The following is a 143,272-nucleotide window of genomic DNA, read 5'->3' on the forward strand; positions in this document are numbered from 1 at the left end:
TTATGCATGTGTGTGTGTATGTATACATATTCTTTTTCATGTTCTTTTTCCATTGTAGGTTGTTAGAAAATATCGAGTATAGTTTACTCTGCTGTACAGTACATCCTTGTTTTTTATTTCATATATAGTAGTATGTATCTATTAATCTTATACTCCTTAATTTATCCCTCCTTCCCTTTTCCCTTTGGTAGCCATAAGTTTATTTTCTATGTCTTTGGGTCTATTTCTGTTTTGTAAATAAGTTAATTTTATCATTTTTTCAGATTCCTCATATGTTATATCATATGATAACTGTCATTTTCTTTCTGAATTACTTCACTTAGAATGATAATCTCTAGGTCCATCCATGTTGCTGCAAATAGCATTATTTTGTTGTTCTTGTGGCTGAGTAGTATTCTATTGTGTGTGTGTGTGTATATATATCTTCTTTATCTATTCATCTTCTTTATCTATTCATATGTTGATGGATATTTAGATTTCTTCCATGTCTTGGCTATTGTAAATAGTGCTGCAATGAACATTAGGGTGCGTGTACCTTTCCAAAATTATATTTTTCTTTGGCTATATGCCTTGGAGTGGAATCACAGGATAATATGGAAATTCTATTTTTAGTTTTTTAAGGGACCCCCATACTGTTCTTCATAGTGGTTACACCAATTACATTCCCACCAATAGTGTATGAGGATTCCTTTTTCCAACTGTACACTTAAGATCTTTTCAGCTTGCTGTATGCAACCATATCTCAGAAGAAAAACAGGAAATCATGTTCAAAACACAGGCACAAAGTCCTTGAATATGTGAAAAATCACTCAACCTTAGTCATAAAATAAATGCAAATTAAAACTATCCTAAGATTTTATTTTCATCAGTCATCCTTGCAAAACTCCAAAATGCTCCACAATACAGTGTGTGACAAGACTGTAGGACAAATAGCTGCATTCATAAATTGCTGAGGTGAGTGCATCACAATTATAGCTATGAAGGGCATTACCAAGAAAACTACATGTGCACTTACATTTTGGCCCAGCCATTGAACCTCTAGGACTCTGCCCTGAAGATATACCGCCGTAGGAGTTCCCATCGTGGCTCAGCAGAAATGAAGCTGACCAGCATCTATGAAGACACAGGTTCGATCCCTGGCCTCACTCGGTGGGTTAAGGATCCAGCGTTGCTATGAGCTGTGGTATAGGTCACAGACATGGCTTGGATCTGGCATTGCTGTGGCTGTGATGTAGGCCAGTGGCTACAGCTCTGATTCAACCCCTAGCCTGGGAAACCTCCATGTGCAAAAAGCAAAAAAAAAAAAATATATATATATATATGTGTGTGTGTGTATATATATATACACACTTCCATAAACACAAAACAGCATATATATAAGAGCATTGAGATTATTTGAAATAGCAAAAGACTGAAACATAGCAAATTTCATTTATTAGGAGATGATATATGCAAACAACTATGGAGTGCCATGATTTGATAATAATTTTTAAGATATAATCAGTGGGGAAAAAAAAAACCAAGATGCCAGGTATAGAGGGCAAAGCAGTGGTTTCCAATAAGGAGGGAAAGGAGAAGGGGCAGTATCAGGATAGGTGATTTTTTAAAGGGTTATTATAGGATCATATGAAATCATGTGTGTTAAACTTTTGTAAACTGTTTAAGGCACTCACTATAAAATTTCAAAATCCTCCATTCAATTAAAAATTTAAAAAAAGGACTCAGGGTATCATGGGAATTCAGACAAACTAATGGTCAAGACTTTGGAGTTATACTGGCCTGAATTCAAGTCCTGGTCTTACCATCTAATAACTTTTGCTTGGCAATTGAGCAGACCAGGCTACTTTCCTGAACCCATTTCCTAATTTGCAGAACAGAAGGAATAACACAGCTGTGAATCATGAGCTGGGTTAAAGGATGCCCTGTCCCTATCTGGGTCACCTTCCTTTGCAGTGCTTCTTCTCAAGGTATAGTTATCTAACTACCCTGATAGTTAGGAATGTCTGTGGGCAATAAAAGGGAGCCAGATTTCCTCGAGTCACTTTTTAGTACTTAAGAGCCAGATCATAGTTCAATACGTTTCTTATTTCTCTGCAATGACCAGAAATATCCCAGATGAATATTTATTCAATATTTATTAGCCTACACCCAGGAGACAAAGACAAGAATCAGATCTTAGCTGATGCAAGATAGACATATGATGAAAAATTAGCCTACTTTGTTGTGAGCGACAGGATTTTAGGATTGTTACTGGAGCATGAGTTACCTTGAAAATGTCTGATAAACCTGATTTTAATTTCTGTGGTGACCAAAATATGTGTGTATGTGTATATAGAGTTATTTTGTTTAACATATTCAATATTTATAAATTTACATTATATGCAAATAAAATTATATAATATGCAAATATATTATAAGTATATAATATAAGTATATATTATAAGTTTATTATATTTTTTGTACCGAAATTATTGCTATTTTAATTTTATTTTATTTTGCATCTATTTTTATTATTTAAATTTTATTTTAATTTTTTGTTTTTTTTTATTTTAAATGATTTACAAATCATCTAAATTTGTTCTGTCAAATTCTGGCAAACAGTAAAACAACCCAGTTATACATAAATACACATATGATACACATAAATATGTATATGATATACATATATATCATATTATCTTCTATCATGTTCTAGCACAAGTGATTGGATATAGTTTCCTGGACTATACAGCAGGGCAATAGTTTGCATCTACTAACCCCCAAACTCTCAGTCTAACACACTCTCTCCCCCTCCCCCCTGGCAATCACAAGTCTGCTCTCCATGTAGGTAAGTCTGTTTCTGTCCTGTCAATAGGATCATCTGTGACATATTTTAGATTCCACATATAAGTGACATCATATGGTATTTGTCTTTCTCTTTCTTACTCCGCTTAGTATGAGAATTTCTAGTTCCTTCCATGTTTCTGCAAATGGCATTATCTTGTTTTTTTATGACTGAGTAGTAGTCCACTGTGTATATGTACCATATCTTCTTAATCCATTCATTTGTTGATGGACATTTAGAGTGTTTCCATTTCTTGACTATTATGAATAGTGCTGTAATAAATATAGATGTGCAAGTATCTTTTTGAATTATAGTTTGTCTAGTTATGTATCCAGGATTGGTATTTCTGGATCATATAGTAGTTCTATATTTAGTTTTCCGAAGAATCTTCATACTGCTTTTCATAGTGGTTGCACCAATTTATATTCCCACCAACAGTGTAGGAGGATTCCCTTTTCTCCACACCCTCTCTAGCATTTGATATTCGTAGGCTTATTATTGATGGCCACTGTGACTGGTGTGAGGTGGTACTTCATCGTAGTTTTGATTTATATTTCTCTAATAATTAGTGATGTTGAGCATTTTTTCACGTGCCCATTGGCCATTTGTATGTTTGCTTTGGAGAAATGTCTATTTAGGTCTTCCGCCCATTTTTCAAGTGGCTTGTTTTTTTGCTGTTGAGTTGTATGAGTTGTTTGTATATTTTGGAGATTAAGCGCTTGTCATTTGCATCATTTGCAACTATTTTCTTCCATTTCATAGAATGTCTTTTTGTTTGTTTGTTTTTAAGGTTACCTTTGCTTTTTAAAATCTTGTCAGTTTGATTAGGTCCATTGATGTATTTTTGTTTTTATTTCAATTACCTTGGGAGATTAACCTAAGAAAACATTGCAAGGTTGATATCAGAGAATGTTTTGCCTATGTTCTCTTCTAGGAGTTTTATGATGTCTTGTCCTATGTTCAAGTCTTTAAGCCATTTTGAGTTTACTTTTGTGCGTGGTGTGAGGGGTATTCTACTTTCATCGATTTCCATGTAGCTGTCCAGTTTTCCCAGCACCACTTGCCGAAGAGACTATCTTTTTCCCATTTTATATTCTTGCCTCCTTTGTTGAAGATTTATTGAGCATAGGTGTCTGGGTTTATTTCTGGGCTCTCTGTTATGTTCCATTGGTCTGTATGTCTGTTTTTGTACCAGTACCAAAATGTCTTGATTATGGTAGCTTTGTAATATTGTCTGAAGTCTATGGGTTATGCCTGATGCTTAATTTTTTTTGTTCAGGATTGCTTTGTCAGTTCTGGGCCTTATATAAATTTTATAGGTCTTATATAAGTTCCATATAAATTTTTGGATTGTTTGTTCCAGTTCTGCGGAAATGTTATTGGTAATTTAATAGGGATTGCATTATATATGTAGATTGCTTTGGGTAGTATGGGAATTTTAATGATATTAATCCTTCCAATTCAGGAGCATGGGATATCTTGCCAATTTTTGAATCCTCTTTAATTTCCTTGATTAGTGTTTTATAGTTCTTAGCATATAAGTCTCTTAACAACTTGGTCAGGTTTATTCCTAGATATATTATTTTTGGTGTAATTTTAAAAGTTACTATATGTTTATATTACTTTTCTGATATTTCATTGTATACAGAAATCCAACCAATTTCTGAATGTTAATTTTGTATCCTGATACTTTGCTGAATTTGTTGATCAGATCAGGAAGTTTTTGTATGTAGTGCTTAGAATTTTCTATATATAGTATCATGTCATCTGCATTTAGTGACACTTTTACCTCTTCTCTTCCAATTTGAATACTTTTTTTTCTTTTGTTTGTCTGATTGCTGTGGCTAGGACTTTCAATACTATTCTGAATAAAAGTGGTGAGAGTGGGCATCCTTGTTTTGCTCCAGATTTTAGCAGGCGGGCTTTCAGCTTTTCTCTCTTGAGTATTATTTTGGCTGTGGGTTTGTCATAAATGGTTTTTATGATGTTAAGATATGTTGCATCTATAACCACTTTAGTAAGAGGTTTTTTTATTATGAATAGATGTTGAATTTTGTCAAATGCTTTTCCTGAAACTATGAAGATGATCCTGTGGTTTTTTACTTTTTTTAAATGTAGTATATGATGTTGTTTGCTTTGAGTATGTTGAACTTGGGATGAATCCCACTTACTCATGCTGTATGAACTTTTGTATGTGCTGTTGGATTTGGTTGGTTAAAATTTTGTTGAGAATTTCAGTGTCTATATTTATTAAAGGCATTTGACTATAATTTTTCTTTTTTGATAGTATCTTTGTTTTTTGTATTAGAGTGATGGTGGTTTTATAGAATTATTTGGGAGTGTCTCCTTCAATTTTTGGAAGAGTTTTAAAAGATTGGTGTAAGTTCCTTTCTGTATGTCCTGGACTTTTGTTTGTAGGGAGGGTTTTTATCACATGTTCCATTTCATATCTAGAGATCAGTCTGTTCAAATGATCTGTTTTTTCTTGATTTAGTTTTTGCGGGCTGTCTCTAGAAAGTTGTCCATTTCTTCTAGGTTGTCAAATATGGTGCAATAATTGTTCATAGTATTCTCTTAAGGTTTTTTTTTTTTGTATTTCTGCAGTATCCACTTAGATTTCTCCTTTTTTATTCCTTATTTTGTTTATCTGGGTTCTTTCTCTCTTCTTCTTGGTGAACCTGGCCAGAGGTTTGTCAGTTTTGTTTACACTTTCAAAACATCATCTCTTGGTTTTATTGATTTTTTTTCAATTTCTAATATCTATTTTACTGATTTCCTCTCTGATCTTTATGATTTCCTTCCTTCTGCTAACTTTAGGCTTTGTTTGTCTTTTTCTAATTCTTTTAGGTGGTAGGTTAAGTTGTTGATTTGAGATTTTTCTTATTTTTTGAGGAAGGCCTCTATTGCTGTGAACTTCTCTCTAAGCACTGCTTTTGCAGCAGCCCATGGATTTTGAATGGTCAAGTCTTCATTGTCATTTGTCTTGAGGTATTTTTTTTAATTTCCATTTGATTTCCTCATTGACCCATTGAGTTTTTAGTAGCATGCTTTTTAGTCTCCATGTAGTCGGTTTTTTCTCATTTCTTTTCCTGTGATTGATTTCTAGTGTCATGCCATTGGGGTCAGAGAAGATGCTTGACATAATTTGTTAAGGTTACTTTTGTGCCCCAGTATGTGACCAATTCTAGAGAATGTTACATGTGCACTTGACAAGAATGTATATTCTGGGGTTTTTGGATGTAATGTCTTATAAATATCAATTAAGTCTAACTGTTCTATGTATCATTTAGGATTTCTCTTGCCATACTGATTTTCTGACTAGGAGATCTGTCCATTGATGAGTGTGGCATTAAAATCTCCTACTATTGTTATATCCCCATCAATTTCTCCTTTTATGTCTGTGTTAGTATTTGTCGTATGTATTTGGGTGCTCCTATTTTAAAGGCATATATATTGATGAGTGTAATATCCTTGAATTGATGCTTTTATCATTAAATACTGTCCTCTTTATCTTTCTCTGTGGCCTTTGTTTTAAAGTCTATCTTGTCTGATAGGAGTATTGCAACTCCTGATTTTCTGTCATTTCCATTCACATGAAATATCTTTTTCCATACCATCACTTTCCAATTTATATATATCCTTTGCCCCAAGGCGAGTCTCATGTAGGAAGCATATTGTAGGGTCTTGTTTTTTTTATGCAGTCTACCACTCTATGTCTTTTGATTGGAACATTCAGTCCATTGACATTTAAATGTTGATAAATGTGTATTTCTTGCCATTTTAAAACTTGTTTTCCAGTTGATACTATGTTTCTCCTTTTTTACTTTCTTTTATTCCTTTTTTTTTTTTTTTGGTTGGTTGGATGATTTCCTTTTATTTCATGCTATGTCCTCCTTTTTTTAGTTTTGGCAAATGCATTGCTTGGTTTTTGTGGTTGCCCTGTTTTCAGGTGTCTTAACCGCTTCCTATATCTGCTTGCTTTATCAGATTAGCAGTGGTTGTTATAGATGCAACATATCTGTTGCATAACGGTATAGGCTCAAATACTTCTAAAAAAAAAAAAACAGTCTAGATTTCCTAACTTTCCTTCCCTATATTTTATGATTTTGATGTCCTTTTTTATATCTTCATGTTTATCCTTTTGCTGATCCCTGAGTTTATTGTTGCTTTTACAAATAGTTTTTTTTTTCCTTTTAGATCTGTATGCTGGCTTATTTAAGTGATTACTTTCCAATGGTCACCTTATCCATACTGTATGTTCTTACTTCTTTCCCGTTTAGAAGAGATCTTTCATTATTTCTTTTAGAATGGCTTTAGTATTGCTGTATTCTTTTAGTTTTTGTTTTTTGGAGAAATTCTTTATTTCTTCTATTTTAAATATTCTTGATGAGTAGAGTATTCTAGGCTGCAGGTTTTTTCTCCTTTAGAACTCTGAATATATTTTGCCACTCTCTTCTGGCCTGTAGTGTTTCTGTAGAGAAATCAGCTGATAGCCTTATGGAATTTCCCTTATAATTAACTCTTTGTTTCTGCCTTGCTACCTTTAGAATCTTCTACTTATCTTTAACTTCTGCCATTTTTACTCTATGTCTTGGTATGGATTTATTTGGGTTCAATTTGTATGGGGCCCTCTGTGTGTCCTATATCTGAATATCTGTTTCCTTTAGATTTGGAAAGTTTTCAGCTATAATTTCTTCAAATATATTTTAATCCCCCTTTTTTTTTCTCCTTCTAGAATTTCTATTATGTTTATATTGGTCCACTTTGTATTATCCCAGAGATCTCTCATATTACTTTCATTTTTTTGGAGGGGTGTTCTGTCTGCTGTCCTGATTGGGTGATTTCCATTATTCTATCTTCCAAGTCACTTATTCATTCCTCTTCATTGTTCATTCTGCTCTTCAATGCCTTTAACTCAGCTTGCATCTCTGCAGTGGGTTGCCTTTTTTTCAGGCTATGGGTGGTGGGGGCAAACTGCTGCTGAGCCCTTGACAGTGGCAAGGACCCAGTGATAGAGGGTGCAGGCTGATCCTGGTTGCAGGGCCCTGGGAGATGGCAGTGACCCTCAAGGCAGTGTAGGCATTGCCCAGAGACTTTGGCAGCAGCAACAACAGGGTCTGTGCATTCCCAGGGAAGTGAGGGCAATGGATGGTGCTTAGTTGCAGTGCCCTCCTCTTCAGTGAGCCCTGAAGTGACTGGAGCCACAGATGATGCCGGTTCAGGGATCTTTACTGATGGTGGGCCACACCCATCTCTGGAGTCTGAGAGGTTTGCAGCAGTTTGCCCCCACCACCCATAGCCTGAAAAAAAGGCAACCCACTGCCAGAGAGCCTGTGAACACATGCTCAGAGATAGATATTCCTATGGCAGTCTCCCCCTCTTCCCCTCATTCTTGCCAACAATGGCACCTTGCTTCTCCTTTGGGCCCTGGCCACCTCCCACATTCCCTAGGCTGTGGCACTCCACTCCCCAGCCTGTGGCACACTGATCCCTAGCCCCTCAGCCTATTTCCACAAAGCCAACCTTAGTCCTCTCCCTGGAACTGTCCTCCAAAACCTGGGTCTCAGTGCCCAGCCTCTGCCTGAGTGTCTCAGCCTGTGGTGTCCTGGGGAGTGGTACCATGGTCTGTGAGGCTACCTCTCTGCTTTGCTCTCCTCTGTCCATCTGCTGTGCTTTTCTCCAAGGTTTTGAGGTACTCCCTCTATCCTGGTTGACCTCCCCATCAGTTAGGTGGCTTCCTGGGGAACAGATTCCTTTCCTCTTTCACAACCCCTCTCAGGAGTGTTGGTCCAATCCTGATTTCTTTCCTTTTTTTTTTTTTCCTCTCTTCTCTCTCTCTCTCTTTTTTCCCCTTTTGTTCTATCCAGTTATGTGGAGGGTTTCTTGCCCTTTCTGGAGGTTTAAATTCTTCTGCTGGCATTCAGTAGATGTTGTATGCCAGTCGTTCTACATGTAGATGGGTTTTTTGTTCGTTTTTTTCTGGGTGGTTTTATTGTTATTGTTGTTGTTGTTGTTTTTAGGACCTCACTTGTGGCACATGGAGGTTCCCAGGTTAGGAGTCTAATCAGAGCTACAGTTGCTACCCTATGTCACAGCCACAGCAACAGCAGATCCAAACCATGTTTGTGACCTACACCACAGTGCTCATGGCAACACCGGATCTTTAACCCACTGAGCAAGGCCAGGGTTCGAACCTGCAACCTCATGGTTTCTAGTCAGATTTTCTTCTGCTTCACCACAACGGGAACTCCTAGATGGGTTTTTTTTTTTTTTTATGTGTTTGTGGAAGAGGGTGAGCACCATATCTTACTCCTCTGCCATCCTGATCCTGTTCCTGTATTATATATTTATACTGAGCAAAGTAACAGTGTTCTTGGCATATAATAAAGTGTAGTTGTAATGCTGTTATGGTTTTTCAGACAAAGCCTCCTGTTCTATCTATACCTTTTTACCAGGCCATTTGATCTTTTCAATGGATTCACAGAACAGTAAACTCTTTTCCCTGTTGACCACAAGATCATTATAAATCCTTTAGCTAGGCTGCCACACAGTTGGTCTAGGTGAACAGTGCCCTCTGGAGGTAACCGTGTACAGCCATGTGTGTGACACACTCCTTTGCTGGGTTCATGGTAGTTTTATCATCTGAAACCTGCTTACCTCTTCAATCCATCTCTTAGTACTTCTGTCAAACTGCTGAACTCATATCAACTCCCTCAGGCCGCAGGTCCTTTATCATCTCTGTCTCTATAAAATTTATGTCTCTGTAAGATATGTCTAATTATAGCCAGTAGACCCAACTTAAATTTCAAATCTTCAATGACATTTTGTTGACTCCTTGATCCTTTCTCCATTCTCTGAGAACTCTACTCAATTTCGGAGTTCCCCTCATGGCTCAGTGGTTAACGAATCTGACTAGGAACCATGAGGTTGCAGGTTCGATCCCTGGCCTCACTCAGTGGGTTAAGGATCTGGTGTTGCCCTGAGCTATGATTTAGGTCTCAGATGTGTCTCAGATCCTCATTGCTGTGGCTCTGGCATAGGCCAGTGGCCACAGCTCTGATTAGACCCCTAGCCTAGGAACCTCCATATGCCACAGGTGCAGCCCTAGAAAAGACCCCCCAAAAAGTGTCAATTTCTTATTTCCATGTAATCTCCCTATTATATTTAACTTTTCAGAGGGATTATGCCTTCCTCACTTAGGATAAGTACCCAACAGTTTTGGTGCATAATACATCACAGGTAAATGTTTGTGGAACATGTCGAGGGCTGGGTGGGAGGAGTCAAGTGAGGAAGACAGAGCAGTCTGATTCATACTGCAGCTTGTCAGATATCCTTTCCTGCTCTGCAGCAGACCTTGAAGCCTCAACTTCACATCCTGCAAAATGTGGACTTCAAAGACTGCTTCCTAAGATCACTTCTACTTCCAAAAATCTGACTTGTGGAGAGAAAAACGTCTGAAATGACAAAGTAAGGACCTTCAGAAATCTACTCCTCCATAAAAGCACTGGAAAAACTAGCAAAAGTTGTCAAAGTGAACATTTCTAGAAGTCTGGACATTAACAACAGTTCTTGCAACAATTGTACATGTTATAAAGAAAGTCTTTGAAAAATATGAGCTTTTATTTAAGGATAAGCAAAAACAAAAACAGAGCTGAATCTCGGTAAGAACAGAGAGCTCTGAGGCATTTAACTTGTTCTGCTCCTGTTGCTCTCTCCCAAGCTCTGCAGTCTCCTTGAAAAGTAACAGCCTGGCAACTACAGTAGCTGAGAAAACCAGCACCATGCAGACACTGAACAGAACACCCCCAAGGACCCAGTGCCCAGACAATTGTCTTTATTTGGCCTGTCTGGTAGCTCCCTGGAAAACATCACTGTCAGGGCTTATTGTTATTTGACCTGACTCAATGTCTAGTCTGTCTGAACCATACTACAATGAATTTGTTCAAAAACACATATTTTGGTTGGGTTATGTGGTTTTTCATTGAGTTGTATGAAAGCATTATATATTCTGGATGTTAGCCCCTGGTCATATATACATGGTTTAAAAATGTTTTCTCCCATTCCGCAGATCACATTTTCTCTCTGTTGATTGTTTCCTTTGCTGTGCAAAATCTTTTTAGTTTGATGTAGCCCCACTTGTCTTTTTTTTTTTTTGCCTGTGCTTTTGTTTCAGGCCCCCAAAAAGTTTTGCTAAGTGCACTGTCAAGAACATTTTCCCCATGTTTTCTTCTAGTATTTTTATAGTTTGCTGTCTTACATGTAAGTCTTTAATCCATTTTGAGTTGATTTTTGTACATGGTGTGAGGTAAGGTTTCAGTTTTGTTCTTCTGTATACCTAGTTTTCTCAAGACCATTTATTGAAGAGACTCTTATCTATTGTGTGTTTTTGGCTCTCTCGTTAAAGATCAGTTGACCATAAATGTGTGGATTTATTTCTGAGTTCTCTATTATGATCCATTGGTTTACACATCTGTCTTTATTACTGTAATGAGTAACATACTATTTTCATTACTACAACTTTTTAATATAGTTTGAAATCAGGAAGATTGTTGCCTCCAGCATTGTTGTTCTTGCTCAAGATTGCTTTAGTTATTCAGGGTCTTTGTACTTCCATATGAATTTTAGAAATTTTTTCCTATTTCAGTAAAGAATGACATTGGGATTTTGATGGTGATTTCATTTAATTTCTAGATGACCTTGGGTAGTATGGACATTTTTACATTATTACTTCTACAATCCATGAGCATGGAATATCTTGCCATCTACCTATGTCTGCTTTAATTTCCTTATGTTTTACAGTTTTCAGTGTACAAGTATTTCACTCTTTTGATTATTCCAAAGTATTTTATTCTTTTTGTTGTAATTTTAAATGGGATTCTTTTTATTTATTTTTATTTTATTTATTTATTTATTTAGCTGTGCCTGCCGCACATGGAAGTTCTGAGACCAGGGTTCAAACCCACACCACAGCAGTGACCCATGCCACAGCAGTGACAATACTAGGTCCTTAACCTACTAAGCCACAGGGGAACTCCTATTCCTTTTTGAATAGTTCATTGTTGGTGTATAGAACATCAATTTTGGTATGTCATTTTTTTTATTCTGCAACTTTACTGAATTTTTAAATTAGATCTCCCAGTTTTTGTTTTGAGTCTTCAGTGTTTTCTATAAATATGATTGTGAAATCTGCAAAAGGAGATAATTTTACCTCTTTCCATTTTAAATGTCTCATTTCTTTTTTATTGTCAGCTTAATCTGACTTGGGCTTCCAGGACTATGTTGAGTAGAATTTATGAGAGCGGGCATCTTTTATTGCACTAGTTCTGAGGTGAAAAGTTCCATTCCCTCACCTCCAATTGATTATGTTAACTAAACACTTCATATGTAGCCTTTATTGTATTGCTCCTTCATTACCTATTTTGTTGAGAGTTGTTATCATGAACAGATGTTGAATTTTGTCAAATGCTTTTGCTGTATATAATAAGATGATCATGTGATTTTTATTATTGTATTGATGTGGTGAGTCCCATTGATTGATTTGTGTATGTTGAACCATCCTTGTTTCCCAGTGATAAATCCAACTTGATCATGGTGTATAATTCTTTCAAGGTGCCACTTAAATTTGATTTACTAGTATTTCATTGAAGATGTTTCCATCTGTATTTATTAGATATATTGGCCTGTAGTGTTCTTTTCTTGGTCTCTGTTTGTCTGACTTTGGTATCAAGGTAATTATGGCCTCATAAAATGACTTTGGAAACATCCCCTATTGTATTTTTTGGAAACATTGAAAGATTGATATTAATTATTTTTGAATGTTTGGTAGAATTCACCCATGAAGCTATATATGGTCCTAGGATTTTCTTTGTGGTAGGTTTATGATTACTATTATAATCTTCTCATTTGTTACTAATCTATGCATGCTTTCTATTTTTTTCTTGCTTTGTGCTTCTAAGAATTTATCCATTTTTTGATCATGCAATTTGTTGGCATAGAATTATACATAATACTCCTTTTTGATCCTTTTTATTTCTGAGACATCCATTACAATGTCTTCTCCTTCATAACTGACTTTGAGTTTTCTTTTTTCTTAGTCTAAGGGTTTGCTGATTTTGTTATATTAGCAAAAAGAAACCTCAGTTCTTAGGTTTGTTCATTTTTTAAAATTGTTCTTCATTTGATGTATTCCCTAATCTTTAGATAACTTTGGGCTTAGGTTTTTTTTTTTTTTTCATTTTCTAGTTAATTGAGGTGTAAGATTGAGTTGTTGAGATCTTATTTTTAAAAATTTTAAAATTTATTGAAGTATAGTTGATTCGTAATGTACTAATTTCAGGTGTGCAGCAAAGTGGTATAATTTTAAATAAGTATGTGTATATATATATATATTTATGTGTATATATATGTATATACACATAAATATTCTTCTTCAGATTCTTCTCTATTATAGGTTATTACAATATATTGAATACAGTACCTTGTGCTATACAGCAGGTCCTTGTTTGTTTTCTGTTATATGGTAGTGAGTATATGTTAATCTCAAACTTTTAATTTATCCCTCTGCCTCTATTTCCCCTTTGGTAACCATAAGCTTATTTTCTATTTCTAAGTCTATTTTTGTTTTGTAAATAAGTTCATTCGTATTTTATTTTAGATTCCACATATAACTGATATTATATGATAATCTTTTTCTTAATTCATTAGTGTGATAATCTCTAGGTCCATCCACGTTGCCACAGGTGGCAGTATTCATTTTTATGGCTGAGTAATATTTCATTGTATATATATACCACATCTTCTTTATCTATTCATCTTGTTGATGTACATTTAGGATGATTAATTGTCTTGGCTATTGTAAATACTGCTCTTAAGAACACTGAGGTGTATGTATCTTTTCAAGTTAGAGCTTTCTTCAGATATATGCCTAGGAGTATATGTTAACTGTATATTTAATTTTTTAAGGGCCCTCCATACTGTGCTCCATAGTGGCTGCACCAATTTACATTCCTACCTACAGTGAAGGAGGGTTCCTTTTTCTCCATATCCTCTCTAGCATTTATTATTTGTAGCCTTTTTGATGATGGCCATTCTCACCTGTCTGAAGTGGTACCTCATTGTAGTTTTGATTTGCATTTCTCTAATAACTAGTGACATTAAGCATATTTTCATTTGTATATTTTATTTGAAGAAATGTCTATTTAGGTCTTCTGCCCATTTTTTATTATTTTTTTATATTAAACTATATGAGCTTATTGTATATTTGGAAATTAATCATTTGTTGATTATATCATTTTCAAATATTTTCTTTCATTTTTTAGGTTGTCTTTTCATTTTGTTTATAGTTTCTTTTGCTATGTGAAAGCTTTCAAGTTTAATTAAGTCTTATTTGTTTATTTTAGATTTATTTCCATTACTGTAGGACTTGGACCCCAGAAAATATTGCTGTGATTTATTTCAAAGAGTGTTCTGCTTGTGTTTTCCTCTAGGAGTTTTATAGTATATATCTTACATTTAGGTCTTTAATCCATTTTTAGTTTATTTATATATATATATATATATATATGGTGTTAGAGAATGTTCTAATTTCATTTTTATATGTACTCTCCAAGTATCACTTATTGAAGGGCCTGTCTTTTCATTGTATGTTATTGCCTCCTTTTTCATAGATTAACCATAAGTGTGTGGACTTATTTCTGGGTTTTCTATCCTGTTACACTGGTCTATATTTCTGTTTTGTGCCAGAACTGTACTGTTTTGATGATTGTAGCTTGGTAGTGTAGTCTGAAGTCAAGTAGCCTGATTCCTCCAGCTCTGTTTTTCTTATCAAGATTGTTTTAGTTTTTCAAGATCTTTTGTGTTTCCATACAATTTTTTTAACCCCCTATGGCCACACCTGTGGCATATGGAGTTTCCCAGGCTAAGGGTCTAATCAGAGCTATATCTGCCAGGCTATACCACAGCCATAGAAACTTGGGATCTGAGCCGTGTCTGCAACCTACACCACAGCTCACAGCAACTCCAGACCCCTGACCCACCGAGAGAGGCCAGGAATCAAAACTGCATTCTCATGGATACTAACAGGATTTGTTTCTGCTGTGCCACAAAGGGAACTCCCTCCATACATTTTTGTTGATGTTGTTCTAGTTCTGTGAAAAATGCCATTGGTGATTTGTAAGGGATTGCATTGTACATGCAGATTTCCTTGAGTAGTATAGTCATTTTGACAATATTTATTATTCCAATCCATGAACATGGGATATCTTTTCATCTGTTTGTATCATCTTTGAGTTCTTTCATTAGTGTTTGCTGTTTTTAGAGTACAGATCTTTTGCCCCCTTGGCCTCCTTGGATAGTTTTATTCCTAGGTATTTTCTACTTTTTGATTCAATGGTAAATACAATTGTTTCCTTCTTTTTCTGATATTTTGTTTTACTTTATAGAAATACAAGAGATTTACATGGATTTGTATCCTGCAAACTTACTGTATTCATTGATGAGCTCTAGTAGTTTTCTGGTAGTGTCTTTAGGATTTTCTATATATAGTATCATATCATCTACAAAGATTGACAGTTGTACTTCTTCCTTTCCAATTTGGATTCCTTTTATTTCCTTTTCTTCTCAGAATGCTGTTGCTAAGACTTCAAAAACTGTATTAAATTAAAATGGTGAAAGTGAACATCCTTGTGTTATTCCTGACCTTAGAATGTTTTCTTCTCACTGTTGCTTATGATGGTGGCTGTGGATTTGTCATATATGGCTTTTATTATGTTGATGCATGTTCCCTGTATGCCCACTTTCTGGAGAATTTTTATAAGAAATTGGTGTTGAATTTTGTCAAAAGCTTTTTGGGCATCTATTAAGATGATCATATGATCATATGATTTTTGTTCTTTAAATTGCTAATGTAGTATATCACACTTACTAGTGTTGTGTTTGAAATGTGTTTTCTTTGTGTGTGTATACATTGTAAATTTTTGATTTGTGTTTGCCATGAGGTTTTGACACATCTCATATATATGTATGTAAATATATATACATACCCACACATATATACATGTTTGCCTATACCATATGTATATATGTGTGTATATGTATATAAATATTTAATCTAGCAGTATATATCTTGTATGTATATGTATATATACACATATATATCTTGTATGTGTACATGTGTATATATATATACTTATATATCGTGTGTGTGTGTGTGTGTGTGTACATACACACACAATATCATTTTAAGTTTCTCATCTTTTATTTTCAAGTGCATTTCTAATATCCTGCATTTGTACTTCTCTTCTCAATTGCTGATCTCGATATTGTATTTGTGTTTGGACGATCCTATCTTTACTGTATGTTTGCCTTTACTGGTGAGCTTTTACATTCATAATTTTCTTGTTTCTAGTTGTGGCCTTTTCTTTTCTGTTTAGAGTATCTCCTTTAGCATTTGCTGTGAAGCTGATTTGGTGGTGCTGAATTCTCTTAGCTTTTGCTTGTCTTTAAAGCTTTTGATTTTTCCATTGAATCTGAATGAGAGCCTTGCTGGTTATTCTCAGTTATCCCCTTTCATCACTTAAAATATATCCTGGAATTCCTTTTTGGCCTTCAGAATTTCTGAATGAAAAATTTGTTGATAACCTTATGAGGATTCCCTTTATGTTATTTGTTGTTTTGCCTTTGTTGCTTTTAATATTTTCTCCCTGTTTTGAATTTTGTTATCAGAATGACTAATATGTGTCTCAGCATGTTCTTCCTTAGGTTTACCTTTTATGGGTCTCTCTGTGATTCCTGGGCTTGAGTGTTTCCTTTCCCAGTTTAGGAAAAACTTCAGTTATTATACCTTCAAATATTTTCTCAGGCCCTTTCTCTCTTTCTCTTTCTGGTACCACGATAATGTGAATGTTGTGGTTAACATCGTCCCAGAGGTCTCTGAGACTGTCCTCATTTCAAATTTCTTTCTTCACTCTGTTTCACAGCACTGATTTCCACCACTCTCTTTCAGCTCATTTATTTATTCCTATGCCTCATTTATTCTGTTATTGATTCCTTTTAGTGTATTTTTTTATTTTAGTTGTATTATTCATCTCTGTTTTTTGTCCCTTAAATCTTCTTGCTTTTTGTTGAACATTCCTTGAATCTTCTCAATCTGTGCCTCCATTATTTTTCTAAGATTGCAGATCATCTTTAATATAGTTAATCTGCTTTTTCAAGTAGATGTGGTTGTTCTTCTACAAGAAGTATCTTGTTACTTCTTCTGATACATATTCCTCTACTGTCTCATTTGTCTAACTTAATGGAGCTTAGAACTTTCACTACTGTTGGAGGATTTCTGCATCATAATTATTTTCCAGTTCATGTAGTTGTTCTTCTAGAAGTATCTTGTTACTTCTTCTGATACATATTTCTCTACTGTCTCATTTGTCTAACTTAATGGAGCTTAGAACTTTCACTACTGTTGGAGGATTTCTGCATCTTAATTATTTTCCAGTTCATGGGTTGCCCACCCATCTGGTATGGTATTGGATGACATTTCAAAAGTGCCCCATTACCATTTTGTTGTTACCTATTGTTTTGGATGTAGAATATATTTTTGGTAGATGTGAGTCTTTTTTGTCAACAGTTGTTCAGCAGTTAGTTGTGATTTTTGTGTTTTCATGAGCAGAGGTGTATTCAAATCCTCCTATTCCACTGTCTTTGCTCATGGCTCTCTATTTAAAATTGTAGTTATTTTTAATACTTTATTCCCATTCTTTTTTTTCTTTTTTTTTCCTGCTGTACAGCATGGGGATCAAGTTACTCTTACATGTATACATTTTTCCCCCACCCTTTGTTCGGTTGCAATACGAGTATCTAGACATAATTCTCAATGCTACCCAGCAGGATCTCCTTGTAAATCTATTCTAAATTGTGTCTGATAAGCCCAAGCTCCTGATCCCTCCCACTCCCTCCCCCTCCCATCAGGCAGCCACAAGTCTATTCTCCAAGTCCATGATTTTCTTTTCTGTGGAGATGTTCATTTGTGCTGGATATTAGATTCCAGTTATAAGTGATATCGTATGGTATTTGTCTTTGTCTTTCTGGCTCATTTCACTCAGTATGAGAGTCTCTAGTTCCATCCATGTTGCTGCAAATGGCATTATGTCATTCTTTTTTATGGCTGAGTAGTATTCCATGGTGTATATATACCACATCTTCCGAATCCAATCATCTATCGATGGACATTTGGGTTGTTTCCATGTCTTGGCTATTGTGAATAGTGCTGCAATGAACATGCGGGTGCAATGTGTCTCTTTTAAGGAGAGTTTTGTCCGGATAGATGCCCAAGAGTGGGATTGCGGGGTCATATGGAAGTTCTATGTATAGATTTCTAAGGTATCTCCAAACTGTTCTCCATAGTGGCTGACAAGTTTACATTCCCACTAACAGTGTAGGAGGGTTCCCTTTTCTCCACAGCCCCTCCAGCACTTGTTACTTGTGGATTTATTAATGATGGCCATTCTGACTGGTGTGAGGTGGTATCTCGTGGTAGTTTTGATTTGCATTTCTCTTATAATCAGCGATGTTGAGCATTTTTTCATGTGTTTGTTGGCCATCTGTATATCTTCCTTGGAGAAATGTCTATTCAGGTCTTTTGCCCATTTTTCCATTGATTGATTGGCTTTTTTGCTATTTAGTTGTATAAGTTGCTTAAATTCTAGAGATTAAGCCCTTGTCCGTTGCATTATTTGAAGCTATTTTCTCCCATTCCGTAAGTTGTCTTTTTGTTTTCTTTTGGGTTTCCTATGCTGTGCAAAAGATTTTCAGTTTGAAGAGGTCCCATGGGTTTATTTTTGCTCTGATTTCTATTGCTTTGGGAGACTGACCTGAGAAAATATTCATGATGTTGATGTCAGAGAGTGTTTTGCCTATGTTCTCTTCTAGGAGTTTGATGGTGTCCTGTCGTATATTTAAGTCTTTCAGCCATTTGGAGTTTATTTTTGCGCATGGTGTGAGGGTGTGTTCCAGTTTCATTGATTTACATGCTGCTACCCAGGCTTCCCAGCAATGCTTGCTGAATAGACTTTCTTTTTCCCATTTTATGTCCTTGCCTCCCTTGTCAAAGATTAATTGACCATAAGGTGTCAGGGTTTATTTCTGGGTTTTCTATTCTGTTCCATTGGTCTGTCTGTCTGTTTTGATACCAGTACCACACTGTTTTGATGACTGTCGCTTTGTAGTATTTCTTGAAGTCTGGGAGAGTTATGCCTCCTGCTTGGTTTTTGTTTCTCAAGATTGCTTTGGCAATTCTGGGTCTTTTGTGGTTCCATATAAATGTTTGGATTGTTTGTTCTAGTTCTGTGAAAAATGTCCTGGGTAATTTGATAGGGATTGCATTGAATCTGTAGATTGCTTTGGGTAGTATGGCCATTTTTAGAACATTGATTTTTCCAATCCAGGAACATGGAATATCTTTCCATTTCCTTACATTTTTGATTTCTTTGATTAAAGTTTTATAGTTCTTGGCATATAAGTCCTTTACCTCCTTGGTCAGGTGTATTCTGAGGCATTTGATTTTGCGAGGTGCAATTTTAAAAGGTATTGTATTTTTGTATTCCTCCTCTAATATTTCATTGCTAGTATACAGAAATGCGACTGACTTCTGAATGTTAATCTTATATCCTGCTACTTTGCTGAATTTATTAATCAGTTCAAGTAGTTTTTGGGTTGAGTCCTTAAGGTTTTCTATGTATAGTACCATGTTGTCTGCATACAGTGACAGTTGATCTCTTCTCTTCCTATATGGATGCCTTTTATTGCTTTTGTTTGTCTAATTGCTGTGGCTGGGACTTCCAAAACTATGTTGAAGAGCAGTGGTGAGAGTGGGCATCCCTGTCTTGTTCCAGATTTGAGTGAGAAGGCTTTCAGTTTTTCCCCATTGAGGATTATATTTGCTGTGGGTTTATCATAAATGGCTTTGACTTTGTTCAGGAATGTTCCCTCTATACCCACTTTGGCGAGGGTCTTGATCGTGAATGGATGTTGGACTTTGTCAAATGCTTTTTATGCATCTATTGAGATGATCATATGATTTTTGACTTTTCTTTTGCTAATGTGGTGTATGACGTTGATTGATTTGCATATGTCGAACCACCTTTGTGAACCTGGGATGAACCCTACCTGCTCATGGTGTATAATTTTTTTGTTATGTTGTTGGATTTGGTTGGCTAAGATTTTGTTGAGAATTTTTGCATCTATATTCATCAAAGATATTGCCTGATAGTTTTCTTTTTTGGTGTTATCTTTGTCTGGTTTTGGAATTAGGGTGATGGTGGCATCATAGAATGTCTTTGGGAGTATTCCTTCTTCTTCAACCTTTTGAAAGAGTTTAAGGAGGATGGGCACCAATTCCTCTTCATATGTTTGATAGAATTCACCTGTGAAGCCATCTGGTCCTGGACTTTTATTTGTAGGGAGTGTTTTTATGACTTCTTCAATTTCATTTCTAGTGATGGGTATGTTCAGTTGGTCTATTTCTTCTTGATTCAGTTTTGGCAGGCTGTAAGATTCTAGAAAATTGTCCATTTCCTCCAGATTGTCAAATTTGTTGGCATATAGTTGTTCATAGTATTCTTTTATGGTTTTTTGTATTTATGCTATATCCATTGTGATTTCTCCTTTTTCATCTATAATTTTGTTTATTTGAGTTCTTTCTCTCCTCTTTTTAGTGAGTCTGGCCAGGGGTTTGTCAATTTTGTTCACCTTTTCAAAGAACCAGCTCTTAGTTTTATTAATTTTCTCTATTGTTTTTTGAGTCTCTATTTTATTGATTTCTTCTTTGATCTTTATAATTTCCTTCCTTCTGCTGACTTTAGGTCTTTTTTGTTCTTTTTCTAATTCGTTTAGATGGAGGGTTAAGTTGTCAATTTGGGATCTTCTTTTTTGAGAAAGGCCTGTATTGCTATAAATTTCCCTCTGAGCACCACTTTCACAGCATCCCATAGATTTTGAGCGGTTGTGTCTTCATTATCATTTGTTTCAAGGTAGTTTTTAATTTCCTTCTTGATTTCCTCATTGACCCATTGGTTTTTTAGTAGCATGTTGTTTAGTCTCCATGTAGTAGGTTTTTTCTCTTTCCTTTTCCCATGGTTGATTTCTAATTTCATGGCATTGTGGTCAGAGAGATACTTGAGATAATTTCTATGCTCCTAAATTTGTTGAGGTTAGCTTTGTGTCCCAATATGTGGTCAATTCTTGAGAATGTTCCATGTGCACTTGAGAAGAATGTGTATTCTGATTTTTTTGGATATAGTGTCCTGAAGATATCAATTAAGTCTAACTTTTCTATTGTTTCCTTTAGGATCCCTGTTGCTTTATTGGTTTTCTGTCTAGAGGATCTGTCCATTGATGTGAGTGGGGTATTAAAGTCTCCTACTATGATTGTATTCCCATCAATTTCTCCCTTTACATCTGTTAATATTTGTTGTATGTATCTGGGTGTTCCTGTATTTGGGGCATATATGTTGATGATAGTAACATCCTCTCCTTGGATGGATCCCTTAATCATTAAGTAGTGTCCTTCTTTGTCTTTCTTTATGTCTTTTGTTTTAAAGTCTATTTTGTCTGATATGAGTATTGCAACTCCTGCTTTCCTGTCATGTCTATTAGCGTGAAATATTTTTTCCCACCCCTTCACTTTCAATCTATATGTATCCTTTGTCCTAAGGTGAGTTTCTTGTAAGCAGCATATTGAAGGTTTTTGCCTTTTTATCCACTCAGCCGCTCTGTGTCTTTTGATTGGAGCATTCAGTGCATTGACATTTAAGGTGATAATTGATAGATGATTATTTATTGCCATTTTGAACCTCATGTTCCAGTTGATTCTATAGTTCTCCATTCTTCCTTTCTTTTTTTGGTTGGATGGTCTCTGGTTATTATATGTTTGAGTGTTTTTTTTCCCATTTTTTGCGAATGCAATGTTTGGTTTTGGCTTGTGGTTGCCCTGTTTTTTAAGTATGCTAACCCCTTCCTATAATTGTGTGTTTTAGCCTGATGGTCCTGTAGGTTCAAACACTTCATTACTATATTAAAATTAAGAAGAGAAACAAGCAAACAAGCAAAAAAAGTGTCTATTTATTTCCTAACATCCCTTGCCCACATTTTATGATTTTGATTACTCTTTTTTTTCTTTTTAATTTTATTTTGTTTGAGGCCTGTTCATGATTAAATCTGTATGCTGGCTTATTTGAGTGACTGCTCTCTGTGGTTTCCTCAGTCCTAGTTCTTCCTCTTCTTTTTTTTTTTTTCTTTTTCCTCCCTTTCTTTCCTTCCTTTCTTTTTGGTTTAGAGAAGCCCTTTCAGTATTTATTTTAGCCTGGGTTTTGTGTTGCTGTATTCTTTTAGCTTTTGTTTGTTGGAAAAATTTTTATTTATCCTTCTATTTTAAATGATATTATTGCTGGATAGAGAATTCTAGGTTGCATATTTTTTCCTTTTAGCACTTTAAATATCTCTTGCCATTCCCTCCTGGCCTGTAGTGTTTCTGTAGAGAAATCAACTGATAAACTTATGCGGGTTCCCTTGTAGTTAACATTCTGCTTTTGTCTTGCTGCCTTTAGGATCCTCTCTTTATCACTAACTTTTGCCATTTTTATTATAATGTGTCTTGGTGTGGGTCTATTTGGGTTCAATTTGTTTGGGGCCCTCTGTGCTTCCTGTATCTTGAACTCAGTATCCTTTAGATTTGGGAAGTTTCCAGGGATAATTTCTTCAAATATATTTTCCATCCTCTTATCTTTTTCTACTCCTTCTGGAATTCCTATTATGTGTAGATTGGCCCGCTTTATATTATCCCATAGGTCTCTTATATTGCTTTCCAGTTTTTTCATTTGGTTTTCTGTCTGCTGACCTGATTGGGTGATTTCCATTATTCTATCTTCCACATCACTGATTCGTTTTTCCGCATTATTCATTCTGGTTTTTACTGCCCTTAGTTCAGTTTGTATATCTGCAAATGAATTTTCTAGTTTCTCTTGGCTCCTCCTTATATTTTCTAGTTCCTTTCTGAGGGTGTCTGCATTACTGTTCATATCGTCTCTTAATTCCTTCAGTATTTTCACTATTTTTCTTTTGAACTCCAGGTCTGTCAGACTGCAGAGATCTGTTTCATTGTTGACTGCTTTAGGTGAGTTCTCCTGTTGGTTTAACTGGGGGTGGTTTCTCAGCTTCTTCATCTTGCTTGTTGTTTTCTTTTTCCTGGTGGAGTTGTACTCTCTGTGGCCGGGCAGTGTTTGCCTTGTCACTGCCTTGGAATGTTTCCTGAGGGCTGGCATTGCTGGTCAGTCTTCTTTGAGGCAGTGTGGCTTTTCTGGAGGGTGGGCGGGGCAGACAGGGTCTCTCTGAAGAAAAGGAGGACTTCCTGAGGGCAGACAGGACTGGGAGGTCCACACCACGATGGGAGTAGATTTCACTTGGCCGGTCAGAGCTTGCTCTGGTGTTTTGGGGCTGTGGGGCTCTTGCAGGGGGCTGGCGGTGCTGGGCAGTTGTTCCCAAGGAGTGCAGTGCCCCCCAAGGGCTGGAGCAGCTATCTGGGTCATTGAGAACCCAAGAGGCTCTTCCCCAGGGCAGCCCAACTCAGAAGGACTGTCCGAGAATGTAGGCAGATCTTTTCACGGCCTGGCCAAGCTTGTTCTAGCTTTTCTGGGCTGTGGGGGCTCCTGTAGGGGGCTGGCAGTGCTGGCCATTCTTTTTTTTTCTTTAGGCACCTGTGGCATATGGAAGTTCACAGGCTAGGGGTCAACTTGGAGCTACAGCTGCCAGGCTATGCCACAGCCAGAGCAATGCCAGATTCTAGCCATGCCTGTGACCTACACCACAGCTCAAGGCAATGCCTGGTCCTTAACCAACTGAGTGAGGCCAGGGCTCAAACATGAATCCTCACGGATACTAGTCAGATTCTTAACCCACTGAGCCATAATGGGAACTCCCACTCTTTCCCATTCTTTTCTTTCTTTTTTTAAGTTATAGTTGATGTACAGTGTTGTGGCAATTTTTTCTGTATAGTAAATTGACCAAGTCATATATAGGCATACACATTACTTTTATGTTACCTTTCAATATGGTCTATCCCAAGAGACTGTATAAGTTCTCTGTGCTATACAGTAGGACCTCATTGTTTATCCATTCTAAATGTAATAGATTGTATCTACTAACCCCAAATTTCCCATTCATCCCACTTCCTCACCCCTCCCTCTTGACAACCACAAGTCCATGCTCTATGTCTCTGAATCTTTCTGTTTTGTAGATAGATTCCTTTGAGCCATATTTTAGATTCCATATATAAGTGATATCATATGGTATTTGTCCTTTGCTTTCCTACTTCATTTAGGATGAGAATCTCTAATTGTATCTGTGTTGCTGAAAATGGCATTATTTCATTCTTTTTTTTTTATGATGGAGTAGTATTCCATTGTGTAGATGTACCATATCTTCTTAATCCACTCATCTATTGATGGACATTTAGGTTGTTTCCATGTCTTGGCCATTGCAAATAGTGCTGTAATGAACATAGGTGTGCAAGTATTTGTTTGAATTATAGTTTGTACAGTTATATGGCAAGGATTGGGATTGCTGGATCATATAGTAGTTCTAAATTTAGTTTTCTGAGGAATCTTCATACTGTTTTTCATAGTGGTTATATCAATTTACATTACTACCAACAGTGTAGGAGGGTTCCCTTTTCTCCACACCCTCTCCAGTATTTATTTGTAGACTTATGCCATTCAGACCAGTGTGAGGTGGTACCTCATTGTAGTTTTAACTTACATTTCTCTAATAATTAGTGATGTTGAGCATTTTTTCATGTGCCTACTGGCCATCTGTATGTCTTCTTTGGAGAAATGTCTATTTAGGTATTCTGCCCATTATTTTATTGGGTTGTTTGCTTTTTTGCTGTTGAGTTGTATGAGTTGTTTGTATATTTTGGAGATTAATTCCTTGTCTGTTGCCTCATTTGCAAATATTTTCTCCCATTCCATAGGTTGTCTTCTCATTTTGTTTATGGTTTCCTTTGCTGTGAAAAAGCTGTTTGATTAGATCACATTGGTTTATGTTTGCCTTTATTTCTATTGCCTTGGGAGACTGGCCTAATAAAATATTTGTATGGTTTATGCCTATGTTCTCTTCTCGGAATTTTATGGTGTCTTCTCTTGTGTTTAAGACTTTAAGCCATTTTGAGTTTATTTTTGTGCATGGTATGAGGATGTGTTCTAGTTTCATTGATTTCCATGCAGCTGTGCAGTTTTCCCAATACTACTTGCTGAAAAGACTGTCTTTTCCCCATTTTATATTCTTGTCTCCTTTGTTGATGATTAATTGACCATAAGTGTCTGGGTTTATTTCTGGGCTCTCTCTTTTGTTTCTTTGGTCTCTATGTCTGTTTTTGTACCAGTACCACAATGTCTTGATTATGGTAGCTTTGTAATATTGTCTGAAGTCTGGGAGAGTTATGCTTTCTGCTATTTTTTTTTGACCCCCACCCTTAGGATTTCTTTGGTAATTCTGGGTCTTTTATTGTTCCATATAAATTTTTGGATTGCTTGTTCTAGTTCTGTGAAAAATGTCATGGGTAAGCTGATGGGAATTGCATTAAATCTATGGATTGCTCTGGGTAGTGTGGCCATTTTAATATTAACTCTTCCAATCCAGGAGCATGGGATATCTTTCCATTTCTTTGAATCACCTTTAATTTCCTTGATTAATATTTTATAGTTCTCAGCATATGAGGCTTTAACCTCCTTGGTCAGGTTTATTCCTGGGTGTTTTGGGGGTTTTTTCAGTGCAATTTTAAAAGGAGTGTATTTTTACATTCCTTTCCTAATATTTCATTATTAGTGTATAGAAATTCAACCAATTTCTGAATGTTAATCTTGTATCCTGCTACTTTACTGAATTCATTGATCAGATTGAGTAGTTTTTGTATGGGGTACTTATGGTTGTCTCTATATACTATCATGTCATCTGCAAATAGTGACAATTTTATATTTTCTCTCTCAATTGGGATAAATTTCTTTTTTATTTCTGTCTGATTTCTGTGGCTGGGACTTCCAATACTATGCTGAATAAAGGTGGTAAGAGTCGGCAACCTTGCATTATTCCAGATTTTAGTAGGAAGGCTTTCAGATTTTCTCTGTTGAGTATTATATTGGCTGTGGGTTTGTCATACATGACTCTTATTACGTTTAGGTATGTTCCTTTTATACCCTCTTTGGGTAGTTTAATTAATTAATTTATTTATGCTTTTCAGGGCCACACCTGTGGCATATGGAAGTTCCCAGGCTAGGAGTCAAATCAGAGCTACAGCTGCCAGCCTACACCACAGCCATAGCAATATGGGTTATGAGCCACATCTGCAACCTAAACCAAGCTCACATCAATGCCAGATCCCTGACCCAATGAGCAAGACCATGGACCAAATCTGCATCCTAATGGATACTAGTCAGATTTTCTTCTGCTGTGCCACAACAGTGGCAGTTGCAGTAATTCTGGGAGTTCCTGCCGTGGCTCAGCAGGAACAAATACAACTAGCATCCATGAGGATCCCTGGCCTCACTCAGTGGGTTAAGGATCTGGCATTGCAGTGAGCTCTGGTGTAGGTCACAGGTGCGGCTCAGATCTGGTATCGATGTGGCTGTGGTGTGGGCTGGAAGCTACACCTCCGATTGGATCCCTATCCTGGGAACATCCATGTGCCACAGGTGGTATGACCCAAAAAGATAAAAAAAGAAAAAGAAATAAAGAATTTTTACCATGAATGAGTACTGAATTTTCTCAAATGATTTTTCTGCATCTATTGAGATGATCCTGTGGTTTTGATTTTTCTTTTGTTAATGGCGTGTTAAATACATTGATTGACCTCTGTATATTGAAAAATCCTTGTGAATTTGGGATGAATCCCACTTGTTCATTTTGTATGAACTTTTTAATGCATTGTTGGATTTAGTTTGCCAAAATTTGTTGAGAATTTTTTGTGTCTATATTCATCAAATGTATTGACCTATAATTTTCTTTTTTGGTAGTATCTTTGTCTGGTTTTGGTATCAGGGTAATGAGGGCTTCATAGAATGTCTTTGGAAGTGTTCCTTCTTCAGTCTTTTGGAACAGTTTTGAAAGATCAGTATAAGTTCTCTTTATGTTTGGTAGAATTACCTGTGAAGCCATCTTGTCTTGGACTTTGGTTTATAGGGATTGTTTTTATTACATATTCAATTTCATTTCTAGTGATTGGTATGTATGAAATGACCCATTTCTTCTTGATTGAGTTTTGGTGGGCTGTATGTCTTTAGGAAGTTGTCCATTTCTTCTGCTTAGCATATAATTATCCATAGTATTCTCTTAAATGGTTTTTTGTATTTCCACAGTATCTGCTGATATTTCTCCTTTTTCATTTCTTATTTTGCATATTGGATTTTCTCTTCTTGATGAGTATAGAGAGAGGTTTATCAATTTTGTTTACACTTTAAAAATACCAGTTCTGGGTCTTAGTGATTTTTCTTTCTTTAATTTTTTTTAATTAAGGCTGTACTTGTGGCATGTGGAAGTTTCTGGGCTAGAGATAGAATTGGAACTACGGTTGCTGGCCTATACCACAGCAACACAGGATCTGAGCTGCATTTGCAACCTAAACCACAGCTCATGGAAACTCTGGATCCTTAGCCAAATGAGCAAGGCCAGGTATCAAACCTGTGTCCTCATGAATAATAGTAGGATTCATTTACACTGAGCCACAATGGGAACGCTGATTTTTCTACTGTTTTTCAATCCCTATTTTATTGATTTCCTCTTTGCCTTTTATTATTTCCTTCCTCCTAATGACTTTAGGCTTTGTTTGTTCTTTTTTCTAAATCTTTTAAGTGATAGATTAAGTTGTTTATTTGAAATTTTTCTTGTTTTTTGAGAAAGGACAATATCACTATGAACTTGCTTCTAAGAACTGTTTTTGCAGCATCCCATAGATTTTGTAGTGTTGTGTTTTCATTGTTGTTTTTCTCAAGGTAGTTTTTAATTTCATTTTGGATTTCTTTGTTGACCCATTGGTTTTTTAGTCACACGTTGTTTAGTAGTCATGTAGTTAGTTTTTTCCCATTTCTTTTCTTGCAGTTGATTTCTATTTTTATAATTTTATTATTTATTTCATTTCATTTCATTATTTTATGTTTTGATTTTTAGGGCAATACCTGTGGCATAGGAGGTTCCCAGGCTAGGGGGTCTAATCAGAGCTACAGCTGCCAGCCTATGACACAGCCATAGCAAATATATTTTGACTTTTTTTTTCTTTTTAGAGTGATTTCTAGTTTCATGCCGTTGTGGTCAGAGAAGATACTTGAAATAATTTCTATATTCTTAAAATTGTTGAGGTTAGTTTTGGTCAATCCTTGAGAATGTTCCATGTGCACGTAACAAGGATGTATATTCTGGGTTTTTTTTTAATGTAATGTCTTGTAAATGTGAATTAAGTCTAACTGTTCTATTGTGTCATTTAGTATCTCTATTGCCTTATTGATTTTCCTTCTAGAGGATCTGTCCATTGATGTGAGCTGGGTGTTAAAACCTCCTACTATTATTGTATTCCCATCAATTTCTCCTTTTGTGCTGTTAGTATTTGTTGTATATATTTGGGTGCTCCTATTATTAGGGGCCTATATGTTGAAGAGTGTAATATCCTCTTCTTGAATGAATCCTTTTGTCATTAAATAGGGTCCTTTTTTTCTATAGCATTTTTTATTACTCAATTACATTTATTGTTGTACAATGATCATCACAAACCAATTTTATAGCATTTCTATCCCAAACCCCAGCACATCCCCCTACCTCCCAACCTGTCTCATTTGAAAACCAAAGTTTTTCAAAGTCTATGATTTTGTATCGGCTCTGTGAAGAAATTAATTGTGTCCCTTTTTTAGATTCCACATGTAAGTCATAGCATTTGATGTTGGTGTCTCACTATCTGACAGACTTCACTTAGCATGATAAATTCTAGCTCCATCCATGTTGCTAAAAATGCCATTATTTCTTTCCTTTTAATGGCAGAGTAATATTCCATTGTGTATATGCACCACATCTTCTTGATCCATTCCTCTGTCAATGGACATTTAGGTTGTCTCGATGTCTTGGCTATTGTATTATTGTTGCAATGAACACTGGAGTACATCTATCATTTTGAGTCATGACTTTCTCTGGATAGATGCCCAGGAGTGGGATTGCTGGATCAAATGGTAGTTCTACTTTTACTTTTCTGAGGAATCTCCATACTGTTTTCCACAGTGGTTGCACCAATTTACATTCCCACCAACAGTGTAAAAGGGTTCCCTTTTCTCTACAACCTCTCCAGAAGTTATTGTTTGTAGATTTTTTGATGATTGCCATTATGGCTGGTGTAAGGTGGTACCTCATAGTGGTTTTGATTTCATTTCTCTAATAATGAGTGATGTTGAACATCTTTTCATGTGTTTTTTTGGCCATCTGTATGGTTTTTTTTTTTTTTGGAGAATTGTCTGTTTAGATCTTCTGCCCATTTTTTGATGGGGTTGTTTGCTTTTTTGGTATTGAGTAGTAAGAGATATTCATAAATTTTGGAGATTAATCCCTTGGCAGTTGCTTCATTTGCAAAGATTTTCTCCCATTCTGTGGATTGTCTTTTTGTTTTGTTTAGTGTTTCCTTTGCTATGCAAAAACTTTTAAGTTTAATTAAGTCCCAGTTTTTATTTTTGTTTTTATTGTCATTACTCTATGATGTGGATCTGAGAAGATGTTGCTGTTGTTTATGTCAGAGAGTGTTTGGCCTATGTTTTCCTCTAAGAGTTTTATAGTATCTGGTCTTATATCTAGGTCTTTGATCCCTTTTGGGTTTATTTTTGTGTACAGTGTTAGGAAGTGTTCTAATTTCATTCTTTTCCATGTGGCTGTCCAGTTTTCCCAGCACCACTTATTGAAAGGACTGTCTTTTCTCCATTGAATATTCTTACCTCCTTTATCATAGGTTAGTTGACTATAGGTGTGTGGGTTTAATTCTGGGCTTTCTATCCTGTTCCACTGATCTATATTTCTGTCTTTGTGCCAGTACCATATGGTTTTGATGACTGTAGCTTTGTATTATAATCTGAAGTCAGGGAGCCTGATTCCTCTAGCTCCATTTTTCTTTCTCAGGATGACTTTGGCTATTCTGGGTCTTTTGTGCTTCCAAGCAAACTTTAAAATATTTTTTTTGAGTTCTGTGAAAAATGTCCTTGGTAATTTGATAGGGATTACATTAAATAGGGTTCCTTCTTTACCTTTCTTCATGGCCTTTGTTTTATTAAAGTCTTTTTTGTCTCAAAGAGTATTGCAACTCCTACTTTCTTGAGTTTTCTATTTATAGGAAATAATTTTTTTCCATCCCATGAATTTCTTTTTTATAATGATTTTTTTTTCCATTATAGTTGGTTTAGAGTGTTCTGTCAATTTCTCTGGTACAGCAAAGTGATCCAGTCACACACACACACACACACACACACACACACACACACACACATTTTTTTCTCACATTATCCTCCATCATGTTCCATCATAAGTGACTAGATATAGTTCCTTGTGATATTCAGCAGGATCTCATTGCTTATCCAACACACACACATACACACACATATATATGTATTTTTCTCACATCATCCTCCATCATGTTCCATCATAAGTGACTAGATATAGTTCCTTGTGATATTCAGCAGGATCTCATTGCTTATCGAACACACACACATATATATGTATTTTTCTCACATCATCCTCCATCATGTTCCATCATAAGTGACTAGATATAGTTCCTTGTGATATTCAGCAGGATCTCATTGCTTATCCACTCTAAATGCAATAGTTTGTATCTATTAACCCCAGACTCCCAGTCCATTCCACTCCCTCCCCCTCCCCCTTTGCAACCACAATCTGTTCTCCGAGTCCATGGGGTTTTTTTTCCCCTGTGGAAAGGTTCTTTTGTGCCATATATTCGATTCCATAAGTATGTGACATCATAGGGTATTTGTCTTTCTGACTTACTTCACTTAGTATAAAGTCTCTAGTTCCATCCATGTTGCTGTAAATGACATTATTTTTTCTTTTTATGGCTGAATAGTATTCCACTGTGCTTCTTAATCCATTCATCTGTTGATGGACATTTAGGTTGTTTCCATGTTTTGGCTATTGTGAATAGTGCTGCAGTGGACTTACGGGTGCATGTGTATTTTTCAAGGAAAGTTTTGTCCTGTTATATGCCCAAGAGTGGGATTGCTGGGTCAAATGGTAGTTCTGTATTTGGTTTTCTGAGGAACCTCCATACTGATTTTCATAGTGTTTGTACCAATTGATATTCACACCAACAGTGTATGAGATTACCCTTTTCTCCACACCCTCTCCAGCATTTGTTGTTTGTTGACTTGTTAATCATGGCCATTCTAGCTGGTGTGAGCTGGTACCTCATAGTAATTTCGATTTGCATTTCTCTAATAATTAGTGATGCTGAGCATTTTTTCATGTGCCTATTATCTATCTGTATATATGTGTCCTCTGCCCTAAAGAGGGTCTCTGGTAGGCAGCATATTATATGCTCTTTGGTTTTTTGTGGGGGAGGGTTGTCTGTTTTTTATCCAGTCTGCCACTCTATGTTTTTTGATTGGAGTATTTAGTCCATTGACATTTAAAGTAATTTTTGATAAATATGTATTTATTGCCATTTAGACATTTTTTTCCCCTGTTGATTCTTTGTTTCCCCTTTCTTCCTTTCAAAATCACCTAATCTTATTTGGTTAGATGATTTCCTTTTATTTTATGTTGTGTCCTTTTCTTTGTGTTTTTGTGAATCTATTTTTTGTTTGATTTCTAGCTGCCCTGTTTTTCAAGTATGTTTACCCCTTCCTATATCTGCTTGCTTTAAATTAATAGTCATATAGGCTCAAAAATATTCTAAAAAGGGGGGATCTAGATTTTTCTTATTCTCATTCCCCACATTTTGTGACTTTGATGTCTTGTTTTATATCTTAATATTTATCTTTTTGCTGTTCCTTATGTCTATTATTGTTTTCACATATAGTTTTCTTTTTTTCTTTTTGAACCGTATAGTGGCTTATTTAAGTGATTACATTCCAATTGTCATTTCCTGTATCCTATATCTTCTTTCCTATTTAGAGAAGATCTTTCAATATTTCTTTTAGAATAGTTTAGTATTGCTGTATTCTTTTATTTTTTGTCTTATAAATTTTTTATCTTAGAATTTTTGTCCAGTAATTCTTTATTCTACTACTACCTGATAATCTTGTTGGGTAGAATATTCTAGGTTGTGAGGAGTTCCCGTTGTGGCGCAGTGGTTAACGAATCCGACTAGGAACCATGAGGTTGCGGGTTCGGTCCCTGCCCTTGCTCAGTGGGTTAAGGATCCGGCGTTGCCGTGAGCTGTGGTGTAGGTTGCAGACGCAGCTCGGATCCCACGTTGCTGTGGCTCTGGCATAGGCCGGTGGCTACGGCGCCAATTCAGCCCCTAGCCTGGGAACCTCCATATGCCGCGGGAGCGGCCCAAAGAAATAGCAAAAAGACAAAAAAAAAAAGAATATTCTAGATTGTAAATTTTTCCCTTTTAGAACTTTGAATATTTCCAGCCACTCTCTTCTGGCCTATAGAGTTTCTTTAGAGAAATAAGCTGATTGCCTTATGGAAGTTCCCTCATAATTAACTCTGTTTTTCTCTTGCTCTCTCAGAATCCTCTCCTTATCTTTAACTTTTGCCATTTTCATCATATGTCTTGGTATAAGTCTGTTTGGGTTCAACTTGTTTGGGGCCTCTCTATGCTTCCTGTATCTGAATATGTGTTTGTTTCTTGAGATTTAGAAAGTTTTCAGCCATAATTTCTTCAAATATATTTTCAATCCCCTTTTCTTTTTCTTCTCCTTCTGCAATCTCTATTATGTATAGATTGGCACAGTTTATTTTTTTCCATAAATTTCTTATATTTCTTCCATTTTTTTTTCATTTGGCATTCTTTCGGCTGTTCTGATGTGTGACTTCCATTATTCTATCTTCCAAGTCACTTATTCATTCCTCTGCATTATTCACATTGCTGTTTAATGCCTAATGAAATTCCACTTTCATTTTGGCAAATGAATTTCCCAATTTTTCTTGGCTCCTCCTTATAGTTTCTACTTCTTTTATAAAGTAAATTGCTTTACTGTTCACATCCACTCTTAATTCCTTCAGGATTTTCATTACCTTTTTTTTTTTACTTTTTTTATACTGCAGAGGTGTGCTTCTTTGTTTGCTCCTTCAGGGGAATTCTGTTTTTTAACTGGGAATGGTTCCTGTGCTTCTTCATTTTGCTAATTTTTCTTCCTCTTTGAGTTTAGGGAAAACAATTATTTAGTCTTAGAGGGCTATTTATATGTGGGAGTGTCCCTGGGTAAGTTTATGAGGGCTATTTTTTTTTTTTTTTTTTTGGTGTGAGGCTGCTTTTGCTTTGGTTGCTTGCTATCTCCATTCTCAGTGCATGCAGGCCACTGTCCTCTTGACAATGCAGGTGTGCAGGTGTGGAGGTGTGCAGCTATAGGGCCTGCATGTGCTTCCAGGGAGATGGGGACAATGGGCACCTCCTGTAGGCAGTGCCTAGTTTCCAAGTACTTGACAGTGGTGGGGACCTACTGGGAGATGGGGGCAGCAGGCTCTTCCTGGTTGTAGGGTACTTGGCAGTGGCAATGACTCTCACTGAGTTGGGGGCACTTCCAAAAGCCTTTGGTAGCAGCAAGAGTGGGGCATGTGCATTCCCAGTGAGGTGAGGGCTACAGGCGGTGCTCAGTTTCAGGGCCCTCTGAAATGGAAACCCTTGAGCTGACTGGGGCTGCAGGTGGTGTCTGGTAATGGGATCCTTAGTGGCAGTGGGCTGTTATCCACTGCAGGAATCTGAGATGGCTGTGGTGGTTTGGACATACCCCCATAGCCAGTGAAAAAGTGTCCCTGCTCCCTGTGAGCCCACAGGCGCATAGAGAAGAGGTTCCTACAGAAGCTCCGCCCTCCCTTTCTGAACAGTGGCATCTTGCTTCCCTGGCAAACCCAGGCCTCCTCCAGCACTCCTTTGGCTGTAGCACACCACTCCTCAGCCCCCTGAGGCTGTCTATGCACAGCCAACACTAGTCCTCTTCCTGAAACTGACCTCTGTAGGCTGAGTCTCAGCACATAGCCTCTGCCCAAGTGTCTCAGGCTGTGGTGCCCTAGGCAGTGGTGCTGATGGTCTGCATGGCTTTTTCTCTGCTTTGCCCTACTCTGACCGGCTGCAGTGCTTTTCACTGAGGCTTTGAGGTTACCCTGCTATCCTGGTTGATCTCCTCATTGGTTAGGTGGCTTCCTGGGTTGTAGATTCCTCTCCTCTTTCAGCTCCCTCTCAGTAGTGGTAGTCCTGTCCTGATTCCTTTTTCTTCCCTTCTTTCTCTTTTTCTCCCTCCCTCCCTCTCTTTTCCCTTTTGTTCTGCCCAGTTATGTGGAGGGTTTCTTGCCATTTTGGAAGTCTGAGGTCTTCTGCAAGAGTTTAGTAGATGTTCTGTGTTAATCATTCTACTTTTTTAAAAAATGTATTTGTGGGAGAAGGTGAGTACCTACTCCTCTGCCATCTTGATCCTACCTCTATTTGTAGTGCTTTTCTCTTTTAACTTTTATACTGGAATGAAAAATGATTTACGCACCTCTGTAGTAGTAATATGGAATTCTGTTTTTGCCTGTATATTTGCCTTTGCTAATGAGTTTCATGATTTATGTTCTGGTGTTGCCGTTTAGCATTCTTCAGCTTTAATCTGACAGTCTTTGTCTCCCCTTCATTTCTGAAGGACAGATTTGTCAGCTATATTATTCCTGGTTAGCCTGTTTCCCCCCACCCCCACCCCACCACCACCATTTTGAATTTAATCATCCTAGTCCCTTCTGGATTGCAAGATTTCTGATGAAAAATCCTTTTATAATCTTACAGGTCTTCACTTGTTTGTACGAAATCACCTTCCTTTTGCTACTTCAAAATTCTGTTTTTATCTTTTGACAATTTGATTATAATGTGTCTTGGTGTGGACCTCTTTCATGTTATTTTGTGTCATTTGAGTTTCTTGGACCTGATGGCTATTTCTTTCCCCAGGATTGGGAAATTTTTAGCTATTATTTCTTCAAATAAACTTTCTGACCCTGTCTCTCTTCTCCTGGGGCTCTCATAATGAATATTCTATAAGTCCTTTAAGCTACCTTCACTCTTCTAATTTTTATTTTTCGCCCTTCTGATTTCCAATGGCCTGGCCTATCTTTAAGTTTGTCAATTCTTTCTCCTCAATCTATTCTGTGTGTAAGCCCATTTAAATTTTTTCAGTTATTTTTCAGCTCTATGATTTCTGTTTGGAATTTTTAAAATATTTTTTCTTTGTTGAAATTCTTACTTTGCTCATGCATTGTCCCCCTGCCCTTGGTGATCATCTTTATGACCATTATTCTGAATTCTCTGTCAGGCAAACCACAAACCTTCATTTTATCAGGATGCTTCTGGAGACCTGTTCCTTTATGTGGAACACATTTCCTTCTTTCTTCACTTTCCTTGACTCTCTCTATTTCTTCACATTAGATAAACCACCCACTTCTCCCAGTCTTCATAGGCACTAAACCTTATCAGCCTGGCCAGAGACTCCAGGTGCCTCTCAAACCTTTGTGCTTGTCTAAGCTACCATCTTTGTTCAGTGACCCCCAGGAGCATAAAGTATGCCAAGTCCTTTGTGCCCCAAGTTAGGAAAGAAGCCATACACTCAAATAATAGAAATGTTGGGGTACTACATTAGTAAGTCAATTCCGTCTGTCCTCAAGTGAGAAGCTGGGAGCTGGAGTTTATCACTCACTTACTCTGCAATGAACTTGGGAGAGGAGCTATGGCAAACTGCTGCACCTTTATTCAGACCAACCATTCTTTCAAATGACTTATTTGTTCTTTCTGTTACCATCAGCGGCTTAGCAAATGATGGGTTGTGTTAGCTTTCACAGACAGGTGGGTTAGAAGCCAGTCACTTGGGTAAGAGCTGGAAAGGGGTGGGAGCTTGTTGTGAGGTCCAACTCCTTCTAGGGAGATGCTGGGGGCTCAATGTTATCACTGCAGCAGGCTGGAGGAAGAGCTGCAGAAAGTGCCTGATCATTTGTTCAGACTCCCAAGAAACTAATCATTGCCTGTCCTATCAGTTCCCAGAGACAGGCAAAGTAAAAGCCAGACCCTTATGCAGCAACTGGAAAAATCAGAGCACTGGTATGCAGTCTAACCCCTCCCAGAGCATTGCTGAATGCTGGGTTTTATTAAAATGGGCTGAGAGGAGGGGTCATGGGGATACCATGCATGGACATTCAAAATTGCTCCTTTCTCTGTAGACCCTGGAGGAACAGTGCAGGCCAGGCCCCATTACCTCCTACAAACAAGCAAGCTGGACACTCAGCAGCTGGAGAGTCAGGACACTTGCGTAGTTCAACTCCTTCCAGGGAGAAGTTGCAGGCTTGATTTATTTCCTGGAATGAGCCAAGGGGAGGAGCCCAGAAAGTGCCTATATGACCATCCAAGCTCCCAGGGGACTAATAATTGCCTCCCCCATAAGCTCCCAGATGCAAACTAGTTCGAAGGCAAATTCTCAGGCAGCAGTTGGGAAAGACAGTGCAAGCTTTGCCCACCACTTCCAGGGAGCAGCTGGAAGCTGAGCTTTGCTAACTGCTCACTCTGTACCTAGCCATAGGGAAGATGCTTGGCAAGTTCTCCCATGAGTTTAAAACCAGGGCACTAGTAAATATCAGGCCTCATCAGCTCTAAAGATGGATGAATTAGAAACTAGTCCTTCACAGGGCAGCCGTAAAAATTGGGATGCTAGATATGTGGTCCAAATCCTTCACTCCTCTGGTAGAAGCTGGTGGTTGTTTCCCTCCCAAGTGCCAAATGTATGGCACATTGCTGGGGGTGGGGTTTATGGTACGAGTATGTCTTAGCATTTGCTGTTTCAGCGTAGGTATTTTCTTAGTCACTCAGGGTGTAGGCGTCTCTCTAGTTTCTGATTTCTCTCAGACGTATTGATCCATGTGTAGATTACTTGAGTCTATGGGTAGAAGGTCTTATGTCTATATAGACACTCCTTCTAATGCACCCCCTGATCTCTTCAGAGCATTTTGAGAGTGGATTTCTAAAGAGAACATTCTACCCATTCATCATCAGCAAGTCTAGTTCAGCCAGTACATATTTCCTGGCTGTGGAAGATACTACACCAAATGCTGTGGTGGAAAGAGAGATGAACCAAACATGGCCCATGACCTCAAGAAACTTAGTGTAGTGGGACAGATACATTAAGAAAAAAAAAAAAAAGTAGATCATACTAAGATCACTAAGACAAAGAATTTGAATGTTTTAGAAAAATGGATCTCTCATGTTGAGAAATCTTAAGATTATGAGAGGGGAAATGTTTTGAGTTGAAGCAAGAGGTCTAATTTGCAACTTTTAACCACTTAATGATGGCAGGTTTCTTAGCCCAGGTGAGCAAGGGAATGGTGCACTTCGTCATCAAAACTAGCTAGTTTAAGAATCCAACTATAGCTCTATTCCTCAGCATGTCACTGTGTGCAGGGTGATACCTGAAAGTTTCACTTCACTACATTTTTGTTTTTCTCTATAATCTGGAATTTTAGAGAGCTACAGAATGTGTGCATTTAACTAGACATCTAGAGCAGAGCAGTCCAAAAGAATTTTCTGTGATGAAAGACATGTTCTTATGCACTGTCCAATACTGTAGCCACTAGCCATATGTGACTGGAATGAGAAAATGAAATCTCATTAAAATTTGTTTTAATATTTGATGTGGCTAACAGTCACCACATTTGTTGGTCAGTGCAGGTCTAGAACTTTGGGTTTCTCTTAGTGAAGTAGTCACAAGATAATGTATGGGCAACATTTATTGCACAGTTCATGTTAAATTAGTAGAATCATGGCCTTTTGGGATCCTGGAGACCTACTTAAAGTGAGATGGGATTTAACTTTTGTCTTCATCTTTGCATATATGACACACTAATGTTATCAAACATTTATTGAGCATCCACTAACACAGAATTAAACCTTTTCAAGACATATCCCAAGAACGTGAAACACCTACACTTTTCGAGAAATTTCACAACTCATTTTGACAAACATATATAAGATTGGGAAATAAGTAGGATGATGGAAGAAAAAAAACCCAAATAAAGTAGCTGGAAAACAAAAGAGAAATCTGGGCTGGAAGCCCATAGCTGATATGACTAAATGGTGATTTCAGGATCCAAGTGCCTTCATTATTGTTCCACTAGCCCCGATATTTCAGGCACATGGCATTCCAGATGGGGAGGGAGAAGAGCTAGGGAGAGCACACCCATTCTTTTGAAAGGCTCATATCACTGTTATTCACACCTCTTTGGCCAGAACTTAAATGACCCCACTTAGTTAACAAAGCAATCTGGCAAGGAGTTATTCCATACATCCTCTTCGTGGTAAATTAACAAAATGAAATGTCAGATTCTGTTACTAAAGGAAGAAGGAGAGAATGGGTATTAAAGGATAAGTAGTCTTTGCAAAAACAAAAACCCCAGAAATATTCTGGATTTCATGATAATGCAAATTGCAGATATAAACGAGCACACCAAACAAAATCATGCCTACACATCTTCTCATTTATCAAAAAAAACCAACCATTCAGATGAAAAAAAGAATTAAATGTAATTTTTTCTTTGGCACTCTAAATATTGTTCTTTATTTAAATTAGCAAATAACAGTGCACTTGTACCCAGTAAAAACTGATCATATCAGACACAGAATCAGAAAGTTTATTTACTTAAAACATTTGACAAGTATTGTATTGTCACGAGACAATCATTTATTTAAAATAATATCCTAAATACTTACAAAAATAAATCAAGTATTGCTTCTATTTTTCGTGTCAAAGTCTTTGCCATAGAAAATAGAAAGAACCTTTTATAAACTAAAAATTATATTTAAGCTACATCAAGTTTAATAACTGAACACTATTTTCTTTTATGGTTGTGCTTTACAAATTTCCAAACTACTTTTTCGCAATGTATAGGTTCACAATAAGAATGTATGCAAACAACCATGTAGACATATTTTTACATAGAAATGTTTTTCATTAAATATACATATATAGAGAACCCAACACAATATCGTGACCTAAAAGCCACCCCATAGGGCTACATGTGCCACCATAGAGAAACAGAAGTAGATGTAGAAGCATTATTTGACATTCAAATTAGCACTCCAGTTATCAAAGATGATGCTATCTTAAGAAGGGATATTTGATTTAATGTTTCTAAACAAGAAATTAAACCTAAATATTAAATCATTGGTTCAACAGCCTTATTCACTGAAAAATAGAATGAACTTCAACTATTTCTCAAACCATTAAGTTAAACTGAGGATGAACATCACTATCATGTGTACAAACACTTTTTATTTTAAAAAAGGAAAGGAATATTAATCTTGGAGCAACGGCTCAAAATTTAAAGACCTTTCCCAAATTGGTCTGTGGCTTTACTTTATAGTCACTGGGACATTCAATTCCTTATCAAATAGATGCTGCATTTCCTTTCCCTGGTATTTGCACTTAAACTTCACAACACCGATACATACAAGCTATGTTTCAAGATGAGTATTTATAATGTTTTACCACCCACAGGGTGTCAAATCTCACTATATTAACCAGATGTGGAAAACAATCTCACTTCTGATCAGTTCCTGAATTTCCATATGTTAATCACAATAATAAAGAATTTTAAATTACATTAGTAATTTATTTAGTATAAATAAATATTGAGCATTTTAAATTCTATTAACTAGAAAAGTGATAAATCACAAAATTTGCTTCTTTATTGAGGAAAAAGAATCTAGCCTTAAATCCTTATTCAGAAATTACATGAATTAATTAGAAATTCCAAGTATAATAATTGAAAATTTATGAGCAATTGAACTGTGAAAATACTAATTTATTGAAATTGATGGTTTACAATAAATTTCATTAAAAGAGAGCTTGAAGAGCTTGGGAAATCTTGATTATAAGCAAGTAGTAAACACCAAAGAGATGTCTTACATTGACCAAAACATACTAAAATGCCATAATATTTAGAAATTTTTACTTATCATGCTATAATATTTCAAAGGCTTAGTTTATTTTACTAAAAATCACAGGCAAGCAAAGACTACAACAATATTGCACCAGTAAAGAACACCAAAATCTAAGAGGTAGTAAAAAGAAGTAACCCTGATAAAACAAAGTATCCTGACAGATGCTCCCTAATCTCAGAGACCCAAATACAGGACCCAGTTCTTAAATTTCTCAGTGATTAGAAAACATTTACTGGTACAGAATCAAAAAACCAAGTATCCAAATGAATAACACTGTAAATGGAACAATACTCATTTGCAGAAAAAGGCTAAGAGTAAAATCTAGAACAGAGTTCTATAGCCAGCAGGCCTAATGTGACCTACTGCCAGTTTCTGCAAATAAAGTTTTATTGAAATACAACCACACCCACTTTATTTACATATTGTGTATGGCTGCTGCTTTTATATTTACCGCCAAGTTGAGTACTTGTGATAGATCATGTGGCCCACAAGACTTAAAATATTTACTAAAATATTGACCATCTGTCTCTTTTACAGAGAGTTTGTTGAGCCCTGGTGGAGACATGTTGATAGGTATGTACTTATCGGAAAGCAATGGAGAGAGAAAACTATGAATGTCACAATATAAGGTATTCAACTAGATGCTAGTTTTATCACAATTCAATTTCTTTTTATATCTAAATCATCCTAACATAGTATCATTTTTGTAGCCTAACATCAAAGAACATTTCCAAGTTATTACAAAAAGATCGGTACAGCACTATCCAATGGCAATTTCTGCAACGATCCAAGTATTTTATGTTTGCACTCTCTAATACTGTAGCCACTAGCCACATGTGGCTATTGAGGATTTGAAATGTGGCTAGTAAAACCAAGGACTTAACTTTCTAACTTGAATTAAATTTAAATTGCCTCATGTGACTTTTGGCTACATCACTGGACAGCAGAGATTTTAACTAAATTAAAATTCCAACATGTAATTCTTAGAAATGACCAGAAATAATAAAGTAACATTTTTGAAAAAAAGACCTTGGGGAGAAATGAACTAAGTTCCATCAATTCAGCCCAAGACAGATTACTTAATTACTAAACAAAACAAAACTGATTTGAAACCGTCCCTCTCCTTCTTTTTAGTGAAGACACAAAACTACTAACACATCTTTCTTTTAGTAGAAGTCCTGATAATTTTTTCCTAAAAAACAATAGTAATCGTAATCTTCAATAATTACACTAAAAGTATGTGGGCATTTCATACAAAGTATGTATTTTTTAGCTGCCTCCCATCAGCAAGTCACCTCTTCAGAAAGTCAGTTAGTTTCTACGCCCTTAACATTTCAACCATGCTGTGTAGAAGCCTTTGTTTACAGTAGGTATGTACGAAAATTATGACATCTTCTAAATCTGAAAAATTTTCATTAGTGACTTTTACTATGGACAAGTCATTTCAATAGTCATATCTTCCAAATATATATCTTTCATCGCATGATAAAATATACCCATTCAATTACAGAATGAGGAGATAAGAGTTAACACCTTGTATTATATAAGTCAAAAAATATAACTCTTAATGTATGGTTCTCCACAGGCCCACCTCATGACAATTTTTTATATGGACCAAAACAATAAAATAAATAGAGACGTATTTTTAGATTACATGTTATGGATTACACATTGCAAATTAACCTAATTACTAGGACAACTGAAAACATTAAAATATACAAAGTCTTTCTGAAATAATTTTATAATACTCTCAAAAGACAAATGATTGAGATGTTTGCCTTATTTTATCTTCCAGTCACTTACACATACCCTCCCAAGAGAGATAGCTAATCCCATATTCTACCTGCAAAATCAGCTGGCAAAGTTAATTTTATGCCTTTTGATTTTAAAATAGCTGATATCCAATATCATAAACTTCTTTTCCAACCTAGTAGTTAGTTGAAAGATACAAAGTATTTTAAGGGCACTTCTGTTTATGTTTACTTTTGCAGTTTAATCAGCTGTTGTAGCAGGAACTTTAACAGAGAGATTCCTTCTGGTGCTGGTGATGTGCCGCTGTTGTGCTAGGAAAGACCGGGCGGGGGCACAGGCGCCTGTGTCTCTGCAAGTACCACTGCCGCTCACAAGTCTAGATTCCATCCCCAGCTTCTGGAATGCTAGACTCTGAACAAAAATAAACAGGTGACATGACAAATGAGGGTCTGCAAAGTGCTGTTCACATATACAAAGTCATCTAATCCTCATAATAATCCTATAAAGCTGGTGTTTTCCTCACTTTTATAGAAAAAAGTAACAGTTCAGAAGCTAATTTGTACATGGTGAGGATGCTCTTAAGAAAAGGAAACAAAGGCATAAACCCAGTTTCTCTATTATAATCCATTAAAAATGATTAAACATTAAAAACAGTAGCTTAAAATAATGTTCTAAAATTAAGCATGGGAGTTCCTGTTGTGGCTCAGTGGTAAGGAACCCAACTAGTATCCATGAGGATGCAGGTTCTATCCCTGGCCTCAATCAGTGGGTTAAGGATCTGGTGTTGACATGAGGTGTGGTGTAGGCTACAGATGCAGCCCAGATCCCATGTTGCTGTGGCTGTGGTATATGCTGGCAGCTGTTGCTCCAGTTAGACTCTTAGCCTGGGAACTTCCACACGCCACAAGTGCAGCCCTAAAAAGCAAAAAATAAAAATAAAAAAATTTATAAAAACAAAATTAAGCTTGATTATAACAATTAAGAAAAGTTTCAAGGCAAATTTTTGTATTGGGGCCATTACCACAGCCATTATGTGTGGATAGCACAAGAGAAAAGCTTAATCTCAATAGGTCTTCCTTTTTTTTTTTTTTGCCCACTGCATGCAAAAATTCCTAGGCTGGGGATGGAATGTTTGCCACAGCTGCAACCTGGGCCACTGCAGTGACAACTCTGGATCTTTAACCCACCACACCACCAGGGAACTCCTGATCAATGGTTCTTGAAGTGTGGTCCCTGGATTAACATCTGTGCAACTGGGAACTTAAAAGTGCAAATTATACCTATGGATTTTACGTAGACCCAGTGAATAAGAAGCTCTGTAGGTAAGTCCAATAATTTGTGTTTTAACAAGTCTTCTGATGCATGCCCAAGTTTGAGAAACACAGAAAAGTTCCAATTTACCAGTCTATCTACATACTGATATATGACAAATTATTGTAGTTGTGGCTGTTGGGTTTTTTTTTACTAAGGCAAGTCACTACTCTCTCACTAGACCTCATAACAGTTTTACTGAACTTATTAGCATCACTAGTAACTAGTGAAATATACAATATAGTAAATGCTCAAAAAATACAGGTTGAAAAATGATTAAATAATATATTATTTGGTGCTAATATCTTTGATGAATTATATATCAAGAGGCCAAAAAGTAACAAAGAAAATAATACACTGTTCCTGATTTTAACTAGGATGGCTGCCTAACCATGAAGGTTGGTTCTGACACCACACACAATTTCCTTCAAGGCCTTGCTAAAGCCAGACTTTACCAAAAAGAGAAGGGAGGAAAAGAGCACAGACAAAAAAACATGATGGCATGAAAGAAAAAGGCATGTTTAAGGAGATCATGTTTAAGGAGATCCAGTTCTATGTGCTGAAGCACAGGGTTCATGCACCAAGAGTCTATATTGATAATCTGTCATAATAAAGAGCAGCTGAGGTAGGTAATGGCTGTTATTATCTATGCCAGCTGATGAGAACACTCAAAAGAACCATGGACATCAAGAAAACATCCCACTAATGCTAGGGATGACAAAATAAAATACATTTCAAATTATTTTATACTATTTTCTCCATGTTAGAACAGACAGACAACTACTGAGGAGCTATCAAAAGATAACAAATAGGATAAACTGGGAAGTTAACATAAGTTAAAAATAAAAGTTTAACTTTTAGGGAAGACAAAATTAATAATGCAAGTACTATTTCATCTGAAAGCAGCAGAATACAGTTTCTTCTCAAGTGCACATGGAATATTCTCCAGGACATATCACATCCTGGGTCACAAATCAAGCTTTAGTAAACTTAAAAATTGGAATCATACAAGCATTTTTTCTGATCACAATGCTATGAGACTAGAAATCAACCAACAAGAAAAAAACTGCAAAAAAAAAAAAAAGAAAAACGTAGAGGCTAAACAATACACTACTCAACAACTAATGGATCACTGAAGAAATCAAAAAATACCTAGAGACAAATAACACAAAGATAGGACAATCCAAAACTTATGGGGGAGTTCCTGTTATGGCGCAGTGGGTTAAGGATCTAACCACAGCAGCCTGGGTCACAACAGAGGTACAGGTTTGATCCTCAGCCCTGTGCAGTGGATAAGGATACAGTTTTGCACCTGCAACTGTGGCTTGGATTCAATTCCTGCCCTACAACTTCCATATACTACAGGTACAGCTAAAAAAAAAAAAAAAATTTCAAAACCCACAAGACTAATGGGATGCAACAAAAGCAGTTCTCAGAGGGAAGTTTAGAGCAATACAATATCACCTCAGGACACAAGAAAAATCCCAAATAAATATCCTAACTTTATACCTAAAGCAACTAGAGAAAGGACAAAACCCAAAGTTAGTGGAAGGAAAGAATCATAAAAGATCAGAGCAGAAATGAGAGAGAGCAAAGAAAAAAAAAATCAATGAAAATAAAAGGTGATTCTTTGAAAAGATACACATAACTGATAAACCTTTAACTAGTCTCAAGAAATAATGGGACAGGGCTCAAATCAATAAAATTAGAAATGAAAAAGAAATTACACCACAAAAATACAAAGGATCATATAAGAGACTACAAGTGACTATATGCCAATAAAATGGACAACCTAGAAGAAATGGCCAAATTCTTATAAAGGTACAACCTTGTAAGACTGAACCAGGAAGAAATAGAAAATATGAATAGATTAATCACAAGTCCTGAAAATGAAAATGTGATTTAAAAATTTCCAAAAAACAAAAGTCCAGGACCTGATGGCTTCCCAGGTGAATTTTATCAAACATATAGAGAAACGTTAACACCTCTCTTTCTGAAACTATTCTCAAAAATTGCAGGGGAAGGAAAACTCTTAAACTCATTCTATGAGGCCTCCTTCACTCATTTTTGATACCAAAACTGGACAGACACCACAGAAAAATAAAACTACAGGCCAATATCACTGATGAACAGAGATGCAAAAATCCTCAACAAAATATTAGCAAACTGCATCCAACAATGCTTTAAAAGGATTGTATACCATGATCATGATTTATCCCAGGGGACACAAGGATTCTTCAATATATTCAAAATCAATATGATATACTACATTAATAAACTGAAGAAGAGGGAGTTCCCATTGTGGCACAGCAGAAACGAATCTGACTAGTTAGCATCCATGAGGATGCAGGTTCGATCCCTGGCCTCACTCAGTTTGTTGGGGATCCAGCGTTCCCATGAGCAGTGGTGTAGGTCACAGATGCAGCTTGGATCCTACATTGCTGTGGCTGTGGAGTAGACCAGCAGCTGTAGCTCTGATTCGACCTCTAGCCTGGGAACTTCCATATGATGCGGGTGCAGCCCTAAAAAGCAAAAAATAAATTTAAAAATTTTTAAAAATAAACTGAAGAATAAAAACCACATGATCATCTCAACAGATGCAGAGATAGTTTTTGACAAAATTCAACACTGTTTTCTTAAACTCTCCAGAAAGTGGACATAGAGGGAACCTACCTCAACATAATAAAGGCCTTATATGACAAACCCACAGCTAATATCATTCTTGATGGTGAAAAGCTGAGAGTTTTCCCACTAAGATCAGGAACAAGACAACACAACTATGCACATTTATGCAACATAGTTTTGGAAGTCCTAGCTATGGAAATCAAGAAGAAAAATAAAGGGAATCCATATTGGAAAAGAAGTAAAATTGTCACTGTTTGCAGATGACATGATACTATACATAGAAAATCTTAAGCTACCAGAAAACTACTAGAGCTCATCAATGAATTTGGTAAAGTTGCAGAATTCAAAATTAATATACAAAAATCTCTTGCAATCCTATACACTAACAAAAGATCAGAGAAATAAATTAAGGAAACAATAACATTACCATGCATCAAAAATAATAAAATATCTAGAAATAAACCTACCTTAAGGAGGCAAAATACCTGTACTCTGAAAATTATAATTTGCTGTTGAAAGAAATCAAAGATGACACAAATGGAAAGCTATACCATGTTCTTGAATTGGGAGAATCAATTTCATCAAAATGACTATACTACCCAAGGCAATCTACAGATTTAATGCAGTCCCTATTAAATTACCTATGGCATTTTTCAAAGAACAAGAACAAAAGGTTTTAAAATTTATATGGAAACAAAAAAGAACCTAAAATAGTCAAAGCAATCTTGAGAAAGAGAAATGGAGCTGGAAGAATCAGGTTCCCTGACTTCAGACTATACTACAAAGCTACAGTTATTAATACAGTATGGTACTGGCACAAAAATAGAAATTAGATCAGTGAAACAGGATAGAAAGTCCAGAAAAAAAAAACCCACGCACATATGGTCTAATCTATGACAAAGGAGGCAAGAATATACAATGGAGAAAAGACATTCTCTTCAATAAGTGGTGCTGGGAAAACTGTACAGCTACCCATAAAAGAATGAAATTAGAACACTCTCAACACCATACACAACAATAAACTCAAAATGGGTTAAAGACCTAAACATAAGGCTGGACACCATAAAACTCCTAGAGGAAAACACAGCCAGGACACTCTTTTAATTGCACCAATATCTTTTTTGATCTACCTCCTAGAGTAATGATAATAAAAATAAACAAACGGCACCTAATTAAGCTTAAAAGCTTTTGCACAGCAAAGGAAACCATTAACAAAACGAAAAGACAACCCATGGAATGGGAAAATAATCTTTGCAATTGAAGCAACAGATAATGGATTAATCTCCAAAATATACAAACATCTCACAACTTTATTTCAAAAAAACCTCCAAACAACCCAATTAAAAAATGGTCAGAAGATCTAAACAATCTTTCTCTAAAGATATACAGATGGCCAAAAAAGCACTTGAAAAGATGCTCAACATCACTAATTACCAGAGAACTGCAAATCAAAACTATAATGAGGGATCACTTCACACTGGTCAGAATGGCCGTCATCAAAAAGTCTACAAACAAAGTCTACAAACAATAAATGCTGGAGAGGGCATGGAGAAAAGTGAACCCTCCTACACTGTTGGTGGAATGTAAGCTGGTGCATCCACTATGGAGGTTCCTTACAAAACTAAATATAGAACTACTGCATGATCCAGCAATCCCACTCCTAGGCATATACCTGGAGAACACCTGAATTTGAAAAGATACATGCACCCCAATGTTCAATGCAGCCAGCACTATTTACAGTAACTAAGCTATGGAAGAAACCTAAATGTCCAACAGAGGACTAGATAAAAATGTGGTACATATATACAATGGAATATTACTCAGCCATAAAAAAACTCATTAAATAATACCATTTGTAGCAACATGAATGGACACAGAAATTACTATACTAACTGAAGTCAGATAAAGACAGATATCATATGAGATCACTAATATGTTGACTCTAATAAGCAAACACAAAAGAACTTACAAAACAGAAATGCACTCAAAAGATTTTGAAACCAAATTTATGGTTACTAAAGGGTAAACATGGGGTGGGGAGGGATAAATTAGGAGGTTAGGATTGACATATACAGACTACTACTGTATATAAAATAGTAACAAGGACATACTGTATAGCACAGAGTTATCTATTCAATACTATGTAATAACCTATGTAGGAAAAGAATCTGAAAAGGAATGGATATGTATTATGTATAACTGACTTACTTTGCTATACACCTGAAATACAATTTTTCAGTTATCATTACTCCACCAAAATTAAAAAAATAAAAATAAATAAATTTGAGTCCTAGAAGACTTAATTTTGCATTATAGAGATATTCACATATCTACAGAGACCCTGTATGAAGCATAAATGTTTTAGCTCAATAATGCATTTTAAAAACATTTATGAATTGTGCAAGTGCTTCCTGTGCATTAACTTAAAAGGTTGGTGAGTCATGAAATCAATTTAGTGGTTTTGAAAAAGTCAAAATCAACTAAAAACATTCAAATAAAATATAAAGTGAGTCTGGATTATGACAAACATTACTAAAAAAAAAATACAACAGAAAATATCTGAGTGCAATGCACACAGTCAGGGTAACTTTGTTGAATTATACCTAAACATGAACACAAACCAATTTGTGATGTAAGGTATATTTTCTTCTGTGGTTCCCAGTCAAAATGTTTGAAAAATGCTGTCCTAAACATTCAACCACTGAAGTTCCCGTCATGGCTCAGTGGTTAACAAATCCAACTAGCAACCATGAGGTTGCAGGTTCAATCCCTGGCCTTGCTCAGTGGGTTAAGGATTCGGCGTGGCCATGAGCTGTGGTGTAGGTCACAGATGCGGCTCAGATCCTGCGTTGCTGTGGCTCTGGCATAGGCTGGTGGCTGCAGCTCTGATTGGACCCCTGGCCTGGGAACCTCCATATGCTGCGGGAGCAGCCCTAGAAAAGGCAAAAAGACAAAAAGAAAAAATTCAACCACTGGCTAAATTTCAACTCACCTTATTATACCAGGCAGAAACAATGAGTTTTTCTTCATAATCACGGAATTTTGCTACTTTACATTCACTCTGGAGAAAGATATAAGGACTATTACAATCCCAGAAATAAATCAAATTTCTAAAAATGGAGTAACTTTTTCACTATGGTTATGATCAAAAGAATGTGAAGAATGCATTGTGAGGCAAACGAAGTAGTCAAAATGTAAAACTGAATCATGAGCAATGTATGCACAACACCTTTAGGAAAGAAAAAGGTTGTGACTAATATTTTAGGAATTTTACTGGTAGGACAGATATTAAACAATAACAAACAAGACGGTAACAGACAAGAAACAAATGATTCTTATGCCACTGTTACTTGGATCTAAAGAAAAAAGTAACACTTGCTTAGGTGTCAAAACAGAGCTGCACCGGTGGAGGAGTCAAAACCAAGAGGGAAAAGGATGTAGGAAAACATACCCCAGAACATCCTTTAAAATTTCCTGTAAAGCTTAGCACAAATTTTTCTCTCGATTCTTGGTGACTGTATACTCCACTGCCTGTGGCCTTATCTGCGAGCCACCCTAGAGAGTGAATCCATTTTTTAATTATTCTAATCCAGCTAAGTGTGTAATTTTGTTGAGCACCAAATACAGTTGGCTCAGAGAAAATGTCATAATCTAAAACATTTGCATGTTTCCACAGCAAGACGATCTTGATAGGAAAAGCACTCAGGAAACAAAGAGGTCAGATGTCCTCCTGGCTCACATCCACTCCAGGCAGACTTGCCTGAGAAGGACGGCAGACAGAGTAACCTCTACTATAGACATCAGCTTGCTTCTTTTCACTCTTTGAGGTATGTGTACAGTTACACATCCATAAATTAAAGGCCCATATGCTGTGACTTGACTGAGGTTTTCCTCAGAGCTCTAGTTAGAGGCACCATTTTGTCACTGTCCTTGTCAGGCAGCTACATTTCAAGCATCAACAATGGTGAACCGTCTCACTGGCTTTCACTGGAAAATGAATAATCAGACAACTCAGATTTCAGAGATTATTCAGTTCAAATCTGATTATTTTACAGATGAGGAGACTGAGGACTGGAGAGGAAAGGTGATAACTTTAAGGTAAGTTAACCATAAAGCTGTACCCTGGGCCTCTGATTTATGTGATATTTAATGCTGGGGGTATAGAGATATATAGTCACTGCCCTCAAAAAACACTCTGACACATGCCAAAAAAAATAATGGTGCTGTTGGGGTATGAATTCATGAGTTCAGAGTGCATGGAATCACAATGGAGAGATAACTAACTTTGCCTAAGACATACAAGGATAGCTTTATAAAAGACGAGATCTCTGAGTTGGGTCCTATAGAATGAAGAATAAATTTCTTCAGAGAGACACCTGTATCCAGTGATTTTCACAATGCCTGACATGGCCTGGACAAGCACTTATAGCCAGTGTATGGTAAGACTGCTGTGAACTCTGGATATTCAAGTGTTTAAGTAAAATATTTCCACTACAGCCTCTATCTACTGGCTCAGAAATAATGTGAATAAAATGGTAAATGAATATAATGTGTTTCCCTATAACATCCTAGATGATTTACAGGGAGAAGAAAAGGGAAGAAGAATCTGGTTAACTTAGGACCTTTTTAAAAAAGTGAACTTGATTTCTTTTTTTTATGAACTCTCATCCACAGACTGTTTAAAGGAACATTATAATAGCAGGACCCTACTAGAAAGAAGGGCTATCTATATGACTGGCTGTTTAAAGAGGGAGACAGACACAATGCAGCAGGTGTATAAACCTGCAGAGACCAATCTTGTGGGCTAGTGATAAGTGGCTTTGTAATAAGCATACTACGTGCTAAAACATGATAAGCCTAACTTCTAAATTCTTGTGAAACCTGATCATTAGTGGCAAATATATGACAGCAGTTAATTACTAGAGTTACACAGAATAATTAAGAGGCAATGCATAAAATGGAAGTTTTACCTCTAGAATCTCGATTCTTCTCTCTTTCTCTGCCAACTGCTTTCTAAGTAGCATTATTTCAGCTGATGCTGGATTTAATTTGGGATCTAATGTTTTTATTACCTGTTTAAAGAAAAAAACAAAATTTTATGTTCACTTTATCTTATATATCGAAAGAAGAACAGTCTATAAAAATCTGTGCAAATAAAGTGGAACATCCAGAAAGTGATCCATGAGCTAGTTACAGCTTGTTTTACAATCTAATCTGAATTTAAAAAAAAATAACATTCTATAATCTAGAAATGGTACAAAAATTCAGTACAAAAATGGGATATACATCCCCAAATCAAGTGACCCTTCTCCAAGGCTTAGTACTCTGAAAGTAACTTAGTCTTATCAAGCTTTGAGCACTGGGGTCTTGAAATAACCCCTTTCCACACTTACCTGATCTGAATCAGGTAAATTAAACATTTTTTAAAAATTAAAATGATTTCAGTAATTATATATGTTCACTGTACAAAGAGTAACACACACACACAAATTCTTGGCAACAATCTTTTTTTACTGCCATTATCTAGTTAAATGTAATTTGATATATAAGATCAATATAATACATGTTGGTGATTTTGAATGCAAATTCTAGAGTACTCAACCATACTTATGTAAATTACTAAAAAGCTGAGTAAAAACAGATGTTTGATCAGAATGTTGTTCAGTGACAAACTAACCATGTAGACAGGAGTATGTTGGAAAATCAACTCAGAAATAGGTATAAATTACAAGCAAAAACCAGTTTCCAAGAGTAAGGTCATCTGAGTGATATAATTACAAACCTACTTTAAAAGATCTACGTTTAATGAGTTAAGAAAATTTCATCTATGTTAACAGAGGTTAAAAAAAAAAAGACTAGAAAGTAGTATTCCTAAAACTTACTGTGTTCATTCAAAATGATTTACTGAGTGATAAATGTGGAAGGCCATGGTGGCAGGTGTAGCCACAGCCATTTACTAGAGTCAGGGCACTTTCCCTTAGAAAGTTCACATGATCAAAGAAGACACATCAGTGTTTAAACCATAATTTAATTAAAAAGAACATATAATAATATGTTGCCTCTAAGTGATAAAATTATGATTGTGACTATTTTATACTTTCTGAATTTTCTATCATGTACATATGTTACTATTTTAACCTCTCCCCTGAATGTACAGGAATAAAACTCAAAATTATATTTACCAAAAAAGCAACTATTTTGCAAATGGTAATATTCGATGACGACAAGAACATGGTATTCATTGCCACTGCTCTAATTAGTTATAATACTTATAGAATATTGTTTAGAAATATGTGCAACATCTCAAAATGTTATCCTTTGACCCAATAATTCCATTTGATGCATTAACCTAGGAACAAGATAATAAACCAACAAAAGGGAAAACTTTCTGTATAAATATGTTGCCTGTAGCCCTATTTCTAGGAACAAAAAAGAAGACATAGAACCAAATGATTTCCAACAACAGGATGATGACTAGGTAAGCTATGATGTATCTACTAAACTGAAAGAATATTACGTAGCTCTTCTTATTTTGCAAAGGTGGCTCCATACACACAAGTGTCTGTCCTATTCGCCTAGCATAACCTGCTTGATAAATATTGTTACATTTATATAACATGACATTATTTTAAGTTTAAAAATACAAATCATATGATCACAAATCATATGTGATATGATCATACAAATCATGTGTATATTTTGGTAAATAATCACGGAGGTAACAGCCATTGAAAAAAATGCACCATTAAGAAAAAAACACCAAAAGGTTAACAGGAGTTGTCTCTGGTAACCTTTCTATATATTACCTATTAAAAACATTTATACTTTTGTTACTGAGAGACACCAACCTGTGGCAGACTGCCTGGGAGACAGCAAGCCTGCCTCCCTAGAAGTTGGGTGCAGTGAGCTGCCTGAGCTCTGCCCACTGAAATCAGAGGTTTACGCCTGACCCATTCTATCGCCTACACAATCCAGGCTGTCTCCCCTCATCTATAGCTGGACAATGTCAAGTGAACTTGAGGACCCCCTGCTGAAGAAGGCTGAGTCTCTGTTAGCTTGGGACTCTGAATAACTGCCCCTTCCCACACTGATGACTGGATTTTGTGTGCTCAAGAAGTAAACTCGTATCTCATTAAGCCTTGAGACCTTGGGGTTTGCCTGTTGCTGCAGGTACTATTTATACCTTAATTAACAAATACAAAACTTAAACACGAAAAGGGCAGACTTAGTAGTAGTATTTTAAGACTCTGTCATAAAATTCTGTTCTTCTATTCAGTAAATAGAAAAGAATAACATTCTCTGAGAATATCTATAGTTAATTATGAAACTATATTCATGGAAAAAAAAGATTTTATGAGAATAGTATTTACTGATTATTTAAGAAAAAGTAAGAAATCAGGAAAAGAATAATTAGTCTGGTAAACATTAGACTAGTCTTTAACTGTCTAATCTAGACTAAATGCTAAAACAATTTAAACAAGTTAGAAAAGCTCATTTTTCACAAAGGCAAATGTTCATTGTAAGAACTAAAGATTACATACTTAGTCATTTTCTCTAATGAGGTCATTACAATCAACATTTAAACTGTCCCTATGAAGCCATGTGCTGTTCTATCTGATGCTGATGAGTGACAGGGAAATAACATGAGGACTGAGGTGGAGACGCACCAGGAATCTGACTGGCAGGGCAGGTTAGTGGGGAGCAAAGCAAGGTGATACAGATCCAGGAAGAAGTGAGACAGGCCCAATTAGTACTAGAGTCACAAAAGCTAGAACCTGAAAGATAAGCCACTCACATTTCTTGCCTTCTCTAAGTACATTTTGTATCTTTCCTCCATTGCTTTCATATCTTCATCTTTCTTCTGAAGAGCAGCTTCAAGTTCACTGATCTTTTGCACTATTATTGAAAATAAAATGAAATACGACCAATTTAAAAAACTGCCTCCTCACACACAAAAAATTATTTTCTAAAGACTGATAAAGAGAATTTAAAAGAGAAATCTTTATTTCTTCTTTGTGGTGAATTCCTATCCAAAACTTTGGAACTACACCAATATTTTCCCGATCATTTTACATTATTTTTTCTTAAAAAAAAAAAATCTATAATCTGCCTTACTGAGCTATCTTTCTCCTTTCTGGCAAATATTTCAATGAACAAATGCACCTTACAATGTAAGCACAGCCATCCTAAATTCATTCTGTTTTAAGTTCATTTTAATCTGATCATAAATGATTTCATTTGCACTTCCATAGTATTAATTCTATTTTACAATGTTTGATACTCCTATATATCAATCAGTTCATCTCATTACATTTAACTTTTTTTGCTTTAAGATCATTCCTTACTTACTTAAATCACTAAAAATTATTACGGTTCTTATTTGCAATGTAACTATCTTTGCATTGCCTGAAGACTTATACACAGTTCTTGCCATCCTTCCACTAAAAAGGGCAAGTCTTCACAAGTGTGATCCAGGTTTTTACAAATACCTACCATTCTGGTTTACATCTGGCTGGAGGTCTTCAATGAGCTCCTGTTTCTTCTGTAATTCTTCCTGGACCTCTGTTAGTTTTTCCCTAAGTAGTGAAAAGAGCATGGAGCTTTGGAGCCAAACAGACCTAAGAATGAAGACTGGTTTCTGCCATATAGCATTTGTGGACTGTGGGCAAGTAACTTTCTGATTCTTCATTTCCTCATTTGTGAAATGGGAATAATACCTGCCAGATATTTTAGGAGTTGGTTGTGAAGAGGTAAAACTGCCTGATAAATGGTGGGCCAAAAAATTTCCCTCTTGCCACCCTTGCTTCCTAAAATAGTTAAAGAAAATATTTTATAGGTTAAACATCCCACATTTCCACATAATCTAGTTGTGATAGTTGTCTACTTTGTAAACTCTTTTAAGTGTCATTAGCGATTAAAAAATGTAGCAGTTTGGGATCATAGGCAGGTAGATTGACGGTTTTACCATGTTTTTCTTCTCACCTTGGTGGCAGTTGGGCATTAGGGTTTTTGCTTTTAGTAAACAACATCACAAAAGGATATTAACTTTAGAAGCTTTTAAATCCATTCCTTCTCAGATTTGAAATGAAATATCAGTTTTACTTACATATGAGCTTCCAACTTCTGCTTTAGTTTGCTGGACTATAAAAATTAGAAAAGGTTGCTGTAAGATAACTATTGTGACAAAGATAATTTTTTCCAGACAACAAATTCTCTACCTCCTTTAGAAGGTGTACTATATGCAATTATAAATGTTTAAAAAAATTTATATTTCTAATAACATTCTTGTAAAAATGTAATATTTTACATATATTTTTACTTCAAAGAAGAAAGGAAAAGGATAGGAAATTAAATTACGAAGAGTAAGTATAATAGTAAGAAGAAAAATGATTGATTCATATTTCTGAATACAATGAAAATGAAATTTGAACCTGAAGAAAAATAGCAAATGCAAGCTGAATGTGATATATTGAGGAGTATCAAACGTTTAAACACCTGAAGAGTCATCCATAGAAAAACATAAATTTTGAGGTTTTTAGACCTCCAATGAAGAAGAGATTTAAAGAACTAAAATAATTATAATAAAATTTTATCATTATAAATGCAAGCACTTTAATATTAACATCAAAATGAAGCAAATGGATTTTGTTAAAAAATAAAATTTACAACACAAAATTTCCTCTTTAAAAGAATAGGAATTTAAATTGCAAAAATAATTCTGTATTATCTGAATAGTTTGAAGAGCTTAAAGTACATAATCTAAAATATAATTTGGACAGCAAATAATTTTTTTAAAAAAGATAAATTTGCAATCTTTAAAACATTGCAATCCAAAAGTGTACACCCAAAAATGATTCCATCTTTGAAATATTCTCTAACGTGGCTTAAAAAAATTTGTATTAGAGAAGTTACAATACCGTATATATGCACATATGAGATGCCGCCATGCATGAGACGATTTCTATTTTCCAAGCCCCCAGGAAAAAAAGAGAAAATAATATAAAGCATATAAAAGACAGAAGGAAATGCAACCCTTTCAATCTTCCTTTTCATTTCTTATTTACTCTCCTTCTGTAGTTTTCTCCCCCATCAACACAGGTCTAATCATCTAACATTCTATTCAGCCAATATCTACCTAACACACATCTAGCCCTAGCTTTTGGTTGTTGTTACTTTTGTTTTAAACATTCCTCTCTCAATTATTACTTTTTTTTTTTCCTCTGTGCATATAGAGCTCAAACTATGGGAACACTGCTAGGTATATTCAGATTTAGGCTGTTTGATCTCTTTTAAATCCTTTTATCTCAGCTCTCACAATTATTTGCCGTCAAAACCCATTAGAAATGGCAAGGCCCATATGAAAGGAGGGAAGAAATAGCACCAATGTGTCTTCAAGACTGCTTTAAGATTTGTGTCCTCTGGAGGTAGGTGTTCTTGAATGCTCCGTTAGAAATAACTTTCTCGTTCTCTCTTTTCCTCAATTCTGACTGCTGATTACTCTCAATATAGTTTTTCTCAGGCCAGCCCTGTTGGGATCCCAGCAGGACTAGGAAGGCCTCAATTGTAGCATGCTTTCAATCAGGAATTACCATGAACCTAAGGGTAGTTGTCGAAGTAGGACAGATAGAAATCACCTTCCAATCCATATGATTGATTTATAGGCTCCAAGTTGGCAAGACAACTGCATCTATTATGCAGATATATACGGTATTTAAGGGCACCACAAATGGTAAGGGTTGCACTTTCAAATACAAGATTCACTTGGGCACCAGGACCTATTATGGAGAGTCCATACACAACAGAATTCCCATAATAGAATTTTAAGTTACTTACACTTTCTCCTTCAGACTTGGAGCCTTGTTCCTGTAAAGACTTCTGGAGGTCCTCAATCTGCTGCTGTAATTCTCGGATTCGTTCTTTGCTGAGCCTATTACAAGATGAATTGTGTGTGTTTATTTGTACTGAAAGTCAAAGTAGTTAAGGATCTATAAATGTGACTTTATGCAATTTAACTTATAAACTATGCATTTAATAGCAATAATCAAAGATGAACAATTATCTGTGGCTAGGTATAATATACAGTATAGTAGGCTGCTTTCAAAGAAATATACTTTAAAAGACATTTTTATACCTAAAGCATGTAATACGCACACATTAAAAAATTTAAAGTACTTAATGTGTTAGCAGCAATAGCACATTTCTGCACTGTACTAAGTGGTAAAAAAATTAGAGTACTGGTTCACTTTTCCTTCAGTTGTGTTTTTTAATGAATGGAAACTAAGTTTACTCTTCTTATTTCAGATTTCACAGGGTACTGGGAGAAGAAGGCGGCCATGATTTTGCATCCATTTCTTCATGACTTTTATTTAAAGAGACAGGCACTAGCAACTACTGCAGATTTTTAACTTGGCAAAATCTCATTCCTTAAAACCCTGCTTAACCATAACCTCCACTGAAGTTACCAGCAAGAGAGAGTTAGTTATCTGTCTGACTTTCTTCATTTATATATGATACAACACACCTGCATATTATAATACTCCATTTTCCACTGTTGCAGTTATCACATCATAATTATCTATTCACATGTCTGTCTTCCTATATTAACTCTATAAAAGCTGAAACACAGCATGTCCAGTACTGATAGTAAACTGTATAAAATAGCAATATTTAATTGTCTCTTCAGAAAGCTAAAATGTGGGAGTTTCCTGGTAGCCTAGTGGTTAAGGATCTGGCATTGTGGCTGTGGCTCAGGCCATTACTGTGAGTTCAATCCCTGGCGGGAACTCTTACATGCCAAGGGTGTACCCACCCCCCCCAAAGAAAGCTAAAATGTTATTTTTCTTTTAACCACAGGTGATATACATACAAGTTGAGAGGCAAGGTTTATGTGTCTTTAAAATTCCTGTGGTCTCTAAGATCCAATAAAGGTAGGTCAAATAAATCCAAATACTTTTATTGCCAGTATGCTATTTATAAAAAGCACGTTAACACAGTGGTTTAGACCAGACACTGGAGTCAGATTGACAGAGGGTTCAAATGCAGGATCTAGAACTTACTGGCTGTGTAACACCAGGCAAGTTATTTAACCTCTTAGTACCTCAGCTTCCTTGTCCATAAACAAGAGATAATCGCAGTTACTACTTCATAGTTATTGTCAAAAAGTGCTTAAGAAAGTACCTGACACTGGTAAACACCACATAAATTTTTAATATTAGCATTTTTGAGCATCTCATTGGTATCAGATAAGTACTGTTTGTTTTAAACACATTATCTGTAACCTTCTTCACAAACTGTAAATAGGTATCACCTCCAACCTGTAGCTGAGGACACTAAGTGTGAATTTAAGTAAACTGCCCAGATTAAGGAGAGGTGGGACTCATATTTGACTCCAGAATCTATGTACCATCTATATACCAGATGGCAGCTGAAAACCAAACTGTCATTTATTCATTTGTTAAATTTTTTTGTCATTTGTGAAGATACCTAAATGAAATTCAAGAATAAGCAACCTGCTTAACAAATCTGCTAAAAATAATGGGTAGTGAGAAATGAAAAATAAAAAACTGGGAGTTCCCATTGTGGCGCAGCAGAAAACGAATCCGACTAGGAATCATGAGGTTGTGGGTTTGATCCCTGGCCTCGCTCAGTGGGTTGAGGATCCAGCATTGCTGTAAGCTGTGGTGTAGGTCACTGACGTGGCTCGGATCTGGCATTGCTGTGGCTGTGGCATAGGCCAGTGGCTACAGCTCCAATTGGATCTCTAGCCTGGGAACCTCCATATGCTGCAGGTGTGGCCCTAAAAAAAAATAAAATAAAAAATTGAAACATTTGAAAATCCTAATTATTTTAACTACAATGATCTTCCACTTCTGCAGATTAAGATTTTGTGGTCAGATAATTAAATCGCTATTATTATCAATTATAAAGGAGTGTGTCAGTCACCTCTGCTCAGTTTCCAGTTCATTCATCTTGCGGTGTTTCTGATCTAGCTGCTCCTGAAGTTCTTCAATACGTTCATTCTCAGTACCTTCTTGCTGTAATCGAAGCATCTTATTTTCATGTTGCAGTCGAATAAACACCTCCCTTATGTTAAAAAGTAAAATTTGTTTTTAAAAATTTTAAATATAAAACTTTAAAAAATTCTTTACTTTTTAATAAAGAAAATTCCTGTCCATGTGATAGCTGTCATTTTAAAATATTACCAAAGCTTCTGAAAGTTTTTAAGAAAAAAGTTGTACATTGTAAGACTGTGTCCCAAACAAGTAGGAAATTTTTAAAGGTACAGGTATAAGATTATGTTTTTACATCAATAAATGTTTATTATGCAAGCCCCTGATAGTACGAATTATTTTACTTTGATAATTTAGAAACTATTCATATTCAAAGTAATAGACAGCACATCCTTTGAAAACATATAAATAAAAAGCAATAGATATACGAAAGTGAAGTTTCCCTAAAATTTTTAAATAGACTTTTATGATAAATGACAGATATATGACTGTATACTTTTTGCTTTTAGAGAAAATGCTGGAATTTACATAGATATGCTTTTAAAAATGCAAATGATAGGAATGGTAGGAATAAAAAAGTAATTCTCTCTTACTGCTCCCTTCCTAAATCCCATTCCCATTCCTCCAAAGCAACTAATTTTAATTAATCTCAATTTTTGTTCTTCTGAATGCCAGTGACCTAACTTGAAAAAATAGGCTTGTATGGGAGCTCCCACCATGGCTCAGTGGTTAACAAACCCGACTAGGATCCATGATGATGCATGTTTGATCCCTGGCCTCGCTCAGTGGGTTAAGGATCTGGCGTGGTGAGCTGTGGTGTAGGCCGGCAGCTGTAGTTCTGATTTGACCCCTATTCTGGGAACCTCCATATGCCGTGCATGCGGCCCTAAAAACAAAAACAAAAACAGCCAAAAAAGAAAAAGAAAAAAATAGGCTCATATGGCTACTTTTAAATGATTAACATCACTAGATATTACCAAAGAAAATGGGCGAGTTAGTTTCCAGCCTAACATGTAAGGAACTCTACCTTAAGAGCAAAAAATGAACAAACTGAAAGTCAACAACTTTATAAACATTATGCAAAGTGAAAAAAGTCCATCACTAAAGGCTGCATATGGTGATTCCAGGTATTTGAAATGTCCATAACAAGCAATTCCGTACAGACACAGAGTAGGTTACTGGTTGCCTGCAGCTGGAGTTGGAGGGGAGGCAAGAATGGGCAATGACTGCTGATAAGTACAAGGCATCTTTTAGGGTCGTTGAAAATGTTCTAAAATTAAGATAGTGATGATGGTTGCACAACTTTGTGCCTACACTAAAAACGACTGAACTGTACATTTGTAAACGGGTGAACTATTTCTCAATAAAGCTGTTTAATAAAGAGTAGAATCTCTTTATTTTACTTTATGAGGCAACAGTTTTATTTATTAATTACTTAAAGGAAAAGAAAACCATGAAAATATCAGATTAGTCAAAGACCTAAAAATAAAACGTAGCAGTAAAATAGCAAAATAAATGTTGTGTCAAGAGGAACATCTTAAACTTGTATTTTATTTAGGAACCTCTAAGACTTGTATTTCATTTAACTCCACATTAATCCTCCAGCAATCGACAGCCCTTCTCCTATTTTTTTTCTACTGATGTGGATTTGAATGACATGCATTAAAAAAGGTTTTGAAAAAGGAAATTCCTATCCACCCCAGAGCTGTCACTATAAAATGCTATCAAAGAGTTTAAGCATAGAAAAAGAAGTTCAGTATAGTAAAGACCATCATAACAACTAGAATATGTTACTCAACTAGTAAGGGAAATCTTATTTCTGGTAAATTTTGAAAGTGCTGTAGTAGCAAAGCTAATCTGATTTTGAAAGTCTAAGCATATGAGACAAAGCAATTTTTGAGCTCTATGGCTCATAAAATGGAAACTTTTAAAGGCTTAGAAATTTATAAAAGAAGAAATCACAGTTCTAATATTAAGTATGGATTATCAATTGACAAAAACAAATTTACCTATATTCCACTGGCATAATCTCAGCAGCAAGATTCTCATAACTTTTTGTAGCAGATGTATCTAAAACAACATCAACAATAACAAAAAATAGATTAACATTTTAGTATTTCTACCATTTAAAAAAACCTTTTCTAAATCCAACAAAATTCACCTGTTTGGTTTAGGTGATCCTGTTGTACTTGTGAACATCGAAGCTCTTCATTCGTTTCTTTCAGAGTATCACGCTGTTCTATTAATCTCTAAAAAAAAATTGTTTATACAAGCAAAATATAAATTACTTTACACTTAAAATAGTTTGTCTTAACATGTTCAATTGATAATTGTTCCTTAGTTAATTAAAAATAAGGCTGTTTTAGTTTTAGTGGTAAGGGCTAATTTTCTCTTGTATAAATCACATAAATAATAGACTTTATACAACACAAAGCTTGTGACTGCCTTGTTATTTTTGAACCAAATGAATGCAATTATGCAATAGAGTACAAATATGCAACTGTAGAGTAAACAAAAAAAGTATGGACTTGGGAGGCAAATGGATTGTGGCATGAATTCAATTTCACTTTTTCCAGCTATAATATCTGAGACAAGTTACTGACTCCTCTGTTTTAGATCTTTATCATCAAAGTGAGAATACTAATTCATATGCCCTTGTGAAGGTGTTCTGAGTAGCGGATGAGGTAACGTTTGTCTAATATCTAGAGTAGAGTCTGGTAAGATATGCTGGAGAACTGTTATTTCCTTCTATCACTGCTATAAAACTCTACTAAAGGTGATAAGTAGCATTCAGAAAGTATGAATCTGCAGAAAAACACTTTTTTCTCAGGGAGAACATACTAGGACTTCATATCATTAGCTATTTTATTTTATAGCCTAAAGCCAATGACAAACCTCTATGCTCTGTACAAAAGGCTCACGTTTAAATGATTTTCTTGGAACTTGAAAAACACTAACATATTATCATACTTTAAATGCTGTTATTATTTCAAATCAGTAAATGAAAACTTATTTAGGGGAGTTCCCGTCATGGCGCAGTGGTTAAAGAATCCGACTAGGAACCATGAGGTTGCGGGTTCGGTCCCTGCACTTGCTCAGTGGGTTAACGAACCGGCGTTGCCGTGAGCTGTGGTGTAGGTTATAGATGCGTCTGGGATCCCGCGTTGCTGTGGCCCTGGCCTGGGCCAGTGGCTACAGCTCCGATCGGACCCCTAGCCTGGGAACCTCCATATGCCGCGGGAGCGGCCCAAGAAATAGCAAAAAGACAAAAAAAAAAAAAAAAAAAAACTTATTTAGACCATTATGTGGTTCAAATCAACCTAACAATAAATGGGTAACTGATTCCAAGTCCTTAGGCAGAAGTGCATGGATGCCCCAGGGATCTCTGAACACTATAAATAACAACTACAGTCAGGCATGAGGACCCCTACAAATCTGGTCCTTCATAAATGCAACGCAACCACTAGCAGATTTGTCAAAATCAACTTTTCCAGAGCTCTGAAAATTAACCAAAGGTCTTCCATGAGGAACACCTGTTAAAGAAAACCTGTTAAATCTCGGAACAGTGAGTTTTCTGTTCTTCTTAACTATCACCTTCTCCCCAGCTCTGGAGTAGCCCTGAAAACCAGAAGCCTTTCAATCTTGTACCTTTGAAAAGCAGCAGCTCAGCGGCCAATAGAAGGGACACACTGGGTAGGAAACTCCTGCTAAAAAGCCCCATCCCTAAAGAACTGTCACTATTTAGTCCACACCCAGGAGAAGCCCCATTCATTTGTACTGAGTTGGCATTTGCTGTGTAGGAAAAGCCCTATTCCCAAGGCATCTGTCAAAAAAAAATTGATAAAAATCAATTGTTTATCACTGTAGCTGCTGGAGACTGTGATGCCAGTTAGGGCAAACAAGAGCCTTGCCAAAAGCTTACAAGGAAGAGCTGAGAAACAACAGATCCATAGAGGACTCAAAAGCTCTGACATATTCCTGGAGATCCAAAAGACCAGCCATGAGCAGAGCTGCGTACATGCCCAGGAAAGACCTGAGAGGGCCCCAGTGTCTCAGCTCTGGATAAACCTGAGGCCCTGTGCAAACAGGAAAGAAAAGGCAAAGGCAGAGTTTTAAACTGCCTAAGAATTGAGATGTTTTCCAAAGCACACAGAGTCCCTTGGCAAAGCTTAGAACAGTTATTGGTCCAAGGCATCTATGGCAATATCTGACTAATCATTTACTGGTTTCAATGGCAACTGAGTAGAGAATTCAGTGGCTGCACATTACAAAGACTTCACAGAATTAGTCCAAAAGAGTCACCAAAAAACCAGCAACAGCAAAAATCCCAGAGGTTGGGGAGAATTTGATTTTGAGTTGTACAATCATTTTAAATGTCATATTTTCTAGAAAAACACAAAACATGCAAAGAAACAGGATAGTCCCTGAATGGGTTAAAAAAAAAAAAGTCAACAGAGATAGTCAATGAGATGACCCTAGTGGATGGACCTAAAAGGCAGGAAAAAATTTCTCAACTCATTCTATTTGGTATTAGCTTGACACCAAAACTAGGCAGTGACATAAAAAAAAATATCGACCAATATCCTTTATAATAAAGATGGGAAGACATTCAACTAGCAAACTGAATCTAGCAACATATATAAAGGATTATATATTGCATATGACCTATGTTATATATGTCCTATGACCAAGTGGAATTTATCTCAAAAATGAAAACTGGTTTCTATCTAAAAATCAGGAATTCCCATCATGGCTCAGTGGTTAACAAATCCAACTAGCAACCATGAGGTTGTGGGTTGGACCCCTGGCCTTGCTCAGTGGGTTAATGATCCAGCGTTGCCATGAGCTGCGGTGTAGGCTGCAGACGTAGCTCGGATCCTGTGTTGCTGTGGCTCTGGTGTAGGCCAGCCGCTACAGCTCTGATTAGACCCCTAGCCTGGGAACCTCCATATTCTGCGGGAGTGGCCCTAGAACTGGCAAAAAGACAAAAAAAATAAAAAATAAAAAATAAAAAATAAAAATAATAATCAGTGTAATACACCACATTAATAGAATAAAAGACGAAAACTGCATGTCATCTCACTGACCCAGAAAAAGCATGACCACACAATAAATTGACCACACAATAAATAGAAGAGCTAAAACCATAGAACTCCTAAAAGAATATATAGGAATAAATCTTTATAACCTTAGGTTATCAATGGTTTCATAAAAACACAATAAAAAAAACACAAATAAAAGAAAAAACAGGTAACTTTGACTTCATTAATCAAAAAACTATTCTGCTACAAAAAAACACCATTTAGAAAGTGAGAAGACAACCCACAGGATAGAGGAAAGAGTTCTTTATATATTTGGGATACAAGTCCCTTATCAGGTATCTTACAACTCAATGATAAAAAGCAAATAATCTAAATAAAACATATGCAAAGAATTTGAAAAGACATTTCTTCAAGGATGATACACAAATGGCCAATAAGCATATGAAAAGATGCTCAACATCATTAGTCATTAGGGAAATACAAATCAAAACCATAATGATATACCACTTCATACCCACAAGGATAGCCAAAATTAAAAAGTAATGTGTTTGTTGGCAACGATGTAGAGAAACTGGAATCTTCACAAATTACTGGCAAAAATGAAAAAGGGTTCTTCCATTTTATGAAACAGTCTCGTAGTTCTTAAAAAGGTTAATAAGCATAGTTACTATATGACCCAGCAATATCATTCCTAGAAATATACTCCAGAAATGAAAATCTATGTCCACATACACACTTGTACATAAATGTTCACATATTATTTCTTTACTAGGCAAAAAGTGGAAACAACCCAATGTTCATAAAATGACAAAATGTGGTATATATCCATACAATGGAGTACTGTTCAACAATAAAAATGAACGAAGTACTGATACATACGACAATAGGGAAACCTTAAAAGCATTAGGCTAAATGAATAAATCTAGTCACAAAACATATTCTGTACAGACTAAGCAAATCAACAGAGACAGCAATACTAACGGTTGATAAGGCTGGGGGGAGAGGGGCCAAATGCAGAGTAGCTGCTCATGGGCACTGGGTCTCTTTTTGCAGTAATGACAGTATTCTAAAATTTGATTGTGATGATCCCTGCACAACTCTGAATACACTGAACACCACTGAACTATACATTTTAAACGGGTGAAATTTATGGTATGTAGGTTATATCTTAATAAAGCTGTCTAAAAAAGTGCATCTATCGTCCTAGCTTTCAAGGACTTGACAGTCTACAGAGCTGGAAAACATGTTCTGAGACAGATGACCTTGGCTCTGTGATTTCACCTTCCTTTGTGAAGAAAACAAAATTGCATAAAGATATTTTTTATGACTTTCTTTTACATCAACCACTTCAATTTGGAGAATGATAAAAGAAGAACTGATTATATCACTTCCACTCTTAAAACAGCAAGGACAGTATTCTTAACAGACATATTACCTATCAATTATACTTATATTTACCTCTTTTTCCTTAAGTAAAGCTTCATGTTTTTCTTCAAGTCGCTTCATTTCAAATGCTAAAGTGTCTGCCCTTTTGGATTCAGAGGAAAGTTTAATATGAAGATCCTGAACCTTTTGTCAGAAAGAAAAACAAATAACAAGAATATAAATATAGACAGGTTTTCAGAGTTCAATAAATGAGAAACTGATTGGAAATAAAATTTATAGTAAGATTACAGTCTAAGTATTTCTGGAAACAGCATGTAGATATGAATAATCAACATAAATTTTAAAATGCCAAATAATTATTTAGCCAAAAAAAGAAAAAAAAAATCACCCTTCTACTCTGTTTCTCTAGGTTGTTTTGATAAATAGCAAAACAAAACATTTTAGGTTATAACTCCATTCTCTAGGCATTTGACACTGGTTACCCGAAATGCTAGTAAACAATAAAATGTCCAAAAAATATAGCTCAGAAGCTAATAAAAATGTAAAGGACCTAGATAACTCAAACTCAACTATTCACATTTGAATTAAAATTACTGGAGTTCCCGTCGTGGCGCAGTGGTTAACGAATCAGACTAGGAACCATGAGGTTGTGGGTTCGGTCCCTGCCCTTGCTCAGTGGGTTCAGGATCCGGGGTTGCCGTGAGCTGTGGTGTAGGTTGCAGACGCGGCTCGGATCCCGAGTTGCTGTGGTTCTGGCGTAGGCCAGTGGCTACAGCTCCGATTGGACCCCTAGCCTGGGAACCTCCATATGCCGTGGGAGCGGCCCAAGAAATGGCAAAAAGACAAAAAAAAAAAATTACTGACAGAGGAGTTCCTATTGTGGTGCAGTGGTTAACGAATCCGACTGGGAACCATGAGGTTGCGGGTTTGATCCCTGGCCTTGCTCAGTGGGTTGGGGATCCGGCGTTGCTGTGAGCTGTGGTGTGGGCCACAGACACGGCTCAAATCCAGCATTGCTGTGGCTCTGGTATAGGCCGGTGGCTACAGCTCTGATTGGACCCCTAGCTTGGGAACTCCATATGCCGCAAGAGTGGCCCTAGAAAAAGGCAAAAAAAAAAAAAATTTACTGACAGAAGAAATGTATCATAATAAATTCACAGCTAACTACAGGCAATGTTTATTCACTTCTACATCATTCTTAAGGTATCAAATGGAATAATGAACTCTTTCAATTTTATTGATAAAAAAATTAAGATTTTTTTTACCTGTCTCTTGTATGTTTCTAATTGCGTACGTGCTGCATTTGCCTTCTTCAATTCTTCTTCTAAGCTGACTGTATTATGCATATACATCATGTTTGTTTCCTGTAAAGTTTTCACCTGCTTGCGAAGGTCATTCAGATCTTGTAGCTTCTGACGATATATCTCAACTGTTGACTCCAGTTTATTTGCTTTATCAGAGGTAGCCCTATAATTTAAAGATTAAACATTACCATGTAAAAACTAGAAAATGCACATAACAATGTTATTCTGGCTGTAAAATAAGTCTTCCAAAAAAACCCTATCAATTGGCTTTAAAAAGAGAGAGAGAGAAAAAAACAGAGAAAAGAAATCATAAACATTGCAAGAATTTTGGAAACACACTCAGGCCTAAAACAGTCTAAAGTTCAACCTTTTTGATATAAAATCAAAATAAAAATGCTTCAGGAGTTCCTGTTGTGGCTTAGCACATTAAGGACCCAACATAGTGTCTATGAGGATGTGAGTTTGATTCCCTGGCCTTGCTCAGTGGGTTAAAGACCCAGAGTTGCTGCAAGCTGCAGTGTAGGTCGCAGATGAGGCTCAGACCAATGTTGCTGTGGCTGTGGCTGTGGCATAGGCCAGCAGCTGCAGCTCCAATTCAACCCCTAGCCCAGGATCTTCCATATGGCGCAGGTACAGCCCTAAAAAGGAAAAAAAAGAAAAAAATGCTTTAGGAGTTCCTGTTGTGGCTCAGCGGCAACAAACCCGACTAGCATCCATAAGGATGCAGGTTTGATCCCTGGTCTCGCTCAGTGGGTTAAGGATCCAATGTTGCCATAAGCTGTGGCATAGGTCACAGATGTGGCTCAGATCTGGCGCTGCTGTGCCTGTGGTGAAAGCTGGCAGCTACAGCTTCTATTCAACCCACAGCCTGGGAACTTCCATATGCTGTGGGTGCAGCCCTAAAAAGATAAAAAAAAAACTAACATAATGAATTATCAAACTATTTTATATATCAGAACAATATATTAAAAAGGATGGTTTTGTAAATACCATTGACCAATTCTGAGCTGCTCTATAGTGTACGGGCTAATTATGCTTTGTGCATAACATTTAATTTAATTTTGTTCTAAGTATTTGATATACCCAGGAAGTGACTCAACTTATAAGCTGTTTGGCAAAGCACTTCCCTTTACAGTTGTGCTTACCTGACAACTGGGCTAGAACAAAAATAAACAGGCTGAATCATTTCAATATCACATGCAGGTTCAAATTAATGGTTACCAAGATTATGTTTTAAATAGACACTAAAAACTGTGCAAGAAAATGACTAAGAAAATTTAACAGAAAATATAAAAATCATGTGGGAAAGACTGTTTGCTTGAGTATCATCCCACAGGCAAAAGCTAAATATAAATTTTATATTGTCAAAGCAAGCAAGAGAACCTGGGATAACTTCAAAATAAATGTTAGGATTCTTATCTATATTCATCTATATTTTATCAAATGCCAAAATATGGACTGTGAGAATTCATTTTTACATGAATATTTCACAAGATACACTAGTAAGCACAGAAGGTCAAGCCAAATGTATATAAAAGTAACTCAGCTTACAAATTTTTAAAAAGGTATCATTTGGGGTTAGGAAACTGTCCTAATAATCAAATATTACCCTTAAATTGCACAAACTATTAACAAGCATAAAAGAAGTAATAAAGACTAGAAGCCTGGATAAAAACTGATTAATACCTGACATATAGGGATATCTCTAAAAATCCCTGATAAAAAAGTGGAATACTGAAATGGCTAAGTAACAACTCAGAAGTGACATAATTATATTTAGACAAGCCATACCTAAGAACATCTATTTCATCTTTCAGGGCTCTTGTTTCCTCAGCAAGGCTAGTCAATTCATCATTCCTATGCTGAAATTCAATTAATTGCTTTTCAAGTTCTTCACAGTGAACACGGTAATCATCTTTTGCAGCTTCAAGCCTTGCATAAAGAAAACAGGCATTTATAATGTTATTTCCATCATTTGTTTTCTCACTGACAAACAAGCTTAGCCAAACTCACTTGTAATTGTTTTTTTTAAATTCCACATTCAAAAGAAAAACTAAAGGAAAAAGGCACTTCTCAGATCTTGATTTTGAAACAAAGTTGAGAAGAAAATATTCTGAGTTTTCATTTTCACTTCTGAAACACTGAGCTTGGTTCTCCAATTCAAAAGGAATTTTATATTCAAAAGATGAAGAGAAAACATATAGATTAAAGTTACCCAAAAATATACATAGCATGTAAAGAGATAAAATATTAATTCTGAGTACACTGTGATAAAATAAATACTTCAAACCCTAGAGCAACAACAAAAACAAAAATGACAATACAGTGCTTAAAATCAAATATTAAAAATTATTTGGAGTTCCCGTCGTGGCGCAGTGGTTAACGAATCCGACTAGGAACCATGAGGTTGCGGGTTCCGTCCCTGCCCTTGCTCAGTGGGTTAACGATCCGGTGTTGCCGTGAGCTGTGGTGTAGGTCGCAGATGCGGCTCGGATCCCGCGTTGCTGTGGCTCTGGCGTAGGCTGGCAGCTACAGCTCCAATTCAACCCCTAGCCTGGGAACCTCCATATGCCGAGGGAGCGGCCCAAGAAATAGCAACAACAACAACAACAAAAAAAGACAAAAATAAAAATTATTTGATCAACTGAAAATAATGCTGAAAAGGAAGAAAAATAAGGATATGACAAATGAAAAGTAGCAAAGTGATAGACCTGAATACAACCCTATCAAAAATTACATAAAAGGCAAATGGACTAAGTATACCAATTAAAAAGGCAGAGACTATCAGATTGGATATGTTACACTCAAATATATGCTAGATAGAAGAGACATTTTAAAATATGAAGACATAGTGATTAAAAGTAAAAAGAGAAAAAAGTATCTTGCAAAGAGTAAGCAAAGAAAGCTGAGGTGGTTATATTAACATTAAAAAAAAAAACTCAAGATGGAAAGTATTACCAAAGATAGAGATATTTCATAATTATAAAAGTATGAATTCATCAGAAAGACATATTATAAATCTGTATATTAACTAAAGTTTTAAAATAGATGAAGCAAAAATCCATAATTACTGTTGAAAATTTCAATACCAGTTTCCCAATAAATTATAGAACAAAACATAAATGTTGGTAAAAATACAGAAGAAATGTGAATAACACTATTAACAACTTGCTATAATTAATATTTATGAAACACTTTAGTCAAAAACTATAGAACACACATTCTTTGCAAGTACATATGGAACACTCACCACAAAAAATACCATAAGCAATAAAGCATCATAAATATGAAAAGATTGACATCTCATAGAATATGTTCTCTAACCACAAGGAAATTAAACTAGAAATCAGTCACAATAAGAAGTCTGTAGAAAAGCCTTGAATATTTGGAAATTAATACATTTCTAAATAATCCATGAGTCAAAGAAGAAATCTCAGGAGATATTAGACAGCATTTCAAACTGAATAATAACAGAAACAGTCAATCAAATTTTGGGGACAGAGCTAAACTAGTGCTTAGGGGGAAATTTACAATTTTAAAGAAAGGCATCTAACTTTAAGAGGCTAGAAAAAGAAGAGTAAATTAAATCCAAAGTAAGTAAAAGGAAATAAAGAACAGAGATCTAAAACTTACAATATGGAAAGCTAATAATAGGTGTTTGAAAAGATTAATAAAATTGATGAACCCTTAGCAAGAGTGATCAAGAACAATGAGACAAAGCACCAACTACTAATATCAGGAATGAAAAAGGAAATACCACTATAGCTCCTACAGTCATTAAAGGGACAATAAATAGAGTATTATGAACAACTTTATATCAATAAATTCAACAACTTAAAGCAAATAAACATACTCTGAAAAAAACAATTCAGCAAACTGACGCAAGATGAAACAGAAAATCTGAAAAGTCCTATGACAATTAAATAAATTACATTTGTCATTAAAAGAGAAAACCACAGATCCAACTGCTTTAATTAATAAATTCTTCCAAATATTAAAGGAAGAAATTGTATTATTCTTACATAAACTTTCAAAAAATAGAGGAGAGAATATTTCCTAATTATTCTATGAGACTAGCAGAACTCTGGTAACAAAACCTGAAAGATATTACAAGAGAAAAAAGTTGCAGACCAGTATCTATTATGAAGACAATCACAACAATTCTTTCAACATATTATTAAACCAAATGCAGTCATATGTATACAGGATAATAAAATATGACCAAAGTGTTTTTTCCCTGGAACATAAGATTTCTTAACACATAAAAATTGATCATATTAAAAGAATGAAAAACACACTATCTTTTCAAGATGCAGAAAAGTCACCTGACAAAAATCAACACCAATTAAGGATAAAAACTCTTAGCAAAGCAGAAATAAAGGGGAAATCCTTCAATCCGATAAAAAGCAAATTAAAGAACTCCAGAGCTAGCTTCATATCTGATAGTACTTATTACCTGAACATTTTCTCCGTAAGACACAAAACAAAGCAAGGTGTTTTTTTCCTGCTCAAAGCAAGAAGAAAAAAAAATACAAGGCAGAAATAATAAAAGGAAGATGTAAAGCTCTATTAATAGATGAATGTAGATTCCTTAGGACTTTCTACCTAAACAAACAACTACTAGAATCACTAAGTGAATTAAGAAACTTTGCAAGACATAAAAGTTTCAAAATACAAGATACAAGTTTAAGTTACAAGATAAAAGTTTCAATATACAAAAATCAACTGTATATCTATATATTAGCAACAACTTTTCAGAATAATTTTTGTAACTGCATTTGTAGCAGGAAAAAAGTACAAAACACTTGGGAATAAAATTAACAGAAGGCACATAAAACTGCTGGAAACACCACAAAACTGCTAGAGAAATCAAAGATTTAAAATAGATGGAGATACTATTTCTGTAAGCAGAAATTCTCAATATGGTTAAGATATCAATCATATACAATCCAAATCATAATCACAAGTTTTGTTTTTAAATACAGAAACTGACTAAAAAAGCAAAGGACTTAGAATATGAGACTAGCAGAACTCTGATAACAAAACCCGAAAGACATTACAAGAGAAAAAGCAAATGTGGAAAGGAAAGAAAATGGTTGCAATACTTACACTACTTGATTTTAATAACTTACTCTAAAGTAATGAAGACCATGCCACATAGGTACAAAGATAGCCAAAATGATCAATGAGAAAGAACCGAGAATCCAGAAAATGACCCAAATTTTATGATTATATAATTTTCCACAAAGGTGCCAAAGAAATCTGATGGAGTAAAATAAGACTTTTTTTTTTGACTGATGATACTGGAACAACTAGATATTCATATGGAAAATATAAGTAAAGCCTGATACCCACAACTCACATGATTTTCAAAAAATCAATTCAAGGTGGATCATACGCCTAAATGTAAAAGATGAAACTATACAGGTTCTGGAAGAAAATACTAGAAAGTATTTTCATGACAAGGCAGTAGACAAAGATTTCTTTGGGGACAGTACACGAAAAGCATTAACCTTAAAAAAATCAATAAATCAGACTTCATCTAAGAACTTTTAATACTTTGAAGACACCATTTGAAAAATGAAAAGGCAAGCCAAAGAATGAGTGAAATATTACATGACATAGGATCTGTATCCAGAATATATTTTTTAATCTACAACTCAGTAATAAAAAATAAACAACCCAATTTAAAAACAGGCTAACAGTGTTAAGAGCCAATTCACAAAGTTAAGATATATTGCCAATAAGCACAAAAAGGGGCTTATCATATCATTAGTTATCAGGAAAATGCAAATTAAAGTCACAATTTGACACCCATAACATATTCCCTGGGATAACTAAAATTAGAAAGACTTATAGGCCATGTTATAAGGGCAGAGTAACTAGAGCAACTAGCAGCAAACACTTCCAGTGGGAATGTAAAACAGTATGACCACTTTGGGAAATAGTTTGCCAGCATCTTTTAAAATTAAATATAGACCTAGTGCATAACTCAGGAATATCACTTTATGTATCTGCCAATGAGGAATGAAAATACATGTTTACAAAAAGTCTTATATTACAATGCTCATACTGGCTTTATTTATTTTAGCCAAAATCTGGAAACCCAAATGCCCATCTAAAGGAAAATGAATAAACAAAATATTACATAATGTGAAATAATATTCCATATAATGGATACTACTCAGCAATAAAAAAGAATGAACTACTTGTACATTCAGCAACATGGATACATCTCACAAATATGCTGAGCAAAAGAAACCAAAGAAACAAGTCACCAAAAAGTTCATACTGCAGTTCTATTTATATGAAGTTCTAGATCAGAGAAAATATCTATAGTGAAAAATAATCAGAAGTGTAATTAGGAGTTCCCGTCATGGCTCAGTGGTTAACAAATATGACTAGGAACCATGAGGTTGCAGGTTCGATCCCTGGCCTCGCTCAGTGGGTTAAGGATCTGGCATGGCTGTGAGCTGTGCTGTAGGTCGCAGATGCGACTCGGATCCCATGTCACTGTGGCTGTGTCTAGTGCCTACAGATCCAATTAGACCCCTAGGCTGGGAACCTCCATATGCCACAAGTGCGGCCCTGGAAAAGACAAAAAGACCAAAAAAAAAAAAAAAACCAAACAGTGTAATTAGCCTCAAAATTGGACTCAAGAGTTTATTCATTTCAGAACATGTAAATGTCATTTTGAAAAAAAAACAACATACTGAAGAATAGTATTAGTTTGCTTTTTATAGAGGTGTGGGTTGGCAATTCTTACTTCCTATGTGTTTTGGGATTGAATAAATGAGTTAATATATTGAGGAAAATGGCCAGGTTTCTCACTGTTGGAGAAGGTAGTTACAATATGGAAATAGAGAATATCAGAATGAAATGGGAGATGATAATACGAACTAATTCTTCACAACTCTAAGTGTGAAAACAAATGCAGATATGTGCATATGCACGTGTGTGTGAACATGGATGAGTATGAACCTGTATAAGCTTGTTTCCTTGCTCTGTACCCCAAGATGGCCCAGAAGCAACGATAGAAAATTTCACCCAGAGAATAGGTCTTTGTTTCTAAATAACATTCTCCACTAAAACGATCAGGGCTTCTTGGAGAACTGGCTGATCCCAGAGTTCTAGAACATTCTGTCATTCTAGAAAGAGAAGAGCTTAGAATACTTTGTTGTGCCAGAAGCTAAGAAAATACTCAAAGGACAGTAACATACTCAAAGAGCACAGCACAGGGCCAACGGAAGGCTTCTCAGTGGTCAAATCTGGGACGACTTAAGCATCATAATAAATGATGATGGAGTTACAGACCACTGAATAAGAATCCAATACTAAATGCAATACATGATCCTGGATTACGCTCTGAACAAAGAAAAAAAAATAGCTACAAAGGACACTAAGAGAGTTCCCACTGTGGCTCAGCAGGTAACAAACCCGACTAGTAGCCATGAAGACATGGATTCAGTCCCTGGCCCTGCTCAGTGGGTTAAGGATCTGGCATCACCGTGAGCTGTGGTGTAGGTCACAGACATGGCTTGGATCCCATGTTACTGTGGCTGTGGCATAGGCTGGCAGCTACAGCTTTGATTCTACCCCTGGCCTGCGAACTTCCATCTGCTTCAAGTGAGGCCCTAAAAAAGCAAAGAAATATAAACAAACAAAAAATAAAGGATACTGAGATAACTGATGGAATCTGAATAATATCTGTGGATTAGCTAATGATAGTGTATCAAGTACAAATTCGCTAATTTTGACCATTATACCGTGGTTTATAAGAGAATACTTTTGTTCTTAGGAAATACATACTTAAGTATTTAGGGGTAAAGGAGCATGTGTCCATTTACTCTCAAAACTATATATATATGTAGAAAGGCTGCTAAAGCAAATAAAGAGAACTGCAAAACAACTGTCAAATCTGAATGAAAGGTATAAAGGAGTTCCTTGTTCTATTTAGTCTGAAATCATATCAAAATAAAGTAACAACAAACAAAACAGATACAGTACAATTGGAGGGCCTACTTTCAGGCCTTATAGTGCAAGGCTCAGTGATAAGCACACAAGAGACAGTCAATGTTTATTAATGATTAGATGTACACCTTTTTTTTTTTAAAGAAAAAATATAAAAGGTGATATGAAAAGCATCTCTTTAGCTTAAGATTTACATTTTTTCCATTTATTATCAAGTTCCCTCTTCTATGTAAGAAACTCCCCCTTCCCCCAGGCTTCAGAAATCACTCCTTTAAACTCCTCTTGGACTTGCCTATGGACTTCATTTGGCCCTTATCAAACATTATTTTGAGGTGTTTTTTGCTTTTTGGTTTTTTTTTTTTTTTTCACATAGGTATCCCGCTTGCCTAACTGGACTGCAAATAAGCCATATGAGGGCAGGAACCACTTATTCCACTCAGTATTCTCAATAGTTTAGTTTTCTAAACATGCTTTATAATGCTTAATAATTAGCTGTTGATGATTTTTTAGCTACTAGTTTAGTAAAACTGTATAGAATGATTTTTACTACAAATGCTACCTGAAGTTTTCTTCTTGTAATTGTTCTAGTTGTAACTGTGCATGAAAATACTTTTTTGCAACCACTGTATTTGGATCATCAAAAGATCCATCCAACTGGTCAAGTTTTTCATTCATCATCTCATTCTCAGAAACTAGTGAATTCTTTTCATCTTGAAGTGCTGTCACCTAAAAAACAAATACAAAAACATAAGCATTGATAGCAAAAAAAAAAAAAGATTACACTGGAGTTCTAGATTCTAATTCTGACTAAATCATTAAATAGCTTGGTCAGTTAGACTATATAATTTCTAAGGATCCTTCTAACTCTGGAATTCTGGGTCTAGGAGGTTTGAGTCAGAAGAAATCAAATTTATTTTATTAATACTGAGAAAATAGCGTTAATACATATGAGGACAATATCTTACAAATGTTATGCTTGCTTTAGTTCTAAGAAGAAAATGTTTTCTAAGTCTCTAAGACTTGATGCACTAATGAATTTCAAATATTAATTTGTTTCCTTTTTAGGTATAAATTTATTTTTAAGATGCTGCTATCTATTAGGCCAAAATACACTCATATACACAAAGCTACCATTTTAGGTCCATAGTAGAAAATTTCAGCTACACATCATGTCTTCAGGGGACAAGCGCACTATTTGGTTCATGAATCAATAACAAAAAGCTGAACTGAATCCATCTGCACATTCAAATTGTTTGCTTATAACTTAAAATGGATATAAACATTTAACTTTAGAATCACATCAACTTCAGCACTTGATACTTTTTTTTTTCTTAGAAAACATGTTCAGTCTTGAGTTCCTGCTGTGGCACAGGGGGTTAAGGGTAGGGCATTAACCCCCTGCAGCAGTGCAGGTTGGATCCCCAGCCCAGCACAGTGAGTTAAGGATGTGGTCTTGCCACAGCTGCAGTGTAGGTCAAGGATGAAGATGGGCTTCACGTCCCTGGCCTGGAAACCTCCATATGCCGCAGGCATGGCCAAAAAAGGAAAAAAAAGAAAAGAAAAGAAAGCAAGCAAGTCCAGTTTTATTTTTCTAAATATAACTAAAGCCAGATTGACACAAATTTTTGGTTTTCTATTTTTCCTTAGGGATCTTATTGATAAATATATATATTTATATACAAATAAGTTGATAAATATATATTTATATGCAAATAAGCTGATAAGTATAGATTTATATGCAAATAAGTTGATAAGTATATATTTATATGCAAATAAGTTGATAAGTATATATTTATATATACACAAACATATATATGTTAGTAATTTGCACATTGCTAGTTTGAAAATGGATGCTTCTAATAAAACAGTGTTTGCAGGAACAAGTAGGTTAGGCCAGTCTGCTTCATAAAACACTTAATACATTTTCAATTTTACTTACATATTTATTTAACGAGCATGATTTGCTCCTTCAGTTCTATCTCTTTGTTATTTGAAAATATCTTTAAAAATTTACAGCTAAGGCTATGACCTTTTATAAGAAGAGATGTTTACATGCAATTTTATTAAAACTAGATTGAAAAAGGGTTGACCTGTCATGACTTATGATGTATTGTTGCACAAGTTTGCTATTTACACTTTACACAGGTATAATCAATTCAGTCCAGTTTTGTGAATGAGACTATATATTGACACGCTGAGCTAATAATAGGACATTAAAATCAAGTGATAGTCTTAAACACAGCATAGGTAAGTTACACACACTGTCCTCCAACCCTCCAAATGAGAAACACAAACGAAGGCTGGTAAGCTTTCCCCAAAGAGACCACAGGAGGAAACAATCTCTCTTAAATTCAATGCATGCATCCAACCTTGTCATTAAGCAGTTTAGTGGCTATTACCTGTCACGTATAATCTTTAGTGATGGGGATACAAAAAGAATGAGAGGTTGTATCCTTTTAAGATCTCTACGGTAGAAATGTAAACAATTACAGGACAGAAGATGAAGTGCTTTGATGGAAGTATATAGAGGGGTAGAGAGGGGTACACAAAGAAAAAAATCTCATTCCAGCTTGAATGTAGGGGCAGTCCTAAAAAGACTGGTGGAGGAGTTTCTGCTGTGGTGCAATGGGAACAGTGCCATCCTAGAGTGCTGGAATCCAGCATTGCTGCAACTGTGGCTTGGCTCAGATAGGATCTGTTCCCTTGATCCCTGGCCCAGGAACTCCATATGTTATAGAGGGGCCAAAAAAGAAGAGGAAAAAAAATAATCCTCTAAAGAAGGAAGAAGAGCAAGAAGGGCAAATTTAGTTTTCAATACCTAGTGGGTAACCAACCTTCTTCCTATCTATATACTTCACATTGCGGTTCCAGAGCCACCTTTATCACAGATGTGAAAGACGGGGGTATTAAACATGGACCCATGCCTGATGGGTGACTCAGAATGTCCAGCGGTGGTTCAAGACATCTCTTTTCACAAGATCTCATGGTGATATTTTGTTTAGGTTCACTGCACCTACCTCTGTCCCTCTCTCTTTCTCTCTTCTCTCTCTCTCTGAGCTACTTAAAAGAGACAGGACGGTCAAAAAGCTAACAACAAAAAAAGCTCACAAATACTACTACTCATTTTCTCACATCACTCAGATTTAACCTAATATTTCTATCATATTTGCTTATTTTGGAAATTAAAATATAAACTTTGATAGCTGGAGTCTCCTTTATTATACTGTGCCCAGTCCCACATACTTTGTAGACACTTCAAAGTCTGAAAATCACTGCTTCTCTATATATATATATATACACACACACATACATATCTGTTCTACAATGATGGGTGGGAGTATGCTTTTCTCTAACAAACTATAAGCAAACCAGCCTCTGCTACTATAGTAGTAAGTGAAGGAGTGCTGCCAGGAGATAGGAATACTGACTGGGAAAGGCAGAGTAAAGAGCTGTTGATAAACCTGCCCTAACTTGACCAGAACTCTAAGACTACACCAGAGCTTCTCAAAACTTTACAATGAATACTCATGTGGACTGTTTTTGAAAGTACACATAATCAGGCCTTACTCCTGACTGTGTTGGAATTTCAGTGGTCCCAGTGTCTATAACCATGACCTGCAGAGAACTGACACAGAACTCAATTTAAACGGATCAAGCTTCACCACTAGATCTTTCACTACATGAATCTCCCCATTCTTGCATTATTTACTTTGATTAACACATGTCTGTTAACTGGATTGTATCAACAAGTAGTTTTTTCCAAGAAGAGCTCCTGAGTTTGTATCTGAGCTCTTCGCTTTATGCTGTTTCTCTGACTCAGCATTTTGTGGATATTGGTCCTCTACATTCTGGCAGGCAAGCTGTAGGGGGGGCCTAATTTTCTTATCTTTTTGGGTGATTTATCTTTTCTACCTGAATAACTGAGTTGTTTATTCTTGAAGTTCAATAGCTTAACTAGGTTATAAGGCTTGGTGTTAAACATTACCTACTGATTTTTGTTTCTATATAGCTGCAATGCCCTTTTAAATCTCACTTTGTTGTCCTACCACTTAGTCTATTTTATTGATGTGCTCTTATAAAATTGTTATACTACATGAAGCAAAAGTTATGTTCTAAGCTTGGTGATTTTCTCTTATTTGCTCTTACCGATTTTTGGTTTTAGTCTATAGTTAGTTCGCACAGATGTCATGCTTCTGTTCTTTTCATTTAGTTCATGCTTTGCTGGCAGTCAAGATACCCTGCTTGTTCCAGCACAGTGTTGAGGACTTCTCGGACATCCTCTCTGCTATATGCTATGGCTCAATGTATTTTCCCCTCTGAGTTAAGTTGGAACTTGTTTTCTCTCTACACCATTCTATACAGCCTTGTGAATGGTTGGGGTAGGGGGGAATGCAGAGGCAGCTGAGCCAATGAGCCATCTTTTTACAACACCTGGACTAGGCTCTCACTTCTGAGGTTGAAGTATCTTATATACCAGGGTGGTGAGAAGCGTATCCCATTCCTATGGAGTAATTCCTTTGGGCATCAGACTGTTTTCCCCAATTTAGTGTGTGGCCCTATCACATTTTTCTATCAGAAGGAGTCAGCCTCTTAATTTCTTCTTGGCCATCATTTCCACTCTTCCCCAGTCCAAAGAAAATGAAGGACTCAAAGGGTGATTTCTTTCTGATTGGGTAGACTGCAGTGAGAAGTCTCGAGACTTTTCCTGATTCCCAGGCATGGGCTAGGGGACAAAGGCAGAAGAGCAGGTTCCTGTTGTGCAGCACTTCTGTCAACACCATATGCCTGCTTCTTTCCTTGATTGCCTACTTTCAATTTAACTTCATTAGGTTATGCTCTTTTACTTAATTATCTGCCCTTGGTAAATTTCTCTGCAGCTTATTTTTCTTTTTTGGTTTATTTGGTAGGTATTAAAAAAGAATTCCCCTCAAATTTTACAATCACATTCAGGTGACATACGATTAAAAGTAAACGATTTTCAAAAATAATTTTCCTTATAAAATTGGGGTTTGTGTCATACACCTGTGTGAATTCCATACTGTTAAATTAATAACTTTTTGTTCTGTTTATATGCAGTAATCATTCGTTTCATGTGTGTAGCAGGTAGTTGAGTTGACCCTATTTCGACACCAAATTAAAAATGTCATAACTTGGGATGTCTACACTTTTCAACTAAAATCATTCTTACTCATGTTAGAAACACTGAAATCTTTTAACATGAAATTCTGTTATTTACTAAATAAGATTTTCTTGGAAAACTGTACAGAGATCCTACGTGATATTGGTAATATCTGAATGATTCAATTCTCCATTCTTTATCTGAAGTAACCTGGAGGATGGATATAAGCTTACTTGAAGATAAAACATCTCAGATGCTATGCATGTTTCTTATGACATGTGAGGGGGGTATGGTTTGGAAAGAAGAAAGGATAACAAGTAGAAGTTCCCCTAATTTGTCTGAGACACTAGCTTTGTTCAAATATACACACTGGCTTTGTTCAAACACAGAGGACTGATATTTAAAGATGACGTTAGAAGATCTGGATTCTAGTGCTGTCACTGCCCTTAAGTATCTGAGTCTTGCTAACCAAGTCATTTCTCTTCTCCTTATTTGCAAACTCCTAAAGGTTAGAAATATTACCCAGTCCTATCACTCTAGATATTTATCTCATCAAACAAGGATAATGTTACCACAATCTTATCCTCATACTTTTCAGAGAGTCAACTATTTATGTAGCTCATAGTTTAAATGAAAAATGCAATTTATTATTGCATGTTATGATGGTACATTTAACCATAATTTTTCAAGACTTATTGCATAATTTTCACATATGCACTTTCATATAACAATGATAACAATATATGCGAACACATACATAGCCTTCAATGCCAGGCCCTGCTTTAAGGGCTTTATCTATGTTAATTCATTTAATCCTCATTATCACTCTAGGAGATATACAGTATTATCAAATAATTTCTCAAAAGAGAAAAATGACATATAGAGAAATTAAGCAATCTGCTTGAGCATATACAACCAGCTAGTAACAGGACTAGGTTCTGAATACAGGTTGCCTGGCTTGACAATCTACCCCTTTCACCACTAACTATTGTCTTTCATGCCAAGTTATTTTGCTAACAAATATGTGCATATGAATGCAAGAATTATACACATGTGTTCATACCCACGTACATGTTAGCAAAACAAACAACACTCACATTTATTGGGAGTCAAGCAGTATGTATTTTCATAAAAGACCCCACTTAATATTCATACGCTATGAAGTAAATGCTTTTATTTCCCCCCCTCACAAAACAACAAACTAAGCCATGATCTAAACAGTTAGGATTGTAAGATTAGAATGATCCTCTCAAAAAAGTAGTTAAGCCAGCAATTTTCAACTCTAAAATAAAAATTATAAGATTCACATTTGACTATTCAAGCTTATAATGAATCTTTTCTCTCTTTTTTTGTCTTTTTAGGGCTGCACCTGCAGCACATGGAGGTTCCCGGGGTAGGGGTCGAACTGGAGCTATAGCCACTGGCCTACACCACAGCCACAGCAACGCAGGATCCGAGCCACATCTGCAACCTACACCACAGCTCAGGGCAATGCCGGATCCTTAAGCCACTGAGCAAGGCCTGGGACTGAACCCACATCCTCATGGATGACAGATTCATTTCCACTGAGCCATGACGGGAAATCCTAATGAACCCTTTCGATGGTCCCTCCATGAAATGAAACCCAACCTCCAAAACACTTTACCAATTAATTAACTAAAATAAAACCCTTGTAAATTTAAATGGGACATTATTCTCAGATCTGTACCTGCATATCTAATTCTTGACATCGCTGCCTAAGTTCTTCTTTTTCTGCTTGTGCTTCCTGTAGTTCTTCTAGAGCCCTTTTAAGCTGAAATTGAAAATGTTCCAATTCTTAATACATCACATTTTGACATAAATTGAAAAATATATTTTTACCACAATACATATATACACTGATGTTGGAAGTGGTTTTTAAATTTATTAACAAGTCTTAATATGTTGTTTTTGTATAAATATTAACAGAGTCTCATTACCATTTAAGTCCAAAGTCCTATAGAAATAAAATTTTACACAAATCCTTATGAAATATATAAAAAAAGTTTTAGAGGATGCACTATTTAATTTTATCACAGAAAAAAAATTTAGAACATGGCATTTTGGTTGGTTTTCTTTTCCTCTCTTTTTCGGCTGCATCTGTGGCATATGGCCATGCCCAGGCCAGGATTGAATCTGATCCACAGCTACGACCTATGCCACAGCTGCAGCAATACCATATCCCTTAACCCACAGTGCCAGGCCAGGGATCGAACCCATGCCACCTCAGAGACAATGCTGGATCCTTAACCCACTGTGCCAGAGTGGGAACTCCTAGAACACAGCATGTTTAAATTTAAAATTTTTATAGAAAAAAATTATTTTAAGTTGAAATACTTCTTGAGATGGCTGATGACACTCAAGGAAAGTCAGCTATTCAAATATGTAACAGGAAAAGGATTTGCTACATTTGCTTCTCCTCTTACCCATTCCCTTACAACCCAGATTGGGTTACACAGAGGAGAGTACCTTTTCCCCCATGTGAAACAATCATGGAAAACAGTCAGGGAAAGGAGCCTTGAGTACAAGGTCTCTGAGCTATTTCTTCAATATTAGAGGAGAGTAACTGTGACAAAAATTATATTACCTTATTAATTAGAATTTAGCAGAATTTTAAAAACTGTCTACTGTTTAATTGTGCAACTATATAGGATGGACCACATATGCATTAAGACTAGCAGAAGGTTCAATAACACTCAACTCTTCAAACATGATCATAAAAATCTATGGAGATTAATACTACTTGCATTCATGCAGGAATCCACAGTAATATTCAGTTGAGATCTTATAGAACCATCTACCTAAATTTCATGGAGGAAAATAATCTTGTATGTACTCTCCCAGGAAGCCTTTAAGATAGTAATTGACAAAGGAACTCTATCACTGCTTTCAACATTTTCCTCACATACTGAAATACTCACCTGTTGTTCTAATTCTCCAACAGCATCATTTGTAGGAGAGCTCAAAATTTCTTTACTCATCAACTAGAATTAAAATAATAAAATTAAGTACAATTAAATGATGTTTATGAAGTAAAAATATGTTTACCTGAAAGGAGAGTAAAATGCTTTAATTTTTCCTTGCCTTATTTGATACTCCTTATATTGTTCAAATAAAAAAATTATACAGGTTTAAGCTAAATAACACAACATTCAAGCATTATATTAGTGAGAAAATAACATGTGCTTGAAATATGGAGATATATTTAAAATATTTGTGTACTGAAAAATTATAATCCAAGTTCTAAAAGATGAATTACTAAATAAAACTAAACACATTAAATAATTAAAAATAATTCTCCTATAACATAAATTAACACTTTTAAAATACAGCTAAAGATGGAAGTGATATGACAAAGTTCCTAATTTGAGAAATTTTACAGGTAGGAATTACAATCATATGAAAAAAAGAATCCTATAAAATAACTTCTTGCATACAAAAGGAAGATTTATTTATATAGTGATGTTTTGAATTCAAATCAGCAATGCAAACTCAGAGTATACACACTTCTCAAGTCCCACATGCTGTCTTTCTCTAAGTCATGCCTCTTCCAAACTATGTTTTCCTCACTAACCCCCCACTCAACTTTCCTTCAGGCCACCTCTTCACTCCACTTCATCCCAGCCTTTTGATCTGATTTTAAGAATGAACATGCACTGAATGGATTCTGAATCTTTATGGTTCACCTTAGCTAACTAGACTGGCTTGAATCCAGCTTACCTGACTCTAAAACTGAATCATCACTCTATTTGCTCACAATTCTAACATTCTGAAAATACATGACACACACACGCACTTAAAAATTTCAGAAAAGACTGCCCTAACTGGCAAGAAAAAAACGGAAACCATAAAAAATTCCTATCTGGAAAGAGGCTGTTTATCCTACTTAGTTGAAGTTATTTAAAGGAACTTGACAGCATTAACTTTTTATGTGTTTGTTTTTGGCACATGCATGGCATGTAGAAGTTCTCTGGCCAGGGGAAAAACCCTTGCCACAGCAGCAACCGGAGCCACTGCAGTGACAATGCCAGATCCTTAACCCACCTGTGCCAAAAGAGAACTCCTAATTTAACTTTTAAAAAGCAGAGGTATTAAAATTAGGTTTGAAATTCTTACAAGAAATTTTTGGGGGGAAAAAAAAGAAAGGATTACACAACAGCCAAAGATAAGTAAACATGCTGCAAAAAGCTAGTTTATACAGTAGCAAGATATACATCCATAAAATTTATATGAACAGTTTTACATAATCTGGTTTTGGATTTTCATACATATGTGATCATGATACAACTTACCTCTTGAATAGCAGTCATGACCACATGTTGAACAGATTCTTCCAGTGTCATAATATTTTGAATATGTTCTATGATTAAAAAAAAAAATCAGATCTGAAAAAACCTACTCTTTATCCACAGTATTTTAGCCACTCAATTAACATAAAAGTTCATTTACTACACATAATTCTTTATGCAAGTACATTATTTTTCCATAAGAAATATGGCCATTGAAAGCAAATACATAGGACTGAAAATATTCATATAAGTATTTTTAAAATGTTTTAAAGAAAACCTTGGGAGTTCCTGTTGTGGCTCAGTGGGTTACAAAGCCAACTAGTATCCATCCATGAGGATGTAGGTTCAACCCCTGGCCTCGCTCAGTGGGTTAAGGATCCGGTGTTGCCATGAGCTGTGATGTAGGTCCCAGATGTGGCTCTGATCCTGCGTTGCTGTGGCTGTGGTGTAGGCTGGCAGCTGCAGATCCAACTCAACCCCTAGCCTAGGAACTTCCACATGCCGCTGGTATGACCCTGAAAAGCCAAAAAGAAAAAGAAAAGAAAACCTCTAATTTTCTTATAAGGAAGAAAAAGAGAAGAAATTACAATTAATCTTAAAAACTATTATGACAATTTTGTCTCGTTAAATATTCAGTACTATGGGATAAATTCACATGTTACAGGCATTCTAAAGAGACAGTGCAAAAGTCCAGTTTCAGACCACTCCAATAAAGCAAATTCCACAATAATGGGAGTCACGTGAATTTTTTTAGTTTCCCAGTATATAAAATAGTTTATTTACACAATACTGTAGTCTACTAAATAGCAATAGCATTATGTCTAAAAAAAAAACAACGTACATACTTTAATTAAAAATACTTTACTGCTAACGAAATGTTAAACATCATCTGAGACTTCAGAGAATGGTAATCTTTTTGTTTGTGTTAGTGTTGATGACTGCTGACAGAAGAGGGTGATGATGAAAGCCTTGGGTGGCGGTGGCGATTCCTTAAAATAAGACAACAGTGAAGTTGGCCACATCGATTGATTCTTTCTTCCACATATAATTTCTCTGCAGCATGTAATGCTGTCTGATAGCATTTTACGCACAGTAAAACGTCTTTCAAAACTGGAGTCAATCCTCTCAAATCCTGCTGCTGCTTCTAAGTTTAAGTAATTTCTAAATTCTTTGTTGTTGTTTCAACAATCTTCACAGCATCTTAACCAGGAGTGAATTCCATCTCAATAAACCACTTTCTTTGCTCATTTATAAGAAGCAATTCATTTGTTAACATTTTCTCATGAGATGGTAACAATTCAGTCATATCTTTAAGCTCTACTTCTAATTCTAGTTCTCATGCTATTTCTACCACATCTGCAGTTACTTCCTCCACTCGTTTTGAACCCCTTAAAGTCATCTATGAGAGCTGGAATCAGCCCAAACTCTTATTAATGTTGGTATTTTGATTTCATCCCAGGAATCATCTATTTTCCTAACGGCATCTAGAATGGTGAATCCTTTCCAGAAGGTTTTCAATGTACTTTGCCCAGATCCATCAGAACAATCACTATTTATGGCAGCTATATAGTCTTATAAAATGTATATCTTAAATATCAAGACATGAAAATCAAAACTATGTCTTCATTGATGGGTTGTGAAATCGATTGTTTTGTTAGCAGGTATGAAAACAACATTAATTTTGTCGAACCTCTCTATCAGAGCTCTTGGGGGACCAGGTGCATTGCCAGAGAGCAGTAATGTTTGAAATCTTTTTTTGTGAGAAGTATGTCTCCACAGTTGGCTTAAAATAGTAAACCATACTGTAAACAGATGTGCTGTCAGCCAGCCTTTGTTGTTCCATTTACAGCACAGAGTAGATTTAGCATAATTCTTAAGGTCCTAGGATTTCCAGGGCTGTAGATGAGCATTGGCTTCAACGTCAAGTCATCATCTCCACTAGCATGAGTCAGCCTGTTCTTTAGAGCCAGGCACTGACTTCCCTCTAGCTATGGAAGTCCTAGATGGCATCTTCTGCCAATAAAAGGCTGTTTTATCTATACTGAAAATCTGTTGTTTAGTATAGTCACCTTCATTAATGGTCTGAGCTACATCTTCTGGATAACTTGCTGTAGCTTCAACATCAGCACTTGTTGCTTCACCTTGCACTTTTATGTAATGGAGGAACAGTTTCTTATCTTAAACCTTATGAACAACCGAGAAAGGTTAGTTTCAAATCTTTCTTCTGTGGTATCCTCAATGCTCTCAGCCTTCACAGAACTGATGAGTTAGAGCCTTGGGTCTGGATTCAGCTTTGGCTTAAGCAGCTGGTTTGATCTTCTATCCAGACCACTAAAACCTTCTCTGTGTCACTGCTTTCAAATCATGGTGTGGTCACTGGAGTAGTGCTTTTCATTTCCTTTAAGAAGTTTCCTTCCCACTCACAATTTGGCTGTTTGGTAGAAGAGGCCTAGATTATGGCCTATCTTGACTTTTGATATGACTTCCTCACTAAGCTTGATCATTTCTAGCTTTTGATCTAAAGTGAGAGATATGTGACTTCTCCTTTCCCTTGAAGAGGCCTAATTTCAGTATTGCTGTGTATCAGGGATAGGGAGGTAGGGGAAGGGAAAGAGAAGAGGGAACAGCCGGTTGGCGGAACAGTCAGAACACATTTATGGCTTAGGTTTGCCATGGTAATATGGGTGCAGTTTATAGTACCACAAAACAACTACAAAAGTAACATCAAAAATCAAAAATCATGGGAGTTCCCGTCACGGCTCAGGGGTTAACGAATCCGACTAGGAACTATGAGGTGGTGGGTTCGATCCATGGCCTCGATCGGTGGGTTAAGGATCCGGCATTGCTGTGAGCTGTGGTGTATGTCACAGACCTGGCTCGGATCCTGCACTGCCGTGGCTCTGGCGTGGAAGCTACAGCTCCGATTAGACCCCTAGCCTGGGAACCTCCATATGCCGCAGGTGCAGCCCTAAAAGGACAAAAAGACAAAAAAAAAAAAAAAGATCAAAAATCATTGATCACAGGTCACCTTAATATAATAATTATGAAAAAGTGTGAAATAGAGTGAGAATTACCAAAATATGGTAATTCTTCAGAGACATGAATTCTTCAGAGACATGAAGTAAGCAAATGCTGTTAGAGAAACAGTGCAATAGACTTGCTGGACCCAAGGTTTCCTTGAACCTCCAATTTATGAGAAACACAATAAAGCAAAGCTCAACAAAATGAGGTATGCCTGTGCTCAATGAACTCTTAACATCTAAGCCCAGAAAGTTTCATTTTATCAGCTATTTAATTCATTTTAGGAAGGTTTTCAATGACGAAACATATATATATATATAGACTCCTGCAAATACCTACCTAACATACACCAAGTCTCACCTTAAGAGCAGCAACACACACACCTACACTCACAAATGTGGGAGTAGAGTAAGTTGATTCTCTCCCAGTCAAAAGAGTAGAATCATGAGAAGGTGTTTTTCATGTATTTACAGATATAAATTCATGTCAACTGTATGTTCTCAGCTAAACCAATTTTCCAAAAATTTTAAGGACTGATTACTTTTTAATGTATTTATTATTTTAATGATTCTTCTGGAAAACTTCTACAAGTTCTCTAAATCTATTTGTGAAGTTAAGTACTGGACAGAGATTCTGACAGATTGTGGTATCCACCTGACCACTAAATGCTATGGGGGTATGTGCAGGGGGGCAGAACTAACTAGAGGATGCACAAGCAATAGAATGATTTCCTTTAACTGGATTTTTTTTTTATGATTTTTCTTTTTTCCATTAGAGTTGGTTTACACTGTTCTGTCAATTTAACTGGATTTTTTGGATAATGAGGTATTTGTTTCAAGTCTGCTGAAAACTTCCTAAAAATTCTCTCTTTCCCCATCAAGATAAACAGGGTCCCATTAACCAAACTAGTTCATCCTTTCACCATTGAGACTATTTTGCAGTACTTTTGAATAGTTTTGAAAAAAACAATTCTCACCAAAAAGTATAATGATGTGGAAGTTGGTTTATATTGCAGATGTGTTTTGTTTCTAAATTTCAATTAAATTACTGTTTTTTTCCCATTTATCAGCTTACTCATACTTTAGAAAATAAATTCTATTAGATAATCCAAACATTTTTAATAATAAAAATAAAAAATAAAAATAAAAATAAAAAAAAAATTAAATTCTTTTTTCTTTATATTTACTGCTTGTTAAAACTTTATTTACATATCCAGCAATTTAATCTCTTTTTAATAAGATGAGGTCAAAACTGCCAAGTAATGCTTAGAACTAAATTATGAAAATACTATATACTATATCAAGACTTTTAGGTTGCAACAAAATTATAACTTAAAATATCAATTATAGCTTGGAATAGAAAGAACTTATTCACAACAGAAGACATGAGATAAAGGAATAGGTATTAAATAATACAAACAAAACTGAATCAAAGCCCAAAGTTGGTTCTTTACAGATGATGATTAAAACTAACAAAAATGCTAGAGTTAAGTAAAAAGATGTTATAAATAACTAGTTACTGAAATAGGAGAAAAGTATTAGATAGAAAAATAAAAAGGATTGCAATAATAGAAAATTGCTAATTTATAAATGATTTGTCAATTTACATTTAAAAATTTATAGGTGTTTCAACTTTCCACAAGAAATGTTTCTTACTTTCATTAAAAAAAAAACCCAAAACCTAATTAATACAAAGACCTTTGACATTATCTATGAGAAATAAAATTCTATGCAGAGGAACTGACTTGCCCTAGAAAAAAACAGCCAGTTAATAATAGAGGTGGACTAACATCAAAATTTTCTGATACCCAAATGCTTTTTATTGATAAACTGCAGTTGGTTTCATGTATTTCATTTTCTCCTCCCTGAATTAATTTTTATTTCATTTAGCTTGTCTGATATGCTCTTTTCATTAGTTAGATAATACTGAATGTGATGTCTAAGATTCTGGCGTATTTTATAAAATTCAGTATCCAATATTCTCCTATAAAGGTGACATCCTAAAATCAAGTTTGGATGAATCATTCAAAAATTATCAGCCAAAAATTTATCAAAAATTTTATCACCTACACTGATGAAAGCCCCTGAAAGTAGATCTTGGTCTGCTTAGTTTATCATTTTATTCTTTACATTCAACCAAAAATGTTCTTTTTGTACTCAGCAGGCTGTGGATCACTGTGTTTAGATATACCACCAGTACAGCACACCAATTACATTTCTAGCATCAGGCTGCTTAGAGGGTATGCTGGACAAGCTTTCTGCTCAAAAGCAAAGAATCTCATCTGAAGAAGCCTGGGTTATAATTTAGCAGCTGCATAATCATTTATGAAAAATCTGAATCAAACTCAAGTTCTATTTCTTACATGTGAAATAAACAATATATCAGATGAGTAAGTGCAACTTTTATTGAATATCCACTAAGTACTAAGCATTGAATATATTAAATTAAGCTAATTAAACTAAAATCATTTCATTTAGCCAGTGAATATGAATCTCAGAATCCAGGTACAATTAAGATACTGAAAATTTGTACCTTTTTAATGACAGAGCTGTGCTTGAATTCAGATCTGGCTTGCATTTCAGGGTGTTTTCTGGCAACTTGTAATAGTACTTTTTTATGCTATTTCCTACAGCAATGTAGATTGTTTCTAGAAAGTAGTCATCCTCAAAGGATTGAAATTCACTTACCTTGCTTCTTTTCACAGTTGACAGCACAACCTAAAATAAGCTGGAGCAACCTCCCAAGCTCCATAGAATCTGAACATTCAGTTATCTGGTTTAAATCAGGGATAAGTTCTTCAGAAATCTGTTGCCCCAAAAACTGTAGTGTTGAAAATAAATTAGATTACTCATTTATGTAGGCTACAGAGGATTTACTACATCTAATTATTACAAGGAAAATAAATTATAAATATGTTCATGAAATGACTCAGATAAATTAACAAATTATAAATCCACGATTATTGACTAAAAACAGTTAGCAAAGTTCAAGCAATCCCCCAAAATTTGAGAACCAACCAAAAGCAACTAAAACGGTTTTATATCAAATATCCTTTGGTCCCAATATCAGAGAGAGGAATTGTTTAAGAAGGCCCTGACCTGATCTATTACAATAAAACTTATGTCTTTCCCATAAAAATAAGCAGATTTACATTAAGTCAGAGAATATCCATAATATTTTGATATATGTTTGGTGAACATAAAACCACAAAATAAGCCATTATGATTTGACAAATGAACAATAAATCTAATGGATTAATCTTTACTAACCCTATTTTTTTTAAGATTTTTTTTCAAGTTACTAAAAAGTATTCTCGACTTTAAAAAAAAAAAAAGAGAGCTTCGAAGTGAGTTTTAAGCATTAATGAATTAAAAATTTTTAGTCCTAAAATTATTTGGAAAAAACTACAAGTTCAATTGTATGACAACTTAAAAAATAGAAACAAAATTCTTTAATGGCAAAAATCAAACCAAAAGCTTTCACACATTAAATAATAAACTTTCTTATATCAAATAATCCTACTAGAGAACTTGTTATGATGCTAAGAAAATAAAAACTACTCAAATAATGTACTATCTAATGTGACTTTAATACTACTTTATTTTGCATTTTCTTCCCCATTCACTCGCAACAACCATAATTTCATAGAATCTTTGCTGTTGTTTACACTGGAATATCAAAATAATGCTTTAAATAATCAATTTAACTAAAAGTTCTAATTTATAGCACTGCATAAAATCAAATTATATACAGATGAAAGTAAGTTTATTTGAGAAAATAATCAATTTAAAGAATATCAATATAGAAACATTATTTACAAATCAATGCATTAAGTTTTAGCCCTTTTATGTTCACAAAATGTGAGTGTTCTAAAAATGTAAAAAATAATATATTCCAACTAGGAATTACATTCTACTAAAATGTTATAAATGAAAAGTCAAGTCATTTTTAGTGTTGATATAATTATCATGAAGTATTTCATATTTGAAGAAAGTCATATGATTTTCATACCTCATTATAATAACTCATAATTCCTTGAAGTACCTTCTTTAAATTACTAGCCTAATGGAGGAAAGAAATAATTAAGTAAATCATTTAATATTAATAATGAGAGAAAAAGAAATGTATGTCAAGGTGGAAGACAGTAACGACTTCCCCTGATAAAAACGACAGCAACAACATCATATATTAGAGTTCTACTAATACAAACACATAATTTTTAACTGTCAAAGCTTCATTCAGAGTCTGATTAAAATGTCTTCATGCTTACACAGTTTAGCCAGAATAATTCTATTTAAAGTGAGCCACAACAAATTCAAGTAACAACTTAAAAGATTTAGCTACAAGCACGTTCACTTTCAGTCATGAGTTGAGTATATGGGTTGAGACTTACTCTGTGCCACAAATAACTAGAAAATAGGACAAAATATAAGGGACGTTGTTTTCAAGCTTTAGCACAAAGACAATAATAAAACACTAGTTTCTGAGAGAAGGAAAACTAAAAGCATGCACTCTACACTACTCTAAGATTTCCTCTAGGGACAATATTCGTACCATGGCATAGGGAGGTGAAAACTAAACAAAGCCTGTGTTCTCTGGAGTTGAGAAGATAGGCACCAGAAGTTCAGTAAAGTCAAGGTAGTTGGAATTTGCATGACGGATAAATGAAGAGCTGAAAGCTATGGAGAAAAAGAGCTCCAGAAATCTGCATAGTAGTTCCGTTGACACTTTGGCTGAATACTAATTTGCATGTACATGGATGAAACTCGATGAAATTAAACAAAAATAATTCCCAAAAAAACCAACAATCCAAGGAGTTATAAACTGAATAACTACTGAAGACTGCACAGGGCCAGAAACTGTTGAAATTCCCACCAGCCAGAGCAAGGAGACCATGACCGTGCTGTATGGACAAACATTCACTAAAGACGCCAAAAAGGTCACAACTTAGCAGTGAGTCCAATCTAGCCCTAGAGGAGAAAATAACTCTAGAGTTGCCTCCCATTGCCCCATACCTTTGAAAGGATTAAACTGATGCACAATTATCTCAACTACCTGTAAGAACAAAGTCCAACACTCTTTAAAGGAATACAAAAAACCCAGCACTCACAATAAAATTCACACTATCTAGCATCCAATAAAAAATTACCACACATGTGAAGAAGCAGGAATATGTGGACTATAATGAGGAGAAAATTCAGTCAATAGAAACAAGCCCAAAAATGAAAGACAACACAATTAGAAGAAAATAATGTTAAAGCTGCTAGTTTAAAATGTTCAAGGATTTAAATAACAGAAATGTAAGAAAATATTTTTTTTTAAAAAAAGAACTAAATAAAGAGATTGTCAATGGATAAAAAAGTAAGACCTACTAGGTGTTCATATCACTTTCAACATAAACACACAGACTAAAGAAGAGAAAAAGATATACTTAGCAAAAATAATCATAACGTAACTGGAGTGGCTACACTAGTATCACACAAATTTTAAACTTCTAAACAAGAAATACTACCAGGGATCAAGAAAGTTATTTCATAATGATTAGTAGATACATTCATCAAGAAAACATAAAACTTAGTGCATATAAACTAGATAACACAGATTCAAATTACATGATTAAAAAATTAGTAGACTTCAAAGAAGAAACTGACAAATCCATAGTCATCATTAAAGATTTGAGGACTCCTCCTTCCTTAATTGATAGCATAATCAGACAGAAAATCAATAAATATATAAAAGATGCAAACAGTACTATCAACAAAGCTGGAATAATTCATATATGTAGAACTGCAGAATACATGTTGCTTTTAAGTGCATATGGAATATTCATCAAGAGAGACTACATATTAGGTTATAAAATAAGTCTCAGTAAATGTAAAAGAATTCAGAGTATGTTCTCAAACTAAAATGGAATTAAATTAGAAATTAATAAATAAAAGAAAGATGCATAGAAAATCCTCAAATATTAGAATATGAGGAGTTCCCTTTGTGGCTCAGTGGTTAATGAATCCGACTAGGAACAATGAGGTCATGGGTTCGATCCCTGGCCTTGCTCAGTGGGTTAAGGATCCAGCATTGCAGTTAGCAGTGGTGTAGGTCGAAAACACGGCTTGGATCCTGCATTGCTGTGACTGTGGCGTAGGCCAGGGCTGGTTCTGATTAGACCCCTAGCCTGGGAACTTCCATATGCTGCAGGTGTGGCCTTAGAAAAGACAAAAAAAAAAAAAAGAATTTAAAATGTCTACTTCTAATCTATCTAAGCGTTAAAAGAAAAATCACAAGGGAAATTACCAAATACTTTAAACTAAATGTGTCAAAATGTGTGGGATGTGGCTAAGGCAACCATTCGGGAAAAATGCTTAAAGCTGATGACTGAGAAGCAAGAACAGTAGATGCAGAGAAGAAATAATAAAGATCATAAAGGAAATTGATAAAATAGAAAAGAAAAGCTAGTTCTTTGGGGAAAAAATTTTTAAAAAATGAAAAAACCAAGCCAGATTTATGAAGAAAGAAAATATAAAGAACAAAAATTACCAATGTTAGAAAAGGAAAGAACAGAAATAATTCAAACATCCATCAACAAGCAAATGGCTAAGCAAATTGTAGTAAATCAGTGTAATGAAATACTCCTTGGCAAAAAAAATAATTACTAATACAGGCAACAAGGATGAGTCTCAGAAACATTATACTGAGTAAAAGAAAACCAAAGAGCACGTAATGTCTGATCCCATTTTTTATGGAACTCTAGAAGTGGCATCTATAGGGACAGAAAGAAGATCCGTGGCCACTTGGGGCCAAGTCAGGAGGAAGGACTAATTGGGAAGCGGCATAGATTCATGTTTTGGGTTAATGGAAATGTTCTGTAGCTAATTATGACAGTGTAAGAACATACAAAAGTGTCAAAATCCAAACTATACACAATAAAATATACCCTTCAGTTAATTTAAAAAAGACGACTTAGGCCCAGTGCTTGTTTTAGAACCACTGCTGGGATCAAGTACTTCTAGCATCCGTTCTGCATACCTTTATTCTCCAGTTGTCACCAATATCCTCTTTAATTCGGCTTAACCAAGATTCATTGAACCAAGCCATATCGCTACAACAAAAGTACAAATGCTGAATATTAAAACCTTTTTATTACATGGAAATTATCAAATTTAATCAGTAGAGAAAGTTATTTTCCAACTTAAAGTCTGTCCTCAATAAGTCCAGTAAATATTTAACTCATTGAGTTTTTTGGTTTTTTCTCAGGGTTTCTTTTGGAATTTCTCATTATGAATTAAGTCAAGAACTCTTCAATTTAACACACATTTACTAAGTATCTCATACTGGACACCCCAGTAGCAGAGAGATGTAAAAGTCCCAATCAAAAAGGGAAAAAAAGAAAACGATTTGATGTGCCTATTATGTATCAAGCACTGTGCTTCATGTTCTTCCATGTTACTTCATTTAAATATCATAGTAACTTGGTAAAGGACCTATTATCCCCAATCTTACTCCTCAATGAACTGAGGATAAAACAGTATTTGCTCCAAGATATACTAGTACATGGAAAAATGTAGTAATAATTTGTAAAGTTAAGTCCTACATTGATGCTGAAGGCCAAGAGAAAAAATTGTTAGGTCAAATTTTTATGCATTTAATAATAAGGTCTTTAACAATAGCATCTGACTACAGTGAACTCTAATAATATACTCAATTCTAAACAAATACTTAGGTGCTTCATCTGAGTAAGGAATTGAAGATTAATAGAAGATGAATAATTTCTTATCTTGATTCTTAGAGAAATGGCTATTAAAAGGAGAAAGTAAAGAGCACAAATAACCATACTCAAAGGACAATGTGATAAATGCTTTAAGCAGCAGGAAATCACGGAACAGGACGTCCTGTTGTGGTGCAGGGGAAACAAATCTGACTAGCACCTATGAGGATGCGGGCTCAATCCCTGGCCTCACTCAGTGGGTCAAGGATCCAGTAGTGCTGTGGCTGTGGTGTAGGACAACAGCTATAGCTTTTATTCGACCCCTAGTTTGGGAACTTCCACATGCTGTGAATGTGGCCCTAAAAAAAAAAAAAAGAAAGAAAGAAAGAAAAAGAAATCACAGAATAGTAATGCTAGAAGAGGTTTTAGAGGTCTTTGCTAAATTTGTACTTTACGGTTAAGCTAACTAAAGTGAGGGAAAAGAGATTCTTACCAAGGCAGTATTCTGAATTCCAAAATGCAAAGCTGAGGGAGTTCCCACTGTGGCTCAGCTGTAACAAACCTGACTAGTATCCATAAGGATGTGGGTCTGATCCCTCACTTCACTCAGTGGGTTAAGAACTAGTGTTGCCATGAGCTGTTGTGTAGATTGCAGATGTGGCTCAGATCCTACATTGCTGTGGCTGTGGCATAAGCCAGCAGCTCCAGCTCCAACTCCGATTTGACCCCGAGCTTGGGAACTTCCATATGCTACAAGTGCAGCCCTAAAAAGTGAGGGAAAAAAAAAACTGAAACTAGAAAACAGTGCCTAGCTTTTCAGAAATCATGCTGCCTCAGATGTGCTAATCAGAAGATATCACTTCTGACAGGAATAACCAGAAATGGTTTCAACACTTTCAATTCATTTATTGGAATCTGTAACCATTTTCTTTTGAGCAAATTAATATTCACTATTCGCAACTTTTCTCAGATACTAAGGCTATAATTACCAAAATAACTTGGCTAAGTGCATAAATAATATTTCTAACCAGGTATTTACCAGAAAAGACTGAATTCATCTAATGAATCAAAATTCTCAAAGTAAATTTACATTTTTTTGACATCAGATTAAGTAACAGGAATGACAACTATGATGGTTAATTTTATGTGTCAATTTGGCAGAACCAGAGTACCCATATATTGGTCAAATACGCTTGGCTGTCGTAGTGATCAATATATTTTCTATGAGATTAACATTTAAATCAGTAGACTTTGAGTAAAGCTGATAACCCTCCATAATGTGAGTGGGTCTCATCCAATCAGTTGAAGGCCTGAAGAAAAACTGACCTCCACTGAGAAAAAGGAAATTCTCCCAGCAGACTGCCAGTGGAATACAGCTGCAACATCAGCTTGGCCCCAGATCTGCTGGCCTACCTATTCTGTGGATGTTTTGAGTTGCAAGCCTACACAATCGCATGAGCCAATTTCTTAAATCTCTTTCTTATCCTGTAGGGATGTATGTGTGTGTGTTTGTACACACTATTGTATATACACACATTTTATTGGTTTTATTCCTTTGGAGTACTATGACTACTACACCAGTCTTCTAAGTTACCCTTAAAAAAAGCTTCATATATGATTCCATAATTCTGTAATTCCATTGTAATTACCTTCAGAAAATGGATCTGGAGATAACCTCTTTTAATGCTCCCTCCTGCATTCCTACTTGTCTTCCTTCCCTTCTCAAGTCAACTTCAACCCTATTTCTTAGAGTCTGCTCAGGCTGCTATAGCAAAATATCATAGACTGGATGGCTTAAACAACTGAAATTTATTTCTCACAGTTCTGGAGGCTAGAAAGCCCAAAATCAAGATGCTAGCAAGGCAGGTTTCATTCTGAGATCTCTTCTCTTGACTTAAAGGTGCCACCAACTTGGTGTGTGTTCACATGACCTCTTCTCTGTATATGTTTATAGACAAAATGTCTCCAAATTCTCTTCTAATAAGGAGTTTAATCCTGCTGGATCATAGCCTTGCTCTTATGACCTCGTTTAATTACTTCCTTAGAAGCCCCAACTCGAATACAGTTACAGTGGGAGTCAGGGTTTGAACACACAAATTTCGAAGAGATATAAGCATTCTGTTGGTAATATGCTAACGGAGAAATACTTTCTAACTTCTCCATAAAAACGTATCTCTTGCTCCCTTTCTTATAAACAAATTCATCCTTCTCGAGCAATGATAATGGCAGCCAACTTTTCCCATTAGTAAACCTGATATCCAATCTCAGAACATATCCTTCTTTCTGCTTTTTTTGCACTGCCACACCTACATGCCTTAAATAGGCGTTTGGCTGCAAAAACTAGCTCCTTTTTTCTAGTACTTCCCAGAACTTCAATGAAATTAAAGAGACACCAAATAAGAAGGGAACATAAAACTAAGGAAGTGAAATGTGGTGCAACTGTTTTCTAAATAAAAGTTAAGTAAGACATACTACATGATCATTTTCTAACTCCACCCATGGTAGTTGTCTTCACAATTTTACCAACTAAATACAGGTAATAATAAATGCTTACTGGTTACTAGATACAGCATAGGTGTGTTGCTTCAATGGACACCCTGAGACCACTCTTCTTAAATAATCAAAAGGTCTTCTGCACTGAACACATCAGATTGTGATCTGCACTTTGTACATGTATATCTGACCTTTCATTTATTAACACCCCAAAGTCAAAATCTATCAGGAGGAGTTCAAGGTATTAGACCTCAATCATTACAGCTGGCTGAGGGCAGTGATTTAGTCAGACCAAAGTGATAAAAATCTGAGCTTTGCTATTTTACTCATTATTTGATTTTACAAAAGTCATGTTACCTCTATAGACCTCTACTTCCTCATCTATAAACTGAGAATAAAAAGTAATGTCACAGAACAGTAAAAATAAAATGAAGTATCATATGTGCAGGGTATACAACAATGTTTGACATTTAGTAAATACTCAGATGTTGGCTGCAATGATTTATTATTTTAAGTGCTCAAATATCTACTAAATGAATCAATGAATGAACAATTAAGTGCATAATACTTGAGGTCTCTAGATATTCTACATTCTCTGCCTCATTCTTCTCCCTCTTGTAAAAATGTCTAATCAAAGGCAATAGAAAAAAAAGCAGAGACGTTATCTGGTGCTTAAAGTGACAAAGCTAAGCTTTTCTTTTGGGGGAAATAGCATGCACTATTCATAGCTGTTATAGGTTGAATTATGTCCCCCAAAAAGATATGTTCAAGGCCTAACCCCAGGTACCTGTGAATGTGACCTTATTTGGAAATAGGGCCTTAAAGATGTAATCAAGACAAGAGGTAGTCATACTAAACTAGGGCAGCCCCCAATCCATCGTGACTGGCGTCCTTCTGAGAAAAGGAGAGAGGACACAGACACAGAGGGAAGAGAGAGACAGAGACTGCAGTTCTGATGCCACAAACTAAGGGATGCCTGGGGCTACCAGAGACTAGAAGCAGCAAGGAAGGATCCTGACTTAGAGGTTTTAGAGGGAGCACGGCCCAGCCAATACCTTGACATAGGACTTCTAATCTCGTGAACTTTGAAAGAACACATTTTTGTTGTTTTAAACCACTCAATCTATGGCACTTTGTTATGGAAACTCCAGGAAACTAAAACAATTGTAGTTATAGGTTTTTCCCCATGTATTTTTAAAATAACAACAGTTTCTACATTTTAAAAAAGAGATACATATTACGTATTCAAACTAAAGATAACTATTAAAGAACTGTGGAATCTGAGTAATAATTCCTTGACTTACCAAAGTCATATACTTTGGGAACTGATTTTTAAGATTTTATTATTCGAAGCATAACTGCCTCAGGTAAATAAAGAATTTTTCATTAAATTTTGCTTTCCTTTTTTTGTTTGTTTTTGGGGTCTTGGTTTTTTTTTTTTTTTCAGGATTTATGTACACCATGGTGACCATAGTTAACAAGACTTTATTGTATATTTGAAAGTTGCTAAGAGTATATCTTAGAAATTCTCACCCGCAAAACCACAATGAAACAAAAAGGTTACTATGTGAGGTGAGGATATGTTAACTACATTTTTGTGGTAATCATTTTACTATATATACATACGGAAAATAATTGTGTTGCACACCTTAAATTTCCACAAGGTTGTATGTTAATTGTAATCTCAATAAAGCTGGAAGGACAAAACGAAACAAAAACAATATAGGAGCATGCAGAATGTTAACCAACACAATCAGCAGGCATTTTTTTCTTATTCTCTTCTACAGGGTTTAATTAGCAGAGAATTAGATGTCAAATACTGCATTTACAGTAAGATATATTTTGTAGAAAAGAAGATTAACACCCATATCGGTTAAAAAAAGTGAAGTACTAAAAAAATTAGCTGACCATATAGAAGGCATTCAATCTAAATATTTTTAAATAGCAATTTTTTTGTTAGGACATTGACATTTAGGAGTTTTCATTCATGGCTCACTGGGTTAAGGATCTGCCCAGGACCTTCTGTATACTGTGGGTGCAGTAAAAAAAAAAAGTATTGATATTTATATACACAAAATATGCATACATATATGTGTGTATATTCACATACATATGCATACATATTTGTATTTTTATGTGTGATCTCTACATTGTGTGTTATGTGAGCTACTGCTCTCTCTATGCAAATTATACACAGGATGGCAAGATTCTACTTGTAAACAAGTAAGCCTGGAGTTCCTGTTGTGGCTCAGCGGTTAACGAATCCGACTAGGAACCATGAGGTTGCGGGTTCGATCCCTGCCCTTGCTCAGTGGGTTAAGGATCCGGCGTTGCCGTGAGCTGTGGTGTAAGTTGCAGACGCGGCTTGGATCCCACATTGCTGTGGTTCTGGCGTAGGCCAGTGGCTACAGCTCCAATTCGATCCCTAGCCTGGGAACCAACATATGCTGCAGGAGCGGCCCAAGAAATGGCAAAAAAAAAGACATAAACAAGTAAGCCTGATGGGTTTAATCACCACAAACAATAAGCCTCTTTAAATCTGTTACTAACAGCATTTTAATACATTTTATTAGTAGATGTACTTCCTTAAAAAGCAAGGATAACTTCTTCAGGGATAACTTTGATGTGATTTGATGTAAATCACAACAGTCAATGATGCAATACAAAATAAACTGTAACATATATTAAAAAGTGCTTTGAGGCGTCAAAGAAATAAGGCAAAATTTGCCCTTTTAGCAGGAATATGATACACTGACCCAACTAGGGGAAAATGTATGTTCTCAGTTTCACTCTATGGATCCAGACTTCTGAAAAGCTGGCCAAACTGGAAGGAGGTTCAAAAGGAAAAATACACTTACATTGGTTCTCATATGATAAGGAGTCTTAGACATCTAAATACATGCCAAAAAAAAAAAAAAAAGGCAAATGAAGCAAAAAAGAGGTTTAGGCCCAATTTTAGATCACTGTCATTTGTTTTATAAAGAAACAGCTCTTTTTCTTTCATGAAGAAAGAGACTTTCTGACTGGTTGGCTCTTTCATTATTCCTGCAGAAAAGCTATAAAAAGATAGTAACAGACAAATGAGAGAACAAAAAGAAAAAAAAATCAGACTGAGGATCAGCAATAAAAACAGAATCTAACACATGCAAAAATGAGTTGGTGATAAAGGATACAGTTTAACTAAAACTGACCTGAGCCTACTCTAAACATCTGGTATAGGGCTAGTGTATAGGCGGTCAAAGAGCCATACACATCACTGTGTAACGGTAAAAATGGGTCTCACCTTACTGTACTGTGGTATATATAAAGCTTTAAAGACACTTGGCTACATAGAGATGGTATCTTTGGATGGCACTTTGAAGTGAGTAAACATACACCAGGCTTCCATCTATACCAATTATACTGCAGCTACATCTACTCCAACACCCACAACAATGGGAAAGGACAAGGTCATACATCCTAACAACAAAAACGATGACTTTCCCATAAAATCAAGAAAGGTCCACGTTCAGAAGTCTAGTTCTGACCAATTAAATCACTCTGAATAAATAAATCAGAGTATAAATAAATAAAACAAGAAAATTTTTTTTTCCTTAGAGCCACACCTGCAACATATTGACGTTTCCTGGCTAGGGGTCAAACTGGAGCTGCAGCTGCTGGCCTACGCCACAGCAACAGCAACTTCGGATCTGAGCCTTGTCTTGTCCGCAACCTACACCACAGCTCACAGCAACGCCAGATCCTTAACCCACTGAGTAAGATCAGGGATCGAACCCACATCTTCATGTATACTAGTCAGGTTCGTTAACAACTAAGCAATGACAGAAACACCAAGAAACATTTTTAAGGAGTTCCCGCTATGGCTTGTCAGGTTGAGGACACAACACTGTCTCTGTGAGGATGCAGGTTCAATCCCTGGCCTCATTCAGTGGGTAAAGGATATGGTGTTGCCACAAGCTGTGGCATAGGCCTCAGCTGCAGCTTCCACTCTACCCCTAGCCCAAGAACTTCCCTATGCCACAGGTACAGCTGTAAAAAGGAAAAGAAAAAGAAAAAAAAAAAACATTTTTAAGTAAGCAGAGAAGTAAGGCATATTTTAGAAAGACTGCCAAAAGAATGTTAACATGCTAAATTTATCTTTTAAAGTGTTAAACTTGAGTTAACCATAAAATCTGTCTATTTTAAATCGTTTTGAAGATTCCAAGTAACAGAGATTATGATATTGTTTTAAGTTGTTTTTCTAAGAGTGGTAAAGGATTTTTGCTAACCCATCTACAGGGTTTTTCAAAGTCAATCATAAAAACCTTTACAAAATGAAGGCAATAATTAAACAATTCCTTACACATAAAATCATGTAGCAGAGATAGGATTCTGGCCTGATTGAAGATTTATTACCATAAAAGTAAGCTAATACAAAATCAATATGACTATTAATTAATAAATTGTGATTACAGAATTGGCCCTCTTTGTCCTACTAGAGGTATAACTCATATTGTAGACACTATACCCTAATTATTACAAAATGTTTGGCAAAAATTATGAAATAACAGATTTGGAACCTGTGATATTGTATAATTATATAAAGTGGGCCCAACCCAAACAGAATCACTTTATTGGTAAAAGTTCTTCAGCATTTGTGACTTCAAATTTCATTTATACAACTTTTCATTAGTGGTGGATTCCTACAATTACTACTATTACTTCAAATATAGATTTAAAAAATTTTTTTGTCTTTTGTCTTTTTAGGGCTGCACCCTCAGCATATGGAGGCTCCCAGGCTAGGGGTCGAATTGGAGCTGTGGCAACTGGCCTACACCACAGCCACAGAAACATAGGATATGAGCCATGTCTGTGACCCACACCACAGCTCACGGCAACGTGGGATCCTTAACCCACTGATCCAGGCCAGGGATTGAATCCGCGTTCTCATGGATGCTAGTCAGGTTCATTAACTACTGAGACACAACGGGAATTCCATAGATTTTACATTTAATATTTTTTCCAAATCCAGTATTTTATGTTTCAATTACCTCAAAAATAATAACCTCCATGCACTGATACCCTAAAATGGCAATAGTATAGCTGAAGGAAACACTATAAGAAATTATACCACTCATTTAATCTGTTTCTTTCCCAGTAACTATAACTTGTGAACATGACCAAAAAAGGTTTAAAATTAGCATCTCTTGAATAGATAAGAATCCTGAATGCATCTTATTTAATTGAGATGTATCTCCATGAACAAACAGAAATAATCAAGTGGTAAACGTTTTTGTTCCCTCGATTCAAGAATGCCTGTCTTCACTGAAAAGGATGAAGTTTCAACAACTCTAGAATACAAGCCTATATTTTCTTCCTTGAAACCAGGCTTACAATTATTTCAGCAAGAGTCTCATTACTACTTACATTTGATGAAGAACTTGTGCCATGGCAACTCCATTAGTCAGCTGTTTGACATCCTGACAAGGCGCAGTAGTATTGAATGTCTGTAGCTAAAATGACATAAAACAAACTACTTAACTGCCTCTTTATACCCAAAGGGTAGCCTTACTGCCTGCTCCCCCCCCGCCCCCGCCAAAGTCAAATATATAAATGAACACTAGAGAGAAAACTATTTAAATTCAGACCTTGCCAAATAAATGAAACTGTACTAATACATTGCTATGACTATGTAATACTTTTATAAAAATACTAAGCACTTCATAAAATTGTTAAATATTATACCTAAAATAGTCAAATATATTGATGTCAAGTATGAAGTACTTCAGAAATTCTAAAAACTATGCATAGGATGCTTAACATAGTAACAGTCTGTGTTTTGTCTATGTTGAGGAGAATAACATCAGAAAAATAACTTTAAGATAACCTAACATTTACAAGTTGAAATTTCATTCATATTATTTGGCAGGAAAACAAAGGCAGAAATGTCAAGCCTACCTAACTGATCAATGAGCTCTAAAATAAGGCAGGACCTCTGCCAACAGTTACCCTTAGAGCATGAACAGTCCAGGGCCCCACTCACCATGTCAAGTTGTTTCTAGCTACTCTGGCTTTAGATATTACTAACTTTTCAAATCTATATTTGTTAAACATTCATGTATATTTTAAAAAGAAAAGTGGAACAGTGGCACTTATTTCTAATAAGCAAATACAACGTAGAGGGATTTTAAAAAGCAAATTACAACAGAGCTAAAATGGATTATATACTTTCTGGAGAAAAAATCTCAACCCGTAAATATCTTAAATTAAACATGCTATGATTCTCTTTTCCAAGACATATTCATCTCCTTTACTATTCAATTATTAATTCACTACTTTATCACTATAGTACACCTTTAATGGTTCTGTGCATTTTGAGATTCTACAAATCTGTCTCCATTATTGTAATACAACACAAACTAAATCTAGCCACAGGCGATTTCAAAGAACAAAGATAAAGATACTTTACTGAACCTCTACTCAAGGTAGGGCACTGCAGTATAGGATGGAGTTACAAAGGAAAATCACCAGGTTTCTACCCTCAAGTAGCTTCAATTGAGAGTTTAGTAGAGAAAAAGACACAAATGATTTATAGAAGATGTCATTTCTAGTCCCATGACTGTAGTATGCACAAAATCTTCTGAAATATAGATTAGTCAACTCATCTAATTAGGGCTTGTATTGAGGGAAGACTTCTTAGAGATGATTCCTGGATGGAAAGTCTTGAGTAAAGACAGAGCCAGGGGAAGGAAGCTTTAAGAAACAGTAATGTGAGGGAGCTTCCGTCATGGATCAGTTGTTAATGGACCCACTGGTATCCATGAAGATGCGGATTCTGATCCCTGGCCTCGCTCAATGGGTTAAGAATTCTGCCTTGCTGTGAGCTGTGGTGTAGGTCAGACGCAGCTTGGATCCTGCATTGCTGTGGCTGTGGTGCAGGCTGGCAGCCGCAGCTCTGATTTGACCCCTACCCTGGGAACTTCCCTATGCCAAAGATACAGCCCTATAAAAAAGAAAAAAGAGAAAGAGCAACTCGATAAAAGCACAAAAACATGAAAAGAGGTGGTATTTTTAGACAATATGCAGTTCAGCATTGCTGGATTTCTTTGCATGTTCAGTGCAAAGCCAAACAACCATGGGAGTTGAAAAACAGATATGGGTCAGAACTCTGGAGGGCCACAGCAAGAAGTTTGTACTTATCCTACCGCTATCATCTGTATAATGGGGAAAGAGTAGAATAGTTTCTACCGCGCAAGATCGTTGTGAGAATTAATAAATTAGCAAACACAGTGTACTTAGATCAGTGCCTGGCACATGGTAGGAACTCAACAGCTGTTACCACATTAGCTATGAGTCAGAGTTTCTCAAAGTGTAATGTCTAAGAACAATATGTATTACAATCTCCAGACACATTAAATCAGAAAATCCCCGAGTGATTCTTATGTACATCAATTTTGTAGAACCACCGCTCTGGGTGATGAAGAATCACTGAAGAGTAACAAGGAGGAAAGCGACATCTTTAGTATGTTCTGGACAGCAACAAGAGTAACACAGAGCGGCTTTATGCTTGGGTCAGTTAGAAGGCTCCTGCTGTGGTCTTTTTGATAATTTTGACGCATGCTGAGATTAGTCAGAATAATGCTGACTGAGAGGATGGCATGAATTCATGGCATATTTAAAATATAAAATAAGAAGGACTTTTCAGTTGGATACAAGGAAAACTCCAGGTTTTAGGACATCTTTAAAAGGATGATAATAATATACTTTCAGGTAAACTGTGGCTCCCACTTTTCAACTCTTCCTACTCACACTTTACAACATTAACTTTCTACAAAATGGATATGATTAGTGATTTTAGAAAGACAATTTGAGGCGTTCCCACGGTGGTGCAATGGGATCAGCGTCTTAGGAGTGCTGGGGCGCGGGTTCGATACTTGGCCGGGCACAGTGGGTTAAGGATCTGGCATGCCACATGGGCAGCTTAGGTGGCGACTGTGGCTGGGATCTGATGCCTGGTCTGGGAACACCATATACTGTGGGGCAGCCGAAAAATTTTAAAAAATAATAATTAAAAAAAGACAATCTCATGAGGCGCAGAATATTAGGCAAAATAGTGAAGAAATATGTAAAAGTAGTAAATACACTGAGCTCTTCTTGCCCACCATACCTAGATTAAGATCGTTTTCTCCTTTTTATAGCCATGAAAAGTGTTTTCTTAAACTAGTTGCAAAATAAATTAAATAACAGAGAATGTCATTTCATTTGGCTAAATTGAAAGACTTTATAACCAAGAAGTGTGACGAAATTAAAAAGTTCACTGTGGGGGTGAGGTCAAAGCGGGGGGGGGGGGGGGGGGGGGGGGGGGAAGAAAATGTGCTCTTTCACACTACTCTTTACAGAGGTGGAGAGGCACAAGTCTTTTTAGTGAATGACCCAAAAAGGATAGATAGGGTTTCCATCGCTAAACAGGGTGTTCTGGCAAGTAATATTTTACTTTCTTCTTTACTTTTAAATAAAGCAAATAATCAGAAATGTAGAAATGCTGTTCCTAAACTGCTTCAATAATACACAGCAAAGACATCAAAGAAAAAAAGAGAGTTTTCAAATTGATAGCCACAAAAACTATCAATTTTCAAATTCTCCTCTTCCAGCTGTTCATTTCAGAAAAAAGATCACTGCTTTGAGTTTTGTTTTTTTCTGTTTTTTCTTTTTTTTTTTTTTTTCCCTTTGTCTTTTCGCCATTTCTTGGGCCGCTCACGCGGCATATGGAGGTTCCTAGGCTAGGGGTCTTATTGGAGCTGTAGCTGCCAGCCTACGCCAGAGCCATAGCAACGCGGGATCCGAGCCGCATCTGCGACCTACACCACAGCTCACTGCAACACCGGATCGTTAACCCACTGAGCAAGGCCAGGAATCGAACCTGCAACCTCATGGTTCCTAGTCGGATTCATTAACCACTGCGCCACGACGGGAACTCTTTTTGTTTTTTCTTTTCACAGCTGCACTTGCAGCATACAGAATTCCCCAGGCCAGGGGCCAAATTGGAGCTGTAGCTGCAGCCTACATCAGATGCAAGCCCCAAGTGTGACCTATATTGTAGCCTGTGGCAATGCCAGATCCTTAACCCATTGAGTGAGGCCAGGGATGGAACTCACATTCTCAGAGAGACAACATCGGGCTCCTAACTCACTGAGCCATAATAGGAACTCCTGCTTTGAGTTTTAAGATCTTCATTAAAATGATTCAGCCTTTCACACTTTTTTTTTGGTTAATTTGGGAATATATTTGGTATTAGTTTTTCCTTCTCCTGTCTGTCAAAGTCAAAGACTGCAAGAGCCAAGTGAACCATTAAAAAAAAAAAAACCTGATGTAACACTCTAATTTTATTGGTGAAATTAAAGTCCAAAGACTTTAAATTTTCAAATGTCACAAAGCCAAGAGTCAGAATTAAATTTATCTTCACACACCTACTTTGAACTCTCATATGCTATCTCCACAATGTAAGTGATGCCCAAATTTATCCTTCAGCTCTGAATTTTTTGCTAAGTAGCAGTAAAACATTTCTAAGAAGTAATCATTTTAAGATGAATTCCAAATCATAATATAACCTTTTAAAAACTGCCAAAAGAAGCATCTCTTCATCTAACCAACTTTTCTTGATGATTTCTCTACCTCTGTTAACGGCAGTTCTACCGTCCTGGAGCAACGTCCAGTGTTGAAAAAGCACAGTTTACTACCAGCTGTTTCTCACCTCCATTATTTGGCCTCACCATAATTTTTTTTTTTTGTCTTTTTCTTAGGGCCACACCCGAGGCCTTTGGAGGTTTCCAGGCTAGGGGTTTAGTCAGAGTTGTAGCTGTCAGCCTAAGCCAGGGCCACAGCAATGCAGGATCCAAGCCAAGTCTGCAACCTACACCACAGCTCACAGTAATGTCAGATCCTTAACCCACTGAGCATGGCCAGGGATCAAACCCAAGTCCTCATGGATGCTAGTCGGGTTCATTAACCACTGGACCATAACAGGAACTCCCCATTACCTTCTTTCAATTTATCATCAAAGACCACTCACATTATGTGTCTGGAAAACTAATTTGTCCTTATTTCTATTTGTTGAAAACCATCAATCCTCTAGGAAACAGTTAAAAATGTACCCCAGCTATCTACCAAAACTGTTCTCTGAGGTCAGGACCAAGACAAGAATATTTACAATTACCACTGTGATTCAAGGTTACACTGGAGATCCTTGTCAGTTCTTGTTCCTGGGGATAGAGCAGACCCCAAAGAGCAAATGCAATGACTTCAGAAAATGTTAAGTGTTATAGACACAACAGAAAGGGGTTTAACAGTTACAATGGGATAGGAGCAGGAAACAGATCACTCACTGTCAGAGTCTCTCTGAAAGATGCCAACAGACCCAAGAACTGAATGGTAAGAAGCCACTGGAAGAACTAGGAGGAGGATATTTTAGGTGGAAGGAAGAGATGTTAAAAAGCACTGAGGCATTTAAAAAAAAAAAAAAAAAAGCTTAACTTCTTCAAGAAAAAGAAAGTCAATGTGGCATGGTGGGCAGGGAGGAGTGTGGCCTGAGGCCAGTTTGCAGAAGGGGGGGAGGTGAGGTAACACCAACAATGCAGTGGCTGGTAAAATTAAAATAAGACAGCAGAGTTCACTGGGAATCATTCATAGAGGTAAATCATCATCAGAGGCAGGTACCGAAGAAACTAAGGCAGAAGATGATTTCGCAAAGGAATCACTGAATAAGATAAGCATAATATAATAGTTCCCTGTTTGCCAAGCCCAGGAAGTCGAAGACCTTAGAGAAAAGAGCTCAAGTGCAGTGTGTTGAGGAATACATAAAAGTTCAAAAGGTATAAAGGGTGAGTATTTAAAAAGGCAAGAGGAATTCCCCTTGTGGCTCAGCAGAAACAAACCCGACATGCATCCATGAGGATGTGGATTTGATCCCTGGCTTCACTCAGTGGGTTAAGGTTCCAGTGTTGCCATGACCTGTGGTATAGGTCGCACACTTGGCTCAGAGCTCATGTTGCTGTGGTGTAGACCAGCAACTGTAGCTCTAATTTGACTCCTAGCCTGGGAACTTGCATATGCTGCCAGTACAGCCCTAGACAGCCAAAAAAAAAAAAAAAAAAAAAAAAGCACAGTTCCTATTGTGGCTCAGTGGTTAACGAATCCAACTAGGAACCACGACATTGCGAGTTCTATCCCTGCACTTGCTCAGTGGGTTAAGGACCCAGTGTTGCTGTGAGCTGTGGTGTAGATTGCAGACGAGGCTCGGATCCCACGTTGGTGTGGCTCTGGCGTAGGCCGGCGTCTGTAGCTCCTATTAGACCCCTAGCCTGGGAACCTCCATATGCCACGGGAGTGGCCCTAGAAAAGGCAAAAAGACAAAAAAAAGCAAGAAATATTGCTATGAAGAAAAAGGGGACTATAGTGTGGTTTTAGTAGTCAGTAGTGGTTCTTTGCTTTTTCTTTTAAAAGACAGAATATCTTTTTAAGAGAAGAAGGAGCTGATGGAAAAGAAGAAATGAATACTGAAAGGGGACAAATAACAGAGCAAAGTTTTAGTAGAGGTGGAAAGGGTGGCTCTAGAGCTAGAGCCAAAGATAAGGAGGTGGCCGTTTTTCTGATGGGGAGAAGAGGTGGGGTTCAAACTAGGTACTGATAAAGGCTTGCAAAGAGAAATGTGAGAGGATCCCTGAAGTTATTCTTAATCATAAAGCTGGGCAGTGTTATGGGAACAGGAGGTTTTGGCTGTGTAGCATCTGAAGGCAACAGTCTGCCCCACTAATTCCATTTTCTCCATAATATTTCAGGAGCCTGAGAGAGAAATGGAGAAGCAAACAAGCAATTACAGCCTGTCATCTACAATTCCTTATCATTCCTTAGGATATATATATATATGTATATATATATATATATATGTGTGTATATATATATATATATATATATATATATATAAAACATTTTTACAGTTTTTAAGAAAGTCTGCATTCCATTATAAAAAATAAGCACATCAGGAGTTCCCGTCGTGGCGCAGTGGTTAACGAATCCGACTAGGAACCATGAGGTTGCGGGTTCGGTCCCTGCCCTTGCTCAGTGGGTTAACGATCCGGCGTTGCCATGAGCTGTGGTGTAGGTTGCAGACGAGGCTCGGATCCCACGTTGCTGTGGCTCTGGCGTAGGCCGGTGGCTACAGCTCCGATTCAACCCCTAGCCTGGGAACCTCCATATGCCGCGGGAGCGGCCCAAGAAATAGAAACAACAACAACAAAAGACAAAAAAGACAAAAAAAAAAGCACATCAATTAAAATGGAAAATTCTTTTATTATTCTTGGTATCTTTCTTTCTCAGGGTCATACACAAAGTAGGAACTCAATAAGCACTGATTAAAAAGAATGGATATAGTCACATAATATTTTAAAATTCGAAATACAACTCAGGAAAATCCCATGCTTCACCACCACCTCATATGTAAGTCAATGACATCACAAAGACTGTTTACTACTTAAGTGAGACATTGAGAGCAACAATGCAGAACATTAGGATTCACCCTTTAATTAGTCACTTTTTTTAATAAAACATAATTAGAAGTAATGTTGCCTTGTCTCATGACTGCCTTAAATAGTGCATCTAAATCCCCATACTTATTTTAAGTGAAAATGCAGATGAACAGTTAGCTAATTGCTTTTAACTTAGAAACCCCAGATACCTGCATTCCACTTAGAGCAAAAGCTATTTACCTCCAAAGTGTAAAAGTGGCTTTACATTACAGTTGTTTCCAATAGACTTCACACACTGCCAGAAACATTTCCTGACTTCTCATGCTTTTGAATTATAGGCATCGAGAGATAGATGGGGAATCTCATCAACCAATTACCGCCTCCTAATCCAGTCTGTTTATATTCCATTCTGCACACACTCCTTTGCCTACACAAAACTAAACAACTGGTTTGAGGATGAGGATCAGTGACAGCACCTTGTGGATCATCAAGCACCAATCTTGCCCAATATGGGTTAGAAACCACACCTGAATGTCAGCTCACTGATGGCTGAGCACCTCCAAAAGCTGAGACATTGTTTTGCTGACAGGAATACTGAGGGTAGACCCTGACCGTCCAAACACAACACAAATTAATAGAAATATTAAACACTGAAAAGTGCAAACGAAAATGGCCAGTTTTTTTTTTTTTTTTTAAGAAAATGCTTGTCCATTGGATGGGGAAGGGTACCAGTAAGAAAAAGGATACGAGCCCCCAGCCCCAACATATCTTCTCCACGCAGGAAATATGTGGAAACATCTCTTCTACCCGGCTTCTACAAAACTGACGTCCTGGGGCCCAAGAGAAGCACTGATACACGAACTACAACCACCTCTTGGCCACCTGTGTCCAAGCAGAGCAAGGTAGTTGGAGTGGGAGGGAGGTTTTGGAGGGATCTTCACTTCCAAATGCATAAAGGTCCCAATGGGAAGGCTGTTTAGCAGATGGAAGGCAAAAGACAGTGGCCCAGCAAGTCCAGCGCTTGGGCGGAGGGCAGGTGTAGAAAATGGGACGGTGGGGATGGGTCGGCACTTGGCTCCAGCCACAGCTGTTAGGAAGCAGCACGGTCAGGGGGGTAAGACGATCCTCCTCTGTCCCGCCCCGCAGAGCTCCCTTTACCACCCCCCCCCCCGCCCCCAAAGACTTAAACATACACTCAAGAAAGCACACCTGCTCCGCGACCCGCAGGTGGCACTCTCGAGGTCAAGGGCGACTGGAGGCGCGGAGGGCAACGCGCCTAGTCTGGGGCGCAGGTGGCCCCAGCTACTCCACAGGCTCCCGTGGGGAGAACATGGAACCTCGGCAACTGGCCGTGACCCCCCCGGTGCCTCTCGCCCCCTCGTACTCACCCAGATGATGAGGCTGTCGCACAGTGGCAGCTCGGACTGCGGAAGCGGCTGCGTTTCTTCCATGCTCCGGATCGCCGTCGACAACGCCGCTTACACCAACACTTCCCTCCTCCCTCGCGCTCCCCTAGGAGCCGGCGTCGACGACCTACTCGCCCGCCAGGAAAGCTCGGTAGCCAGGCCCAGCGCCCGCGCAGCTCACGCGCGAAGCCTCGCGCTGCCGACGTCGCCGGCGTAACCCCCTTCTCGCCACCACCCCCGCTCCGCCCCGCCCCTTTCCACTCCGCAGTTCGCCCCCTCCCCCGTCTGGCCCGATCCCCACCGCTCGGCACCTGAACTCCGCCCCTCCCCTCCCCTTCCCGCCCTCCTCCCACCCTCTCCTACCCCCTCCTTCCCACTCCCGCACGCCTCGCCCCGCCACACTGAGTGACCTGGGCGCGCACCAGTCACAAAGAAGGCAGGTGCCGGGGACAGAAGGGTGGGGTGGGGAGGGGGCGGGAAAAGTGGGAATAGGTTGAGCAGGAGGGATTGCTGATTGGACACCTCCTCTTGAGCTCCACCCAATCAGCGTGAGACAAGGCGGAGCCTCAGGGTGAGAGCGCGAGCGGGTGGGAACCGGTTTGTGACCTGGCAGGTACTGTGATGGCCGAGGCGGCGAGTGCGCGTGCGTGACGGGGCATTGGTGAGGCCGAACCTAGCGCAACCCAAAGGGCAAAAGCAGCAGCTGGCCTCAAGGGTACGCAGGGAGGGCTCCCGCGTCTTCCCGCCTACTTCCTCACCAGTAGGGCAGTTCCTGGCTACACCTGTGGAGACCCACACTTTGCTTCCATAACGTCTTCAGAAATAGATCCTACCCATGAATAAAAACCACCTGAGATAGGGAAAGCTGATTTTCTTCTAGGCACTCGAAAAGGATATTTTAATTTGCAGATGTGGCAAAGAAATATGTATCTTAAGGGAGGGAAAAATCCCCAAAAGCTGCTTAAATCGAATAAGTTCTCACAAGATCACAGAACGCAGACATTTTATTTTAAATGGGGCCAAAGGGAAGACCATTTTCAGGAAGTAAAAAGATTTCAAAAAACGTGGAAGATACCAATATACAATGCTTCCTATTTTTCTTTGGACAAGTTAAAAACTTGTTTTCTCTGAGATTGTTCGGGGCGAGGGGCAGTGTAAAGTTGGAAACTCTCCAAGGTACTGATACATAGCTCAGGCTGTTGAAATGGACTGGAATATTATTACTCTTACTGTTGATTTCCATCACGTAACTCATTCATAAACTCATCAATTCATGCTCTGTGTGAAAATGCAGCTGGCTCATTTATATTGCTGTGTCTTTATATTTAGATTTTGAAAGTTTAAAACTGACGGATGACTGCAATTAAAAGCCCCCAAATGTAAATCAGTCTCATTCTAAAAATACTGTATATGCATTTGCTATCCAGTCCCTTAACATTATTGCAGAACTTTCTTACCCTGTGTGGAGTCATCTTCTATTTCTGGACACTAGCGACATTAGCACTATAACTTAATGAAAAGTAAAATATATAGGAATTGAAGACCTGATCTGAGTCTTGACTTTATTCTCCACTGGCTGTTGACAGCTTTCTCCTGTGGAACCGAACCTTACACATTCCTAAAGTTATGGTAATGACACTGACCTGCCTTCCTACCTTACAGGGTCAAAAATAATAATGAATATGGAAGATTTTCATGCATTAAAAACTCCTTGGCAAATATGAGTTACTACAGTAATATATGCTTAGAAACATATGAGAACACATCACTAAAAGCTACAGGTGATTAAACTACTCAAAATATTTAAGAAGAGTAAGACGCAATTGAGTTACCTTTCCGGGGTCTGTACAAGCAGAGAATAGATTCTAAGGGAAAGATGCCCAATTCTCTTCATGACACTCGATCTTCTGGGAAAATATGTGAAGGACATGATCAGTGAATTCAGAGAAGATAGAAATATTTCAAACACGTATGAAAAGTTAGAATAATGCAAAACATGAATCGCTGAAATAAAACAAAATAATGTTGAAAAGTGTGTTTTCATATACAATTAGAGCAAACATTTTAGAATTTTTTTTCTATTTTTTAATTAGAAAACATTATACTAGAAAAAAAGATATTAAAAGAAAAGCCTAATACATTGCAGGCTGTCATGTAACAAATACTGGGATTCGTTTCTAAAAGTTGGTATCAATTTGGACAATTGAAAAAAACTTTTATTAAACACCATGGAATTGTAAATTGGCACAATCTTTCTGAAAAGTTTTTGAGAATAAATGTCTAGAATCTTTAAAATGTTCGAAGCCTTGAAACCAATAATTTCACTTCCAAAATCTATTCTAAGAAAACAATCAGATGCCAACAAAGTTGTTGATTGCAGTGCTATTTATCAAAGCAAAAAAAGAAACAGCCATTAAATGTCTGAAAGAGGAATGATTAAATACATTATGATATATCTATACAATGAAATATATTGTAGCTCTTAAAATATTTTGAAAGAAGTTTACTCAGGAAAGTGCTTACAAAATAATATTAAAATAAAATGTGATGATACAAATATATACATTTGGTGTGGATTGATCTCTGTATATACACACACACATATTTGTATATCCCTATTTGTGTATGTTTGTGTGTGTGTGTGTGTATAAACCAAGAGAAAAAGAAGAGAGACTAAAAAAAAATTAAAATGTGAATCGTAACAATGATAATCTCTAGGTGTTTTTCGAATAATTGGTCAGATTTACGTTCTTTGTACTTTACAGTAATTTTGAAATTTTCTACAGTGATTTTATCATCAGATAAACTAAATCCTGAAAATGATTAAAATTTGCAAGATGGTTAGATTGCAACTGTAGAAGAATACATTCAAGAATACACACATACAGAGATATGAATCTGAACAGAGAAAGATTTGAGACGTGATTAAAATCAAGCCCAAACTTTAGTGTTATAGACACCTGATATGACTTCATATTGCCTGGATGATCTTGGGCAATTCAATTTCAGTAAAGGCTCACTTTCAATCTCTGTAAAGTTGAATAATACTTGTATACTTCTGTGCATTTCTATATTGGTTAGGAATTTTTTGCTGGTAGGTGGGCGAAATCAAACCTGGTAACTTTATTTTTAAAATGTTGTTGCAAGGGTATAAGAGATACCACAGATGCAGAGAAAAATATGAAGAACTCCGCATGGGAAAGGGCAGGTCTCGGAGCAGCTCATCAGATCTAGGTCATGAACACTATGGGAAGTCTTTTCAGGAGAACCACCTGGGGAAATATGACGAAATGGTTGCAAAGTCTTTCTAAATTATTCTATTCAAGATTGATGTTCCAGGAAGAGCAATGGATTGGTCTATCATGGGATATGTGTCCAACTCTGCCAGAGAAGATAAAGCACCTTGACTGGCTGCCCCTCCAGGACTGCAGAGCCAAGTGGAAATCATGGTGCCATTGCCTGGTGTAAATGGAGTAGGGGCAAAGGATACCGGCAGACAAAGTAAAGAGAGCAGTTCTCTCCACCAGTTCTCTCGTATGGTTGCTGTGAATACCAAATGCATATAAAATGCCTACCTAACAGAAATCATAGCTCCTAATAGTTGTTCAATCTATTTTAGCTATTATTTACACTATGTGTAATGTCTTAAGGGGTGTGTGTGTGTGTCTGCATTCATTTAAAAAAATGAAAGAAGATATATTAAATATTGGTAGAGGTTATTCATGATGATATTCTGCAATGCAGGACCCTTAACCAACCGTGCTGGGCAGGGAACAGCAACCAGCAACACCACAGAGACAAGCTGGGTCATTAACCTGATGGGCCAGAGCAGGAATGCCAACCTTTAAAAAAAGAAAACCAGAAATTTTTTAAGAGAAAAACTACGGCAGGATGGGATTTTAAGCTCTGAGTGGGCCTCTAAGTAGATGGATGTATGATAAAAAGGAGAGAATCCTTGACTAGGTACCTTAAAAAGAATCATGATAGGCTCTACTTCTAAAAAGGAAATTTGTGCCTTGCACATACAAGTCATAAACTGAAAAAATGGAGAAGTCTAAGGTTTTCCCTGCTGATATCTGGATACCATGAATGGCTGAGAGTGGGCACGAGCTAGAAGAAAACTCTGGCTGGACAGATCTAGACATTCAGGAAGAGAAGCCATTCAAGCAGAGTGACCATATCAGCAGCAAATAATCCAGTGGAACTCACCAGCAAAGCATTCATTCAAGAAGCAAATCACAGAAGATCCTACATCCAATCAGCATCAAGGTCCACAGTGACTTAAATGCAACATCAGATACTTGTACATTGGGACAGTTTTCAGAATCTGGGAGATCCTTTGGATTAGCATGTCCAGGCCCTGAGAAAGGGGATTCACAAGCCCTAGGCAGAGTCCTAGGGAAGAGAGATGACGAAAATCAGCATTTTGAAACAGCTTCTAATTCTTAGGCCTGTGGTCATAGTTGGTGCAAGTGCCAAGCTCTACTAAAATACTGCACTGTGTTGAGGGAGGCAAGACCAATCCCAAACACTATCCATGGGTGAGCTTTAGCCTTCTGATAAAGAGACAGTCTTGGACAGAAATGACTTTCCACTCAGTGGATCTGAACATTTAGGTGATGGGGTTAGGACAGACTTTATCCCCACAGGTGTTTTCAGCCTTGGTGCCTGTTGAGGTAGAGATGAGAGAAAGAGAATCAAGGGTTAAAAAGGAATACTTCACCCTAGCCAGGAGCTGACTTCTGTTATGAAATTAATGCTCATTTGGAGACTGTCACTGATAACTTTGCTTCTGGGGCTTTTATAGACTGAAGTTTAAGATTTTATTTCACTTAATGAAACTGCCTTTTAATGCATTTCAGTTCAGTACTTACAAGAGATGTTATCACTAACTTGTTGGGCTGCTCCAAATGAGATTATTCTAAGATTTCAATGGAGAAGCTCAAGCCAAGTTCAAGTTCAAAGTAAGGCTGATGGCATCCCTGTCACTGATGAATGTACATCTACAGGGCAAGGGATTTTCAGTTTATACTCAGAAAAAAAATTGCAGGAAATAGACTCTGAGATGGAGATTAGCATGCAGGAAGTTTATTAAGAGGTGTCCTTGGGGGAGGTCCCATTGCAGCTCAGCAGTAACAAACCTGACTAATATCCATGAGGATGCGGGTTCGATACCTGGCCTCACTCAGTAGGTTAAGGATCTCGTGAGTGAGCTGAGAAGTAGACTGCAGACCTGGAGGCTCAGATCAGGCACTACTATGGCTGTGGTGTAGGCCCACAGCTGCAGCTCTGATTCAACCCCTGACCTGGGAACTTCCATATTCTCCATAAGAACAGCCCTAAAAAGAAAAGAAGAAGGAGAAGGAGAAGAAGAAGAAGAGGGAGGGACAGGGACAGGGACAGGGAGAGGAGCCCTTGGGAATAGCAGACGTGAAAGGAAGGGGAGGGAAGAAAGCAGAAGTGTGCAGAGGGAGAAAGAAAGCAGTGGTACAGTCCTGGTGAAAGCCCCAACCAACCCCTGCGGAGTTCTCAAGCTGGAATGACCTTTCTGCATTGTCTGAGTTTGGATGAGGGAGGATTGCCCCTAGGCCTCCAGTTGTGCCCATGGTCATTTTGGGCAGGGCTGGGGTGCTGTCAATAAGAGTGGTAAAGCATAGTTCAGAAAGAGCATGGACAAGTAAACATAAATGGCACAACAGTATCACAGCCACAAAATTAAAATGGAAGAGTGTTGGCATCCGTGGTTCTTGCACTGAGAAGCCGGCAAAATGGAAAGGGGTTGTAGCCACAGTTATAATTTCATGTAGGGACTTGGTGTTGAACTAAACAATGCTGCTTGAGAGGACTTAAAACTGGGGTGCCTGGGGAAACAAAATTACAAAAGATAATCACAATGCACATTGATATTATCAATCGTAACCTAAACCCATATTTTCAAAAACTAAAAACAACAGGTAACAAAAATAAACATTTAGTAAGATGTACTGATGATGTCACCAACCTGAAGTATCACCTTAAACATTAAACGTCTGTACTTTCTATCTGAGTTGAAGTGAATCATAAGACATGGCATCATTTTACACTCTATTCAAAGAGATGATCCAGGGTCCTCATTCTGTCGATGACCTGTTTCTTCTGTACAAAAATCCTTCTAATCCATGTAAGCAGATTTTTAAAATAAAATCTAAGCACTGACACATAGTGGCTAATCACTTAATCCGCAGATGTTTGTCTCTAAAATGCAAGCAAAATCTAACTTTACTTATTTTGTTTTTTATTTTTTATTGTAGTTGATTAACAATGTTCTGTCAATTTCTGCTGTACAGCAAAGTGACCCAGTTATACATATATATACATTTTTTTTCACATTACATTATCCTCCATCATGTTCCATCACAAGTGATCAGATATAGTTCCTTGGGCTATACAGTAGAATCTCATTGTTTATCCATTCCAAATGCAATAGTTTGCATCTACTAAACCCAAACTCTCAGTCCCTCCCACTTCCTCTCGGCAACTACAAGTCTCTTCTCCATGTCCATGAGTTTGATTCTTTTCTATAGGTAGGTTCATTTATACCATATATTAGACTCCGCAAAATCTTTTTTTTTTTTTTTGTATTTTCTAGGATCGCACCTGTGGCATATGGAGGTTCCCAGGCTAGGGGTCGAATCAGAGCTGTAGCCGCCAGTCTACACCACTGCCACAGCAAGACAGGATCCAAGCCGGATCTGCGACCTACACCACAGGTCATGGCAATGCCGGATCCTTAACCCACTGAGCAAGGCCAGGGATCGAACCCACAACCTCATGGTTCCTAGTCAGATTCGTGAACCACTGAGCCATGACGGGAACTCTGACAAAATCTAACTTTATGGTTTATCTACCCAAGCTACCTCCTATTGTTTTCAAGGGTATTGAAAATAAATATTTTTAAAATGAAAAGTTCTTTAATTTACATCATGTAAATGGAAAGCGAATAAAATCACATTCATGAGACAAGGTTCACAGAAAGGATGACAGGGATCACTGTATGAGAAACACCGTATTTTATTATAGCTTGAGAAAACTGTATTTGAAACTGTGGTGTCTAAAGACAGTGTTCTGAAACCTCCACACATATCAACTGAAAATAGAGTAAAGTGATTCTTGCTGGAGAAGATATAATATCTTGCTCACTCTTTATGTGTCAGATAATATAACATATAGAATACAATAGATCCTAAAATACTAAAATGGTAGAAGAAAGAAATTTATCAGATCATTTAAGGGCAAAGGAAGACGGGGGTTGTCTAACCATGAACAATAAAAACAAGCTGGACTGTTGAAAACAAAGACAGAAATGAGAGGAAAGATGTGTGAAGGGTTTGCTAATATGAGCATTTGTAGGAAATACCTAGAAGTCCAATTATGGTTAATACAACTTTTGAAATATTTTAACCAGATAAATAAATCATCCATAATGTGATTTGGAAATATTTTCCAGATATCCTAAAAACAATACAAAACAAACAAATTTAAAAAGTGATCAGGGCACACTCTCTGACATGAACGACAGCAACATCTTCTCAGATCCACCTCTTAGAGTATTGGCAGTAAAAACAAAAATAAACAAATGGGACCTAATCAAACTTAAAAGTTTCTGCACAGCAAAGGAAACCCTAAACAAAACAAAAAGACAACCCACAGAATCGGAGAAAATATTTGCAAGTGAATCAACTGACAAGGGATTCATCTCCAAAATTTATAAACACCTTCTGCAACTCCATACCAAAAAAAAAAAAAAAAAACAAACCATCAAAAAATGGGCAGAAGATCTAAATAGACAGTTCTCCATAGAAGACATACAGATGGCCAAAAAACACATGAAAAGATGTTCAACATCACTCATTATTAGAGAAGTGCAAATCAAAACCATGATGAGGTACCACCTTACACCAGCCACAATGGCCATCATCAAAAAGTCTACAAACAAGAAGTGCTGGGGACGGTGTGGAGAAAAGGAACCCTATTACACTGTTGGTGGGATTGCAAATTGGTGCAACCACTGTGGAAAGCAGTATGGAGATTCCTCAGAAAACTAAACATAGAACTACCATTTGATCCAGCAGTCCCGCTCCTGGGCATCTATCCACAGAAAACCATGACTCACAAAGACACATGTATGCCATTGTTCATTGCAGCACTATTTTCAATAGCCAAGACATGGAAACAACCTAAATGTCCATCAACAGAGGAGTGGATCAAGAAGATGTGGAACATAAACACAATGGAATATTACTCAGCCATTAAAAGGAACAAAATACCAGCATTTTTAGCAAAATGGATGGACCTAGAAATTATCATGCTAAGTGAAGTCAGCCATACAATGAGACACCAACATCAAATGCTTTCACAACATGTGGAATCTGAAAAAAGGACAGACTGAACTTCTTTGCAGAACAGATGCTGACTCACAGACATTGAAAAACTTACGGTCTCTGGAGGATACAGTTTGCAGGGTGGGGGGATGTGCTTGGGCTGTGGGATGGAAATCCTGTGAAATAAGATTGTTATGATCATTACACAACTACAGATGTGACAAATTCATTTGAATAATAAAAAAAACTAAAAAAAAAAACGATCAGTGCTTAGCCTTACATAGAAAATAGAGTAATGGCTCATTTCATTAACATATGGGTCTTCACACTTGAACAATGTTTTGTATGAAGATGATTGGTAACCAAGAAAATAACTAATCCTGAAGCTATAATAAACTACAACAACAATGACAGTAATAATAAAAGGTAAAATTTATGAAGTACTTATTAGGTGCCACACACTATTTCAAGTGCTTCATCTTTACTAATTCAATTGACAAGTAGGTAACACTATTTTACAGATGAAGAAACTGATCATATAACAAAAATTTGATTTTTTAAAGCTTTATTAAAATGTAATTGATAATATATGGCACAAGTGAATCTCTCCACAGAAAAGAAACTCATGGACTCGGAGAACAAACGGGGTTGCCAGGGGGGCGGGGGGAAGTGGGATGGACTAGGAGTCTGGGGTTAATAGATGCAAACTATTGCCTTTGGAATGGATAAGCAATGAGACCCTGCTTTATATAGCACTGGAAACTATATCTAGTCACTTATGATGGAATATGATGGAGGATAATGTGAGAAAAAGAATGTGTATATGTATGTGTGACTGGGTCACTTTGCTGTATGGTAGAAAATTGACAGAACACTGTAAACCAGTTATAATGTAAAAAATAAAAATCATTAAAAATATAATTGATATACAAAATTTACACACATTTAATATGTACATAGTGATGAGTTTGGACAGCTGTCTATACCTGTGATACTGCTACCACAATCAAGGTTTTAAACCCAGCCATCACCTCCAAAAATTTCCTTGTGTCCTTTGTGTGTGTGTGTGTGTGTTGTGGTTAAGAACTGATTTTTAAAAGATAATCTTTGCAAAAGATTGTCATTATTGTTTCCGTATGTTCGCTAGCTACTGAAATACTTCTTCAGGCAGTCAAGATTCTTTTTGTTCAACACGGTGAAGCAAGCGAAGCCAACATGTTTAGATGAGTGAAATTAATTGTTGCCTTTAGAGAATCTGCTGACTGAAAGCTAGTGATTGCAACATATCACTGAGAGACCTTAAATGGATTAAGCTTTCAACATTTTTATCTGAAGATGTGTTTGACCTATTATTTCAAATACGATCTTTCTTATAAACTTCACGTGATTTTTCTGAGGTATAATTAAGTTGACCATCCATATTAGATAATTAGATAACTGACCTACTCTTAAAAGTATATATTTTTTTATGTTCAAATATGTTTTTTCAGATTAGGGTTGCCATATTCATTATTTTTCTATCTCCATATATATTTCAATAGTAGCCAAAATACTTACCCTCTAACCTTTTAATGTCTTCTTAGAAGAAGGACATACTCTTACATAACCACATATAATTATCACATTTGGGAAACTTAACATTGATACAATATTATTGTTTAACACGGAATCCTTCTTTAAATTTAACTAATTGTCCTCAATTATTTTTCTCCAGTCTGGAATCCAAAAATCAAGGAATATGCATTGTGTTTCTTGCCAAGTTGCTTCAGTCTAAATCTAGGTCACTTCCCCAGCCTGTGTGTGCGTGTGTGTGTGTGTCTGTATGATATTTCATGACAGCAATATTTTTGAATGGTCAGTCCAGAAAGATTTTTCCGATTGTTTCTTCATGATCAGATTTGGTTTAACCATTTTTAGCAGAGATTATATTATAAGCTCAGTGCATCGCATTGGCAGGAACATGAATTTATGTTTTTGGCCTTTTTAGGGCCACACCTGCGGCATATGGAGGTTTCCTGGTTAAGGGTCGAATTGGAGCTGTAGCTGCTGGCCTACACCACAGCCATAGCAATGCCAGAGCCAAGCTGCTTCTGCAACCTACACCACAGCTCACAGCAACGCCGCAAGACCCTTAACCCACTGAGCGAGGCCAGGGATCCAACCTGTGTTCTCATGGATACTAGTCAGATTCATTTCCACTGAGCCAAGATGGGAACTCCAGGAACATGAATTTAGATTGTTCAATTATGGGAGATGTTAAATTTTATCATTTAGTTATGATAGTGTCCACCAGATTTCTCCACTGTGAAGAATTTTTCCATTGTAATTACTTAGTAATTTAAGAGTGTGTGAATATATGGTTCCCCAAAAGTTTGTCACCCAAAGTTTTAAGCATCCATTTTTAGTTATTGCCTGAATTAATTATTACCATGGTGGTCACAAAATGGTGATTTTCTTCTTCCATTCTTCCTTTTATATCTATTAGTTGACATTAATCTGTTAAAAAAAATTTCCTCTTCTATCCACACCCACTTTAAAATTTTTAAAGTGTATTTATGGATTCATAAATGTATTTTTATTCAATATGATATAATTAATTTTTGTTACTCTTTTTAAATCATCAAATTGTCCCAAATTCAGCCAGTGGGAACACTTCGAGTTGGCTTCCACATCCTTTCTGCATACTTCTGCTGTTTTTTAAGCACTTCAATACCTATGATGTTCTAGGTTCCCTTTGTACATTCCTGTTCCTATCCTGGAATCAGCCGTTTCTCAAAGAAGCCATGCCTCCATTTTATGGGAAATGGTGTTTAGAAAGGTTAAGTTTCTGTGTCCAAAGCATGTTAGATTTCTTAATTATAATTTTGGTCCTTAGACATGAAATTTTAGTCCTGTGTTAAAAGAAGAATACCTCTGTAAAATCTAGAGTATTGAACCTAAGAGCTAATTACACTTCAGGGTGAAAGAATTTATCAGCCCATTTATTTTATTTTATTTTATTTTTGTCTTTTTGCCATTTCTTGGGCTGCTCCCGCAGCATATGGAGGTTCCCAGGCTAGGGATTGAATCGGAGCTGTAGCCACCAGCCTGCGCCAGAGCCACAGCAACGTGGGATCTGAGCCGCATCTGCAACGTACATGTGGGATCTGAGCCGCATCTGCAACCTACACCACAGCTCATGGCAACACTGGATCCTTAACCCACTGAGCAAATCCAGGGATCGAACCCACAACCTCATGGTTCCTGGTCGGATTCATTAACCACTGAGCCATGACAGGAACTCCCAGCCCATTTATTTTATAAGGAATTGGAAGAAGAAAGAATGAGGACACTGGATGATGTGAAAGGAAGGGTGGGGGCAATGGGGAAGTGAGAAGGGTCCATGGATGGGAAGAAAGCTAAGATCAATTTCTTCTATGCCGGGCAACATCATGTATGCAATTTATTTATTTATTTAAATTAATGAATTTTTATTACATTTATAGGTGTACAACAATCATCACAACTAAATTTTATAGCATTTCTATCTCAAACCCTTGGTTCTTCCCCCAACCCCACAACCTGTCTTCTTTGGAAACCATAAGTTTTTCACAGTCTGTGCGTCAATCTGTTCTGAAAAGTTCATTGTGTCCTTTTTTAGGTTCCACATGTAAGTGATAGCATGAGATGTTGACGTCTCATTGTCTGATTGCCTTCACTTATCATGATAATTTCTGGGTCCATCCATGTTGCTGCAAATGCTGTTATTTCTTTCCTTTTAATGGCTGAGTAATATTCCATCGTGTATATGTACCACATCTTCTTTATCCACTCATCTGTTGATGGACATTTAGGTTGTTGCCATGTCTTGGCTATTGTATGTAGTGCTACAATGAACATCAGAGTACTGCAATTTAAATTAATCCTTACAACAATCCTTATTTTTGCAAATGAGGGAGTAACTTCAAAGTTGCAGTGTGTATGGCAGATACCTCAGAACTAAAACCCTTTCTGTTTGGCCTGAAAACCTCATCTGTGTCTTCTACTGCCCCATGCTGTTCCCCCTCCAAGCAAGGCGCTAAAAAGACAAGTTTCACCCACTTCAAAGTTTTGAGAAAAGCAAATTATAACCATTCTATTTTCCCTGTTTCACTGTGACCTGTATGGAGAGCCACTCTGACAAATATTGTCCTTCGGTTGAGAATAAGTTTCAAATATTTCCCTCTACTGCTCAGGAAATCTGTGGGAAACTATTCTATTTCATTTGCTTTCAGTGTTGATTCAAAAAGAACAGATAGTCATCTCAAATTGAATGCTCTCCCAAATGGATTATTCATTACAAGTACTGCCTGTTGCCAGAAGTTGGTGCTAGTGGTGTTGTAGGCTTGTAAGAGATAACTGAGGCAAGCTGCCTGAAAAACAGCATCGGGTACAAAACCCAGAAGAGCATGCTTTGCTCCCTTTCTTATTATTACCTTGGCCAAGTTCCTGAACTCTCTTGGTTCTCAGTTTTCTCACTGTAAATGATAATAAAAGCTTGCTTGCCTGGAGAAAGAAGGCAGGATGGGACATCAACAACTATGTATTAAGTATCTTATAGAAATAGAACATTGTCTTTGACACTGGTCATGTGGAGGAATATAAGGCAGAATGTCAACCCTTACTATGATTGCCATCTAATTGAGGGTGCTGAACTTTCATATAAAAGAGGCAAATCAATTTTGTAGTACACCATGTAAGTGTCAAAGGCAAGAGAACAGAATAATCAGCAGAGACACTAAAAGCTTCCCAATTTAACATAACAATAAAATGCAACTTTCTCTTTGTTCTACCAATGTTGCATAAATGAGAATAAGAAACAAAAAAGGAAAGAGCAAAGGAACAATAGAACGAATGAAGAGGGAAGGGAGAAAGGACAGGAGAAAGCATAGGAGGAGCAATAATGATAACTATGTAGGTAAATAAAGTCATTATTAATGTATTTTTATTTGCAACTCCTTTTCCTATATGATTTAAAGAAAAGTAAGAATAAGTCTCCCGGAGTTCCCATCCTAGTGCAGTGGAAACGAATCCAACTAGGAACCATGAGGTTGTGGGTTCAATCCCTGGCCTTGCTCAGTGGCTTAAGGATCCAGTGTTGCTGTGAGCTGTGGTGTAGGTCGCAGATGTGGCTCGGATCTGGCGTTGCTGTGGCTCTGGCATAGGCTGGCAGCAACAGTTCGATTAGACCCCTAGCCTGGGAACCTCCATATGCCACGGATGCGCCCCTAAAAAGACAAAAGACAAAAAAAAAAAAAAAAAGGAGTTCCTGTCGTGGCGCAGCAGAAATGGATCTGACCAGGAACCATGAAGTTGCCGATTCAATCCCTGCCTTGCTCAGTGGGTTAAGGATCTGGCATTGCCACGAGCTGTGGTGTAGGTCACAGATGCGGCTCGGATCTGGCTTGCTGTGGCTGTGGCTGTGGCATAGGCTGGCAGCTGTTGCTCCAATTTGACCCCTAGCCTGGGAAGGGCCATATGCCGTGGGTGCAGCCCCCAAAAGACAAAAAGACAAAAAAACAAACAAACAGAAAAAGGAATAAGTCTCTTATAATGATAGGTACACAATGCATAGAAAGTAATGTGTGACAATAACATAAAGGGAGGAATGGAATTGTATAAGAACAAATATTTTGTATATGATTGAAGCTAAGTTGATACTAACTCAAACTAGATTGTTACAAATTAAAATGTTAATTATAATCTCTAGGACAACCACTAAGAAAATAACTTGAATGTGTAGGAAAAAGTGAGAAAGGAATCAAAATAGTATACTATTTTATATATATATATATATATATATATATATATATATATATATATATATACACCCAATGGAGGAATTGAGGAACAAGAAAAGATATAAGACAGAGAACCTTTTCAAAGTAGAAGTCCTTCCTTATCATTACATTAAATGTAAATGAAATTAAAAATGCCAAGCAAAAGCAAAAAATGGTAGAATGTATTAAAAAACATGATCCAACCTATGCTGTCTACAAGCTACTCAATTTAGATTCAAAGATAACCTAGGTGTAAAATTAGGAGATATGAAAAAATATTCCATACAAACACTAACCAAAACACAGCTGGATTGTCTATATCAATATCAGACGAACTAGAGTTCAAGAAAAATTGTTATAAAAGACAAAAAGGTCATTACATAATGATAAAAAGAGCAATCCATCAAGAAGATATGTTAAGTATTAAACACCTAACCAGAACCCCAAAATATATGAAGCAAAACACAAAGGGAAAAATAGTTGGCTGCCCAGTAATAGTAGGACACATATACACTATACACTATAGTTTCAATAATGGATAGAACAATTAAAAGATCAGCAAGGAAACAGAGAACTTGAACATTATATGCCAACTAGATCTAAGAGACATATATAGTCAATGCCTCCCAATGACAGCAGGACACACATTCTTCTCAAGTGCATATGGAATATTCTCCAGGAAATACCATACATCACACTACAAAATAAATTTCGATATCTTTGAAAAGACTGAATCCATATAATACATTTTTTTTCTCACCCAAGGGAATAAAATGATAAGTCAGTGTAAAAGTCCTAGAAGAAAACACAGAGGAAACATTTACAACATTCAGTTTCGCAACGATTCTTGCATAAGGTACCGAAAGCACAAGCAACAAAAGCAAAATTACTCAAGTAATTACCTCAGTCATTTACAAAAATTAATTCAAATGAATCAAAGACCTAAATGTAAGAGCTAAAACTGTACAACTCTTGCAAGAAAACATAGGTGTAAATCTTCATGACCTTGGATTAGGCAATGGTTTCTTAAATATGACACCAAAAGTACAAGCAATGAAGGAATAAAAATAGATAATTTGGACTTTATAAAAATACATTCCCTTCCATTCATCAAAGGATGTTATTATTTAAATAAAGTCAACTACAGAATGGGAGAAAATATTTGCATATCATCTATCTGTTAAGAGACTTGAATGCAGAATACATAAATAACTTAAAATTCAACAACAGAAAGATCCAACAATCTAATTTAAAAGTGGGCAAGGGATCTAATAGACTTTTTTCCAAAGAAGATATTTTAATGATCAATAAGAATATATAAAGACACTCAAAATCATTAGAAACTAGGGAATTACAAGTGAAAACCCCAATGAGACACCACTTCAACCCCCCCCCCCCCACTGGAAAACAGAATCAAAAACACAGAAAATAACAAGTGTTGGTATGGTGTGGAGAAATTAAAGCACTTACATATTGCTGGAAATAATGTAAAATGGTGTATCCACAATGGGATGCAGCGTAGTTCCTCAAAAGGTTAACTACTGAGTTAGCATATGATCCAGCAATTCTACTTCTAGGTATGTACCCGGAAGAACTGAAAACAGGTGTTTAAAACTTGTATGTGAATGTTCATAACAACACTATTTACAAAAGCTAAAAGGTAGTAACAACCCAGTGTCCACCAGCAGATGAATGGATAAACAAAACATGGTATCTGCATATAAAGAAATGTTATTCAGCCATAAAAAGGGATGAAGTACTAATTCATGCTAATACTTAGATAAACCTTGAAAACATTACACTAAATGAAAGAAGCCAGACACAAAAGGCCACATATTGTATGACTGTATTTACATGAAATGTCCAGAACAGACAAATCCACGCGGACAGAGAGCAGATTAGTGTTTGCCAGGTGCTGGAGGGGGAGGGGAATGGTCGGTGACAGCTTATTGGGCACAGTGTTTCTTTGGAAAATGATGAAGTAAACATCGTGAATGTACTAAACACCGCTGGGTTATACAATTGTAAATGATGAAAAGCGTGACTTTTACCTCCTGTGAATTTTAGCTCAGTGTAGGAGGAGAGAGAAAGCACTGAATAATTCTTATTTTATGCCGTCTTATCCTAGGCCTTTTCCATCTGTTTTCTCATCCATCCAAGTGGACCATAAAGTCATTTGTCCATAAATAGGTCATGACTTAATTGAAGAGAATTTCCCAACTGGAATTAAAACTTTAGAATTTGCAACTCAGAGACTTGGAGAATAGACTTGTGGCTGCCAAGGGGGAGGGGGAGAGGAAGAGGGAGGGGGAAGGAGTGGGATGGACTGGGAGTCTGGCATTAATAGATGCAAACTATTGCATTTGGAGTGGATAAGCAATGAGATCCTGCTGTATAGCACTGAGAACTCTATCTAGTCGCTTATGATGGAGCATGATGTGAGACAAAGAACGTGTATATGTATGTGTGACTGGGTCACTTTGCTGTACAGTAGACAATTGACAGAATGCTGTAAACCAACTATAATGGTAAAAATAAAAATCATTAAAAAATAATAGTTAAAAAAATATCCTTTAGAACTTGCTCTGATTCCACCTCCTCTGTGAAGCATTCTCTTAACTCTCCCTGGGGGAAAAAAATGGCTACAAATTAGGTAACACTTCTCTACCTTTTTTCAGCTTCTGCTGTTGGCACACTTTATGCCTTGGCTTTACTTCTACATTTATTTTCTTTTAAAAGGCGACATGTTTGTTGCTTAGTTTATGAGCTCCTCAAGAACAGAACTAGTCTTTCGTGTTTATAGTTCTGTGCTCAGTACATAGTACATGCTCAATGAAGGTTTTCACTGGCCAGCTGGAGTCACATATTTGGTTCCTGTAAATATACTACATTAATGGCTCCTAAAATAGCCATGTCTATTTGCCTTGCCTGTGCAACACTCAGCATCTATTTCCCAGAACAAAACTAGGTCACATCTGGGACGCATGAACAGTTTTATGAAAAGTTCTGTCTGAAACTTAAAACCCTGCAGTGTATATCAAATATAATCAAGCTGATGATGCCAAAAAACTGTAGAGGATTAAAACTTCATTATTACATTTTTGGTCTTTGCTCTTTTACTTCACGTAATAAGTTTTATAGCAACAGAACGATTTGCACAAGTTGAAAAATCAAAACAGGATGAAAATGGCAAAACGCAAAGCAAAACGTTTCACTTGATGCATCTTCTTTGTGACTTCTCCCCTACACTGCAGCTATTTTGGACAAGGCCTGTTTGATTATTGGGACAACTTGTGTGCAAGGGATCTAAGACATCTCTGCCCTCCAGTAAAAATGTGCATCAAGAGAAAAAGTAGATCTCTATTAATAAAGAGGATCTGAAGATGAGAGCCTCTCCTGACTGCAGTGATGTGTAGGATGCTTCAGCCAGGGAGGCACTTGAAATTAACTGCCCTTGATGGTTTCTGGGGACAAGAGTTAAATTAGCTGGGTGCCCACAAACCTTTTGCTGTGCTGCAATACACTTCACGGGTTCCTGATACTTTTTCTCTTGTTTGTCATCTTTAAAGTATCTTGCATGTTGTGTGTGTGTGTAAAGGAGGCAAGTCACTTCCTTTCTGATAGCAAATCCTTGGGAAATTATAAATCATTCCAAAACAGTTAGGCATTTGAGCATGTTAGGCATTCCATTAATTATGTTATGCCTACTCACCCCCACCCTACCTTACACCTAGGTCCCTAAAATGGCACAAAAATTCATGTAATTGCTCTTTGCTGCACCATTTATCTTCGAATTTTTTTTTAAAAACCGAGAACAATATATTACATCTTCATAAATGTTAATACTTTGTTGTTGGTCAGGCTAAACAGGCTGATTAATCCCCATTCTTTCTCTTTTGTTGTGTTGACATTTCCTATTGGAGAAAGGAGGCCATCTGATGGAAAGGATCTGAGTCCTGTGTCTCAAATTCTTATGAAATCTGTTCTCCTTTATCCTGCACTTCGATATATCACTGTTTATGGAATATCTGCTATAAACAGTGACCGGTTCTGTGCCTGGCCTATAGTAGGGGCTGAAAGATCGGCCCTATTCCCACCTCCTTTCCATTTGTTATAGATATTCACTGCCTGTGTCAGAACCCTGGCCAGGAACAGAATACATGCTCAGACTGGATTCTGATGAGAATTTAACACAGGGATTGTTTACAGAAGTATGAATGGAGATGGGGAAAGCAACGATGATCCTGGGATACCCAGGGACAGCAGCATCAAGTAGCTGTTACTCTCCTTAGGCTAAAGAAGCAAAGGGAGGCAACATTCTTGGAGCTGGTGAGAGCTGGTGCCCTGGAAAGCAGCTGCTCATAAGGAGTTACCGTCTTAAAGGGACCAGCTACCACTAGACTCTGGGCATTGAAAGCTGAGGGAGGTTACTCCTTGTTGGAAGCCAGAGTGCAAAGGGAGCTTGGCTGATGCAATCCCAATCCACAGGGCAGAGAAGTGAGGGGGATGGATCTAGGTGACCAAAGGGAAAACAAAGAGCATGCTCACTTCATGATTTAACAATTCATGAAGCATCATTACTATCTGAATTTCACAAAATGAAGACATGGAGGTAGTCAAGTTTAAATAAACTGCTGAAGGTCACATGGCTACGAAGTGGCAGACCTAGGATTTAAATTCACGTCTTCTAGCTCCACTACTATTCTTTCATACGAAAATGTTTGTCTTATATTTTATTTACATGACCAGCCTTGAATTGTCAACTTTGTGAATCTTGTAAGTGATTATGACTTCTATTTGTAATTTGGATGTTAATTCAGAGTTAAATGTTAAGCCCCCATTGCTCAGTGTGCAGGATTTTGTGGCTTTTATTTCTCAGTGGCCTTATCTTAGGATTTGATCTTACTTTTCTTTTGCCTTATTTATTTACTTATTTATTTTTCTTTGTATGGCCACATCTGGAGCATATAGAAGTTCCTGGGCCAGGGGCTGAATTGGAGCTGCAGCTGCATCCCATGCCATAGTTTGCAGGAACACACTGAGCGAGGTCTGGGATCAAACCCGCATCCTCACAGAGACAACGTCAGGTCCTCAACCTGCTGAGCCACAACAGAACTTCCTGCCCTGAGTTTTAAAATCTTTTTATGTTTTTATATTTTAAAATATTTTTTTCCATGTATTTTTTTGAAGAGCTGAAGGATTAACAAATGAATAAATGAGTACCTGATATCTGTGTAAACTCTGGCCTGTGCTTAATTGGCCTGTCCCTTAATACAGAGCCATGACTAGAGACCACTAACTCTTTCCTTCACTCTCAAACACACACCCACACATCCACACACATCCACGGTCTTTGCTTTAAAGTTGGTTTTACTATCACAGCCTTTTCCAATAAAATACCCCTGGGAGTTACCACCCATCAATTAGTATTGGCAAGGGAGTTGAAACCTATTTGCTATACTTGGTAATATGACCAGTAAATTAACTAATAATACCACAGTATCTTTAATATGGAAATGCCCTACAGAAAGAGTGGCTTTTATGTTTAATGACAGACATTCTGAGAGCCTTTTACTTAAGTTCATTCTATATGATGAGCATCATTATGATCTGACTGCTTCCCATACTTCAAGTCCTTTAGTAAAAGGCAAGATGAACAATCTGGGAGTGCACTCTCTCTCCAAACAATTACTTTTTCTTCTTCAGACTCAAATGTGTGGCATTAGTCCAAGGATATCTCAATGGTTACTTTTTTCTTAAAGTTGCTGTGCTATTTGTTTTTATCATTCTACATAAAGTTCTATTTGGCCTTATTAATAGATTTGGCTCTGCTCAAGATGCCAGGTCAGAATTCTATTATCTATCATCCTGAAGCCACACTACAACACCATTCAGAAAAGAGTAGAATTCATTCAAGCAATTTGAAACTTGGATTTCATTCAAGACCATTCAGTGAACGTTCCCAAAGGATCGTTATTAAGAAGCCTTGCCCATGAGTTTGTAATAGTACTGGAACAGTAGAGCAATCAAAATATTACAGACAATAGCAGTTTCTTAGAATTCTATACATATATGCAGATTACACATAATGTCTTTTCACCTATATTATCTTAGAACCTCTAAATAAAGCTTTAACAAGTTTCATGTCAATACACTTGTCTGTCTGTAGGTATACAAATATATAAACAAAATGAGTTTGATTCTGTAGAGGACCTACCCAAACTTGCTGATTTTAAAATTTATTATTTTTAAATTAAAGTATTGTTGATTTATTGTGTCAATTTCTGCTGCAAAGCAAAGTGATTCAGTCATACATATATAGTCTATATGTATTAATATATATTGTTATATAATTAAAATATTACATATATAAATAAAAATGTGTATTCTTTTCCATCATGATCTATCCCGGGAGACTGGATATAGCTCCCCATGCTGAACAGTAGGACCTTATTGTCTATCGTTCTAAATGTAATAGTTTACATGTATTAACCTCAAACTCCCAGTCCATCCCACTCCCACCCCTTCCCCCTTGGCATCCACAAGGCTGTTCTCCATGTCTGGAGTCTGTTTCTGTTTTGTAGATAAGTTCATTTGTGCCATATTTTAGATTCCACATATAAGTGGTACCTATGGTATTTGTCTCTTTCTGATTTAGTTCACGTAATATGATAATCTTTACTTGCATCCATGTGGCTGCAAAATGACATTATTTTGGTTCTTTTTATGGCTGAGTAGTATTCCATTGTATATATGTACCGCATCCATTCGTCTGTTAATGGACATTTAGGCCCTTGTTTCCATGTCTTGGCTACTGCGAATGTCGAGAGGGTGTGGAGAAAAGGGAGCCCTCCTACACTGTTGGTGGGAATGAAATTGGCATAACCATCATGGAAAACAGTATGGAGGTTCCTCAGAAAACTAAACATAGAATTACCATATGATCCAGCAATCCTACTCCTGGGCACATGTCTGAAGAAAATGACAATTCAAAAAAAAATATGTGCACCCCTATGTTCACTGCAGCATTAATATGTCCTTTAATCAAATTTCTCACCCTCTACTCTGCTGTGTGAAACTCAGTCTTCCTGGCCTGTAAGCTTTGGTCATGAGGAATGACTGACTATCCTTTTATTCCACTGACAGCCTAAGTACTTTCTCTTTCTCCCCAAGGTCAGTTTCTGAGGCCTTGACATTGACACCAATGTGGGGCTATTTCTGCTTCAGATACATTCTGTTCTTTCGTAAGTTTGAGATCAAAACCAAGAGGATGTTTAGGATTCCAATTGCTTCCAGTGTAGAATTTTCTTGACGTTCTTCTTGCCCATGTTCTTACGATTCCTCCACTCATTTTAAAGATGAACAATGAACACAGTGATGATGTTTTCACATTTTAAAAATTGCTTCCCCATATATCAGCTCATTGTATTTCCCTATCATCCTGTGCAGTGTATATCATGGTTTGTACCTCGCTAATGCAGACATTAATGCTCTGGCATTCATAGCTATACAAGCTCTGGGAGGGGCAGCTGATCCATTTGTGCCATAGTCACTGGGGTTCACCATTTATTGCTGATTTAAAAATATCTGTTTTTCAGAGTTCCCACTGTGGCTCAGCAGTAAAAAGCCTGACTAGTATCCATGAGGTTCAATCCCTGGCCTCACTAGTGGGTTAAGGATCTGGTGGTGCTGTGGCTGTGGTGTGGCTGTGGTGTGGCTGTGGTATAGCTGTGGCTCTGATTCGACTTCTAGCCTGGGAACTTCCTTATGCCACGGGTGCAGCCCTAAAAAGACAAACAAGCAAACAAACAAACCAAAAAACCCAACATCTGTCTTTCATCTCCATGTGCACAACACAATACCAGACATTGGGAGGGACACACAGATCCATGGAACACCTCAGAACACGCCCTTCAATGCCAAGGAGTAACTTACAGGTGCCATGCTTCCGTCTACCTCCAAATCTTCCCAAATGCTGTTTTCTCTGCTGGAAGATGGTTCCTAACTCTTCTTAATTCTTCCTCATCTCTGTAAACTTCAGGAGGGGGGTTACAGTTCTGTATACACTGCTGTATCCCTGTCACTGGTGCTTTGTTCATGGTAAATACTCCATCGGTATTTGTTGACATTATTTGAACTCAGTGTATCATTTTGTCTGGTGCTGTCCTTGCAGCAATTTCAGTTTCTTGCTGCCCACTTTAACCACAGCTCCCACTTCTCTTGCTCTTGGAATCTTATTGCCAGTTCTACTTCTGACTCTGAAATAAACTCCTGAAAACCAGGTGATACAGAAGGTTTCAGAAGTCTTTTTCTGTGATGACTTGCCTCAAAACTTGGCCTGCTCCCCCTCTCAGTCCAAAATAGGAAGAATTGATCAGAGACAATACTGAGAACAAAACATAAATCCTGATAAAATTTACCAGTTTGATGACAAATTAACCAATGTCTGACTTTTTACTAGAAATAGCAGAATCATAAATTAGATCCTGTTTGCAAATCCAGATTTTCAGCTACATTAATTATTAACACTCGGCATCTAATATCTATGACAAAGAAGAAAATTATTGCTTCCAAAATGAGTAAAACATAAATTTAAAAGATTTAGCAGGAGAATACAGTAGAAAATTGACAGAACACTGCAAACCAGCTACAATGGAAAAATAAAAATCATTTAAAAAAAGATTTAGGGAGTTCCCGTCATGGCGCAGTGGTTGACGAATCCGACTAGGAAACATAAGGTTGCTCAGTGTGTTAAGGATCCGACCTTGCTTGTGAGCTGTGGTGTAGGCTGCAGACAAGGCTCGGATCCCGCATTGCTGTGGCTCTGGCATAGGCCGACGGCTACAGCTTCGATTAGACCCCAGCCTGGGAACCTCCATGTGCCGTGGGAGCGGCCCAAGAAATGGCAAAAAGACAAAAAAAAAAAAAAATATATATATATATATATTTAACAGGAGAAAACATCATAACTCCATTATGATATTCTGATGCTGTGACATAGATATAAGAAATATTATGCACATATTAAATTCTATAAAACTTTGTTGGCATCATCATCATCTTCTATTCAAACATCTCTACATTTCTGGTACGAGCACCAGGGATGGCACATAGTGTGTACACAGCAAATGCTTCTGAATTAAATGACTACATCTATTACAGCTGATACTTGACAAGAACTTTATGGTGGACAAAGTGAAGAGTTTTCCAGCCATCATTCCACTGGAATCTCATAACATCCCAGTGAGTTCGACAGAAGAATAACTACCAACTTTATCTTACAAATAAAGATGAGCAATTCAGAGGGATTAACTGATTCTTCTAAGCTGACATACAGCTAGTATGTGATAGAGCAGCCATTCAACTCCAAGTCTTGTGGTTCCAAATCCTGATGCTATTCGGACTTGACTTTCAAACTTAAATTTATAAATGGTGTAAAAACTGAGAATTCCTTAACAAGCTAACTGGCACTTGATATATTTGTAAAATATCAAAATAAAACTGTTCTAATGTTTTAAATTAGAGAGTCATTAAATAAACATAGATGCTAATAAAGCAAATGTAGAACCTGAAATAATTGAACACATTGTCTTAGGACTGAAATGAGAGGAAATCATAGGGTGTGTGGAATAAAAACAATCACACTGTTAGTGAAATGTCAGCATCCCTTCGTCTGAAGGAGTGAGTAATTATCACAAGAGGAAAGGAAAAATAAAACATAATTAAGCAATGGTTATAACAGTGTTCCTCTGGGGATAATTGTTTGTCTTTATTGCATTCCGGCAATACGACTCTGTAGAGGATAGAGAACCTATTATTTTCATTTTAACTGTTACATTTGATCTATGCATTTTTAAATCTATGACTTCAATAAATAAATTATTTTCTTAAGGTATTTTAAGCTTAGGAAACCTTTAGTTTCCATGTAAGACATTGCAAACATTTTAAAACAACCACTGCCTCACTATTTAACAAAAACAACAGACCATTGTTGATTCACTTGGCCCAACAATCAATAAACATTAATAATTCTGCAATAATTAGAGCTGTTCAGAGAAACAAAGCAACCCTAGGAGCTTCATGTTACCGGAATCCTCGGGCTGAGGCTGGTAATGGTGCCAAAGAGAAAATTTCTGCATCAAGTGGTAGGACGGGCTTCTTATTTTTATACTATTATTTTTTAAATGTGTAACTGTCCTCATTTCAAAAAAAGTCTTTAATTAGTTTGCAATAAAAGTACATGTACAATAAAATCAACAACCCTGGCATTCACTAAAAACAACTAATCCGAAAGAAGAGAGGAGAAATATTTTATCAAGAATTCGCAGGAAAATAGAACTGAGTGTATATAACATGTAGTCATGAGCTTCTTAGCAACTGAGGAAAACATTATTCTTAGGATTTAGAGGCACCTGGAGTTCTGTGACGCATTGGAGATAAGTCTGTTCCTAGACAAGGCTTTGACTGAACTAAAGAATGTAAATGAGATCTCACTTTACAACAGAAGTATACATGTATCCCTCATTTGAGTGCATTTTATAGATACAGCCTTGATGAAATCCAAAAAGAAAAAAAACCCAAAGAAAAAAGTGGAAAGATAAGACTGTGGTGTGAACCAGAGTGATATGGCTTCCTGGGGATGGTGCCAGCAGAGAAGAGTTTGTAGGAGGTGGGATTGAAGGGCTGAGGAAGCTGGGGAGGTTCCCACTTTAAGTACCCCTACATTTCTGCATGAAGCAGGATGCACCTCCCTCCCCTATTCAAAACCCTTCAGTAAATCCAATGCTTTCATGACAAAACCCAAAGTTCTTACCACCGCCTTCAGGGCCCTACATCATCCATCCTCTGCCCACTCACAAGCATGTCTCCCTTGGATCATTCTGCTCCACCTCGCCCCCCCTTATATCAAATCACACCTATAATTCTTTTACATAGAATGTGACGTTTTCCTTCCTAGGTAATTTATAACAATGTATTTGTGCTTTAGTTTACTTAAATTCTTATGTTAGTATACACACGCGTGTATTTTCTAGCACTGTCCACTGAGAGGGCCTATAAGCAACCAGATCTTGGTTTCTTTCTTTCTTTCTTTTTTTAAATCCACCTCAGCAGGCTGTAACTTTATTTTTTTAAATTTTTTTGTCTTTTTTTTTTTTTGCCATTTCTAGGGCCGCTCCCGCAGCACATGGAGGTTCCCAGGCTAGGGGTCGAATCAGAGCGGCAGCCACTGGCCTACGCCAGAGACACAGCAACGCAGGATCCCAGCCGTGTCTGCAACCTACACCACAGCTCGCAGCAACACCAGATCCTTAACCCACTGAGAAAGGCCAGGGATTGAACCCGCAACCTCATGGTTCCTAGTCAGATTCGTTAACCACTGAGCCACGACGGGAACTCCCAGATCTTGGTTTCTAATACCATTCTCCAGTAAAAGGAGCTAGAAATCCTTGGAGAAATGATTGATTCTAGGGCTGGGCCACAGAAAATGCAAGATGGCCTAGAGCATCTTGTAGAGACAGACGCGAGGGGGAGGAGGAGGGAGTAGGATGGATGGGGAGTTTGGGGTTAACAGATGCAAACTATTACATTTGGAATGGATAAGCAATGAGGTATAGCACAGGGAACTATATCCAGTCTCTTGGGATAGATTATTATGGAAGATAATGTAAGAAAGGGAATGCATATATATGTATGACTGCATCACTTTGCTATACAGCAGAAATTGGCATAACATTGTAAATCAACTATAAAATAAAAAATAATTAAATTTTAGGTAAAGCAAGCAAAGAAGTGCTTTAAAAATGGTGGTATGTGAAAACGGTACATCAGTCAATCTGAAAGAGTTCCTAATGGCCACAGTTGGAAAAATTTGAGCAACAAAATAAATAATGGTAGTACTGGATTATAACCTAAAGAATAAAACAAACATCTATGAATACATGATTAAGTATATAAATAATTGGAGGAGAAGGGACAATGTTCCTTAAAAAAGAATTACAAATAATAAGAGCAGTTGCTTCCCCCTCCAGGAGGTAGAGCTTAATTCCTCTCCCCTTCAGTGTAGGATAGACTTAGTCACTCCCTTCTAACTAATAGAATATGAAAACAGTTTCTATAAAAACAGTAGTTTTCCAGTAAAGAAATATGACATACACCCCCTTCTAAAAATAATTAAGGTTAACATCACCAATGTTAAATCATGTTTATAGCATGTATCCTTGACATGATGTAATGAGAAGGGCTTTTTAGATTAACTATTAATAATCCACTTTTCAATCATTCATCCCCAAATCCATAACTTCAGTCTATTGTGCAAAAACATCAGGCAAATGCAAATTGAGGGATTTCCTACAACTACCTAATTGGTAATTTTCAAGAGTGTTGAGGTCATAAAAAACATAGGAAGTCTGAGAAATTGGCGTAGATTGGAGAAACTATCACAGCCTGGAAGAGAGTAGGAAGACAGGCCAATTAAACTCCTGCACTGTTGGTGGGAATGTAAACTGGTGCAACCACTATGGAAAACAGTATGGAGGTACCTCATAAAACTAAATATAGAACTACCACATGACTGAGCTATACCACTCTTGGGCATATATCTGGACAAAACTTTCATTGAAAAAGATACGTGAACCTGTATGCTCATTGCAGCATTATCCACAATAGCCAAGCCATGGAAACAACCTAAATTATCTATTGATAGATGAATGGATTAATAAGATGTGGTATATATACACCGTGGAATACTACTCAGCCATAAAAAAGAACAAAATAATGCCATTTGTAGCAATATGGATGGAACTAGAGACTCTCATACTAAGTGAAGTAAGTCAGAAAGAGAAAGACAAATACCATATGACATCACTTATATCTGGAATCTAATATATGGCACAAATAAGCCTTTCTAGAGAAAAGAAACTCATGGACTTGGAGAACAGACTTGTGGTTCCCAAGGGGGAGGGGGAGAGAGTAGGATGGACTGGGAGTCTGGGGTTAATAGAGGCACTCTTGTATTTGGAGTGGGTAAGCAATGAGATCCTGCTGTATTGCACAGGGAACTATATCTAGTCACTTGTGATAGAACATGATGGAAGATAATGTGAGAAAAAGAATATATATATATATGTGTGTGTATATGTACTATATATATGACTGGGTTACTTTGATGTACAGTAGAAATTTACAGCATACTGTAAATAAACTACAATAAAAAAATAAAAATCACAGTTTTTTTAAATAAATTAAAAAATGCAATGTGGTGTCCTTCATGGAATCCTGGAACAAAAATGTTATTGGAAAAGCTGATAAAGTCTGTCAAACTGTGTAGTTCAGTTAGTAGTATTGTACTGATGTTAATGCTTAGTGATGATTGATATGCTATGGTTGTTTAGATATTAACACGAGGGGGGTAGGGAAAGCTTACACAGGAACACTCTACATGGTTTGCAAGTGTTCTGTAAAAAATATTTAAAAATGAGAAGTTAAAAATATCTTCTCCCACATAAGTCCATGAGCAGAAATCATCTCTATACAGATCATTCCTATATGTCTATTCCTAGAACAGGGATGTATGTTCGATTGAACTTTGGGTTCCGGATTCTGACTGCATGTTTGACTCCTGGCTCAGCCACTTATGAGCTCTGTTATGAGCAAGTTCCTTAACCACTCTGTGTCTCAGTGTTCTCATCTATAAAAAGGAATAAAAGGTGGTTGTGAGACGTGCAGGCCTCGATATGTATAAAATGCAATTGGCAGTGCAAGTTGAGTTATCATTGCTTCCATTCCCATTCAACATATCATTGTTGAATGAGAGTATGATTGAGGCAAGCCTTTTGCTAAGAGGAAGTCATGATTCAATTAAAGGCAGCAAGAGAGAATATTTTGAGGAGAGGTTCAGGATGCAGAGTAGTTTGAATGGAATGGTGACTCCTTTAGGCACAGTGGATGAGTTGGCATAAAAATGGCAGAAGTATAAGGACACATTGTGGGGAGTGAAACAAGAAGCAACACTGATATGGAAGGAGGCCCGAGAGCCCTGTATTTGGATTCACAGTGAAGACAAAGAAGAGCCATTAGCCTCTCTGGGGCAAGCAACCCTTAGGTAGGTTCTCTATTCTTCCTGCTCTGCTCTGTATTTGCAGGAGATTGACCTCTGAAGAATGCATTTCTCAGACCCCCACTTCTGTTGGTTTCCAGCTGAATATGGCCAATGGGAGGCAATGGTGGGACAATGGAGGGTGGGGGATTGGCGTTGCCAACTTGGGCAGGGACCACAGCAGCCGCTACATCTCCTCCATGAACAGTCCTACCATGGTCTCAGCTTTTCCCCAGGGGCCTGTAACACTACCTCTTCCCTCTGCCCCTGTAGCCTAGGGCCTTTGCGGCCCCCTTTTATAAATTATTCTCTGGGTTGCCTCACTGTCCTCTACTGGGCTCTCAGTTCCTCCATTACCTGTGTAACATTCCCAGTTTTGAAATCCTTATTATGAATACTCAGGTGGTTTCTATTTCCTGGTTAGATTCTGACAAAAAGAAGTCATGATGAAATTCTCTGTTTTCCAGACTGATGGAAACTCGGGCAAGGTCTCCTAATGCCATCCTAGGCTGAGACACTGGTGGTGTTCTTAAGTATCTGTCGCAGAGTCAGCAGGTTGTGAACCACCCTGGGCTTTGGACACTGTCAAGTTTAGAAGAAGGAGGTGCTGGTGAGAGGCTATTTAGGGTTGCTTGAAGCACCACTGTCTTCTAGACAGTCCCAAACAGACATGAAACTTCTGATGGAAGAAGGAAGTTTCAGAACCCCAGTGACACCACAGCCAGCCCCAGTGAGGGATCCATCAGACGTTAGATGAGCTAAAGAGCCCCGCCGACGCAGAATATGCTGGAGTGAGTATCGGAGCCAGAGCAGAGGTATCCCTTCCAGGATATCATTCTGGCATTTTGTCTCCCAGCTCCTCACCCCACCAGGGATGAAGGGCTTTCCTTCCATATCTCCACTTAGGGCCTCACCGGGTCTTCCTTTCATTTCAACTGTCCCCTAAAAATAGGAAACCAAATGAAAGATAGGATGGAAGAGTTGATGATGAGGTTGGCAGCAACAGTCAGGCTAGATTAAAAGAAAGAGAGATAGAAGCAAGAAGTTAGCTAGGAAGCTGTCCGGCGGACGTTGCTGGAATCCAGACTTATGAGAGTGGAGGAGGTAAAGCTGTATGAGAAATCCGAGAGGGTTCTTTAAAGAGAGGTAATAGTGATAATGTTTAATTAAAAAGACAAAAATATCTTACAGGGTACCTAATCACTTCTTTTAGCTGCAGTCAGATTCCATAATATCTACTTGTGGGACTGCAGCGGTGAGAAGTAACGAGTAACAAGTAGGTTTTTTAGCTTGAGGGGGCTTTTGCTTTCCACAGTTTCCACTAGCTTTCCCCTTCAATTCTTTGATCAGGACAGTTGACATTTTCTTATTCTTATGGAAAGGGCTTTCTTTGCAAAAGCAGTTTTATAATTGTTTGTTCCTCCTTCCCACCATACTGAGTCCCCAAAGCAATTCCTATTTGGAAATTGATTCTCTGCTGAAAGCAGTCATTTATAGCTATCAAATATTGACCATGGCACTTAAAATCTAAACTTTATTTTTTATTTTTTTGGCTGCATTTGTGGCATGTGAAAGTTCCCAGGACAGGGATCAAACCTGAGCCATAGCAATCTTCATGCCAAATCCTTAACTGTTAGGCCACCAGGGAACTCCTAAACCTTATTTATTGTGTTTTTTCTTCTTTTTTTTAATGGCCATACCTACAGCTATGGGCATTCCCCAGTTATGGCTTGAACTGGAGCTGCAGCTGCCAGCCTATGCCACAGCCACAGTAATGCCAGTTTGGAGCCACATCTGCAACCGATGCCACAGCTTGTAGCTACACTGGATTCCCACTGAGAGATTAGGGATCAAACCCGCATTCTCATGGAGACAACATCAGATTCTTAACCCACTGAGCCACAATGGAAACTCCCTAAACTTTATTTTAAAACAATACCATTAGGCAGTGATTCTAAAGAACTAGTCGTCTTTTTTTTTGTTTTTTTCTTTGTCTTTTGAGGCCCGCACCCACAGCATATGGATATTCCCAGGCTATGGGCTGAATCAGAACTGTAGCCTCTGGCCTACACCACAGCCACAGCAACGCCATATCTGAGCGGCATCTGCCACGTACACCACAGCTCACAGCAAATCTGGATCCTTAATCCATTGAGCGAGGCCAAGGATCGAACCTGTGTCCTCATGGATGCTAGTCAGATTCGTCCACTGAGCCACGATGGGAACTCCAGAACCAGCAGTCTTATGGGCACTGTCATACAAGTCACCCACATGTGCCTTCTTCTCTCACCTGTAAAGGTGAGCCTGGAAGTATTCACTTCCCCAGAGGTGGTTCTTTGATGAAGAATAATGAAAGTGTTTGTCATTACAGGCTGAAATTGAGATGTTATCTTAGCCTAGACAACAGCCTATTTTTGGCTTAGAATCCAGGAAGAAAATGTTTCTAATGTGTGATATTGTGAAGAGTATGGGTTTCACAAGCATGCAGACCTAGTTTGGGTCCTGGCTTCACTATTTATTGGCTCTGTGACTGCTGGTAATTTATTTAACTTCCTTGTCCTTCAGTTTATCGACCATCTATTATTTTACTATCAGGACAATAGCATATCCCTTAGAGTGCCTTTTAAAGGATTAAAGGAGTAATACTATCTGAGCCGGAATATCCAGCATTTAGTGGTTGTTGGTGGTAGTGTTTTTAAATGTGTTTCCTGAAGGATATTTTCTCTCATTCCTGTTCCACAGAGCCTGCTCACAGAGAGACTATAGTTAGGCTGCAATTGTTCTTAATGCCAGCTGCACTTTAGAATCACTTGGGAGAGACTTTGAAATATCGCAATGCCAGGCCACTTCCCAGAGCAATTCGGTCAGAATCTCTGAAGGTGGCTCTAACACGCAGGTGGGAGTGAGCATCCGCCAACATGGATCTGAAGTTGGATGGTGTGATGGTTAATTTTGTGGGTCAGTGTGACAGGGCCATGAGGTATCAGGTTAAAGATTTTGTGTGTGTGCTTGTGAGGCTGTTTCTAGATGAGATTAGCATTTGAATCTGGAGACTAAGTAAAGCAGATTGACTTCTCTAATGTGGGTGGGACTTATCCAATCTTATTTTTATTGAGGGAATGAATAGAATGAAAACTGGAGAGAGAACTCAGTATCTCTGCCCAGCTGCTTAAGCGGGGCATTATCTTCTGCCCTTGGACTGGGATTTATACCATCGGGCTCTTCCTTGTATTCCTGAGTCTCCAGCTTCTAGACAGCAGATTATGGGATTTCTTGGCCTTCATAATGTTGTAAGTCAATTCCTTATAACAAATATCTTTATATATACTATATATATAAATATACACACACACACACGGTATTGATTCTATTTCTCTGCAGAACACTAATACAGATGTCACTCTTATGGCCCTTTGTGCTCTCCAAATCTGAGAAGACATCTATTATTCTTCTTCTCTTGTGAGGAATATGGACCTTCATTTTCCTCAAAGAGACAATTTCGGTTAAATATCACCCTATATTCAGGTCCAGGGTGGGCGGATTGGACCAAATCTATTTGCATAAATATGATTTGATGAGCAGTAGGTTATAGAGCTATCAAGCAGGTAAGTATAAATTAAGTCATGTTCATATTTAAGGACCACTCATAGGTGTTTTATATTGATATATACCTACCTATTAAGAATTTTTTTTTTTGATTCAACAATTGCCCTGTTTTGGCCAATGGAAACTTTTCAAGTTGGCTCTAGTATTATTTGAATATGACCCAATAGCCTTTGACAGCACTTATCCAATGTAAGATACTATCATTATTAGTTATTTTTATTGGTTCATAAACTATCATATTCTTGAAAATGAGAGTGGTGATTCTAGCATGAGAGACAATAATTTTTAGAATGCCAGATTAAGGACAAGCACAAAATATTGTGAGGAGAGTAAAATAATAAGGAAAGTATAAAAGGGTAACACACTGTTATCTCATTATACATTTACAATCATAAAGGTGTTTTCTTTTTTAACCACTTCCTTACTGACTCAATCACCTTTATAACAAAGTCAA

At 36.8% G+C, this 143,272-nt stretch overlaps 1 protein-coding gene and 1 long non-coding RNA gene across 2 annotated transcripts; one reads left to right on the plus strand and one right to left on the minus strand.

Annotated features, from left to right (window-relative positions):
• Positions 1–39,850: 39,850 nt before the first annotated feature.
• Positions 39,851–111,281, minus strand: HOOK1 (hook microtubule tethering protein 1). The gene is made up of 22 exons (XM_047788868.1): positions 110,942–111,281; positions 102,460–102,545; positions 93,882–93,954; positions 90,870–90,920; positions 89,546–89,678; positions 83,841–83,908; positions 82,470–82,532; positions 81,239–81,322; positions 74,971–75,137; positions 68,232–68,372; positions 66,402–66,603; positions 65,209–65,319; positions 60,870–60,957; positions 60,718–60,778; positions 58,641–58,781; positions 56,532–56,625; positions 54,805–54,839; positions 54,192–54,274; positions 53,494–53,594; positions 50,669–50,770; positions 48,691–48,759; positions 39,851–42,173 (listed from the first exon to the last, which is right to left on the minus strand). The coding sequence occupies exons 1-22, from the start codon at positions 111,002–111,004 to the stop codon at positions 42,003–42,005; spliced, it is 2,187 nt and encodes a 728-aa protein (XP_047644824.1). The 5' UTR covers positions 111,005–111,281; the 3' UTR covers positions 39,851–42,002.
• On the plus strand, positions 42,763–49,797 carry LOC125132067 (uncharacterized). The gene is made up of 3 exons (XR_007136128.1): positions 42,763–43,084; positions 49,375–49,525; positions 49,754–49,797. It is a non-coding gene; the product is annotated as an uncharacterized LOC125132067 (long non-coding RNA).
• Positions 111,282–143,272: the final 31,991 nt, after the last annotated feature.

The sequence above is a fragment of the Phacochoerus africanus genome, chromosome 8, assembly GCF_016906955.1.
Source record: "Phacochoerus africanus isolate WHEZ1 chromosome 8, ROS_Pafr_v1, whole genome shotgun sequence".
Classification (NCBI taxonomy): Eukaryota; Metazoa; Chordata; class Mammalia; order Artiodactyla; family Suidae; genus Phacochoerus; species Phacochoerus africanus.

What these genes read in the sequence shown, in the direction of transcription:
- HOOK1 (XM_047788868.1), bottom strand. Translation starts at nt 111,004, where the DNA reads ATGGAAGAAACGCAGCCGCTTCCGCAGTCCGAGCTGCCACTGTGCGAC. An exon ending in GGATCACCTAAACCAAACAG is followed by an intron (nt 60,779 to 60,869) that starts GTGAATTTTGTT and finishes ATGTTGTTTTAG; the next exon opens with ATACATCTGCTACAAAAAGT. An exon ending in GAACTGGAAACTGAGCAGAG is followed by an intron (nt 56,626 to 58,640) that starts GTGACTGACACA and finishes ATCTTGTAATAG; the next exon opens with GCTCAGCAAAGAACGAATCC.